The following is a 144,179-nucleotide window of genomic DNA, read 5'->3' as shown; positions in this document are numbered from 1 at the left end:
TGGAGCTAAAAACCCAGAGTTTCCCTCATCTCAGGGTTTAAAAACTCAGTTTTCACTAAACCCGCTTTCTGGAAATACTATTATGATTGTGGCTACAATCATAGTTGAACCATATTGTAGATTGTAGAGTAAACATGCAGTTTTTAATTGTATGATTATTAAAAGCAAGGCCTATTAACATAGTTTGATATATGTTCAGTGTTAAGCAACATTACATAAAGAGGTGCATGTCCTTACTTGAGTTTCTCCAGTCTGCAGTGTGGATCCTCCAGTCCAGCAGAGAGCAGCTTCAATCCTTTTTCTCCTGGATGATTGTAGCTCAGGTCCAGTTCCCTCAGGTGGAAGGGGTTGGACCTCAGAGCTGAGGCCAGAGAAGCACAGCCTTCCTCTGTGACCAGACAGCCTGACAGCCTGTAGAAAGAGGATCAATATAGTGACAGAATCCATCTGGGCCTCCAGAGTGAGTCAGCACAGAGGGGTTCATTTGGCAGGTGCTGTCATAGCTGCACCTCCCCTCATTAGACAGAGTGACCCACGTAATCCCACTCATTCAAGACGGGTTCAAGTAAACAAGGTAACTGCGGGTGCACCCACTCAACAATACAAGTTTACCTTTTTTACATTGTTATGAATACAGACAATAAATATATTTGTACAACATGGTTTTTGTATTGGGAATGTTGGGATGATAATACAAAATCGAGGATAAAAAACAAGCAAGTTTGCTCAACAATTCAATCAATTGGCCAATTCCCTGGCCTGAATATGTCCACTATTTTAAACAGTTATCATATTCCAAAGGAAGAAATCTTAATGCATCTAAACCAGCCAAGATAAATTAGAGTAGGCTATAGGGAAGGGAAATATGCGGCAGATAATATTTCAAAAGAAAAATTCCCCCATTAAATACAATACATCATGACAGTTTGCGTGATTTGAAATGGTCACTTATTATCACACTGGCATTTAATTATCACGGCAAACAATTACACTGCACTGAACTGTAAGTAAAGTAAAAAATAACAAAACCTGTAATGGTCACTCAAATCATTCACGTTTTCTATGCTAAACCGAGCAGTCACGTGAAAGTGAATGAGGTGAACGAATCCTTTCTGTTTCCTCTACTGAGCCAATGAAACAGTCCAGATGTGCTGCCATGAGAAGATGAACGAATCACTCACTGAGACTACTAGTTACTCCTGAGTCATTCTAAAGATTCGTTCAATATGAAGGAATCGTTCACAAACGACACATCACTACTGGCCTCTTGGTTGACGTGAACTTACCACTTTACAATTAATAGACGTACACAACAATAAAATAAAATGGCCATTCCTCTGTATACTGAGGTAGTGACCAAATCATCTAATAAATCTCCCTGTGTGAGTTCATGTTTAAACTGTAGTTAAGCTGTAGTTCTCCTTTAGCTTTCCAGCAGAATAGACAGCATCTATCTTCCACTTTCATAACTGTAGGAGCCATTTGTGTTTCTTATTGGCGTGTCATATTATTTTGGTTAGATAGAACTGTCAGTATATTTTGGACACTGGGTGGCAGTCATTGAAGGCACAGGGTTCTATATTTAGGGACACAGGTGACAGGAAGGGGCACAGGTAGAGGGAAGGCACACAGTTCTCACCAGACCAGAGAACAGACCACCAAGGACATTGGGAAACCTGGTATGTCAATCTACATTTTACAACTATGCATAATAATGTGGCGACCCTGTACTTCAGGAAGTGGGAAAGAATGTCAGGACATTATTGGTAGAGTACGGGGGTCACCTTTAAGTTCCGGGGTGACAACAGGTGATATAAGGGGAAGTTTGGGTGGGTTCGGGGCTCTTAAGTTGTGGCTGTTGTAGTGAACCTGTGTCCTACTACTATTAGCAACCGTTGTACTCTACTGTACTGGCAGCATCAAGCACGCTTTACGCCGTTCTGTACATTATCCCGCTTATTACACGGCTACTTGCCAAAAACAAATAACTTAACACAGTATGTCTTTTTACAGTTTATTTGTTACCATTCGTAGGCTTGTGTTGATCAGCAGAGAAATAGTTCGCCAAAGACGTTGAACTTCATAGAACATTCTTTAGGCTTCAAATCAGCTGACGTCGCTAAGCAACGGAGTACGTTGGGGTTGAAAAGTTACCGGACTACTTGCGGAGTGCTACGAAAGACGTGAATCCGAGGCAAAAAGGCCACTTCCCTTGACAGCGGTCAAATATGCATAGCAACGGTCAAATATGAAAAAAATGTTCACTGTTGAACGTTGGGAAGCCCCGTTCAAGTGAATGGAGCATTCTACAGCGTTAAGAACAGCCGTGTGATAAGGTTATCTAATGACCTAACATAATTAGATAAATACTGTTAAGCATTCTTCTTCGAAATTTCAACGTAAGAAATGAAACATATATGATGTAATTTCATTGTAATCATCCAAAATAATGTTATGTGTATGGGTATTTTTCCAAGTGCCAATCGATACGTGCGATGCATTGAGTGGGCTGCGCGCCGTTTACTGAGTGTACCGGTCTGACAGTATTTAACTCCTGGGCCACTTTTCTTTCCCCAGTCCGCCCCTGCCTCAGTCAACTAAAATGTAGCTAATTTTACATATAAAACGGTGAAATATCAGCCTACCTGGCAAACTTCACTGACTTGGACTCCAACTGAAGAATACCCCACCTCAGTCGCTCTTTATTAGCTAGCTACAATACAGTAGCCTCAAAATGTCCTGGTTTATACACCGCAAATAGCCTGTGGTTATCCTGAGGTAAACTTCTTCTAAATTATTGTAAAAAACCTGTTAACATCTTTTGTTCTGGACTGGCAAGTCATTTTTTGTTGACTTAAACTTTCAAATGTTAGACTTTTTTTTATCTTTGAATTTTCTGAGCAGATATAGCCTACATCGCAGGCTCCGACCCTGTTCTTTCTAGAAACACGGCTAACTGATCAGAGACAGAGATCACATGACAAGAAACACGTCATGCTATTGGACAATATTTTCATATTAAAATAACAGCAAGTTCTTCTGAAAAATGTAAGGGGAATTAAATGGAAGTAAAATTAACCAAATGTATGCCAAAAAAACATAGCTACCCAATAAATGTATGTATTTAAAAATAACAGAATGCTTATCAGTATTTATTTAATTCTGTTAGGCCATTAGATAATCATATTCTGCTCCAAAAGAGCAACATAACTACCTGTTGGCTCTGCCTTCCATCCTGAGAGAAGAGGAACTGCTACATTCAGATGCGGTTCATGGATAACGGTGAATCATTTAACCCCATCATGCCTATGTCTTTCTGCATTTCAACATTTTATATTCTTGCTAAATATATTTAGATTTAGTCATATAGATTTAGTCATTTAGCAGACGCTCTTATCCAGAGCGACTTACAGTAAGTGCAGGGACATTCCCCCTGAGGCAAGTAGGATGAAGTGACTTGCCCAAGGACACAACGTCATTTTGCACGAACCGAACCGGCAACCTTCTGATTAATAGCCCGACTCCCTAACCGCTCAGCCATCTGACCTACACTGCTCAAAACAATTAAAAGGAACACTTTGAAAAGACATCAGATCTCAATGTGAAAAATGTTTTATGTTGGATATCTATACTGATGTAAGACAATGTAATGTCTTAGGAACGAAAGGATACCACATGTTTTGATGGAAATACATTTTTACCCTAAAGAGGGCTTCATTTTACAGACGCCCCCAAAATCAAAATGAAAAAAAGATGTTGCAGGCTGGTCCATTTTGACAAAATGTCTGCAACTCAAAATGCTTCTCAACATCTTGTGTGGCCCCCACATGCTTGTATGCATGCTTGACGCCGTCGCGGCATGCTCCTAATGAGACGACGGATGGTGTCTTGTGGAATGTCCTCCCAGATCTGTCGAAGGGCATCAGTGAGCTCCTGCAGGACGTTGTGCCCTGAGGCCACCCTCATGAAGTCTGTTTCTGATTGTTTGGGCAGAGACATTCACACCAGTGGCTTGCTGGAGGTCATTCTGTAGGGCTCGGGCAGTGCTCAACCCAGTTGATTTGGGGGCCCCTCCGAATTTGTATAATTACTATTAACATAATATATTTCATTTTTTAATTAAGCTGTAGTTTCATGTGCTCTTGGGGGCCCTCTGGTGGCCATGGGGGCCCTAAGCAGCCGCTTAGTTTGCTTATGCCTTGGGCCGGCTCTGGCTCGACCTGTTCCTCCTTGCACAAAGCAGCAGATATCGATCCTGCTGATGGGTTGAGGACCTTCTATGGCCCTGTCCAGCTCTCTCAGAGTAACTGCCTGTCTCCTGGACTTCAAATGCTCCATCCCCAACCCCCTCTGAATCAGAAGGGATTTTATTCGCCATGAATGTTTGCACAGACAAGGAATTTACTTTGGTAGGAAGGTGCATACATTGAACATATAGGAATCTTGAAACTTAAATATGTGGACTAACAATACAAAAGGAGCAAAGTCGAGCTAATACTAAGGGGATTTAGAATAAAAAAATAAAAATTAAATATAAGTTGCCATAATTTACAATCTAACCTAACCTTTGCCAACCACCAGAATGCCGGGCATTCCCATTAATGGCAGAGAACAGGTTGATTGGCATGTCGGATCCCGCGAACACTGCTGGTAAACAACCAACTAACAGCCTAACATTTAACACACGTCTTTCTGTGTGGGTCGCTACACTATGTTTGTACTTAAACTGCTAAGATTACTTGATGAGATGCCTTATCAATCTATCAATCTATTAACGTTACAAAAGATGGACACTGCAGTCAGATAGCTACCCTGTTTGCTATTGTATAATGCCTGTTTGAAGTGTATTTCAGAGTAGGCCATGATCTAGTAACTTAAAGGCTGGTAGTTGATTGAAGATAATAATGGGGATATGTTTAAGATTGAGATTTGACTCAAATGTGGGTAATTGCATGTGTAGGCCTATATGTTATTTTTGCGTAGGGTTCACTTCAAACATTAAAAGAAGGGATGAGATAGCAGACTTCTTCAAAAAGCTGAGCAAACAGGATCAGGTGGAAATAGACCCCAGTCCTTGCACCACCCCAAGACCTCAGAGCAGCTCCCTCCCCGAGGCTACAGGCACCAGGTCAGAGCATACTAGGCAGTCAGTCACTGAGTTTAGCTTGTGTTTGTAGGCCACACATGTAAGCCTACACAAAGGTTTTTTTCTGATTAAACCTCACTTTAAAATGTTAGTTCTTGTTTTGATGGCTGTGGCATTTTTTGGGTGAGTATACACTAATAGTTATGTTTTAATGTAAAAGATTCATAAAAGGATCTAACCTCTAACCTGGTTAGACCCAGATTATATATTCATGAAAACAGAGTGACCACAGTCTCTCCAGTTTGTGAGTACAGTACAGTGGGTGTCAGAAAGAAATGAATTGCTTTGGATAAACAGGCCACAATGAAGAACTCAGGCTTAAGTGAATTTTAATTTATATTTCTCATCAGCAATCATATGAATAATTGACACTGCTTAGATGCCAGGCTAAGGTTACACACACATTTTCAGTCTTGGTCTGTGGACCCCCTGAAGTAGCCCTGGCCACCCCTTGGCCACCCCATATATAAAAGTCTGGTTCCGCCACTGCAATCAGGGAGGCTGGCACTGTCTAGGTGTTTAGGGTTACATCAAGAGCACTGAGTTGGAACTGATTATCTGGGTTCAACATCCATTTGCACATTTTATTTTCATTTCTTCTGGATGCATGATTATGCTTTGCTTATGATCTGCACCTCTCTTCCTCACCAACCACCTCTGGAGAAGTGGAACTCTCACTGAATAGCTCCTCCCAGGCTTTCTTAAATGTTTTAACTGAGGTTTCCTGAGAGTTTCACCTTGTCTTCTGTTAAATACCTTTTGGGCTTATGTATGTGAAATGAATGTGTTTTCATAGTGGTTAAACTGTAAGCTCCTTTGTTTATTGTTGGAATGTTCTGAGACTAGTTAGGTCAAGAGAGGGGATGAAGGATTTAGAGGCATGTCTGTTTGACCAGTGAAGACTGACCACTGTGGGACAGTAAACCCTGGAGGATGGGTGTATGATATTATATGGCCTGCTATCTAAGATTGTTGATACAATGGAGATTAGTTTGACCAGGGGGGTCATCTGGAGACATGAAGTCTGGGTGATTTTTGGGTCATTTTGATGTTTTATGACACCCTGACTTGTTGCAGGAGAACCTCATCACCTGGGGGAAGGAGCTCTGGGACATCAGGTTCTGAGGCTGTTGTTTCAGCTGTCACTGAATTGGGTTAGAAACATTTGACAGACGTGTCCTGATTGTTGTATAGAAATTACCAGATATTAGGTACTATATAAAACTGTATATATACTATATAGGAATGTGTTCCGGTGCACCTGCAGTATGGCTGCACTATTACCTAGCATTTTGTTTGTCTCGTTAGTGTTTGTAAGTTGTTTTGTCAATCTTGTATTTTGCATTCAGTACGACCAGCAAACACTTCTGGATACTAGGTCGTCACTTAGCTTAAGGATTATTTTACAAACTTGAATTCCACTTTCCGGAGTTCCAGCTCGGACTGCAGCGGGCTCTTTGTTGTTCCGCCGCTCAGTTCTTGTTCGAACTCGGAAACGGAGCTTCTAACCTGCTTTTCCAACCATCCTACTCGCTAACGTTCAGGTTAACTTTCTTTGGGCCATGGATGTAGCGGTACTAGCATCTCACTGCTCTCCTGTCCTTGAGCTATTAACTGTAAAATCAGACCCTTCTATCTACCTCGGGATTTACTCTGGTTTACTTCAGTCGTCATGAGTGCAGTCTATATACCCCCCCCCCCCCCCAGGCAGATAAGGCCACTGCTTTGGATGAACTGTATGGGATTATCAATGGTCTGGAGAATGTGCACCATGAGGCAGCCTTCATTGTTGTTGGTGATTTCAACAGAGCCAACATGAAGAAGGTCCTGCCCAAATACTATCAGCACATTGACTTCTTCACACCTGGAGACAAGACCCTCGACTATTGTTATACAGCATTCAAGGCCAGTTACAAACCCCTCCCCCGCCCTGCTTTTGGGAAGGCTGATCACACCTCCATTCTTCTCCTCCCAGCATATAGATGTAACAGGGTCATATTTTGAAGTTGTTCAGTTGTAATGGGAAATGTCACCTTTAAATGGCAGAAAATTAAGATGACATCAAGAGGTAGTTCCTTGATTGGTGTTGTATTGAATTCTGGGTAATTGGACAGGAGGGAGCGTGGTGCATCAGAGAAGGTGGCTGACTTGAGGGAGAGTTGGTGCTTCTTACATAATATTACTTGTAAGTGGGACATCTGTCTTGAAATATTGAAATAGCAATGTAATAGCAAGCGCGTAGGTTTGGTTTTAACATTGGTGGGGACACTGTTTTACCAAATCCTTAACAAATCATTTTACAAGTTTGCAGGTACTAGCTAGCATAGCTTCGACCGCAACTACACAGCATAGTCTACATTCAAGACAAATGAATGTCCGTAAGGTAGCAAGCAGACAATTCCGTAGTTGTGTTCCAGAGCTAGCAAAGGCACGTTAACTTTAAAAACACTATAGAGCTACATTTTCAACGATGCTATAGCCTACAGGAGTGTATTCGTCGATTTATTAACCACTCAATGTTAACGTCTACCTTACAGGAGTAGCCTGCCAAAAAGCCAATTATTAAATCTCTTCTCAGAGTCACGTTTCTACGCTCACTTGACCACTGTTAGATGACAGGCTGGTGGGCTACACATTGTGATCAGCGCTCTCTTGACAATCAAGAGTAACGCGGACCTTGAGTTAACCAATTGTGGAGCATAACATTTTAAAAGAATGAAAAAATATGTTTAGACTCGCAATTATTGGTGTGGACAACTACATTTTTCTTAACATTGGTGGGGACATGTCCCTACCGTCCCACCCTAAATTTACGCCTATGTGTAATAGTATTTTTTTTTTTACTGTGAATGGATGAGTTTGTTTTGGAAAGAATGTTTAATGTAGAATGAATGTAGATTCTGGCCACGTGAATTGGCACAGTCGCTCTGTCATTTGTGGGTGTCGCTAATTTAGGTGTACATTTGTCAAATGAAATCCCGTTTTGGTTTATGGAGTGAATTATATGAGGTGACGTAATTAACGTAAAAGTTCATGTGTTTGGCTAGGAAATTAAGTTGTAGACAGACTGTATTAAAGTGAATTGTGTCATGTTTCACCTAGCAGATTTAGCCATACTGGTATCAGCACACGTGTTGAGGATCGAGATGTGTGCGTGTTAAGAGCATGTAAGTGGGTATTATTTCTTTGAACATACTGGTAAATATTTTGGTTTTATGTATTTGATGTTAGTGGTGTACTAATGATGTTTTTGTGTTGTCTACTGTCAGTATCACTACTACCGTTTTGTACTGCTAAAACTTACTATTCCTTTTATTTTCTTACACGGCTATTTGGGCTACAGTTTTGGATAGGCTTAGCTTGTGTACCTGTTATCATATACATCTATCAGATAAAGAACCCTGCTCTTTATTTAGTTGGACTTGTGTGTTTTTATTCCCCGCCAACAAATGTTGGTACCAGGAGTGGGGTCACATTTGTCTGGTAGTTAATTAAATAATAGGGGTAGAGTTAAGTATAGTTAAGAGTAAGTATAGAGTTAAAGTTTATTTGACGTAGGTTTAAACATAATAAGGTTACCAACATAACATCATCAGCACACAAACATAAGACAATAACACAAAGACAATTCCATACAGCTCCATCTAGCATTCTAGAATGGACCCGGGAGAATCCAGCCCACCAGCACTACTCAGCCGATGGTCCCGAACCCCCCAGAACATTCTTCAACAGACCATTTTATAGATACGACAGTTCTCAAAAGTCATTGGTCCATCCTACAGACATGAAGCTATACCAAATCTCTCTTCTGTCATTGGTTAAATCCTTAGAACAATACAGTTGAATCCACATTTTCTTCAGACCAACTGTCTCTTCCCCCCAGGTGACAAGAACTCTTTCAGGTCACCCAGACTTCCCGTCTCCTAGACTTCATGTCTCCTAGTTAGGTGTTATAAAACTACAGATGGCATCTCTACCAAATGAAGTCGAATCAACATACATTGTATCAAGCTTCTTAACCAACTGTAAACTTCTCCTAAAACACATTCATTGTACATAGGCCCAAAATGTCTTTCACAGAAGTGAATGGTGTTATCAGCACGAACAATTCAGCTATTACAAAATAATTCATTAACTTCTTTATTCAGTCAGTGGAGGAGCTTGCAGAGAATTTTGAAGCAGCAACCCTATCACAGACCACAAAGTCAGAGCCATCAAAGCTTTTCCAAATGAAGTCAGTCAGGAAAAAGTACATAAAATCATTAATAAACTAAATAAGTCTAAGGCAAATGATGTGTTTGGGTTGGACACTGCCTTTATCAGAACTCACTGTTCTTCCTGGTTAAACCTGTAACCCAACTGGTCAACCTTTCCATCAGAGTGGACAAATTAATAGTAGAGCATCTCGAAAGCAGCAAACTTATCAACTCCAAAGAGTTTGGATCTAGACCAGGGTACTCTTCAGAAATGACTAAATGCTACCTTACCGAGAACATCAAGAGTAAGTTGGACGAGGGTAATGTTGTCGGAGCTGTGTTTATGGACCTAAAAAAGGCCTTTGACACAGTGAACCACAATATACTCTTGAATAAATTCACCACCTTCAACTTCTCTGAACATGCTATTGGCTGGTTAGAGAGCAACGTGTTAAAATAAACACTCAACGCCACTACAATCCACAATGGGTATCCCACAGGGCTCCATCTTGGGGCCTCTGCTCTTTAGTTTATATATAAAGGATTTACCAACATGCTGTCAGTCAGCCAATTGTCAAATGTACGCTGACGACACATTAATTCATGCATCAGCCAGGACACCAAGTGCAGCAGCAGAGACCCTGACCAAGGAAATGGAGGGTATATCCCAGTGGCTCAAAGATAACCATCTGACGCTCAACGTCAAAAAGACTGTATCGATGTGCTTCTCTATGTAACTGGTCAGCACTAGGACCCTGGAACTTCTAGCTAACTCACAGCTGGCACTCATTCCTTAATGAGCGCCAGCGATAGTTTAAGTAGTGGTAGGTATTGGAGGCAATTATTGCTGTGTGGCTAACCTAGTGCTTTAGGCATCGGCACCAAAGATTCAGGTAGGCTGGCAACGCATGACATTGGTTTCACTGGTATTAGCCATATGTTGACTGTAACTGACTAACTATTGTTGTACCAATCAGTGAAACTTTTCCTTAGTGGGATATTGACTGTGGACATCCGAGTGCGGGTTCCAAACGTATCAGTGGGTTTGGTGCCGACCTCACTGTTTTTCCCACATTTTTGTTTATCTTTTGTTTTCAAGTTGTTTGATTTGAGGAGTGGTTTGTTGTGTTTACCTTGTGTGCTGTGGTTTGCCGTGAACTATTTTTATAACGTACCATTACATACCATTTGATTTTACTACTGTGTATAAAATAAACCTTTGTATACTTTTGATGCCACAGTCTCTGTACAGTTCATTTGATTGGACAGAACAGAAGTCTGAGATATAGTATTTCCAATTAAGGGTCTCTCACCCCATCTGTGAGAGTGGCGTAGTCTAACCTCCCCGCCACATCTATAAGAGGGAAAGCCAAGTGTACTATAAAAATCGACCAAGGGGCAATAGAGGAAGTTGAGAAATGTGTAGGTATTATTTTGGATTTATAAACACATTAACAAATTCTGTAAGACTGTCCGGACAAACCTAAACTGTTTCAGAATGATAAGGCATCACATACCTGTCAAGGCAGCTTTACAGATTCTTCATGCCATGATACTCTTATTTATCCTACTGTGTTACTGTATGTGGCCAAGCCTCCCAGACAACAGTCAAACCATCACATCATTACACAAACAGGCACTGAAATAATTGATCAGAAACCAACAATGTGGTACTGTTTGATTGTACAGAAATACAAGCTTTTTAATTTTGATTGCTTTATGAGGTTCTCTTTTCTTAAACTGACTTTAACTAATCTAGCTCCAGCCGTACTGCACCCAACTACATCAAGTCTCTCCTGCAGCCTTACACCCCCACCCGTCACCTACGGTCTTCTTCAGACAACCGCCTGGTGGTCCCACCGCTAAAAACCACCCGGTCCCAACACACGCTTTTCTCCTGTCTGGCCCCCCAATGGTGGAACCAGCTCACCACCTCCATCAGGGACACTTGACTGTCTCCCCACCTTCAAGAAAAGGCTCAAGACGCACTTGTTCCGACAACGGCACTTAGGAATGCTTGGCTGGACCTGATGTTAGTTTCCTCCAGGATCACAATGACTCTTATTGAGTGACTTGATGCTCTTGTAGGTTAGTTATAACGAAGTTAAGTCTTGTACTTGCTCTGAAATATTTTACTGTTGATTGTTCTTCTAGAGGTACAGTCCTGCACTTTTTGTCGTTCATGTTGTTTTAATTTGTAACTTGTATAACTGCATGCTCTTATGGGTCTTCCCTTTTGGCACTTGTTTAGTTCTTTCACAATGTATGCTTCATGTTTTGGCTGCTTGCAATGTTTGGGACTACCTCGTTGTTATGATCAGTGACCTATGCTCTTTTGTAAAGCTCTCTCTTGGAAGTCGCTTTGGATAAAAGCGTCTGCTAAATGCGTAAATGTACTCTGTCCTTTTGTGACAAAAACTAATACAAGGAGAGTGGCCACTAGGGGAGCAGTGGGCATCTGCAGCGCAGAGGAGCGCGAAACCACTTTCAGACAGTCATGTTTTTCAGTGATAGGGACGCATTTTTTGAATAATTTACCAACTGAAATAAAAACACAAACAGAACTGAAAACATTTAATAGAAAGGTGAAACACTTGAAAGAAAACCAAACATGTAGCCACTGAGTCAGGTCCTTAAATACAGGAGCACACACTCTGCTGTCCCTGTTGTAATGTATTGTGTTGTTGCGTCCCTGTTATATATACTAATATATTGCATCTGCTGCATGATTGTGTAACTCACACTATGTAGTAAATTATATTTCCATTAACTTCTTAGAAAGGCCTGACCAGGGACTGGGGTTGCAAATGAGCCTATTGGCTAAAAACCTTTTACGCAGCACATCTACAACATATTGTTATTGATGTATGTAAAAATGTGCGGTGCATTGTCCCTGACAAATAAACGAATACATTAAATACAAATCAGAAGCCCTGGGTTGATGCCGGGGTCCGGGCCAACCTGAGAGCCCGGTCTGTCGCCTTTAACTCTGGGGACCCTGATCAGTACAGGAAGGCTAGATACGACCTTCTGAAGGCCATCAAAGCAGCAAAAAGGACTTACAGGACTAAGGTGGAGTCCAGCTACCATGGCTCTGACCCCAGGTGCATGTGGAGTGGACTTAAAGCCATTACAGACTACAAAGGGAGAGGCTCCAGTGAGACCCAGTCCTCTGTCCTACTGCCACACGAGCTGAGAACCTTCTACGCTTGCTTTGAGAGGGACAGTGACCCCCTGCAGTGGAGTTACCCGAGGGCCAGGTCAGTGGTGTGCCTACAGTAACTGTAGCTGAGGCATTGCTCCAAAAAGCTCAACCCTCGCAAGGCACCTGGCCCAGATGGCATATCAGGTGCTGCGCGGACCAGCTGGCAGGGGTCTTCAGTGACATCTTCCACCTCTCCCTCAGTCTGTCTGTACTCCCCACCTGCTTCAAAAGGACCACCATTATCCCTGTGCCCAAGAACACCAAAGTCACCTGCATGAACGACTATCACCCGATAGCACGGACCTCTGTCATCAGGAAGTGCTTCGAGCGGCTAGTCAAATTATTCATCTGCTCCTCGCTGCCTCCCACAATGTACATTGAGCGAAATGTACATGGATACATTTCTCAGTACTATATGTATACTACTATACAATGTAGCAGAGAGTCGACAGACAAAGCATGGTACCATCCACACCTTTCTCCTACCCCCGACAAGGGAAGGGTCTTTCCCCCTTTGTCCTTATCTCCCAGAGCAGGAGCCTCAAAGTCCTGACCCAGCATGGGGTCAGGAACACAGGCCACATGGTCTCACACTATCAGACAAGGATTATAAGGAAGAACTTTCTTTTTTGGATTTACAAACATTCTCAAGGACTACATGGCTCATGGACACTAATTCAATGACAGTAGTCGATGTGTTGTAATGTGTTTTTCTCATTTACCTAGAACGTTGTTTAATTGATGTTTGATTATAACTCCCCTTCTGGTATAGTTAAATCAGTCAATCTTGGTATCAAAATAATTGTATCATACTAACAAAACCAGTTATGAATGTTGTTTTGTTATATTCTGAAGTTTTAAGCATTCCATGGACATTTGAGATAAGGGAACTCAAAGCTATCAGCCACTTCACACCTCTGGGCAGGTCCCAGGACGACGCCCAGGTGGAAGTAACTGACCAATGAGAGAGGTCACCTTCACAGGGATGACCCCCTGTACTTTGGGGTATATAACCCCCAAACGTACAATCACCCCCGCTTGTTCGTAGGATTAACTTGAGGTGCACACTCTAACCTATTCCTCATAACTGAGCGCCCGGAACTTTGACGAGAGATTCCGTTTTCTATTCGTTGGACATAACGAACCATTGACTCCATTCTTCAAACCGACAAAAGTAACTGCAATTTGCAATATTTCTTACTTGTGACATACTGGCATGTTGTGATTTAATTGTTGATGTTTGATTGTATTTTACAAATGATTTAAATTAATCATCGTTAGGTCAGCTTCCATTGATCGTCCATTGTTACTATAGAAGCCTCTTCCTCTCTACCTCTTCCTCAACTTCTCCCCCTCCCCTCCACACGCGCTCTACGCAACCATTGTGTAGTGCGCTCTCATTAGAATTTAGGCCTACTGTACTGCTTTAGCCCAACTAACCCATAACTTATCTGGTATGTGTTCACTACAATTACATTCTCTTAAATAAATCATTGTGTATAATACTCGCTCATCTCTCACGTTATCTGATCTGCTCTACTTTCATAGAATTCCCTACTTAAGATTAGACTGATTATTACGAGTGCTATTATTCAATATTATTAAATAAGGTTCCTCTGCTCCTTTCACAAATCAGAGGTGGTGCCCCCAAGAACTACTATACTTTAGTATAAACTAAGTATTGCTAATCTTAAACGTGCAAACCACGCTACAACAATATTGCTCTATTGCTGATAGTTTCTGTACCTCACTTGTCTTAGGTTAGTATAGCTCTATAAGGTCAGTATAGGTCATTATGTGTATTAGAGGTCTATAGTATATTGTGTTGTATACTATTGTCAAAGGATCCTCACTGAACCTTCGTTTGAATGTACTTTGGAGAAATGATGAATAAATAGTTGAGGGTTGGTCAGAAAGCCGATCATCGCCGCACACACACATACTCGCTGTGAGCCCAGCACATCGTCACATCATTTTTTGTTTAGCTTATCATAGATGTAATCTATGTTCTAAGTACTTATACAGTATGTTTGTTATGCCAGATTGCTTTGTGTTGTCTTGTCCAAAGAATTTAAGTGCCCAGTCTGACCTTGTGTTGTTCTGTTTACCTGACAATAAAAGACTTGAACATGTGTTTTGTGTTTGTCATCACTCTGCCGAACGACTTCTAGTAATCCGGTATGACTGGTCACAGAGCGTTCTGTTTGGTAATGTACTGTACAGAATAAATAATGTGTATTAATCCGGCATCTTGAATGTTCACAGTGTCTTCAAAACTTCCTTGACACTTCCTTGAGAGATTAGGTTGGTTTAGGGCAGTTCTATGGGCGTGTGTAAAGGCCTCTGCGACATTGCTTGTAGAAAGGGCTATACAAATAACATTGGATTGGAACACAATGACACATAAGCCAGTTACCAATGTGAAATATTAACCTCCCTGAGAAGCTGATTTCACTGAGCTGGATTGTACCTGTGGAATATTCCATGTGGTCATCCTGAGGTATTTCTATGATATATTATGATTATAAGAAGGATTACAAACACTACTACCCTCTGGATGTAGACATAAATAATATGAGTCTGTCATTTTCCTCTCAAACACCAAGAAGGTTTGATCAATCAGAGGACTGTCTGTCCAGGTTGGCTGACTTTCCTTTTATCTCAAATGGAATCGTACCAAACTATAGTGTCTGAAATTGTATATGCAGTGCACCTTTTTCTTTCCTATTTAAAAAGGTGGAGAAGGACCAAACGGAGGGAGGAACAGAAGGTTGAAATCGTCCTTCTCTACTTTTTTAAGCTTGCTATGAGAGAACTTTACACAGCCATCAGTAAACAACAGACTGTTCCCCCGGAAGCTGCGTTTATTGTCGCAGGTGACTTTAATCACTCAAACTTAAAGTCAGTGCTACCAAAGTTTCACCAGCATGTTTCCTGTCACACCAGAGGAAACAAAACCTTAGACCATGTTTACACAAACATGGCTGGAGCTTACGTTGCGACACCCCTCCCCCATCTGGGGCAGTCAGATCACGTTTCTTTGTTCCTCACCCCCAAATATGCACCCCTCATCAAGCGTGTGCAGCCATCAGTGAAGACCATCAAGGTGTGGCCTGCGGGGGCAGATTCCACATTCCAGGAAAGGTTTCTACACACAGACTGGAGTGTGTTTGCTTCTCAGGCAACCAGTGGCGCTCACACGGACATTGACTCCTACACCTCCTCTGTATTGGATCATATCAATACCACCATTGACAGTGTAACAACCCAGAAACAAATCACCACATACCCAAATCAGAAGCCATGGATGAACAGGGAAGTGCGACTCCTGCTGAAGTCACGCAACAGTGCCTTCAGATCAGGAGATGCACAAGCCTACAGCACATCCAGAGCAAACCTGAAGAGGCGCATCAAAAAGGCCAAGCACTGCTACAAGCTAACGATAGAGGGACACTTTTCCAACTCTGACACTTTAGCCCGAGGTGCCCTAACGACTACCGCCCTGTAGCACTCACACCCATCGTTATGAAGTGCTTTGAGCGGCTGGTCCTGGACCACCTAAAAGACTCTCTACCATCCACATTGGACTCTCACCAGTTTGCCTACCGTAGCAATAGCAGCACAGAGGATGCCGTTTCCATGGCACTGCACTCACCTGGATAATAAGAACGCTTATGAACGCATGCTGTTTGTTGACTTCAGCTCAGCATTCAACACTGTCATCCCAACCAAGTTAATAGCCAAACTTGGAGACCTGGGCATCAACACCTCAATGTGTAACAGGATTTTGGACTTCCTAACTGACAGAGCCCAGAATGTTCGATCAGGACTCACCTGCTCCACATCCATCACACTTAACACTGGTGTACCACAGGGCTGTGTGCTAAGCCCATTTCTCTACTCCATCTTCACCTCCGACTGCAAGCCTGTGTATGGATCTAATTCCATCGTCAAGTTTGCGGACAACACTACGGTGATTGGACTGATCAGCAACAACGATGAGACTGCCTATAGGGAGGAGATCCAGCGCCTGGCCACATGTTGCAAAAGAACCTGCTCCTCAACACCACTTAAACAAAGGAGCTCATCGTGGACTTCAGGAAAAAGTCTGGATGCACGCACGACACCATCCACATCAATGGAATGGCTGTTGAGCGTGTCTCCAGTTACAACACATCTCGGCGGACATGTCGTGGACGACCAACACCTCCAGCCTGGTCAAGAAGGCTCACCAGCGCCTCTTCTTCCTGAGGACACTGAGGAAGAATCAGCTCTCCTCGGCGATCATGGTGAACTTCTATCGCTGCGTAATAGAAAGCATCCTGACCAACTGTGTCGCAGTGTGGTATGGGAGCTGCTCTGTTGCAGAGCGCAAGGCACTGCAGCGGGTGGTGAAAACTGCCCAGGGCATTACAGGGACTCCACTAGCTGCCATCGAGCACATCCAGAGGAAACGCTGTCTGCATGGAGCTCGCAGCATCCTCCAGGACTCCTCTCACCCAGCCCACACACTGTTTTCTCCACTGCCCTCCGGCAGGCGTTTCAGGTGCCTCCGGACCAGGACCAGCAGACTAAAGAACAGTTTTTCCCCCAGAGCTGAACTGGAACCCCTGTTGATCCGTTATATACAGCTAACTCTCCTCTTCTACCTCACATCTGCCTTCGCTTTGTTATTTGCACTACTGGAATGTCAATTTGCTCTCCTGTCTGTTTATTACAGTAACAACTGTTTACTTATGAATCTTGCACTACATTACCTTAACTGGATTATGCTCATTTGCACTGCCGACTGTTATTTACAGTACCAACTGTTTACATTTGCATTTTGCACCGTACTTCTAACTGTAATATGCAATCACTTTCCCCTGCACTTTGACACTTTATTAGGATAGCTTCTGTCCATAGTTTACTGCACTACACTATATATCCTGCACTCCACTGTATATCCTGCACTACACTGTATATCCTGCACTACACTGTATATCCTGTACTTACTGTTATTGCACTTCTGGTTCGTTGCCTTGTACCTGTACTTGTGTAATGACAAAGTTGAATCTAATCTAATGACACCACAGAACCAAAAAGAGTTTACAATAACGTCCAAAAGAAAACACACCATGTGTAATTATGAGACGCTCACTGAGGGACTAGGCCTACATAAAACCTTTACAGGCATTTAGAAAGAAAACATAAAAAAACGTTTGCAAGCTGCCCCTGTACCAAAACTCTTCAGAACTCTTCTCTTCCCCCATTACACAAAGAGATTTGGCAAGTATTAGCTATGTAACACGCTGTATGTTTCAGAGCGTTAGTTTCAGTTGCTTGGCAGATTTTGTTTGTGATAACTAGCCAAGCCACCCAAAGCTAACTTAACTTGCGCCTCTAAGAAAATAACAAATATTAAAATAATATTTTAAAAGCTGCATTGCCTGGCCAAGCACACCGCACTACTTTAAGAGTGCTAATTACAGTTACAGATCAAATCTAACTTTGTACCTAGTCAAACCCTACTGCTTGTGTGTTGAGTGTTCTGGTCTTGACTCTGTATCACCCTGCCTTGGTCTTGGACTTGACTCGGTATCGCCCAGTCTTGGTCTTAGTCTTGACCCGGTCTCAACCCCTCAAAGTCTTGGTCTTGTCTCGGTCTCGATACACCTTGGTCTGGGTTTAGGTGGTCTTGACTACAACACTGTCCCCTGGTCCTGACCTCCTGCCTGGCCTGACTCTGAACCTGCCTGCTGCCCTGTACCTGACTGACTCTGCCTTGTGGATTACAACCCTTGACTGCCCTGACTATTCATTGGCCGGACCCCTTGTACCATTAATAGACCACAAACTTACGACCAGTGTGTGATTCAGTGCGTGGTGTGAGATTGTAACTATACTTGTGTCATGTTGAACAGGAATACAGACCTCAGTGTCTCCAGCTTGCAGAGTGGATTCCCCAGTCCAGCAGAGAGCAGCTTCATGCCTGAATCCCCCAGGTTGTTGTTACTCAAGTCCAGCTCTGTCAGATCTGAGGAGGGGAGAGCTGAGGCCAGCGCTTCACAGCACCGTTCTGAGAGGTTACAGTCATTCAGCCTACATGACATAAGGAGAACATGAGACATCATCAGACATCATCAGAGTCATGTTTTGTATTACAGGAACATATGATAATCAAACACTATCACAATATGTGTCCTGTTGTAATATTATCTTTAAAAAAAAATAAAGCCTTATACATACAGAGCAGTTTTGGAGTCTTTGACCACTGGCAGCAGTCTCAGAAGACCTTCCTCTGATCTGGAGTATTTCTTCAGGTCAAACACGTCCATCTTCTCTTCTGAAGTCAGCAACACAAAGACCAGAGCTGACCACTGTGTAGATGAGAGCTTCTTCTCACTGGAGAGACTTCCTGAGCTCAGGTAGTGTTGGATCTCCTCCACCAGAGAATGGTCATTCAGTTCATTCAGACAGTGGAACAGATTCATGCATCTCTCTGCAGAGGGATCCTCTCTGATCTTCTCCTTGATGTACTTGACTGTTTTCTCATGGCTCTGTGTGTTGCTTCTTGTCTGAGTCAGTAGGCCTCGTAAGTCAGTCTGATTGGACTCCATTGAGAGGCCCAGGAGGAAGCGGAGGAAAAGGTCCAGCTGTCCATTCTTACTCTGCAAGGCCTTGTCCACAGCACTCTTGTAGAATCGGACTTCTGGTTTCTCTCTGAAAAGAGTCAACAGTTTGTTGGAACTGGAAGCTGATGGAGTCTCAGACATCAGATTCTCATTGTTGTTGATGAATGAGAGAAACACAAACACAGCAGCCAGAAACTCCTGAAAGCTCAGATGGACAAAGCAGAACACCTTCTCCTGGAAGACTTTACCATCCTGTCTGAAGATCTGTGTGAACACTCCTGAGTGCACTGAGGCATCACAGACATCAATGCCACACTCTGTCAGGTCTTTCTCATAGAAAATCAGGTTGCCTTTCTCCAGCTGGTGGAAGGCCAGTTTTCCCAGTGACAGAATACTCTGAATGCTCTCTTCATCCCAGTGTGGATCGGTCTCAGTTTTCCCAGCATACTTCACCTTCTTCTGTTTGGTCTGTAACACCAGGAAGGTTGTGTACATCTCAGTCAGGGTCTTGGGCATCTTCTCTTTCTTCTCTGTTCTCAGCATGTGTTCAAGGACTGTAACAGTAATCCAAGAGAAGACTGGTATGTGGCACATGATGTAGAGGATCCTTGATGTCTTGATGTGTGAGATGATTCTCCTGGCCAGGATCTCATCGCTGCATCTCTTCATGATGTACTCATCCTTCTGTGGGTCATTGAACCCTCGTACCTCTGTCACCAGGTCAACATACTCAGAAGGGATCTGATTGGCTGCTGCAGGTCGAGTGGTGATCCAGATGAGAGCAGAGGGAAGCAGGTTTCCTCTGATCAGGTTGGTCAGCAGCACATCCACTGAGGTGGACTCTGTGACATCACGCCAGCTCTTGTTCTTTTTGAAGGCTAAGGGCAGTCGACACTCATCCAGACCGTCAAAGACAAACAGAACTTTGTACTTGTCGTAGATGGAGATTCCTGATTCTCTGGTTTCTGAGAAGAAGTGATGGACAAGTTCCATCAGACTGATCTCCTCTCCGGCCAACAAATTCAGCTCTCGAAATGGCAGAGGAAAGATGAACTGGATTTCCTGATTGGCTAGTCCCTCAGCCCAGTCCGTGATGAACTTCTGCACTGAGACAGTTTTTCCGATGCCAGCAACTCCTTTTGTCAGAACAATTCTGATGGGTGTGTCTTGTCCAGCTGAGGGTTTAAAGATGTTGTTGCATGTGATGGCTGTTTCTGGTCTTGCTGATTTCCTGGATGCTGTCTCAATCTGTCTCACCTCATGTTCTTTATTGATCTCTCCACGCTCACCCTCTGTGATGTAGAGATCTGTGTAGATCTTATTGAGAAGAGTTGGGTTTCCTTGTTTAGCTATGCCCTCAAACACAGTTTCAAACTTCTTCTTTAGTTCAGATTTGAGTTTCTGTCGACAAATCTCAGCATGCTCATCTAAACAAAAAACAACACATGTTAAGTGTGTGTTTTTGTTAAACGTAGTTTTGATTATTTGCAGAGTATGAACTGACAAAGTGTCCTCTACATTCAATTCAAAACATTTTTCTTTTCAAATCTATGATAATTTATCAAGTGCACAATAATGAAACAGCTTAGAACACATACATTGTACAAGGTCATAGGAAGATCTACACATCATTGGGCTACTCTGAATCTTATAACTTTCTTTATCTATTACCTTCATCATGTATTATTAATCGGTGAACTAAGACTAAATATGGAGTCTGTTACTTTTCTCCAGAGTGTCAGCCAGCTCCTTCTGGTTCATGTTCCTCAGGACGTGCAGTGTGATCTTCAGAGCTCCCTCTCTGGCACTGCTCTCCTGCTTCTGATATTCAGGGTCCACCACTTCCTGGTCCTCCCTCTGACTCTCTAAGCCTTCTGGGAAATCTGAACTCAGAATCCTCTTCATCCTCTTCAGCTCTTCCTTCACAAACTTGATAACAGTCTCCTCAAGCACCTGAAACAGAGAGGGAAGATATCAGATGAACCAGGAACTCTATACACAGTAGAACAATATGATTACAATGATTCTGTCTTGTTTGTACTTTAGATGAACACAAAACTCACTGTGAATATGGAGGACAAGTCCTCATGGTGACTCTGGTGTGACTCAGACTTCTCCTGTTGATCTCTGAGGACAAGAGATGACATAACTTAACCACATGAACCACATGTACAAGGGCTGATCATCTACTAAAGAGTGTATCATACATAAGCATGAGTGGTAAAATGAGCTGTATCCAGTCATGCATACACACAGACTCCTCCACCCAGGAGTTGAAGACCTTCTGGTCTCAACCAGTCTAAGTGGGCTGAGCCCCGCCCGGTCTGTGCTCATACCAGGCCTGGTACCTGCAGGGCACTGACTCTCATGCTGCCTGTGTGTGTGTGTGTGTGTGTGTGTGTGTGTGTGTGTGTGTGTAGGGAGGTTATTGTTGTCAAACCTTCTCTAGAGCTGCTCTCTTATTTGTATGTAAAGCTATTAAAACAAAATTACATTACAATAAAAGTATAAGGTAGTCTCTACTGAATTAGAGAGAGCAGCTTTGAATAACATGTCTGGACCGACATGGAATGACCTAATGGTAGTATGGTATGGCTTGCATAACTGCATTAGTTTCAGGGTAGTTTGTTGTGGTTGTGTTGTGGTTGTGTATATGTTAATGTCAGGTAAAGTTCAACATTAAAGCAGCACAGTGGACTGGTAGGTTGTGGTCCTGTCTCTCACTGATCAAACACAACAAGGAGGTCAAAGGTGTTGATGTGTCTGATGGTGGTCTAGTGGTTAAACCATAGATCCATAAAGAGAAGACCAACTCCACATGTTGATGAAATAATATTAAATAACAGCTCCCTCTCACTGTGTAGCTCTACCTCATGGTCTGAACATCAGCCAGGCTTTGAGTTCTGACTTTGTTTAGCAGAAATGTCACATGATGATCCTGAATCTAATGATGACGTTATACTTATTTATTGTGTGTTGTCAATGACTGTGTGTGGCCTACCTACCTGTATACACTATACACAGACGGTTCTTCACATCATGTCACCTTCATCACATAACACTGAACACCAGCAGAGGTCAGTACATACCCTTCCTCATTAGAAGGTCCTCCTCCATCACTGAACATGATAGGTTGATCCATAGACCTGTCACTCTTCATGGACACACAGCTGGGTACAGGTGAGGCTGGTCTCTGCTGTCTCATCCTGTCAACAAACACAACAAAGTGTCTTACAAACATAAATCACTAAAGTAGACACCAGATATATCATACTGTCCAACATGTGTTGCTGTAGTCATTCATCAGTAGGGTCAGAACCAGGCTTGAATGTTGCTGGTCAACAGGAATGAGAGTCAGACAGGCAGGTTTCCAGACCTGTTGTTACTCTGTATCTCTCACTGTGAACCTTTACCACATGGTCTGTATGTCAGCCAGGCTGGCAGTCAGCAGCTCTAACCCTGTGTTTTAGTAGGGATGTGATGAGGGATACTTTAGTATCTACAGTCAGCAGCTCTAACCCTGTGTTTTAGTAGGGATGTGATGAGGGATACTTTAGTATCTACAGTCAGCAGCTCTAACCCTGTGTTTTAGTAGAGATGTGATGAGGGGTACTTTAGTATCTACAGTCAGCAGATCTAACCCTGTGTTTTAGTAGGGATGTGATGAGGGATACTTTAGTATCTACAGTCAGCAGCTCTAACCCTGTGTTTTAGTAGGGATGTGATGAGGGATACTTTAGTATCTACAGTCAGCAGCTCTAACTCTGTTTTAGGTTAACCAGCAGAGGTCAGTACACACACAGTACCAGCACACAACCTATATAACAGCTTAACATTGAACACCAGCAGAGGTCAGTACATACCCTTCCTCATTAGAAGGTCCTCCTCCATCACTGAACATGATAGGTAGATCCATAGACTTGTCACTCTTCATGGACACACAGCTGGGTACAGGTGAGGCTGGTCTCTGCTGGATTGGGCTTCAACACAACAGAGACAGACCTTCAGTCTCTCATTTATTCTGACTAATGATGATGTCATAATATCACTGCTGAGCTCTGAGATGGAGAACAGTCATGAACAGGTCTGGATTCTCATCTTACCTCTTAGCTTTGGTGTCCATGTCATGTTCCCCAGAGAGACTAGTTTTAGCGACAGCTCTCTGAAACACAGTAACGATTCATAAATTAATAATAATTGATAATAGGGAGACGGGCAACTTGTCACAGGATCAAGTTGGAATACTGCTGTCAGACTGTGGTTTGGTGTCAAAAGTTCAGAAAAGTATGTATCTTTGTCATCAGAGGCTATCTACACTGGATGATGCAGTCTAGAGTCATGACATCCAAACACTCAAACACTATTGTCAATATTTTAGGATTACCTAACAATGCATTTGAAAATCAAATACCAGTGCATATTAAGTGACATGGATTAAACCTCAGTCAGAGTCACATGATGACACTGTGTCAGGTGTTAACCACTGTCCTTGTACACATGCTGCCTGTGTTGTTTCAGGGAGGATCTGTACAGCAGGTTTCAGGACAGTGTGTCATCCTTTAAAACAGTTCAATGTCCACTGCTGTAACACACCACATTTATAAACTAATGATGCTTCTAAATCTCTGTGAATGAGTGTTTCTGGTATTTCACCGTCCCCCCATGTTGTTCTACATTCAGTACGACCCTGTTCACCACACTGAAACCCACCTGTGGTGTCTTGTGTTGTCGTCTTGTCTCAGGGACTCTGGTGGTCTCTGGTCTGGGGGGGTGAGCATGGTACAGTGGGAACCTGCTGGGAAGTTCCCTGACACACCTGGGGTGGACGTAGAAGGGCTCGGTCCTCTCATCCTTGCAGACACGCCACAATCTAGCGCTGGTCTTCTCCAGGAGGAGGTAATGTTCACTAGGTTTGATGGAGTTGATGCTGCCATTGCTGTCTATGTACTGATACGGAAACTCCACTAGAACCACACCTTTGCTGCGCCTCTCAAAGCTCATTGCTTCAACTACAACCCTGGAGCCACGCCTACTCCAAGGGAAGGGGGTTGACCTACAGGTGCAGGCTGGGAAGGGTGAGGGGCATGGTTCAGACTCAAGAGCAGTCTTCCTAGGGAGGGAAAAGAAAACATTGCTTAACTGTACATATTAAAACCCACTAACACACAGGCATGTAGACACTATCGCAAGTACCGTGAAAGAAAGGCAAAATAAGGGCAAAATGTTGCTGCAGCTTTTGCCTAAAGCAAACCCCCACCCCTAGTAGCTTCCAGCTTGAAGGAAAGGCCCTGATGAATGCATTTTAATATCTAAAACTTCTTCTCCAATAGTTTTTTTATGTTCTCAAACCTGGCTCAATATAAATACTTTTTTTCACAGAGGAATTTTTGCGGTAACACAGAATTTTAGTTTAGGACTAGGCTTAATACATGTCTGGGAAATTGTATCGTAGAGTTACACCACTAGGAAACTGATAGGGACCAAGAATGTACCTAAAGAAGGAGAACTTTATGTCCACTATAGTCCAGAGTGATCAGTCAAGCATCCTAGGCCTCCTAAGACATGATCCTGAACCAAATAGACAGGTCATTCTCTCTCTCTGTCCCTTTCAGCCAGAACAGTGATGATCCTGACTGAACCATACAGACAGGTCATTGCACAGCTCTCTGTCTCTGTCTCTCTCTCTCTCTCTTTCTCTCTCTCTCTCTCTCTCTCTTGTTTGTTCCTACCCTCTCAGCTCTCTGGCAGCAAACGTAGTAACTAAATGACATCTTCTGTGTTGCCAACCTCTGTGTTCTGTGTAAACTATGTAATGAATGAGGAAACACCTGTAGTTTAGCCCAGGCAGCACCAGCAGTTATGGATCCCATAACAAAGTACTGGGTACCTGGTTACTTTGGGATTTGAAATAGTAACTTTGCTATGGGTATATTTCTAGGTAAGATATACTGGTAACACTTTACAATAAGGGTGCATGAATTATCATTCATTAATGCATTAACTAATGCATGAATCATCATCAGTTAATACATAACTCAGAAAGTACTTAATGATGCACTGATCATGAACACATCATTTGGTAATAGGTAGTCACATATGATTTATTATTAATTAAATCTGGAATCATGTATCAATTCCTATTGACATTAACACATTAACTGATAGGAGAGTTAACTACTTTAGTTAATCGTGCGAACTATGACTGTTAGTTAACTGTGTGAACCAAAACCCTGAGTTAACAGGGTAATTCATGTGTTAATTTCTACAATGGCGGTATCCATGGATTGAGACGGTAATTAATCATTTGTTAATAGTAATGTGCCTCCTCAAGTAAAGTCACAACATGATTTACATTCACTAATCATTAACTAATTATTCACTCGACAAATACTTACTGTTTTTTCAGAGAGACAACTTTTAAATAAACTCTATTATGAGTTGGAATCCTGCATTACAGTCTTAATAACTTTTTGACGAATGGATGACTACCATGCCGTTTGCAAAACGTTTTATTTCACTCGAACAACACATACAAGGCCACCTTTCTAAGAAGAAGTCCACTCGATATATCGACCAGATCTTCCGTAGAAAATGTCTGGCTGCAACAGATCCTGGATTCTGGACCGATTCATGACGGTGAACTTCTATCTTCGAATGTTAACTTTCCACTATCCCCTAAGCTCAGCATTATACATCAACTTGAAAAAGGTGAAAGCTAACAGAGAATAATTAAGCATTTGAATGGTAAAGGCAAACTACGTGGAGCTGACTGACCTCACTCATACAAACTTAGCAATGTTTTTTTTACCCATTATTTAGACCTAGGCTAGCTAGTCAGCCAGCTGACAGGCTCTTCTACGCTGCCAGTACTATAAACTAAACCTTACCTGTTAGGCCCTCTGAAACAAAACCTGTTTCTAGGCTAAACTGAACCCTATGCTGACAGTGCTAGCTAGTTACATCTACTGTCTGGAGGTACTCAAAATGAAATATAGAAATATATATTTTCATTGCCACATTAATCATGATGACATTTTGTATTTAACAATAATTCTTCAAGATGTCATGTTCCTGTCACTCAGCACCCTCCCCCTCTCTATCCCCACTGTAGAGTCTAGTTTAATTCTAATCTATCTGGTTTGACCCATTTCTACATTCCAGTCTTGTGCTGCTACAGGACTCTGTAGAAACCATGTCATGGATGAGGAAATGCAGTTTCACTTACGCTCCCAGTAGGAATGATGGGTGTTGGGTGGAGTTGGGAGTCTCCTGAAGAATGATGGGTAAATACGACGTGAATCTGAACACATTATTAAAAAAAACTCTGCAAGTCTGATGTCCAATCACCCCTAATCATTCCAGAAACATGACTTGTCACCCTGTAACATGATCAGCACTGTACTGTGTTCTGTACTCCTCTCTCTGCCCTGTCTCTGATCACCTGCCCTGCCAGAACCCTCCTCTCTCTGCCCTGTCTCTGATCACCTGCCCTGCCAGAACCCTCCTCTCTCTGCCCTGTCTCTGATCACCTGCCCTCCCAGAACCCTCCTCTCTCTGTCCTGTCTCTGATCACCTGCCCTGCCAGAACCCTCCTCTCTCTGTCCTGTCTCTGATCACCTGCCCTGCCAGAACCCTCCTCTCTCTGTCCTGTCTCTGATCACCTGCCCTGCCAGAACCCTCCTCTCTCTGCCCTGTCTCTGATCACCTGCCCTGCCAGAACCCTCCTCTCTCTGTCCTGTCTCTGATCAGGGTCTTTCTCATGCTCAGGATACTCTTGCACAGTGCAAATGAAACATTCACCAATGTACAGAGGAGCACATGGAACAGGTTTACACTAGATGGTGTATTGAATGAAGGTTTATGTCATCATAGGTTGTCATAGGCTAGCCATCTCTTTGACCCACAATCAAAAGCTGTTACCACTAGCTCCTCAGTCTATAGAGGACCAAAGCACTCTAAATATGATATACAAATATAATATTCTTTAAACCCTTAATGACACATACAGTGTTGTTATCATATATCCTAGTCTGTCTCCTTCCCTGGACACTGATAACTGATTTAAGCAATAAGCCCCAAGAGGCCGTGGTTTACGCTGATTTTAGAACAGGTAAGGGGAGTTGTTAGGCACGACGCGAAGCGGAGTGCCAAAAACCCCCGTACCTGTTCTAAAATAAGCGTAAACCACGGACTCGCGGGGCTTATTGCTTTTCTAAAACTGTTACTACAAATATTTGATATGGTTTCATCAATAAAAACAATTAAAAACAAAATAGTTTAATAATAAACCGTCATTCTTCCGCTACTACAAAGTATAGTTCCTACATAAATCGTTGCCACGCAACAGCCAGATGGACATCTTTGCCGTCTTTTTGGGGTGTGCTTTCCTTCGGCTAGCACAAACCATTGTTATCTCACATATATATTTATTATTTTTATTTTTATTTATTTTTGCCCCCCTAAGGCTCAGTCAATATTTGGACTACATAGACAACGTCGATGTCAAAAGGTTCGTCTTGCTAGCGATTGAGTTGCTTGTATTTGGATTTACGTTCCGTTGCACAGTTTAGGAGGTTACAACGTTTTTGTGGGGACAAAGTGCCTTTTGTCGACAAAGGGTAACCTGTGCTAGCTACGTCACCACGTCAACACACGTCAGCAACGACGCATGGATACAACATAATAGAGACTTTCTAGCTCGCAAATTGGAGCTTGGATTAGGAGTGAAAAATACCACCCCCAAAAAATCACAACCATTTGGCTTTATAGAGAAAGCGATTTTGAGTGTAACTGCAATCTCGCATTTTTTATTTAGGTCGTGACAGTCTTTGAAATTTGAGCGAGTGCAGGTTGCCCGTGAGACCGCCTCGGCTTTTAGGCGGCAGCCATGCTACTAGGAAGCGTCATAGTAGTATTTTTTGTAGCTAATTTTATAGTTCAATTTTACACGAAAAAAACTGAAAGAGGGAAATGTTATGGCGATATGACTATTGTGAAAACAGCCAGGTGGTGAGATTTTAATATAGATGTAGCTGTAAAAACGTTAATTTGTTTGCTACGTGAGAGCCTGTCAGCCTCCATTGACAATTGCGGCAGCAACAGTGTTGACACTCAGTCAACTGTCGATCTGCGCCTGGTGAGTATTTTCTTAATTTCGTAGCTACCAGGGTCAATTATACATCTAAATGGACAGCAGTGTTTTAAAAATATTAGATTAGCCACACTGGCAGTGTAGTACTAGCTACAGTACTGTCTTCAATGCCACAGCTATACTGCCGTGCAAAGGCCAAAGGGAAAAGACCGTAACTTGAATTTAGTCTAAACAGATTTTTTTTCATTTTCGGAACAGTTAAGGTCTGCTTTATCATGTGACCAAATATCTTAAATGAACTCGTCTGTTTTTCAGAGAAAATAAGGTTGTCTTCACCGTAACTTCCAAAAGCCTGCTTTGGCTTTAGAAATCCAATGCAGAATGCCGTAACATCAGTTACGGTTCTTTGCCTTTGTTTTGCGGCACTCAAAAACGTTCAAATGGAGTTACGGTTTCAATTGAACTAATACGTAACCTAGCAACAATAAACACATCTAGCATTAGCCCAGCCTACTCGCTGGCATTCAACACCAAACATCCCAAACATGAGTCGTTTGTAAGTATTATGGTGCGTGTCCACTGCAGCGACGCGAATCGCTTGCCATCGCTTGCCTTCCCACAGTTCACCACGCTCGGGGGCGTTTCAAACAGATTCATGTAGAATGTAGTTCTCTAAAGTCACTGTTGTAGTTGTCATGGCCAAGTGTGCAGACTTGGGTTTACATAGTTGCAACATCGATCAAAATACAACTTGTATACAAAATACAAAACTGTTTAATAGACATACAGGTTGACATGTGTAAAAAAACGTTTGACTATATTCCTCAGTCTCTGCTAATCTGCCGATACGATAGGGAGTTCCAGCCCGGCTAGCTAGCTAGTTAGCACAGAACGAAGTTACGTAATGTGACTAAACTGAATTTGAAAGTACAAGCACCCACAACTTCGGCAAACCTTGCGCCATGCATCGTTTTTTTGTATTAACATCTCTGTACGAATACAGATATGTATGGAACAGGACTGGGTAAGCAGCCACACAAACGATTAGTTTCTCCTCCAGCTTGAAACCTAGAAAGCTAGAAATGTTTACCATGGTTGCTACGTTACGAGAAACAAGAAAACACTCCGATTGGCCATCGCTAGCGAAAATCGCTCCTCATTAGCATAAAGTTGAGAAAATCTCAACTCTAATCGCTTGAATCGCGTCGCGTCGCTACCCACAATGCACCACGCAAGCGATTCGCCTGGCTCCATAGAAAATGAATGGAAAACATGTTGTCGCTGGCATCGCGTCGCTGCAGTGGACACGCACTTAAGTATCTTACCCTGGCAGTTAAATCAAAAACACTCTTGTCTTGTGAGTCTTGTGACAGGTATCCACGTGTATGTTACATTGGCTTATAAAATACAGAGTTTGTATCGTGATAAGCAACTAAGTGAGCGAAGAAACGGAAGTTACTGTATTTTGCCTTGGCATGACCACTTACGATAGACTATAGTATACTACTGTAACTTCAAAATAGGGGTCAAAAGTGCAGTTTAAGATCAACAATTTAAAAAAATTCTAATTTAGATAATGTGTAATCACTAAAACATCAAACTGCTAGATTTCCAGTGTCCTACCTAAAATACATGTGGCAGGACAACTACTTTGAAAGTGCAAAAACTTTGAAGTCGTTTTTCTCAGTTCTACACTTCGGCGAGTTACGGTCTTTTGCTCAATGCTCAAAGTCTATAAAGTTCAACGTCTTTGGCGAACTATTTCTCTGCTGATCAACATTACGAATGGTAACAAATACATTGTAAAAAGACACACTGTGTTAAGTTACTGCCTGTATTAGGCTACTGCCCGATGAACGATACTGTGCAGTGGACGCACTCATTCTGGTGTCTGTGAATGGCACGTTCACTCTTTTTAATTTTGTTTAATAAGGTGCCAGATTTCTAGAGACTTCCAGGCTAAAAACACACCGTTAACAGTCTTGTGTCCAGGGTTACCCAACCTGTCAATTGCTGCGTGTGCTCTCTTTCTTTCTTCTAATGTCTACCCAGCTAACACAGTTACGTTGCCCTTACGTTGCCGCAACGTCACTCGTTGACCAAACATACGTTGCCGCAACGTCTTTGGCGACGTTGCGGGACCGTGCATCTGTGGGGCGCCAGTAGGTTGCCGCAACGTCATCTTGTGACGTTGCCAGTCCGTAACCGCAACGTTGTGGCAACGTTATTTTCCAACGTTGCCAGTCCGTAACAGCAACCTCCTAGCAACGTAACTTTCCGACGTTGCCAGTCCGTAACCGCGACGTCGTCGCAACGTTATTTTCCGACGTTGCCAGTCGGTAACCGCGACCTCCTTGCAACGTTGTTTTGTGACGTTGCCAGTCTGTAACCGCGACCTCCTAGCAACGTTATTTTCCGACGTTGCCAGTCCGTAACCGCAACCTCCTACCAACGTAATTTTCCGACGTTGCCAGTCCGTAACTGCGACGTTAATTAGTAACCTATATTTCTCAGTTCTTTTGCGTATATTGGGGCGGTTCATATGCAGACCTCTTTTGCCCCAAATGCTACTTGTTCTTGTATAATAGGCTACATAGCCAACTTCAGGAGGACTATGTTTGTGTGGTGTGTTGCCTAACTCAAGCTAATCATAAACAAGGCAGCATTTCCATGTAACATTCAGTCATTTTATTTCAAACAAAGTGCCAGTGAATACAGTGAATGAAACAGTGAATGAACATCTTCTGCCAGTCCCCGCTACAGGTCCTGTCTGTTGGCCCTGACAATGAAGCACAAAATAAGTTAGAGTCCTATCAACATAATTGCACGTACGAAAGGGGCTATACAAGTCATTAAAAAAAATCACATCTAGAATAATATACATCATCAAAAAAATATTATGGGATTCTAGTTTTTGGTCACATAGTCATGTGAAAGGTTGGATTGGGAAGCTGCCATCATCATTCATTCACCTGGCTTGTTTTGAATGGGCTGCCGGGGCGTGTTTGAGTGTCTACGCTGTGAGGAGCTCCACAGCCTTCTCTCCTAGTCCTGTCTTCCACTTCATCACAGAATCTGCAATTAGAAGTCATGAACTTATTGTTAGCACCAATTTGAACGTTGAACACTACGTGTAAGCCATAGTTCACAACATCTCAAAACACCTACCACTCTTTCGGAACTCCAGCACCTTAAGGCGCTCCTCAAGGTCTTGGGGTACAGCCTGTGTTTGGGCCACCTGTAGGTCCATCACTGGCACCTCTTCAGCATGTTTGCCCTGTCGTCGCCTGAATAGGAGAGCCTCTCGCTGGTTCTCCTCCAATGTCTCCATCTTCTGGAACATAACCTGTAATGTGTGTCAGTAAAGACAAGTAAAACAAGTTTACAAGAGTTAACATGATTGGCATACACTGTGGTTCTTCTAGATTAGCTGTAACATTGATGTAAATAACACATGTTACCTTGAATGGCTGTATACAAAGCATTTGTAAGACAACATTTGTTGTTTTGACAAATATGTATCCCCCTGCCACAATCAGAACAACTTAAGTATGCCTTACAATGAGTTGGCAATGCTATTGAGAAGCTTTGAGTGTCTTATATTTGCACTTGCCTGGCTGCCAGCTGTTTTCCTGGACCCCATATGGGTTCTCCTCTACCAGACCAGAGTTGACACCTAGGAGTCTGGTGATGCAAAAGTTTTAAGTCATGCTTTTGCTTCAAAACATAGCCTTTAAGGTTGCCATGGTTCATACAATTATTGTCACTGTTAAAAACGGTCATTCATTACTTTACCATAATTTCCCAGGGACACAGTGCTAGGCCGTGTGACGGTGGTAGGATACTCTGTACAGAAATGAAAGTGGAATGTAGTTTAAGTACATAGTATTAGCATTTTGATATAAATATAAAAGGATCAGCATCGCACATGTGTGATCGTTCGAAAGCAGGGCCCCACACAGCGTAGCGTCGCACATGTGTGATTCTGAACATTACAACCTACTATTTTCCAACAATGTGACAAATGCTATACTATAGCCTATAGTATGGCTTCAAAATTTACAATTAGTAGGCTAACAAGTAACACTAGCAGGTTGGAGCATTGCTACGAGTATTATGCTAGGTTGCTATACGGAAGCTAATAACAGCTACCTAGCTGCCGTTTTGGAAAAAACTCACTCGTGGAAGCGTCGGAAAAACTCACGCATCTTAAGGTCAAAACGAATAAACTTATCCAAAAACAGATGGCATGTACAAATTGGAAGAATTAGTGACATGATACTTTTATAGACGCCATTGCTGTGCCGACTGATCAAAACGTGATCAGCCACGCGCTAGCTCCAGTCTTCCAGGGCTAAATAAACTATTTTCGGACAAGGTTTTTTCTAGTTCTGAACGTTTATTTTACTGATTCTTTTGTGGGTGATTTGTGAGACGCTAAACTTTGAATGTATTTTCAGTATTTAACTTTCTGGAGGGTTTAGCATAACTCTACAGTACATTATACTAGCTGTACTACTAGCTAGTAGCTAGCGAAATCCTAACGTAAACAATGTTAATCTGAAACAGATAACCAGGCTTAATAGCCTAAATTTCAAACCTATACGTAATAGCATCCTCCATCCGATTTCAGAAAATATGTTTATATATTTAAATCTATTTCTGTAAAGAAACTCACCTTTGAAGTAGCTAATTTCCAGTTGAAATCCATGCGTTCAGTTGCAAACTCTTCTCTGAAATCCCAGTTTCAGAGATACGTTGAAATGGGCATGCGCAAAGTTGTTGCTCTGGGGAAGACTGAGCAAACCTAGGTTTGCTAAGGAAGAATTTTAATATTCTGTGATGACTCATGTCTTTGGAAATACAACTTGAGAATCGCTTGCCTTTTGGTCACATTTAACAATTTTGTATTACAAAATTATTGCAGCTCAGATTTGCATTGTGTGTCATACAGCTTTGGTGTGCTGGACAAAGAATGTTTGCTTAATCATGTTACACATCACACATTGATTGCTTTTTTACATGTATAGAATGAAATACTTATATTTTAATATAGGCCTATGGCTAAGAATATAAGAATTATATTCAAAATTCAGTCTTATTTATTAAAGCTATGTTCCTGCATATGAAAAAAAATTGATGACCATGCTGGGGCTGAGCTGCACATGAATTACATACATTGTCTACATTTATACGTGCTGGGTGCTACATTTAATATTGTGTGATTGAAATTCATGTAGACTATGGCTAAATTACAAAAGTGTCTGAGAGCAATCCAGTGTGATCTCTCCATGATAAACCACTGCACTCGAGATCCGTTGTCCTGCGACCAAAGAGCAATTCCCATGGTACCAAAATGAATGTATCCAACCGACCAAGGTACAATGTCGCGGCAACGTTGCCCACGGACCTAGAAATGACGTTACCAGCCGACCAAGGTAGGACGTTGCCGCAACGTTGTCCATGGGACCAAAAAATAACGTAACCAGCCGACCAAGGTACAACGACGCGGCAACGTTGCCCACGGACCTAAAAATGACGTTACCAGCCGACCAAGGTACGACGTCGCGACAACGTTGCCCACGGACCTCAAAATGACGTTACCAGCCGACCTAGGTACGACGTCGCGGCAACGTTGCCCACGGACCTAAAAATAACGTAACCAGCCGACCAAGGTACGAAGTCGCGGCAACGTTGCCCACGGACCTAAAAATGACGTTACCAGCCGACCAAGGGACGACGTCGCGGCAACGTTGCCCACAGGTCTAAAAATAACGTAACCAGCCGACCAAGGTACGACGTCGTAGCAACGTTGTCCATGGGACCAACTGGCAACATTACCTTTATAACGTTGCCACAACGTTGCCACGACGTTGCCAGAAGGTAACGTCGCGGGTTACCAACTGAGCACCTACTGGCAACGTTGCCGCAACGTCATGTGTTAGCTGGGTATGCATGGCAAGTGTGTAACGCCGAATTGCGTAGAGGCAGAGAGCGGTATTGCAGACGGCAGCCTCATATTGAAAAAAAGAACTGAACTAACCTAGTTCATTATTTGGAGCTTTGAACTTGAACATTTGAACATTTTGAATTATGAACTATGAACTGAACTAGTTCATGAAGAAAGTGAACTTTCCCAACACTGCTTATTACAATACACATTGTGAATTGATTGGTGAATGTTTGATTTTATTTTTGTACATGCTAGCTTAACGTTTAGCCTATCTAGCTTTTCCAACAACATCCTGCACATTGTTTTCAATATCTAACCTGGCTGCTGCCTTATGCCTATACGTGCATTTAATGATGTTTAATAGCCATGTCTAAATGCTTTCAATAGGCTATACCAGACAGTAAACGTTAGCCTACCCTGGTGGCTGAGTTTCACTCATTGCTGTTGGGCTGGGGGTCAGACGTAGCGTCCTCTTGAACACCTTGCTACAAATCCAAATGAAGATAATTTTGCCAGCTTTGCCACCCTTTAATCCTGCTCTTTGCGTTTGTGCCGCTTCCTGCAGCCACTTTTGTGTTTTTGAAAGAAGGGCATGGTGGGGTAGCCTACTTACCGCAATTACTCAACACGCAATGCAACACAACATGGCAAACAATCACAACGTGTGGGTGGGCTATAGAATCGTTGACAACATATTACCCAGACAATATTACTTCATAAAAACGAGATTCGTTTTATTCTGCAAAAGGCAAATGAGGCCAAATGAATTATTTGCTGTTGTTAAGACTGATTATTGTTAAAATGTTTATTGGGCAGATAAGAATAACCATAATTGAGAAATGTTTGCGAATTGATCGGACTGGATCATATGTTAACCTTTCTGTGATTTACGCGGAGCGAGGGGCCCAGTCAGTTCTTCAGGTAGAGTTCTCACTTGAGATCGAGGATGGGCCCCCTTTCGCCACGGGCCCTAGTGCAGCTGCACTCCCTGCACTCCCTATAGTTACGCCACTGGCCGTGTAATAAGCGGGATAATGTATAGAACTCCGGTCATTATCGGGGAAATAAGCCCCTTCATGGCGAAACAAAACTGGAGAAAACTCTGCTTCGCGTCGTGCCTAACAACTCCCCTTACCTGTTCTAAAATCAGCGCACGGCCTCTTGGGGCTTATTGCTTAATTATCCCCTACAAAATAAACGTTCTAATTTCCTGCGCTTTCAAACAGTCAGTGGAGAGTGGATAGCAACGGCAGCTAGCTTGCCTCTAGGAAACTGCTTTTGAATTAGCCATGTCCCCCTAAATTAATATCGAACTTATTTACGTTTTGGGAGGCTTATTTTCAGTTAGCAGACGGTACTATTTGAATCGCAATTCCATCTGAAATACTGCCAGTGACAACGTTGTTACAGTAGCTTGTTTCAAAGGGTGTTCTTAATGAATTATGCAACATGAGTAGGATAAATGCTTGAAAATATCACTAGAAGGGAAAACGGACCCACCTGCATCTGAAGCAAGCAAGCACACCCTACAATTTCCCCAGATATTGTACCCTCTCTAGTTCTATTTGAAATATTCGATGCGCAGTAATATGGAATGTTAAAGAATGTTGAGGACAACCTGTGAGGTTCTGCTGGATTTTACAACGGCATGGAATGCGATATAGCCAATCACAATCAAGGATGGGAACAACCAGTTTTAGAAAACACAGTACATCCTCTTCCGGTTGATCAGCACAGGTGGGAGGTCCTTAACCACTGACTGACATTGTTGCCAACACACAATAGCCTATGATAACATTTACAGACACAATAGACATGTTTAACAAACATGGAATCATGTTATATTGTAGCCTAGGATCTATTCTGATAAACAAACACATGTCCAGTATTTGAAAGGGTAAGCCATCAGACCAGGAATACAGATGCTAATTTACTTAATCATAACCTGTCCTGGACTGACAGTAAATCCTTCACTCTCCAACATGTGAATAAACACCTTCTACTGACCTTTATAAAAGTCTGGTTTCACCATCAGCCTCCTCTCTGTGTTCCATCTGGTTCTGTGTGTGTCTGACAGTAATGCTGACAGTCTGATCACCTGGAGTGCTGCCTTGTACTCATCTGATCCCAACAGTAAACACTGATCTTACTGCTGTTGGTATTGTTACTGTTCATGGAACATACATGTTGGAATGTTTTACACCCACATACACTTCCTGTTTGGACCAGTTGATCCTGTTTGGAGTCTCATTACTGGAACTTTCTTCTGTAAGGGTGCATGCATGCCCAAACAGGATGGGAGAAAGGAAGAACTTCACTTATTGTGAACTTGATGCTGCCAGCAGTAATAATGGGTGTTGCCAAGATGTGTTGGTCCCATGACCTATTAGAATTATGGGTGAATATACAGTAATTATTACTGCCAACAAACATGGAAAAAGATTGTTTTAGTTTAAGCTCTACTTAGGGTGGTGTACATTTTTCAAGTGTCATTACTAGAACTTCCTTCTGAAAGGGTACATGCATGATCTAACAGGAGGGGAGAAAGGAAGGAGGGGAAGAGGAGGGGGAGGAAGGGGAAGTGAGGGGGGAGGGGGGAGGGGGGAGGGGGGAGGGGGGAGGGGGGGAGGTGATGAGGAAAGATAGGGAAGTGGAGATAGGAGAAGGGGAGGGGAGATATAAGGAGGTGACAGTGGGGTGACATGGGGTGACAAAGGGGGGGCAAGAAGTCTTAGCAGGGTGGCATGGGTAAATGGTACGTGGGAATCCCCATATGGGAATGGAAATGTTCACAAAGAAAACACCCAAATACTTTTCAACAGCGGTAGTTATTGTTTGATCATGCCCTTATGGTGTGTAAGGGCATGATTAAACAATAACTACCGCTGTTTCACAGTGTTTTGAATTCACAACAGGAATAAGCCCAGTCAGGGCCAGAGTGGGACCTATGTTCAGCAGGGAGTGTCATGGCCAAAACCAGCCCATCCCCACAAGGGGCCGAGCCAAACATTGAACATTCGGGGCCTAACCCGAACCTAGGACCTAGTCAAGGTTTTGATGCGAGGTGAAATCGGAACTTCAAATTAATACGAGCGCGTGTAGCGCGCAAACAAGATTTTAAAAATTAATTTCAATGTAAGATAGTTTTTGGAGCTTTATGTAATATACACATAACATTGGACTCATATAGTTATATTTTGGATATAAGATGGGGAGGAGATATAATGAGGTGAGGAGGAAAGATAGGGGAGGGGAGATATGAGAAGTGAGGAGGGGAGATATAAGGAGGTGAGGAGGGGAGGAAGGGAGATATAAGGAGGTGAGGGGATATGAGGTGAGGAGGGAGCGAGATATAAGGAGGTGTGGAGGGGAGGAAGGGAGATGTAAGGAGGTGAGGAGGGGAGGAGATATGAGGTGAGGAGGGGAGGGGAGGGGAGGAAGGGAGATATAAGGAGGTGAGGAGGGGAGAAGAAGAGACTGGACCTCAGACTATAGACACTCTCAACTATATGTATATAACTATATGTGTATGTATGTGTGAATGTATGTGTGTGTGTTTGTGTGTATGTGTGTGTGATTGGAAGGAACAAGCAATGATGAGTATGAACATCATGAATCAAACATGTTTTAGGGACATGTCCCATCCTGCAAGATAATAAACGTATCTGGGTGTGTGCTTTGCTATAACCAAATGCCAACACAAACAAACCAGAGGGAACCAAAGAGGGAGAGGGAGAGGGAGAGGGAGGGAGGGAGGGAGGGAGGGAGGGAGGGAGAGAGTGAGAGTGAGAGTGAGAGTGAGACAGAGACAGAGAGAGAGAGAGAGAGAGAGAGAGAGAGAGAGAGAGAGAGAGAGAGAGAGAGAGAGAGAGAGAGAGAGAGAGAGAGAGAGAGAGAGAGAGAGAGAGAGAGAGAGAGAGAGAGAGAGAGAGAGAGAGAGAGAGAGAGAGAGAGAGAGAGAGAGAGAGAGAGAGAGAGAGAGAGAGAGAGAGAGAGAGAGGGGGGGGGGGAGGAGAGACAGGTTTCTTTTCAGTGTAGGAGGGTGAACACAGACACACACAAACAGGAGCAGGGGCGGTTTTAGGCACGGGCGGAGTGCGGGGTGATAAACTCGCCCGGGGCGCACTAGGACCGGCTCTGAACAGGAGGCCCATGTCCAAGTGCTGCCCTCTAGTGGTGCTACAGGACACTTGTCTCATTAAAAACCAATTGTAAAATACTTTTTTTTTTAATAAAATAAAGGGGTGCCAAGATTTCATTTTGTTAACGTTAAATATTTACCCCGCTACAATTTCCCCTACTTTTATGAGATGTCTTCAAGCTCTGTGTGTAGAGAGAGAGGGGGGGGGGGGTAAGAAGGAGAGGGAGGGAAGGAGTGTTTTCCATTATTGTGTGAGGAAGGACTAATCAGTGGTTCACAATTGTTACTGTTCATGGAACATTCTGTACATACTGTATTATTCAAGTCCAAACATAAACCCTCACTCTTGGTTGATCCTGTTTGGAGTCACATTACTGGAACTCTCTCATGTAAGGGTGCATGCATGCCCAAACAGGATGGGAGAAAGGCAGAGGTTTGAAGGAGAGAGGGGAAGGAGGAGGAGAGAGGAGGTAAAGGAGACAGGGGGTGAAGAGGAGAGAGGGGGATGAGGAGGAGAGAGGAGGTAAAGGAGACAGGGGGTGAGGAGGAGAGAGGCGGAGGAGTAGAGGAGGAGAGAGGAGGAGAGAGGGGGAGGAGTAGAGGAGGAGAGAGGGGGAGGATTGGATCCTGGTTAAGGAGTGTTGTGAGTCGCACATGAGATCCATTTTTTTCTTTTCTTAACCTGAATCTTGACGGGAAGCAGAGAGAGATACAGAAAAAGATAGAGAATGTACACTGTGTATATGTGTGAATGTGTTTGTATCAGTGTAGCTACTGTATATGTAAATATACTGTATGTAAGTGTGAGTGGAGGTGAATGTAGTACACCACTGTGTGGTGTGTGTATGTGTTGACTTGTATATGTGTAAATCAAATCAAAATGTATTTGTATATCCCTTTCATGTTATTTAGCAGATGCTCTTATCCAGAGCGACTTACAGTTAGTACAGGGACATTCCCCAAGGCAAGTAGGGTAAAGTGCCTTGCCCAAGGACACAGCGTCATTTCTCACAGCCGGGAATCAAACTGGCAACCTTCTGATTAGCCCGATTCCCTAACCGCTCGGCCATCTGAACCCCCAACTTTTTACAAGCAATGTCACAAAGGGCTTCACATACGGCCTTAGAACTGCCCCTCAACCAACCCAAACCCTCAAGGAAGACAAGGAAAAACTCAGAGAAAAATTCACTGGAGGAGAAAAAATTGAAGAAACCTTGGGAGGAACAATTCAGTGAGGGATCCCCTCCTCCGGTTGGTGAAAGAGAGGTGCAGAACACAGGCTTTACATAGTCATACAGCAGGGAAGTGTCAATGGGTGTTGAAACAATAAAATGTCCCTGTCATGGAGACTGGTTTCCGGTTGGTAACTAGATCCAGCTTTGGCAGACTGTCACAGATCGACGTCCACTGTCAACCAGGTCCAGCGTTGTCCGACCCACGAGCAGGCAGGTGCTGACAGCTCAAACCCCCCACACCACAGGGGAGGTGTGGAGGGGGGAGGGAGAAAGAGAGGAAGAGGGAGGGAGAGAATGAAGAGGACAAGAGAGAGAGGGAGGTAGAGAGAGACGTAGAGAGAGGGGAAAGGAAAAGGGGAACGAGAGATAAAGAAAGTTGGTGACATTCATTGGGAGCTTCTGCAGAAAGTAGAAAGACTTGGACTTGCTTTGTTTATACATTATTAAATGTTCTTCTCTTGACTCTATGTAACTGATGGAATGTATTACTGATATATTAACCTGATCTGAATCTCTTCTTCTACAGGCCTCCACTCCTCAGCTGTAGGCTACACAGCATTCCTGCTCATGTCTGTCTGTCTGTCTGTCAGCCTCTGTTCTGGAGAAACCAAGTTCATGGATGAGGAAATGCAGTTGTTTTGAACTTGACGCTGCCAGCAGTAATAATGGGTGTTGCCAAGATTTGTAGGTCCCATGACCTTTTAAAACTATGGGTAAATATGCAGTAATTATTAAACAAACATAGAAAAATATAGTTTTATTTTAAGCTGTACTTAGGCTGGTGTATATTCATCATTCACAACGCAAACCCCTCACTGCTTGGAGTGTTATTACTAAAACTTCCTTCTGTAAGGGTACATGCATGATCTAACAGTAGGGGAGAAAGGAAGGAGGGGAAGGGAGGAGAAGGAGAGAAGGAGACATATAAGGAAGGGAGGAGGAAAGATTGGGGAGGGGAGAAGGAGACATATAAGGAAGGGAGGAGGAAAGATTGGGGAGGGGAGAAGGAGAGATGGGACCACCACCCTTTTCTAACCATTTCTCTTTCTCATCCTTTTCTGTTACGGGGTGGTGGTGGTGGATGGTGGGATGGTCCAGAAGGGTTTAACGTTGGGACTGTGACGGAAAACGGACAGGACAGGCAGGGTAAGCTGTGCAGGGTTTGTCAGGGTGGCAAGGTTGGTGATCCAAGGGTAGACGACGCTATCCGGCGATGAATGAGGTGAAAACCAGGGTTGATAAACTGCAGGGCTGATGAGCTGATGGGAGACAGGTGTGGAGACTGAGGCAGAGTGTGTGGGTAACTGGGAACCAGAGACCATGGCCACACCCACCACTGGGAGACACAAAAACAACATAAAAACTGCTGCTAGGGGGCAGAGGGCATGTCTCTCTTCTCTCTCTCTCTCTCTCTCTCTCTCTCTCTCTCTCTCTCTGTCTCTCTCTCTCTCTCCCTCTCTGTCTCTCTCCCTCTCTCTCTCTGTCTGTCTCTCTCTCTGTCTCTCTCTGTCTCTCTCTGTCTCTCTCTCTGTCTCTCTCTCCCTCTCTGTCTCTCTCCCTCTCTCTCTCTGTCTGTCTCTCTCTCTCTCTCTCTCTCTCTGTCTCTCTCTGTCTCTCTCTGTCTCTCTCTCTGTCTCTCTCTCTGTCTCTCTCTCTCTGTCTCTCTCTCTGTCTCTCTCTCTTTTTGGAAACTAATGTGTCTCTGTTTTGAAACTGATAGCTGGCTGGGTGGTCAGCTGCTGCCACCACCAGAGCCTCGACTCCATGGGGGGTTTCTCTTCAGCTGCAGGGCTGATGCCCACTGATCAATGATCACTGTGGGGTCTAAGTGACAAACACCTGTTGTTAAATCCAGCATCTTTAGTAAATAAAAAACACTTTACTCATCCCAGGTCTCTCCTGATTGAAATGGAGAAAGAGAGAAGTGGAGGGAGAGAGAGAAGGGCAGAAAGAAAGATAGGGAGAGAAAGACGAAGGAGACAGAGGCAGAGAGAAAGAGAGACAGGGACAGAGAGTGGAGAGCGAAGGATGGGAGAGAGAAATAAGGGTTGAGTAAAGGGGGGAGGAAGACAAGTAGAAGGGAGGAATAGAGAAAGAAGAGGACAAGAGAGAGAAGGAGATAGAGAGGGATGTAGAAAGAGGGAGGGGGGAGGAAAAAAGGGAAAGAGAGATAGTCAGTGAAATTCATTGGGAGCTTCTGCAGAAAGTAGAACGACTTGGACTTGCTGAATTTATAAATTATTAAAGTTACAATGTCATTCTCTTTACTTAATGTAACTGATGTATGAATGTATTATTTATATACAAAACTCATATGAATCTCTTCATTGTGATTACCAGCCACTTACTCCTCAACTGTACAAACCTTTCCTGCCCATGTCTGAAGTATTTCTGTCTGTCAGCCTCTGTTCTGTAGAAACCATGTCATGAATGAGGAAATGAAGTTATTGTGAACTTGACGCTGCCAGCAGTAATAATGGGTGTTGCCAAGATGTGTTGGTCCCATGACCTATTAGAATTATGGGTGAATATACAGTAATTATTACTGCCAACAAACATGGAAAAAGATTGTTTTAGTTTAAGCTCTACTTAGGGTGGTGTACATTTTTCAAGTGTCATTACTAGAACTTCCTTCTGAAAGGGTACATGCATGATCTAACAGGAGGGGAGGAAGGAAGGAGGGGAGGAGGAGGGGGAGGAAGGGGAAGTGAGGAGGGGAGGGGGGGAGGGGGGAGGAAGGGGAAGTGAGGAGGGGAGGGGGGAGGTTTTTTTGGGGGGAGGTGATGAGGAAAGATAGGGGAGGGGAGATAGGAGAAGGGGAGGGGAGATATAAGGAGGGAGTGTCATGGCCAAAACCAGCCCATCCCCACAAGGGGCCGAGCCAAACATTGAACATTCGGGGCCTAACCCGAACCTAGGACCTAGTCAAGGTTTTGATGCGAGGTGAAATCGGAACTTCAAATTAATACGAGCGCGTGTAGCGCGCAAACAAGATTTTAAAAATTAATTTCAATGTAAGATAGTTTTTGGAGCTTTATGTAATATACACATAACATTGGACTCATATAGTTATATTTTGGATATAAGATGGGGAGGAGATATAATGAGGTGAGGAGGAAAGATAGGGGAGGGGAGATATGAGAAGTGAGGAAGGGAGATATAAGGAGGTGAGGAGGGGAGGAAGGGAGATATAAGGAGGTGCAGTATTTGAATCAGGTGTGTTGGAGCAGGGAAACATCTAAAACATGCAGGACAGGGGTGCCCTGAGGACCGGATTGGGAACCACTGGCTTACACGCATAATGCATTGATTTACAACATTTTTCAAATCACATGAATTATTTTCTCACTCGGACACAACCACCATCAAAAATCACTGCTCAAGGCAAGTATAAAAGGCCTTTAATACGTATTATTACAATAATTACATTTGTAAATTGGACCAAACAGAAACATATTGTGCTGACCAACAGTCTGTTCCCAGTCTGACAAACTCCTCCTCGCTCAGACACACATTTTAAATGAGTTTTTAAGGAGGGGGGGGCAGGTCAAGGGAGAGAGGGACCCACACACAGACAGTTTATATTCAAGTGGGTAATACAGTCATATTACTGGTCCTAAATGTAGTGTTTACAGTGTATGCATGCATGTGTGTGTGTGTGTCCATGTGTGTGTGTGTGTGTGTGTCTAGGTTCACTGGGTCACCAACAAACACACAGCTTGTCTTCTAACATCCTGTACAAAACATCTTTATTTCTCCTTATTTAGTCAGTAAGACACTATTTAGTTCATCACATTCAATGAAACGGAGACAATTAAACCAAAACAAACATTCTACACACACCAATATTCACAAACATTCACAATTCCAACTGTATACAGTTCAATCTTCACTGACATCTATGTGAGCACAGTGTGTGAGAGTGAGTGTGGGCTATTCTACCTGACACAGGGACACTGAGGAGTCAGACCAAATCCTGAACCCAGGATAGAGGGGCTCAGTGAATGTGCTGTGGAATGTGTGCAGGTGGGTCAGTGTGTCAGAGGAGACTGTGTAGAAGGACAGAGTGCCGGCCGGCCAGTCCAGATACACTCCTACTCTGAGGGAGCTGGAGGGGGGGACAGGTATGGCAGTGCTCTTCTTATTGTGGCAGGCATAGTAACTGTTATCACGACAGTCCAGTCTCCAGGACTTGTTATTGTATCCAAGCCGACAGTCATCACCCCTTCCTCTCCTGCTGATTCCTTTATATGTCACTGCTATAGAAACCCTCTTTCCACTCCACTCTGCTTCCCAGTAACAGCGTCCAGACAGACCCTCTCTACAAAGCACCTGAGTACGATAGTCAAATCTCTCTGGGTGATCAGGGTACGGCTGCTTCTCTCTCCAACATGTCACCTTTCTGTTCTCCTCAGACAGAGAGAGGTATCTCTGTGCTGTGTTTGGGTCCAGTGTGAGATCACAGGCATCTGATGGGGGAGACCAAGACACAATATATTACTGATCATCATCATTCACATGAATAGAATGTCTCCCTCTTCCTGCCCTCCCTCTTTTGCTGATATCTGACTACCAGTCTCTCTCTCTCTCTCTTTCTCTTTCTCTCTCTCTCTCTCTCTCTCTCTCTCTCTCTCTCTCTCTCTCTCTCTCTCTCTCTCACAGGAGAGCAGAGGAGAGGGAGGAGGGGAGGAGATGAAGAGAGGGGATGAAACGAGGTGAGACATGGGAGATTAGAGGGGTGGAAGTGAGAGGGGAGGGGAGTGGAGAGTGGAGGGAGGAGGAGAGGAGTACAAGATGAGAGGATAGGGAAGGTAGCGAGGGGTGAGGTGAAGAGAGGAGAGAGGGGAGATTAGATGAGAGGAGTCAGGTGGCTGAGCGGTTAGAGAATCGGGCTAGTAATCAGAAGGTTGCTGGTTCAGTTCCCGGCCGTGCCAAATGACGTTGTGTCCTTGGGCAAGACACTTCACCCTACTTGCCTCGGGGGGAATGTCCCTGTACTTACTGTAAGTCGCTCTGGATAAGAGCGTCTGCTAAATAACTAAATGTAAATGTAAATGTAATGAGATGGGAAGGGGGGGAGAAGAGAGGAATATGGGAGGGGAGATGGTAGAGGTGTAGGAGAGAGGGGAGGGGGAGAGGAGGGGAGAAGGAAGGGCAGGGGAGGATAAAGAGGATAGAGAAGGGGGGTGAATGGAGGGGACATAACACAGACATACACAAACTATTGATGTGGGTAATTGTGTTAATTTACTACTTCTAAACTTTGTGTTTATAGTAAGTGTGTGTCCATTTTTGACAGTGTCCAAGTCATCATTCCCTTGTATGACCTTGTGTACTAGAACCAAGTCAATACTCACATTTCCAGGCCTTCACAAGGCCAGGTTTGATCCAGCACTCTACACCATGATCCACACTGTAGGGTTAGCAGAGGAATTATGAAAATACACTTCACTTTAAAACATGTTGTTTCTCTTATCATCTGAGGTGTATTCCAGAAAGCAGGTTTTACAAACTCTGAGCCTAACCCTGAACTCTGACTTGATGAACCCTGAGATGGGAAGCTCAGAGTTATCGCTTCCAGAACAGCTGATCTGAGTTCCATTCTAATTCACTGGAATTAGAAATTCTCATGCGTGCAGGCGAGTATAAAGACATTTTTTTAAAGGAAAAAAACAACTGCAACAGAAAAATACGCAATTGGTAATTGAGTACATTACAAAGCAGTATATTAATTTGACATTTAACCACACGTCTTACTACAGGTGAAGAAGTGGAACAATCCTATGGACACAAAACACACTTAATAGGAGCTGAAATATAAAAACTATTTCAAACAGATAGGACATACTTTGCTTATGCCAACAGACACATGATTGTTTTAATCATATTTGACAGGATTAAACCAAGTAAACATCATTCAGAGGCTCTCAACTTGTAGTAGCTTTCATCCCCAACAGAATAAATGAGAGAGACCAGTGGCTGAAGGCCTCCCTGGAGGAAGCTCATCTTTGCCTATCACCCCTGAGGACACAAGTGCCCACACAACATGTTAGAGTGTGTGTTCATTTTGGGAGGTTCATTTCTTCCAACAGTTATTGATGGTGGTATCTGACCTGTAGAGCCTTCTGCCACAACAGAACCCCTGGAAGGAGCAACCAACCCTGACGTAAACAGAGTAAGAAATAACAGTTAACATCAGTAAGTTTAAACACAAAGCTCACTGATGGTTAATATAGCTAGAACTGTGTGTAGGTTGTCCTTTGAGGATACATTCCAAATATGCTTTCATCAGATTTGATCCAAAAACATTACTACTTTACCGATAATGCCGCAAAGTGCTGTCCCATTCTAATTTATAGCATTTTGAGCCCTTGCAGCCTCTTGCACTCAATCACTTAGTAGGTGACGTCAAGTAAGGCCGAGTCCCAATTCTCTGTCTTACCCCTTACCCTTGTCCCTTACCCCTACCCTTTAGTTTTGCGCGTTCACGTGAGAGTAAGGGGTGTCCCAATACTCGTTTTGATCAATGGCTAGGACTAAGGGGTAGGGGTACATACCCCTTAAAACCAAGTGTTTTCGGGAGCTTACTTGAAACCAAGGGGTATGTGAATAATGCTCGACCGGCAACAATGGTGGCCAGATCATCCAGAGAGTTAATAAATAATTTATTTAAAATTACAACAGTCTTGTTTTGTGCTCTACACAGTCCTGTATGTATATATTTGCAACCATATTCTTAATGGAAATGTTTGTAAAAGTCGCTAGTTTGCTACGCTAACTTTACATTGCTGTTTTGCACAACAGTCCCGCATTTCTCTGACTAACCTTGAATGGAATCCATGCATGTCTACAGTTTTAACTAAACTCCGTTAGCAGTGAATTTTGTTTGATATCAGTGCATAACACTACTTGCTTTGGAGACATCGATATACCTAACCATAACCAACCATTTCATAGGGGTATGTTTTCACCCCTAGCCCTTACCCCTCAGTTTCGAGAGACAAGGGCTAGGGGTAAACTAAAGAGTAGGGATAAGGGGTAGGTGTAAGACAGAGTATTGGGATTCGGTCTAAGTCTGTGAGGGTTCAGGGTTTAGGGGGGACATTGGGATGGATTGGGCCTTAGTATCATAATTCTCTGTACAAATGTGTCCAAAACTGACACTTCAAGTAAATATAATAATATTTGTAATTGAAGACATTCAGCAAATATAACAATATGAGTCCAACGTAATGTTTATATTACATTTAGCTCCAAAAACTATTTTGCACTCAAATGAATGAAAAAATCTCCTTAGCTACACTCACTTCAAACCAACACTAGGACCTAGGTTTGAGCTAAGCCCCTAATTTTTACAACGTCTGGTTTTAGTGACCTCTCTTTCTGGAACTTAAACCCAGAGTTTCCCTCATCTCAGGGTTTAAAAACTCAGTTTTAACTAAACCCGCTTTCTGGAAATACAATTATGATTGTGGCTACAATCATAGTTGAACCATATTGTTAATTGTATAGTCAACATGTAGTTTTTAATTGTATCATCATGAAATGCAAGGCCTATTAACGTAATTAGATGTATATTCAGTGTTAAGCAACATTACATAAAGAGGTATATAAAAAACAAACATATCCTTACTTGAGTTTCTCCAGTCTGCAGTGTGGATCCTCCAGTCCAGCAGAGAGCAGCTTCAATCCTTTTTCTCCTGGATGATTGTAGCTCAAGTCCAGTTCCCTCAGGTGGAAGGGGTTGGACCTCAGCGCTAAGGCCAGAGAAGCACAGCCTTCCTCTGTGACCAGACAGCCTGACAGCCTGTAGAAAGAGTATCAATGTTGTGACAGAATCCATCTGGGTCTTGTAATAGAATAAATCAATATAGTACTCGTGCTCGTGGGGTTGTTGAGGAATATACCACGGGTGTTGTTGCCTACGCCACTCGGCCTCCGGCCTCGTGGCTATGGCCGAACACCACCCGTGGTATATTCCTCAACAACCCCACGAGCACGAGTACTATATTGCTTTTATAAAACAATTTTATAGTCAACCAATTAAGATTTAAATACAGCTATTGATAAAAAAAAATGTTTATTTTGCCATTGTTCCTCCGCAGCGAAAAAATAGTTCCGGTGTCAACGTCAGCTGAGCTATTAGCCCGAAAGCTAACGTTATGCTAGCAAGATTCAAAGGCAATAACATTGTGTACGGTTGACAAACAGTAAATATAATTTTACATTATGTTTGACAGGAAGATTTGCTAGCTAACCAGCCATGTCACTATCCCAAAATCAATATCAAGATTTTCACAAACAAAGTATCAGCCATACTAGTACTAGGCTACAGTACGGCCGCAGCCTGTGGAGCAAGTTGAATAGCAAATTGATGTGAGATGACCGCATCAAAGTGGACATTTTCTCCAAACTATAATTATAATTTGACAGTATGTTTAACGACAAGACTAGCCAGCTATCGAGCCATGTCATTGTCCCCAAATAAAATCCAGATTTTTAAGAAGAAAATAATGGGCCATCATGGAGTTGCTGCTACTGCTGTCGTGTCGGCCGCAGCCCGTCTGAAGTAACCTAGATTGACTAGCGAGGTCAATAGAGAACGGGATGTGAGATGAGCGGTTACGTGACACTGACACAGTACAATCTGAAAAGAAACATTTTTCAAATACGTTATAAAAAATATTGAAGTCATTGTTGTAAGTACAAGTTAGCTTGTTAAAGTCTTTCAAATTGTAAATGGAGGCTTTGACTCGTCCCCGTTGTTATGGTTACTGATTTGTATCAATGCGAATGTTTCATCACGGAGTGATTTTTTATTGGAGTGAAAAGTCAGAGTGGGTTGTTGTCAGATAATTCAACTCATGGAACGTCTCTCGTCCAATCAGAAACTGCTATTTAAGTCGAAAAAACCCAATTGTTTTATAATATTACGTATATGTACAATTAATGTGTTTTAAATGTGGTTCATTGATAAGAAACATGCTGGAACATCAATTGATGTTGTTTGCAGGAAGGGGAGATCATTAAGATGAATTTGTAGAAGGTTGAGAGATTGTAAAGTGTTAGCAATTGTTGGGGGATTGTTTATAGTACGTCAGATGGTGAGCTGTATTAACTATTTCTGCGGGTCATGACCCCACAAAGGTCAGTTGACCATTTGGGATGGTCAACTTCTGGAGTTTTATGACTTCCTGACTTGGAGAGAATTGCAGCATGAGAGTTCTTATCACCTGGAAGGAAGGAGCTTTGGGACAGCAGGTTCTGAGGCTGTGTTGTTCAACTATGATTATATTGTCTTAGGAGTGAGATAATGATAGGAAGAGACTGAAAACAGATACATGTCTGTTTTCCAGTTCAGAAGTTCATTATGTAGGAGAATGTGACTGATCTTTATATTGATTGATTGTTGTTTAGAGACCAGAAGGCTAGACAATTCCAGGGTACTCCTTTAAATATCAAAGCTGAAGATGGCCAGAACACGCTGTTTGGGCGTGTGCTAATATCAATCATCTGATTCATGGACAGGTGGTTTTGTGTTATTGTCTTATGTTTGTGTGACGATTATGGTTATAGATTGGTATTAGGTTTACGTTATTATATTGTTTTATATATATTATATATGTTATACTTATGTTATAAATAAACATGAACTTTATTCTTCACCTAACTCAGTCTAACGATTGATTCTCTTAAAAAGAGCCTCCATAATCAGTCCAGAGGGGTTCATTTGGCAGGTGCTGTCATACCGGCACCTCCCCTTCATTAGACAGAGTGACCTTTTCCCCCAGTTCAGGAAGGTTTTGTTTGTGTTTAGTTTGGTGGTAGTAGTTATATGGAACCTCAGGACCTGAGGCCTGTTCCATAAAGCCAGCAAAAAAAAACTATGATTAAAGTTCCAGATGATAATCCCTCCAGTTCTCTCTTTGATCAAGTCATGAGTGCAACTCTGTTTTGTAAATCAACCATACAAATACATTGTCATCTACCGCTTGTCCGGGGGTCGGGTCGCGGGGGCAGCGACCTAAGCTGGTAGGCCCAGGCTTCCCTCTCCCCGACCACCAGCTCTTCCTGGGAGACCCCGAGGCGTTCCCAGGCCAGCCGAGAGACATAGTCCCTCCAGTGTGTCCTGGGTCTTCCCCGGGGCCTCTTCCCAGTGGGACGTGCCCAGAACACCTCACCAGGGAGGCGTCCAGGAGGCATCCTGATCAGATGCACGAGCCACCTCAACTGGCTCCTCTCAACGTGGAGAAGCAGCGGTTCTACTCTGAGCTCCTCCCGGATGACCGAGCTTCTCACCCTATCTCTAACAAGTTTGACTTACTACCGGCAATGCAGACCAAACTCTGGCACCAGTCGTACAGGGACCGGACAGCCCCGATCAGGGAATCCGGTACCCCATACTCTCGGAGCACCCCCCACATGAGCCCCCGAGGGACACGGTCGAACGCCTTTTCCAAATCCACAAAACATGTGTTGACTGGTTGGACAAACTCCCATATACCCTCCAGGACTCTGTGGAGGGTATAGAGCTGGTCCACTGTTCTACGGCCAGGACGAAAACCACATTGCTCCTCCTGAATCCGAGGTTCGACAATCCGACGGACCCTCCTCTCCAGGACCCCTGAATAGACTTTCCCAGGGAGGCTGAGGAGTGTGATCCCCCTAAAGTTGGAGCACACACTCCGGTCCCCCTTTTTAAAGAGGGGAACCACCACCCCGGTCTGCCAGTCCAGAGGCACTGTCCCCGATGTCCACACGATGTTGCAGAGTTGTGCCAACCAAGACAGCCCTACAACATCCAGAGCCTTAAGGAACTCCGGGCGGACCTCATCCACCCCAGGGGCCCTGCCACCGCGGAGCTTTTCAACCACCTCGGCGACCTCAGCCCCAGAGATAGAAGGACCCGATGTCCCCAGACTCTGCCTCCACGTCGGAAAGCGTGTTGGTGGAATTAAGGAGGTCTTCGAAGTATTCCTTCCACCGATCCAGGACGTCCCCCGTCGAGGTCAGCAGTGCACCATCCTCACCGTATACAGCGTTGACAGTGCACTGCTTCCCCCTCCTGAGTCGCGGGATGGTGGTCCAGAACCTTTTTGAAGCCGTTCGGAAGTCATTCTCCATGGCCTCGCCGAACTCCTCCCATGCCTGGGTTTTTGCCTCCGCGACCGCCAAAGCCGCGTTCCGCTTGGCCTGCCGGTACACATCAGCTGCCTCTGGAGTCCTACCAGCCAATAAAGTCCGATAGGCCTCCTTCTTCAGCTTCACGGCATCCCTCACCTCCGGAGTCAACCACCGGGTTCGAGGGTTACCGCCGCGACATGCACCAACCGCCTTGCGGCCGCAGCTCCGGTCAGCCGCTTCAACAATGGAGCCCCGGAACATGGCCCATTCGGACTCAATGTCCCCGGCCCCCCCCGAGACATGATCGAAGCTCTCCCGGAGGTGGGAGTTGAAGCTCCTTCTGACAGGGGGTTCTGACAGTCGTTCCCAGCAGACCCTCACCTTACGTTTGGGCCTGCCACTGCACATACAAATACATTGCGGATTATAACTTTATTACTTTATGAGCGGTCAGATGGCTGAGCGGTTAGGGAATCGGGCTATTAATCAGAAGGTTGTCGGTTAGATTCCTGGCCATGCAAAATGACGTTGTGTCCTTGGGCAGGGCACTTTACCCTATTTTCCTCAGGGAGAATGTCCCTGTACTTCCTGTAACTTGCTCTGGATAAGAGCGTCTGCTAAATGACTAAATGTAGACCAAATTGTCTCATTTTGAACATAAATACAGACCTCAGTGTCTCCAGTTTGCAGAGTGGATTCCCCAGTCCAGCAGAGAGCAGCTTCATGCCGGTATCCTTCAGATCATTGTTACTTAGCTCCAGTTGTCTCAGGATGGAGGTTAACTTCAGAGCTGAGCTCAGAGAAGCACAGCCTTCTTCTGTGATGTGACAGCCTGACAGCCTGTAGAAGGTAATCATGATATGGATTACAAACACTACTATCTTCTGTTTCACCCATCTCATGTTTGTCTCCACTCCCTCCAGGTGTCTCCCATCTTCCTTCCTATCCTCATTTATCCCTGTATTTTCTGTTTGGGGCCAGTTCTTCTTGTTTGTCAAGCCTACAGTACCAGCGTGTTTTTCTCTACCTTCTTTAGTCTTTTCTACCTCTTCTTAGTTACCCTGGTACTGACCTCCTGCCTGTCATGACTAGGGCATCAATTAATAATCAATAAATCATCAATAATAATCAATTAATCTGTCGATTATTTTTTCGATTAATCAATTAATCGGATAAAAACACTAAGTAGCATTAATTTCCAATCCTTTATTCAAAACCAGAACAGACAGTGCAAATTCACAGTGCAAAAAATCTTCAGAATGTGCACAAACAGCCACACAATTTTGAAAAAGTTATTAATATTAGCATGGATTTAATGCTATTTTCCAAGATGAGCAATTTATTTGAGTTTTGTTTAAAACTATTGAAAATTGAAATGTTGTGGAAGTAGGCCAGACTTTATTAGAATAATCTGTTGTATATTTCAGAAATGTTTTACACCATTTTGAAAAAGTTAAGATTTGTGAGGATTAAGCTATTTTCAAAGATTAGTGATTTTTCTATCATTTTATCTGAAACTTCATTGAAAAAGTAAAGGCTGTGGAAGTATACCAGACATTGTTAAGATACTCTGGTGTCTGTTTGAGAATTTATATTCCTTAAAATATTATAAAAGTCTCAATTTTTTCAAAATGGTATGGGTTGTTTTCACCCGGTCCCTAACGCGATGCTGCAAAGTAGCGTCTTTCGAATGTGAGACGAATGTCGAATATGAAACTAACTTCACCTCGGTCAATGAACACACTGTTTCGATGTATTTAGTGTGAAATGCTCCCACACCTTGGATGACTTGGGTCGTACTGATTTCTCTGCCTCTGCCATGTGTTTCTGAACAACGTTCCTCAACAACGTCTCTCCGATGGCCTTTCTTCTACCTCAGCTCTGCGCTCAACTATACTTTTTTTTTCAATACTCAAACATCTCTGCAACATATTGAGTGGCGTAATAATCGTGCGACACAACAAATCGATAATGAAATTCGTTGCCAACGCTTTTAATAATTGATTTTAATCGATTCGTTGTTGCAGCCCTAGTCATGACTGAGTCTGCCTGCTGCCCTGTACCTGAATGACTCTGCTTTATTGATTACAACACTTAACTGCCCTGACTATTCTTTGGACGGACCCCTGGTACCTTTAATAGACCACAAACTTCTGACCAGTGTGTGGTGTGTGTATTTCAGTGCGTGGTGTGAGATTATAACTATAGTTGTGTCATGTTGAACACATATACAGACCTCAGTGTCTCCAGTTTGCAGAGTGGATTCCCCAGTCCAGCAGAGAGCAGTTTCATGCCGGCATCCTTCAGATCATTGTTACTTAACTCCAGTTGTCTCAGGAAGGAGGCTGACTTCAGAGCTGAGCTCAGAGAAGCACAGCCTTCCTCTGTGATGTGACAGCCTGACAGCCTGTAGAAGGTAATCATGATATGGATTACAAACACTACTATCTTCTAGAGGTAGAAATAAAGAATATCAGTCTGATCATTTCCTATGGGTGTTGTGGTGAGTTACTGTTGCAAGCTGAAAACAACAGGTGGACAAGGTGTTCTCATATAGAGCTTCTCTCCTCTAGAACAGACTTCATGTTTCAGTCAGGGAGGCTGGCACTGTCTAGGTGTTTAGGGTTACATCAAGAGCACTGAGTTGGAACTCTATTGTTGGACTATCTGTATTCAAAATCCATTTGCACATTTTTTTTTAATCTCTTCTTGATGCACTATTATGCTTTGCTTATAGTCTGCACCTCTCTTCGTCACTGACCATCTCTGGAGAAGTGGAACTCTCACTGAATAGCTCCTCCCAAGCTTTCTTAAATGTTTTAACTGAGTTTTCCTGAGGGTTCTTCCTTGTCTTCCTTGAGGGTTTAGGTTGGTTTAGGTGCAGTTCTATGGGCGTGTGTGAACCCTCTGCAACATTGCTTGTAGAAAGGGCTGTACAAATAACATTTGATTTGAACACAATGACACGGTAGTCAGTAACCAATGTGAAACATTAACCTGCCCGAGAAGCTGATGTCACAGGGCTGAATTGTACCTGTGGAATATTCCAGAAAACGATCCTGTCTATCGTATACTGAGACATTATGTGGTCACCCTGAGGTACTTCTAAATCATATCATGTGAAATGTAGGCTATTAGTAAATCTTTTGTTCTAGACTTTCTAGTCTACTGTATGTCTAAGCCAATCAGATCACACATAGCTACAATTCCCTAGGTACAAGTATCAATACTAGGTTTCATATATCCTATGATCAGTGCTATGTATAGATAAGATCTATGGCACTGTTGTACTGACACAATCAAACTATGAATACATGTTTAATAATGTTCATGAATTGTTATCTGAAGTGTGTTACTGTGACATGAAACTGAAACAATTAATTTACAAATAAGATACAGTAACACAAAACATGCTAAAGTATGTTTTGGAATGTACATACACAGTACTCCTCATGATACTGGTTCAGACAGTAGTGACCACATACACAGTACTCCTCATGATACTGGTTCAGACAGTAGTGACCACATACACAGTACTCCTCATGATACTGGTTCAGACAGTAGTGACCACATACACAGTACTCCTCATGATACTGGTTCAGACAGTAGTGACCACATACACAGTACTCCTCATGATACTGGTTCAGACAGTAGTGACCACATACACATTACTCCTCATGGAGTACCGTAATTTTCGGACGATAAGGCGCACCGTTATATAAGCCGCAGCAGCTAAATTGAATGATGTGTACATATTAGAGCTGTCAAACGATTAAAATATTTAATCGCAATTAATCACATTAATGTCATAGTTAACTCGCGATTAATCGCATTTAATCGCACATTTTTATCTATTCTAAATGTCCCTTGATTTCTTTTTCATCCATTCTTTTTTCAAATTTTGATGAGTCCACCTACAGGACCAACTAATGAACTGGTTGTTGGAGAAATTAAGAATGTGATGTCTTATACTGAACAATACAGATGCTTAGCATTCAGAGCCCTCAAACTAGACTTTAGGCTTTCTTATCACCCTGGGAAGAGTGAGCATATGTTAAAGACTAGAAGATGTGGGAGGTTTGTTTGTTTTAAGGAGATACTGTGTGACAAGGACTAGGTGGAGACGCAAGGTCTGGTGACCATCTGCTTGACACCTATGTGAAGGAGCTTTTACAACATCAGGAGATCCTGTTGTGTTTTTTTTATCCAGGGCTGATGTCGTAAACACGCACACACATACACACACGCACAATACCTCTGGGATAAATCACAATGACAGCTGATATGTAGAGGAGGAGACTCCCACCAATATGTTTTAAAAGATCTTACATGAAGACTTGAGATTCGGACAAACTTTGTATTGCTATCAGATTTTGTCTCCTTGCTGGCAAGCATTAAACCATTGTACTTTCTTTGAATCCGACGACTCTGTGCATTACTTGAGAAATTATCCTAACACTGGTGCAGCCTGAACTACTTGGAGCTCAACCCTCTGTAGACAGTGGAGTTGGTTGTGGATTTCAGAAAGAGCCTGGTCCCACTCAGCCCCATAACCCTGTGTGACTCCTCCACCCTAACCCCACTGTGGAGCCTTCAGCTTCCTGGGCTCTATCATCTCCCAGGACCTCAAGTGAGAGTTGAACATCAGCTTCCTCACCAAGAAAGATCAAAAGAGGATGTACTTCCTGTGGCAGCTGAAGAAGTTCAACCTGCCAAAGACAAAGGTGGTGCACTTCTACACAGCCATCATTGAGTCTATCTTCACCTCCCCCATCACCATCTGGTACCCTGCTGTCACTGCCACGGTTAAGGGCAGACTGCAGCATATGTTCTGTATTGGCAACTGGCAATTCTGCATTTGGTAGTTAGGATTTTTGAGATAAATAATCCTCAGGTTGCAATGTTGAGTCCATAGTCCTAAGCACAGATTCTTCTTCCTTGACGCTACCTAACATGGCCTGGTGCATCTTCGGCTCATATCTTACTGCAAGGTTTTTGTAATACTGTACATTTTTGCATTACTGTAATTAAGTCTGTATTTACTGTAAATTATTTTGTATTTACTGTACATTATTTTTGTATCTATATACTGTATTTCTACTGCATTGTTACGCCCCAACCAACAACCTCGTATGTGTTAACTTACCACAGATGTGACCTCTGCCCTGTATCCAGGAAAACACCATATTACTGATTAGGCTGAAATAAGTCTTTGATGTGCAGTGAGCCAATGACTGAAAGGCCCTGGGACAGCCGTGTGTCTATCTTGTGATTGTGGGACGGACCAATGACTCTTGAGAACGATGTCCTATAAAATGGTGTGTTGTCTGAAGTTCTTTGGGGTTCAGTGTGCATCAGCTGGGAAGTGCTGATGTTACTGGATACTCCAGTTCTGTCTAGGAGACTAGAGGGAGCTGTCTAGCAAACTGTCATTGTGTACTGTGTTACTGTGTTGAACTCTTAATAATTAATGAAACGCTTGATATTTCATTTGTCAAAGGAACAATGGGCCTCATTCTCTAACATTTTCTTAAGTTTCTTCTGAATTGTTTCTTACGGGCTTCGGAAAAACAACGTAAGAAAAAGACATCCGCCAAATTCACAAACGCTTGAAAATGTGTTTCTAAGCAGCAGAAGTTTTCTGGGCTGTGCTCCCCGTGAAGAGTTATCTTAAGTTGAAAGCGTGTCCTCGTGCTCCTGAATTTGCATACATACACGCCCCGACAGCTCCTTGTAAGGGCACGCAACAGCAGTGACCTGTGCAGTCAGAATCGACACAATTAGGAAAGCAACAGGAACACAAGTTATGTCCAAGCGAAAAGCAACCGGTGCACAGGTGCATCGGTGCAACATCATACCAGTAAGATGAGCAGTGGAATTGTTCTCCACTGGATCCAACAGTGTGCACACTAGAGGTGGAACGGTACACTGAAGTCACGGTTCGGTTCGTACCGCGGTTCAGACATCACGGTTCGGTACAAGTTCGGTACAATGGAGGGAAAAGCTAAACAAAAATGCAGAAGCAGGACTCCAAACTAACTACTCTACATGCAAGTCTTAGCTAAATGTCTTAAATGTATGATGCGCTTGTCGATCAGTCCTCCTACACTGCGACATAGGCTACTTGCTGAGCAACAGCGCAAACACAGGCAGGGATACAGTAGCAGCAACGCTAGTGCTAAATAAGTATTAAGACATGTTCGTTGTCTAGGTATAGCGAAAAATAGCCTAACTTTACTAGACTTTTTGCTGCGGTACTAATGCTGAGGGCTCGCTGATATTGCTGTCTTACTGGAACGTGCATTATCATTTATTTCGCAGACGCTCTTATCCAGAGCGTCGTATCTATGAGTCGTTGCTAACGTGTGCTGATGTTGTGCACACCCAATAAATTCCAAATGTGTAGGTCGCACATGCGCGAGTACGAGTAAAAAATTATCGCACTGTCTCAAAAAACTGTCTGGAGCACTGAGAACTTAGCCAATTTTTTTTTTATTGTGTATGTGTATTTTTTGGTTTATGCTGTATCACCTACAGTCTCTCCCCTGAGGTAGCTGCACAAGCTAAAGTGTGTAAAGTAGTAAACAGTAAGTACCCCACATCATCTCCAGACTCCATAATAAGAGTTATAAAACTGAAAATACAGCATCTCTTATTTATTAAGTACATAGAATACCTCCTCACAAAGTCCTTGTCCTATCCACTACTCTCTCGCCTGTACTAGAGTAGCGTTAAGTGACTGGGAAACCGACGTTTTCCCAAACCTGAGATTTGAAAGAGGCCGGCGGGTCCACAGTGTGTCAACCCCACTCGCCATATTCGTCTTTAGTGCTGCTGCTGCTGCTAGCTATCTCTGACTCACTCAGGCACAGCTCGGCTACACAGGTGGCGGCGACTATCAGTTTCAGATTTACGGCGGGGCTACAGATTAGGTGTTCCTAAAGAACACGAGTATCTAACAGTAGTTCCACATTACATTAATTAAATTGCACGCGCGTTTTATTTATTTTTATACCGTGTATTCTCCGTGTAATTTCATGCACCGAACCGTGACGCCCGTACCCTACGGTTCGCTATGAATAGAGGGTTTTCACCGACGTCACGTTCTGGGCGGTAACCCGGATGCGCGGCCATATTGGAGGCACTCGGTGTAAACAACTGAACGGAGTACAACCAAAGAACGTATATTCTATACTCTTTGGTACAACTGTAGACATGTCTAAACGACCGAAATGGTCATCAAAACGCGTCTAAGATCCAAAGGCATATAGGGAAGGACTTGGACCACAAGAAAAGGGTCGATATTTTGAGAAATTAGGATTTATTGGCGGTGCAGATCCCTACCAGTTAACCTAGCTCCCTCTACTTGGATTCGTGAGACCTGGTGATTCTACCTTCAGTTGGATATCCCGATATTGTTAAATACCTTTCTCGCCGAACCCATACACATGCAGTAGTTTGATATGAATTATATTATGTCAATGTCAGCTTTACAGTAAAATAAGCACAGTAAAAACAATGAAAGCAGTAATTGTTTTTACCATTTACTATAAAAAATATTATCATTACAATAGAACATTTGTTATGAGCCGCTGAAATAAACATTTCACAATACCTGACAAGAAATGTGCCAAACAAATACGGATGTTGTCCAGATTCTTCCCTCGTAGATCTTGGTTGAGCTTTGCCAACCACAAGCGCCTCCTTTACTCAGATAATCTCTGGCATTTCTCTCCCTGGTTTTTTATAACTTTTGGAAGTCGATACTATACCAAATGTTTTTCTCGATCTGCCCTATTGGTACAAACTAAAACACGGCAATAATTTAAAATTTTCCTTGACGACGTTCGGGATACACTTCAGTGCCTGTGCTTTGTTGTGATACGGAGTGCCTCCACGATGGCGACTTCCGGTCCGATGACGCGTCGTGAAAACCCTCTATACATGTACCGTTCCACCCCTAGTGCACACTAAGCAAAGTTAATTATTATAATTATTTAAATCCGAGGATGTCTGTTATGGCAAGCCGTTAGATCAAGAATTTGAATTTTGAATATCAATAATTCATTGTTCTCGTTCCTTGGCTCGCCGGTGAGCCAGAAACGCTGCGCCCCCTCCCTCAGTGAGAACGCACTCAATTAAAAAATGTTTTTTCGACTAGTACACATGTTATACATCGTTGGAAAGCTACGATTCTTGTGCTTCCATTGAAATAAACCAATTCAAGCTCAACTTGCAACAGAAAGTACAATCAACGTCTTTGTCCGGTGACCTTTCATTCAACAATGCCAGAGAAAAAAGTTGTACTTACCTACGATTACTTAGGAATGTTCCAGAAAATTGACGAAGTGTCACAAATAATCCCTCAAAGCAACTCATGTGAGTAGACTAGAAAGCCGAGGATAGTCTTAAAATGGCCGCTACACTCTGACCTCTTGATAGACACCTTGGTTGAACCAATAGGAGCTTCCATGCCCCGGTGACAGCCCTCTAAAACCAACCAGGTCTGTGCGTCCCGCCCCCCCCCCCCCCCCCAGCCCCCCCCCGCCCCCTCTACAAGATTTTTTTCTAACTGGCTTTGAATGGCTCTGAAATTAGCTAGTTATCCTTGTAGCTTAGCGCTAGCTGTAAATGGCGATACCCCACATGCCAGGTTTTGTGGAGCCTTCAAAATAAAAGTCGATTGCGCAATATGTCAGTGTTCTTTGTGCGCCAATCCTGGGAATCAGATAAAGCACTCCAATGTGTTCATGCTTCAGTTTTTGTGTTTCAGTAATACTAATGAGGGATTTAGCTGTTATACGTATATGATAGTTCTAAGTACCACCTTTCATTAGAGATAACAATTTTACCTTTTTATCCTAAGAATTTGACCTTGGTTACAAGGGTTTTCTGGAGTCTCCAAAAGGCCCTTTTAGAAAACGCATGGATGTACTCTTATAAAAACATGTGTCAAATATGAATATATTGTGGTATTATGTTTGACTTTTGATCTGAATTGGGTAAGGCTTCAACCTGTGGTCCAATGCTGTCTTCCAGCTAATACCTACCACCTCTAGGCCTCTTCAGGCCTCTGTTTTCAACACAAAATCTAGGCGGAAATAGAAACTTTCACTTTCCTTGTGTTCAAGCTTCTATTACTCAACACCAGTAGGACTGACAGGGGTCCTGACAACAGGGAACATAACTTCAGAGTGTCAGCTTTCAAAAGAGTCCATTTACATGCATGTACTCCAAATTGTTCAAGAACAGCAGTCAATTTAGTTTGGGTATGCTGTTTAGGCGTTTTTGGGCACATTTAATAGGAATAAGAAGGGGTTAAATGATAAAACGGCTTGCCATAGTCTGTAGAGTTGATGTGAACGCAATCACCAACGATTTCTCATAACTTCATTAACACTTCAAACACACATTTGAGACAACTCTGGCCGATTTACGACTGCTATTTCAAGTTCGGAAAGTCTTCTGAAGTTCAAAACAAATCCCAGAGGAGAAAACTTTCATGAATGCCGAATGTTTTCCTAAATCCAATTCAGAAGAAATTCCTTCTTAAACTCTTATTAACTGTGTTCGAGAATGAGGCCCAATATCTTTCCCACAAAATGTATAATGGTTGTATCTCATTCCTGACATGCAGTTTCAATATAACTAATAAGCAACCACATTATCTAAATCAAACATGCAACTGTGGCTCGAGATACCACAAAGAGTGCGGCTTGTTCATATTGGGAAACCACAAAGATTGTGGCTCGGGATACCGCCAAGACAGCGGCCTGTGTGTTTTGGATTCCAGCAAAGACTGCGGCCTATGTTCAGAAGGGTTTTATTACTTTTATTACGTGTATTATTGTTTTCATTGATTTTATGTAAAGCACCTTGAGCTGCAATTCTTGAATGAAATGTTCTATATAAATAAAGTTGTATTATTATTATTATTATTGAATGTGTAACTATTACTTATCCCTTGAAGATGATTACAGACCTCAGTGTCTCCAGTTTGCAGAGTGGATCCTCCAGTACAGCAGAGAGCAGCTTTATACCTGAATCCCTCAGGTCACTGTTGCTTAGATCCAGATCTTTCAGAAGGGAGGGGTTTGACTTCATAGCTGAACCCAGAGAAGCACAGCCTTCTTCTGTGAGGTGACAGCCTGACAACCTTTGGAAGGATCATGACAAGAAAGATTACAAACACTTTCTGCACAAACAACACGACCCTCCCTACCTCTCCGACTTTCTTCTCAACCACAAATACACTAAACCCCGGGACCAAGCTGACAGGCCTTTTTCAGTTGCCACACCTTCCCAAACCAAATTCTAACAGCCCTGCCATTATTCATAGAGGACTTCAAAACCCACCAAAATTCCTAATTGTAAGGTCAATATAGTACATAAAAGGATGTTCAAGAAATTCATTCCGGAAAGTTTTTTGGCAGATGTTGGAGATATTGACTGGACTGAAGTGTATGCTGCTAAGGAGCCTGAGGCCTCCTTAAATATTTTTATGGAAAGCTTCCTGAAGATTGTTGATAGGCATGCCCCTATGAGAAAGTGTATTGTAAAAGTGAGACCAGCTCCATGGCTGAATGAGACTATAAAGAGCCTCATGAAGGAAAGAGATTAATCAAATCAAATGTATTTGTATAGCCCTTTTTACACGCAAGCATGTCACAGAGGGCTTCACATAAGCCCATAGAACTGTCCCTCAACCAACCTAAACCCTCAAGGAAGACAGGGAAATTCTCCCAGAAAAACTCCCAACGGGAGAAAACATAGAAGAAGATGAAGCCAAATCTACATAGTAAAGTCTGGATTAGTGGAGGACAGATTCAAGTACTGTCAACTGAGAAATCAGATTACAAAACTGAATAGATCAATGAAAAAACTATATTACATGCAAAGAATAAATGCTGTAAAGCAAGGTGGTAAAGACCTCTGGAAAACCCTTTATGAAATAATGGGGAGACAAACAACTGGAGGGGCTTCCTTTGTGGAATCAGAGGGCATGTTTCTGACCAAACCATCTGATATAGCGAATTATTTTAATGATTTCTTCATAAATAAGATCCATGCACTAAGGCAGAATATGGACAATACTGATTCTAATTGTCTAAAGCTCATAAAAAATAATGTGATGTTAGACAAGACGTGCACTTTCCAGTTTAATAGTGTGGAGAGGCGCAAAGTAAGGAAGTTGTTGAAGTCCCTGCCCAAACACAGTTCAGCGGGTACTGACATGCTGGACAGTAAAGTACTTGGCCTGGCAGCTGACTATGTTTGCGGTCCATTATGTCAAATATTTAATGCATGCTTAATGAAAGGTGTTTTTCCCACTATCTGGAAAGAAGGTAAAATGATTCCATTACCTAAAGATGGCAGACTAGCACTCACTGGGGAGAACAGTAGACCTATCACTATTCTCCCAGTTCTTAGTAAGCTGATGGAGAGGATAGTCCACTCACAAATACAGGAATATTTTGACTGTAATGGCTTGAGCACAGATTTCCAACATGCTTATAGACATAATCATTCCACTTGTTCAGCCCTCACAGCAATGAGAGATGACTGGCTCAAGGAAATTGACAATTTAAAGATGACGGATGCAGTATTACTTGATTTTAGTGCGGCATTTGACATCATAGATCATAATCTACTTATTGGTAAACTAGAATGCTATGGATTTAGCAACGGGTTTATTACACTGGCAGCTGGTCTCACTCTAAGGTCTTGGACTGCGGGGTCCCACAAGGGAGCTGCCTTGGACCACTTTATATCAGAATCAGAATCAGAATTGGTGTTTATTCGCCATGAAAGTTTACACAGACAAATAATTTATTTTGACAGGAGAGCCTACCTAGGCAGCCATTATCGGCGCCAGTTATATGTCATCTTCACAAATGATTTACCATCAGTATTGTGTAAAGCAACTGTACAAATGTATGCTGATGATTCTACATTGTAGTATGCTGCAAAAACTGTCAGTGAACTGGACATTGTTTTATCAGCTGAGTTAAGTATGGTTTTTGATTGGATCAAGCAAAATAAGTTGGTAGTGAACATCTCGAAATGTTGTCTACACCAAAGATGAGTTTGAACTTGTCTGGGGAACCTGTAGAACAAGTAGATAAAGTAAAATTACTAGGCATAATAATAGATAGTCAGCTGTCGTGGGCAGAACATATTGATACCATAGTAAAGAAGATGGGTTGTGGTGTCTCTATGGTGAGGAAATGTCTTTCTTATGTCCCTACACACATTGTGGGACAGGTGGCTAAATCTTTAATTGTATGTCACCTGGATTATTGTGCACCTGTATGGTCATCTACATCTAAAGGTCAACTAAAGAAATTACAAACTGCCCAAAACAGAGCTACTAGGTTAGTATTACATTGTCCCATAACAACAAACACTGTTAGTATGCACCATCGACTCTCATGGTTAACGGTAGAGAACAGGCTGGTTTTCAATACAACTACATTTTTCAGAAACACTTCTCAACCAGTTTTCTTATAAAATCAAATTTTTAGGTGTGATCAGGTTCATTCTCATTTGACTAGGTCAGCTGATGATGGCCAAATGATGTTACCATTGTAGGGGAACTGTAGGGGGGTAAATTTTGTCCAAACAACCTAAACTAATTCCCCTACGGTTTAAAGGAAGATGGGAAACTGAACAGTGTATTAGCATGAACCAAATAATGCCAATACCAATAGAATTACAGTTATTTGACTCTATGGGTTAAATCAGAGCAAGAATGGTCAAAGTACGGTTAAATGAAATACGCATTTAATAACTTTGCAAATGAATGAAATCAATTACAAGGCAAACATGTTACAATATGAAAGCTTTCAATCTTACCTACTCTACCATGATCATTGTAAATCAGAGAGAAAGCAAGAGGTGAGCAAGGAGTAGGACAGTAGGACAAGGGAGAACTGAGGAGAAGGTCTCAGGAGATGAAGAATCCACAGAACAATGCATTACAATTCCCTTTATACACAAGAACAACCAATCAGACCACATCTTGAATGGGGTGTGAGTGAGAGCCATCACGTTGAGACCGTCCAGAAACTCCAGACTTTAGCATATGAGAGGTGGGGGCGGGTTTGACACCCAGCCTTACACCATGCCCAAAATCAAATGCTTTGAAGAGAACAGTTATTTATCGTGCCATCAATTATTGGAATAATTGCCCACTGGATACATGTAAAATTAATGGCAAAGTGTCTTTCAGGTACCATCTGAGAATGCACCATTTACTGTAGTGAGGAGGGAATGTACATATTTACTGTATTACAGTTTTTTACAATAACTTGGACACAAATTTCCGAACCTTGATGTCCTTTTTCAAAACTCTAGATACAAAACTCGAAACAGTCATTACTTGTAACACACACTGCCACATGTTCAAAGCATAGCATTGTATGTTCATATCTTTAAGACACCTTGCGCATGCAGAATCATTAGTTCAAAAAATGAATTTATCATGAAATACCATAGGAACATTCACTTAGATCATCCACACACAATATACCCATAGTTTCACCATGTAGTTGTTTGTACAATCATTAGATATTGTACTACAAAATGTGTGATCCATGTTTCATAAGACACTACATCACCATGGACAATGGACTAAGAGAAAATACTACAGACAGTGGAATCATTGAGCAAAATCAGAAATGTATTGATGAAATACATTTAATTACAGCAATTACAGTTTTTTTGTATCAAAGCAAAAATAATTAGCTACAAAAGAAAACTATGCTACAGTACTTGAACATGTACTGCAGTGTTCCTCACCTGGCTCAAAAAACAAACAAACAAAGCAAAATAAAGGATTGTTTGCTCTCCTATATTTCCATCACCCCTATCTTGTGGATTTGGCCACAAGTTTTCATTCACATCGCAATAGATGTTTTCATTTGACAAACATCTCTGAATGAATCTCCAGGCATAGCGAATCCAGGCATGACACTGGTCTGCCGTGATAGTAGTTGTATCCCTCATCCATGGCCTGGAGAAGAGGAACTTACATGTATCATAGATTTTGTAGTACAATATTTCATGAGGGTCACCTCCATGTGAAGAACAATTCCTCAATAGGGTTGAGGAAGGGAGAGTAGGGTGTCAAGTACAAGGCTATACATTGACAAAGCAATTATAGTACAAGGCACGCATGCCTACACGTGCTGCTGGTTTTCAAATCTGAAAACATTATGGTTTAGTCCAATTTGTTCATGTTTCATAGTAATTGGTGTCAATGGATCTCGTTATACTGAAACTTTCATGTTCTAAACTTGGAATATTTTTTGTCAGTTCCTGTAAAACTATGCGTTAAGAGTAATGCAACGGTTACTTATCATTTTGAGCAGTAGTATCAATTGACCGTTAGATCATTGTAATGTAAGGAAATGACAGACATTTCAGATGTTATGTGTGAATTTTAGGGCTGCAACAACGAATCGATTAAATCGATTAAAATCGATTATTAAAAGCGTTGGCGACGAATTTCATTATCGATGCGTTGTGTCGCGCGATTATTACACCACTCATTAAGTCGCGGAGATGTTTGAGTATTAAAAAAAAAGTTTAGTTGAGCGCGGAGCAAAACGGAGGTAGAGGAAAGACCCTCGGAGAGAGGTTGTTGAGTAACGTTGTTCTGAAACACATGGCGGAGATATCAGTACGACCTAAGTCATCCAATGTGTGGAAGCATTTCACACTAAATACGTCGAAAAGGTGTGTTAATTGACCGAGGTGAAGTTAGTTTCATATTCGACATTCGTCTCACATTCGGAAGACGCTACTTTGCAGCGTCGCGCTAGGGACCGGGTGAAAACTACCCATACCATTTTGAAAGATTTAGACCTTATAATATTTTTATGAATGTAAAACCTCAGACAGCAACCAGAGTATCTTAACAATGTCTAGTATACTTCCACAGCCTTTACTTTTTCAATTAAGTTTCAAATAAAATGATAGAAAATCACTAATCTTGGAAAATAGCTTAATCCTTGCTTAACTGTTTTCAAAATTGTGTCAAAAATCTTACATATACACCAGATTATTCTAATAAAGTATGGCCTACTTCCACAACCTTTCAATTTTCAAAAATGTTTTAAACAAAACTCAAATAAATTGCTCATCTCTGAAAATAGCATTAAATCCACGCTAATATTAATAACTTTTTCAAAATTGTGTGCCTGTAGTGCACATTCTGAAGATGTTTTGCACTGTGAATTTGCACTGTCAGTTCTGTTTTTGAATAAAGGGTTGGAAATTAATGCTTTTTTGTTTTTTATTCCGATTCATCGATTAATCGAAAAAAGAATCGACAGATTGATCGATTACTAAAATAATTGTTAGTTGCAGCCCTAGTGAATTTGCATTTTGAAATGGTGATGCTTTGATGTTTAGTTGTGTCATTTTGAACAGATGATTATAGTTCAATGAACAAATGGTCTAAGGTGAATGTGTATTGTATCCAAGCAATTGAAAATTAGCGTTTTGAAAAATTTGCATTTTGATCATCAGTTGTGAGTTTTGTGTCTAGAGTTTTGTAAAAAGGACATCAAGGTTCTGAAATTTGTGTCAAAGTGATTGTAAAAAACTGTAATGGAGTAATGAATGTGTGCTGTAATGATTTGTTCTGAGTGATTTCTGGTGATGTTTATAATGATGTCTACAATGTTTCTGCTTTTACATGATCATTGTTAAGTACGTTTTATTTGTTCTCTTTTTGTTGGACCCCAGGAAGATTAGCTTGTCCCACTTTGGTGACAGCTAATGGGGAACCTTTTAACAATAAACAATAAACTCTTTAACTCAGTCCAGATCTTTCCAATCTAGAGACGCGCGCATTCACATAAAAGGGGAGTGTTTGAACCGTATGTCCAATCTCAAACATGGACAAAACAAGAGCCGCATATTTCACGTAGGAGCAGACAATAATCTTACAAACTTTGTCTGCTCCTCTTGCGTGAAATATTGTAATGCAAACATCAGGAATACAGACATATAATACAGGCACAAAGCAACACAGTGCTGCCAAATCACAGTGACCCCTTCATCCTCTGCAAGGAACCTTGGGGTGACCATGGATGACGAGCTCTCCCTCACAGCCCACATTGCTGCAGTCTCCCGGTCGTGTAGATTCACCTTCTACAACATCCGGAAGATCAGGAGATACCTGTCTGAGCATTCTACCCAGCTGCTAGTCCAAGCACTTGTCCTCTCAAAGTTGGACTTCTGCAACTCGCTGCTCGCCGGTCTCCCAGCATGCACAACCCGCCCTCTCCAAAGGATTCAGAACGCAGCACCCCGCCTGGTCTTCAATCTACCCAGACGCTCCCATGTTACCCCGCTCCTCTTCTCCCTCCACTAGCTTCCCATCACGGCCCGTATAAGATTCAAGACCCTGGTACTGACCTTCCGAGCGGTGAACGGGACTGCACCCGACTACATCAAGTCTCTCCTCCAGCCTCACACCCCCACCCGCCACCAACGGTCTTCTTCTGACAACCGTCTGGTGGTCCCTCCGCTCAAGAGCGCCCTGTCCTAACACAATTTCTTCTCCTGTCTGGCCCCTCAATGGTGGAATCAACTCCCCACCTCCATCAGAGACACTGACTGTCTCCCCACATTCAAGAAAAGGCTTAAGACTCACTTATTCCAGGAGTACAACGGCACTTAGGAATGTTTGGCTGGACCTGATGTTTCCTCCAGGATCACAATGAGTCTTATTGAGAGACTTGTTGCTCTTGTTGGTTAGTTGTAACTGACTTAAAACTATTGTACTTGCTGTGCAATATATTTTTGTTGCTTGATTTTTTCCACAGGTACACCCTTGCACTTTTCGAGGTTCATGTTGTTTATTTGTATCTTATTTAACTACATGCTCTTATGGTTCTTTCCTTTGGGACTTATTTAGTTTTCACAATGTATGCTTCATGTTTTGATTACCCGCAATGTTTGGGGCTATCTCGTTGTTATGATCAGTGACCTATGCACTTTTGTAAAGCTCTCTTCTGGAAGTCGCTTTGGATAAAAACGTCTGCTAAATGAATAAATGTAAATCAAGAAGGGGAACCTGGCAGAAAATGACTTATTGATATCACTGCCCCAGGCAGAAGATGTGACCATAATTACACTTGTGCATTCCATAACGTAAGTGTTTGTTGCTGTATTATTGGGTGTGCTTTGCCTTCGGCAAGGGCACAACCATTGTTATCTCATATAAATACTAGAAAAGGCATTTCCTGCTGAAAATGCGTTGGAATGCTGAAATCTGAAATTATTTTTTTTAAATGGCTGAAAATACAGAAATGAGAAAATACCTGCAAGCTTAAATTAATTTTTGTGTGTGAGTCACACTAAAGAGGCAGTGTGGTAGCTGAACTGCATCATCTCACAAAGCTAAGTGCTTAAATACAATGCGGGAGAATAAGTTTGAACGTTGTGAAGCAATCAAAGAAAAAGTTGAATTTCAAGAGGCAGTGTGGAAGCTGAACTGCATCATCTAACAAAGCTAAGTGCTTAAATATCCTACAATGCGGGAGAAGCTGAAAGTTGAACTGTTAAACAGAAGAAGAAGTAGGCTAGCTAGTTGTAACAAGAATATTATAGTTTTAACAGCTGAAATTAGTTGGGATAGTAATATCAGTAGCAGATGTAGCCTATCATTGAGTGTGTTTACTCGTCTTTCCTAGTAGGATTCAATGTGTTGATTGAATAAAACATACTGCAGTAGGGCCGATACAGGAAGACACAGCGACACTTTGTTGCAGAAGGATGATGGTGCAAGTTTTGTCTGTGGAGCACAACGATTCATAAAAAGAATCATGTAGGCCTAGACGTGTTTGAGTAATCGCATAACTAATTACACATGTAAACGGAGTAACCGTATTATTGGCATAAACCGACAATTGCTATCGGGTTTCTCATGGTCAAGTGAACGCACTCAGTGGTGTAGTAGAACAAAACAGTACCATTAGCATAGTAGTTAGTAAAAGAGATATTAGCAGCATCTGCAGAATTAGTAGTTGTAGTAGTGGCATAAGATATAGCAGTATCGGTAGTGGTAGTAGTTGTGTTGTGGTGCTCTTAGTCTTTTAATGAGACAAGTTGATTGAATAGCTTGTCTTGTGTCTCCACTAATCAGCTAATACCAATCACCTGTGTTAGTGGCGCGTGTTTGTGTGGTTGCCACGGTGATGGTGCAGCTATGATTGCTAACGTTCTGAGGGCAGAGAATAACAAAAAATTAGTTAGAATCCACACCTCAAACAAGTTAACCTAGAGGCAAAACTATACGTCCAATCCAAAAAATATATAAAAATATTTTCCGAGACCCAAGACTCTGCCGAAACCAGAGATGTCCTTTATATGTCTGTGCGGTCAGAAATACGACTCTACCGGCAGTTTCTAAATCTTGTTATTTTTGGTTTCTCTGACGAATTTGTCACCAGATTTGCATTGGACTCTATGGGGCGAGAGTTGGACTTTGTCTCGCTTTCGTGGGGCTCTGAACAAATGTGTAAGTCTTTTGGATTCCACAGACAACTGTCTACGACCAGCACAAAATTAGCTATCTATTGATCCAAAAACGAAGCATGAAGAGCGAAAATTGTGGCAATGCTGGCAAACTATAAATACTTTTTGAAACTGATTTCGAAGCTCCCCTCCACTTTAAGCGTTTCAGTCTGCACTCTAGGCTTTCACGTACACACCCATGTAAATCTCAGAAAAGGTTTGAAAAAGTAATGAAACATAATCAGTGATATTAAAAAACGTTGAATAGATATTAAAAAAAAATTGTTAGTAGGGTTTTGTCAACATTTTAAAGTTTGAATGGTGGCTGTAGCTGAAGGATTGAGGAAGAAGAAGGATTTGAAAATTGAAGAAGTTTAAGAGGATGGAGAGGATTTGAAAAAAAAACTCAATAGGAAAACCATGTAAAAAAATTATGAATATTGATTTATATTAATTCAAGCATAAGAGGTACAAAGCTGAAACTGCTGAATTTGTTGATAGCTGAACGGTTTTAATAGCTGAAGATTTGAAGGCGCTGAAAGGTGTCGCGGAAGAAATAGAAGAATATGAAGAAGTTGAATAAAGATTCAAAGAAACAATTATTATTTTTATGGTTTATTTTTGCGCCCCTAAAGGCCATTGCACACTGAGTCCGAATTTTTCGTATGCGTTTTTTTCGTATTCGTCAGCCTAAAATTCGTCACGCACAGACACCTTGCACACTGAGTCCGATGCATATTTATTAAACGTTTGCAAAAAAACTGAAAAAATACTAAATGGATTCGTCAAGCAGTGAGGATGGTTTTGTTGCCCTCTCTCTTACTAAAAAGAGAACAATTAGGAGAAATAGGAAATATTGGGTCCATCCAATCCTGAAGTTGCGCAGAGAGGAAGGAGAGTTTCATCTCCTTATCAAGGAGCTCAAAAATTATCCGGAGAAATTAAAAATGTACCTCCGAATGTCAGTGGATCAGTTTGATGATTTGCTAGAACATAGGACACACACACACACACACAATATTGAAACAAACATTCAATACAACACAATCATTTTGTGTGCTATAATAATAGGCTATATGTATCATTTTAGGTATCTGAGCACTCATTGGGACTCATTCACCACCATCGGCAGCAGTTTTCGGTTGGGCATCAGCACTGTAGGGAAGAATGTGAGGGAGACTTGTGACCAAATCTGGCTGCAGCTTATGGACTGTCGCTACCAGGTGTATCAACTTGTCAGACGCCATTCTGGATTTTGTCGTTTGCTTGTACGGTGGCTCTGAATTGCCAAATAACCTATCAAAATGCTGGCTACGGATGCAAAAAACACAGAAAATCGAACCCGATCCGAACTTTTTTTTTACGGACGAAAGTTTCGGAGGCAGTGTGCAAGCGCGATTGACATAACGTGAGGTCGTATTTATTTTTTAACGTGCGAACATTTCGGATACGAATTTTGGACTCAGTGTGCAAGAGCCTTAAAGGTGACATGACATGAAAACTTCTTTTTATGAGGTTATTTAACATTAATATGAGTTCCCCTAGCCTGCCTTTAGTCCCCCAGTGGCTAGAATTTTTGATAGGTCTAAACAAAGCTCTGGGTGTTCTTCTCCGCCTTTGACAAAATTAAGGCTCAAATGCTCTGTTTGAAAATCTCCTCCAAGTGACGTAGATACGAGAAAGGTTACCTCCCCTCTCTCTGCTTTGCCCGCCCAGATCATCTGGCCCGCCCATGAGAAACTGAGCTACAGTACCACCGTGCAAGGGCAAGTGCAATATCGGTTTTTCCTGGAGAGACATCATGGCGAGCAAACACACGAAGCACAACAGTTGCTCAGTGCTTGGATGTACAAATGCAAGCACAAATCTTTATTTAATTCCTTCATCCGAGCCTCTGCACAACCAATATCTCAATTTTATTTTAGCTGGAAATGCGCCGACACAACTTCCAAAAGTTTTGCATGTCTGCGCCAAACATTTCAGCCACTACTGTTTCCTCAACTTCAGCCAACACAAAACTAGCCCTCCACCTCTGGATCATTACTAAATCTCCTTGGTCAAGCTACAAACCTTGGACAAGTAAGTTAACTAAAGCTATATCATTTTGTTGCTTTACTGTATATGGTTACCTAGCTTGCTAACCTTAGAATGTGGCTGTAACATTAGCTCTGCAGCTAACAGCTGAGTTACTGTTGCTAACGTAAAAATAAATGGCATCAAGTGTGTGTGTGTGAATACAAACGCTGTAACGCCAGTGTTGTACACTTCTTTGTTATTTGGATAACCGTTATGCTGTTGGTGTTATGGCGTGCGCAATATCCGCCTTTCCCCTCATTGAAATTATTATGAGTGTGCACCTCTGCAAACCAGGGTGATCAGATGAGAATGGGCAAATTCGAAGCATTTTACAGCAACGGGGCTACGAGCCAGCTGAGTTACTGTCGCTAATGTAAAGGTAGATGGCATCAAGTGTGTGTGTGAATACAAACGCTGTAACGCCAGTGTTGTACACTTCTTTGTTATTTGGATAACCGTTCTGCTGTTGGTGTTATGGCTCGCGATATCCGCCTTTCTCCACATTGAAATGACTGAGTGTGCACCTCTGCAAACCAGGGTGATCAGATGAGAATGGCTAAATTCGAGCCATCTTACAGCAACGGGGGCTACGAGCCATTGCGCTACATCCGTTGTAAACATTAGCGCATGTTGCCGCCCCTCTCCTCCTCATTAGCATTTAAAGCTACAGACACAGAAACAGCGCGTTTTGAGGAAAGCTGATTGTGGGACTACTTGTAGTGGCTATAATTCTGCACCATGGCTGAATTTCGGGAAAGACACTTCAGATACAGTATTAGGGGACCACTAAGGCCTATATAAAAGCATCCAAAAACAGCATGTCATGTCACCTTTAAGGCTCATTCAATATTTGGACTACATAGACAACGTCGATGTCAAAACTAAAAGGTTCGTCTTGGTCACGATTGCGTTGGTTCTATTGGGATTTATGTTCTGTTGCACGGTTTAGGTTTTAATTAAGTTTTTCTGGCAAAAGTTAAGCTAACGGTGGCTAACTTGCTAGCCACAGTCACTGACGCTACTAACGTCACTAACGTCATGAAAACTCGCGTGACTACTCTAGCAGAACATTAGTTTAGCAGTTTGTTAACTTCTGGGAGATAGCTAGGCTAACTGCTTTACTGCAAGGCAGCTGCAGAAACGCCACAAGTGAAGAGGCCTGGGTGATAACTATTTGCTCATTTTACTTTGTGATATGACACACAATTGTGATGTGTAATGTACAATATAAGCTGATATTATTAAGGGAGTACATCTACTTTCGGAAACAGTAGCTAGTCTACTATTTCATTGAAGAATTAGCATCATGACATTAGCCTCTGTTGCCCGGGCAACACATACTACAGCGGTCTATGATGCATCTGTTTTCAATCGTTAAAATAAACATTACTCACAAATACATTTTCGTTGTAGGATTTATTATGACATTAGATTACAAGTAAACGATGTGTGGGTGAAATTATCATGACCTTTGGTTTCAAACCAGTGTAACTCACTGCAACGCTGTAGCCTAGTCTAGTAGCTAACAAAAACATCTCTACAGTACAGGCACAGCTGTTTACAGGAAGTCAATCGGCGGCACATAACCAACACTACCCTTCATGAGCGGCGCTAGGGAGGGGAATTGGGATACTTTTGAAGTGTTGCCGCGGGTTGAATATTTTGCCGCGGGTAGACGTATTTTGCATGCAAATTACATTAATATCTTATCATAAAAATCCATATTTTAAATGAGAATTTATTTAAACCCAAATCCTACCAAACTGACTCCAGATCAGCATGTACACACATGGACATGGGACACGCCCACATACACACATGCACTGTGTGTGTGCACACATGCCTAATGCTCTCAGTCTCCTGAGAAAACCTCCTGAAAACTGGCATACTAAACAATTGGTGTTACTTTGTAGATATTACAATAGATTTGGCAATGACAGCAATGCTGTTGGACTTTAAAAGCAGTGTATATGGTTTGGCAGGGGCATATTTTGAGTTCTGACATTGGGCTGGTTTGGGGCTGGTTTTGTCACACAGACCTGGCAACCCTGCTCACAGCCCAACGGAGAGTTCTCAGACTCATATTCTGACTAGAAAATTATTAGTATGACAACGTTAGGCTAGAATTGCGCAGCTCCCCCTATTTTTCAGTTAGCAGATGGTACTATTTGAATCGCGATCCCATCTGAGATAGCTATATGCCCGTTAAAGTCGTTAGAATAAGCTTCAAAGGTTTTTTTTTTATTAATGAATAAATGAGTAGGCTAAATGCCTGAAAATATCACAAGAAGGAAAAAACTTAAAATTATGTTTAAGTCATAGATATTAGGTCCAGTTTTACACTGGTATGCCAAATGTTTTCGTTTTGATTCAACTATGAGGCTGCTCCCTCTTGCAGGGGAAATGAGAAGACAACTATTTCATTCTACTCTTCACTCTTAGTATTTTGAGTTGTAAATGAGCAGAAAAAAATTATGCTTTTAAATCTATGTAATCTTTATCAATAATAAGTAGGCTATGCATTTTTTATATAAAATATAGCCTACAGAAATATCAGTTGTAAAAATGTCATTAAAAAACTGACCTCTGTGCAACCCACAACCGGCAAGCACGACATTGTACCCTCTCTAGTGTTAAATTAGTATTCTTTAATAAATTACCACAGCATATAGTTCTCGCGCATGTTTTCCCCTTTGTTCTGTCTCAACCCCTGAGCCGGGTTCGTGACCAAGATGTTCCTCCAGCTGTTTATTTTAAGTAATACTTACTTTTTCCAGCCTTTTATAGCCTCCGTCCCGTCCAGATCATGCATAGCTACAATTCACATGATGAGATCCAAACTATCAATTAATATATTATCATGTTGAAAGTGTGTTATTGTGACATGAAACTGAAACGATTAATTCACCAATGAGATACAGTAACACACTACATGCTTTGGTATGTTTGGGAATGGTAGGCACAGTAGTGACCACAGACATACTACTCCTCATGATACTGGTTCAGACAGTAGTGACCACATACACAGTACTCCTCATGGAATACTGGTTCAGACAGTAGTGACCACATACACAGTACTCCACATGATACTGGTTCAGACAGTAGTGACCACAGACATACTACTCCTCATGCAGTACTGGTTCAGACAGTAGTGACCACATACACAGTACTCCTCATGGAATACTGGTTCAGACAGTAGTGACCACATACACAGTACTCCTCATGATACTGGTTCAGACAGTAGTGACCACATACACAGTACTCCTCACGCAGTACTGGTTTAGACAGTAGTGACCACATACACATTACTCCTCATGGAGTACCGTAATTTTCGGACGATAAGGCGCACCGTTATATAAGCCGCAGCAGCTAAATTGAATGATGTGTACATATTAGAGCTGTCAAACGATTAAAATATTTAATCGCAATTAATCACATTAATGTCATAGTTAACTCGCGATTAATCGCATTTAATCGCACATTTTTATCTATTCTAAATGTCCCTTGATTTCTTTTTCATCCATTCTTTTTTCAAATTTTGATGAGTCCACCTACAGGACCAACTAATGAACAATACAGATGCTTAGCATTCAGAGCCCTCAAACTAGACTTTAGGCTTTCTTATCACCCTGGGAAGAGTGAGCATATGTTAAAGACTAGAAGATGTGGGAGGTTTGTTTGTTTTAAGGAGATACTGTGTGACAAGGACTAGGTGGAGACGCAAGGTCTGGTGACCATCTGCTTGACACCTATGTGAAGGAGCTTTTACAACATCAGGAGATCCTGTTGTGTTTTTTTATCCAGGGCTGATGTTGTAAACACGCACACACATACACACACGCACGATACCTCTGGGATAAATCACAATGACAACTGGTTCAGACAGTAGTGACCACATACACAGTACTCCTCATGATACTGGTTCAGACAGTAGTGACCACATACACAGTACTCCTCATGATACTGGTTCAGACAGTAGTGACCACATACACAGTACTCCTCATGATACTGGTTCAGACAGTAGTGACCACATACACAGTACTCCTCATGATACTGGTTCAGACAGTAGTGACCACATACACAGTACTCCTCATGATACTGGTTCAGACAGTAGTGACCACATACACAGTACTCCTCATGGAATTATTGAACTCTATTATGGGACTCATCTCTGGTGAGGATGAGTTCACCTCCAGGTGGGAAGTTGACCATCTGATGAACTGGTGCAGCCAGAACTATATGGAGCTCAACCCTCTGTAGACAGTGGAGTTGGTTGTGGATTTCAGAAAGAGCCCGGTCCCACTCAGCCCAATACAGTTCCAATGTAACCAATAAGCAACCACACTATCTAAATAAATAAAAAATATGATTCAATGTGTAACTATTAATTGTCCCTTGAACATGATTACAGACCTCAGTGTCTCCAGTTTGCAGAGTGGATCTTCCAGTACAGCAGAGAGCAGCTTCATGCCTGAATCCCTCAGGTCACTGTTGCTTAGATCCAGTTCTCTCAGAAGGGAGGGATTGGTCTTCAGAGCTGAAGCCAGAGAAGCACAGCCTTCCTCTGTGAGGTGAAGGGCTGACAGCCTGTAGAAGGTTATGTAATATAATTTTAGGATGTGTTTACAATTAATGTTTTAAAGGTGGTTCATTGATATGAAACATGATGGAACTAGAGAGGGTACAATTTCTGGAGAAATTGTAGGGTGTGCTTGCTTGCTTTAGTTGCAGGTGGGTCCGTTTTCCCTTCTAGTGATATTTTTATATTTCAATCAAGCATTTAGCCTACTCATATTTAGTACTCATATTGCATAATTCATTAAGAACAGCCTTTGAAACAAGGAACCCCCTTTGAAACAAGCTACTGTAACAACGTTGTCACTGGCAGTATTTCAGATGGAATTGTGATTCAAATAGTACCGTCTGCTAACTGAAAATAAGCCCCCCAAAACGTAAATAAGTTTGAAAAATAAGTTTCAAAAATAACTTAACACAGTGTGTCTTTTTACAGTGTATTTGTTACCATTCGTATTGTTGATCAGCAGAGAAATAGTTCACCAAATACTTTGAACTTCATAGACTTGGAACGTTCTTTAGGCTTCAAATCAGCTGACGTCGCTAAGCAACAGAGTACGCTGGGGTTGAAAAGTTACCGGACTACTTGCGGAGTGCCATGAAAGACGTGAATCCGAGGCAAAAAGGCCACTTCCCTTGACAGCTGTCAAATATGCATAGCAACGGTCAAATATGAGAAAATTGTTCACCGCAGAACGTTGGGAAGCCCCATTCAAGTGAATGGAGCATTCTACAGTATTAAGAACAGCCGTGTAATAAGACATAATAAAGTTTAGCCATAGCTGTGGCATTGAAGACAGTACTGTAGCCTACTACACTGCCAGTGTAGCGAGCCGAGTCTGTGACTCTGTGGCTAACGTCAAAACAAGACGCAGTCTCACTCAAATTCCAAGTTTTACACAAATAACAAACTATGCTGACCCGCTGGCTGTCTTTGCAATCGCCATATCTTTAAAACACTGCTGTCCATTTAGATGTAGAATTGACCCTGGTACGAAATTAAGTAAATACTCACCACACGCAGATCGACAGTTGACTGAGTGTCAACACTGTTGACAACATTGCTTCTGCAATCGTCAATGGAGGCTGACAGGCTCTCACGTAGCAAACAAATCAACGTTTTTACAGCAACCTATATTAAAATCTCACCACCTGGCTGTTTTCACAATAGTCATATCGTCATAACATTTCCCTCTTTCTGTTTTTTCGTTTAAAATTGAACTATAAAATTAGCTAAAAAAAATACTACTATATGAGGCTTTGTAGCATGGCTGCCGCCTAAAAGACTAGGCGGTCTCACGGGCGACCTGCACTCGCTCAAATTTCAAAGACTGTCACGACCTAAATCAAAAATCCGAGATTGCAGTTCCACTCAAAATCGCTTTCTCTACAAAGCCAAATGGTTTTGATTTTTTGTGGGTGGTATTTTTCACTCCTAATCCAAGCTCCAATTTGCGAGCTAGAAAGTCTTTATCAAGTTGTATCCATGCATCGTTGCTAACGTGTGTTGACGTGGTGACGTAGCTAGCACAGGTTACCCTTCGTCGAAAAAAGGCACGTTGTCCCCACAAAAACGTTGTAACCTCCTAAACTGTGCAACGGAACGTAAATCCGTATAGAAGCAATGCAATCGCTACCAAGACTAAACTTTTGACACCACCGTTGTCTACGTAGTCCAAATATTGACTGAGCCTTAGGGGCGCGAAAATAAACAATAACTAGAAAAGGCTGTTCCTGCGAAACAGCAGTGAGAATGCTGAAAACCTGAATGGGAATAGCTGACCATGCTAAAAAAGCTGAAAATTGTGAAAATGTTCAGAAAGTTATAAGCTGAAGCTTCAAAGCGACCGAAAGGTATTTTAAATAGGGGCTGGAGCCGGACGAAGGCATAAAACTACAGAAAAGAGAAGAAAAATGCTAAACAAAGTGAAAAAAATCAGAAAGAAGAGAAACAATGCATAAAAATGTGAACATTTAGCAAAAAAATATTTGCTGGAGTTTCAAAAGGCCTGAAATGTATGTTAGAAAGGACCTGCAGCAAGATGAAGGCAGAAAAGTACAGAAAAGAGGGGAAAAATGCTGGCAGTACTGGCAGTTGGAAGATACTGCTGTGAAATGTATTTTTGAAAGGACGTGGAGCAAGATGAAGGCAGAAAACGGAAGAAAAGAAGAAGAAAAATGCAAAACAAAAAGGGGAACATTTCAGAAAGATGAGCTGCAGGAAAATGTGAAAATTGAGCAGAAAACCAGTTGCTCAAGTCTGGGTTGAACTAATTTGAAGGTAAGAGGACAACACTGGAATGACTGGAACTTGCTGGAAAAACGTAGCAACCGCTGGTCATTGGCAACAGACTGGCAACATTTCTAACCTAGAATCTCAAAACGGAGGAGAAACTTATATGCGTGCCTGCACACCCAGTCCTGTTTAGACACTTAATTTAAGATTACATCAAAATAATAATTCATAGTGCAGGGTTGCTGATGTTGTCGTTGTCCCTGGTGAGTTTTTTTTATAGTAAATAAAAAGATCATGCAACATCTAACCTGCAGATCATTTCTTGCAAGTGTGTCAAAGTGGAATGTATTAACACCGTAGGCTTGAATAATAACCGAAGGCGTGAAGCTAGAGAGGATGCAATGGAAGATTTCCTACATAAGCTAGATGTACAACTTCAAATTGAAAACGGAGAAGATATTTAGAGTTTGCACAGAAACCTTAATTCTTTAAAAAGTATAAAAGTGAGAAATACCAGAAGTCATAGCCATCATTCCTGAAGGAGCTGAACGTTTTGATACCAAAATTGTAGGAATTGGTGAAAGTATGCAGGACTAGTTAAAGGCCAAAAAGCGGTGAAAGAACTGAGATGTTGAAAAGCAGCATTCTCACAAATAGTTAAATTTCAAGAGGCAGTGTGGAAGCTGAACTGCATCAACAAAGCTATAAGAGCTTAAATTACCTACAATGCGGGAGCAGCTGAAAGTTGAACTGTTAAACAGAAGAAGAAGTTGGCTATCGTTGTAACAAGAATATTATAGTTTTAACAGTTGAAATTATAGTTGGGATAGTAATATCAGAAGCAGATGTAGCCTATCATTGAGTACGTTTACTCGGCTTTCTTAGTAGGATTCAATGTTTTGATTTAAAGGAAACATACAGCAGTAGGGCTGATACAGGAAGACACGGCGACACTTTGTTGCAGAAGAATGATGGTGCAAGTTTTGTCTGTGGAGCACAACGATTCATAAAAAGAATCATGTAGGCCTAGACGTGTTTGAGTAATCGCATTACTAATTACACATGTAAACGGAGTAATCGTATTATTGGCATAAACTGACAATTGCTATCGGGTTTCTCATGGTCAAGTGAACGCACTCAGTAACGTAGTAGAACAAAACAGTACCATTATCATAATAGTTAGCAAAATAGATATTAGCAGCATCTTCAGAATTAGTAGTTGTAGTGTGGCATAAGATATAGCAGTATCAGTAGTGGTAGTGATGGGCTGCTCGGTACTACAGTGTCGATACTGTCCCGACACATTCAACACTCACTGCATCGGAACAACGTTTCGAGACAGGTTTTAAAACACTTCCGGTCACGTGGCAAAATGTTTCGAAACGTTTTGTGACGTGATCTTGAACGAAACCTGTGTCGCACTTGCCAAAAGACTCTGATGTGTCGGGGTATAAAATGAGGCGGCAAAGCCAAAGGTTTTGAATGTGTGAGACCTTGGTTGAGAGATTTGTGAGAGTTTGAGAGAGATAGAGTTTGAGACAGTTTGAGAAATATAGAGAGAGTTTGAGACAGTTTGAGAGAGTTTGAGAGAGTTTGAGAGAGATTGAGAGAGTTTGAGACAGTTTGAAAGAGATTGAGAGAGTTTGAAAGAGTTTGAAACAGTTTGAGAGAGATTGAGACAGTTAGAGAACGTTAGAGAAAGTGAGTTACTTGTGTGCCATTAGCGAAATCCTGTTTGTTCATTTGTCTGTTTGTGTGCTGTTGTGTGTTTTTTAATGTATTTTTTTATATATGTATAGATATTATCCGTATTAGCTTCAGTGTAGTTATTCATAGTTTAGTGCTGCCTTAGTTAGTTAATTGTGTGTTTCCATAGTTTGTTTATATTCAGTATTAGTTGATAGATAGTTTGATAGATAGTTCAGATAAATAGTGTAGATAGTTTGTAGTATAGAGCCAACAAGAGACAAAGGTCCCATGTGTGGGAGCACTTTGATCTGGTCTCCCCTAACAAGGTGCAGTGTTTGCAATGCCCTATGAATTCATGACACACATCCACCCAAAATCCATACTCGACTAACAATATATATTTTTGGCCTTCATTTTGGTTTGGAAACAATGCAAAAGATGTATGAATATACATATGAAAATGTATATTTTTTGTTTACCGTCTCAAACTGTTCAAAAACCATGCTTTGGGCCATTTATATTTTTGAATGAGAAAGATCTCTCTGGTATTCGATACCACACTGTCTGCATTGCAGAACGGCAATAATTCCGCTTAACCACACAGCTCATCACACAACCTATGTGGAATTTGCTATAAAACTGTTGGTTATGCCAAACTCGTAAATGCCAGCAGATATTGCTGTTGGGTAAAGGTTTGAGCGTTTCAAAGGCCCCGACTCAAACGTTTCAATTGTCTCGGTGTTTCGAAAAGCCTCGATTTGCCCATCACTAAGTAGTGGTAGTAGTTGTGTTGTGGTGCTCTTAGTCTTTTAATGAGAAGAGTTGACTGAATCGCTTGTTGTGTCTCCACTAATCAGCTAATACCAATCACCTGTGTAAGAGACTGGCGCTTGTTTGTGTGGTTGCCACGGTGATGGTGCAGCTATGATTGCTAACGTTCTGAGGGCAGAGACTACCAGAAATTTAGCAAGAATCCACACCTCAAACAAGTTAACGTTGACGCAAAACTATACGTCCAATTCAAAAAATAAAGATATTTTCCAAGACTCCCTGAAACCAGAGATGTCCTTTATATGTCTGTGCGTTCAGAAATACGACTATAACGGCAGTTTATAAATGTTGTTATTTTTTGTTTTCTGTGACGAATTTGTCACCACATTTGCATTGGACTCTATGGGGCGAGAGTTGGACTTTGTCTCGCTTTCGTGGGGCTCTGAACAAATGAGTAAGTCTTTTAGATTCCACAGACAACTGTCTACAACCAGCACAAAATTAGCTATCTATTGATCCAAAAACGATGCATGAAGAGCGAATATTGTGGCAATGCTGGCAAACTAGAAATATGTTTTCAACGACATCCATGTAAATCTCAGAAACGGTTTGAAAAAGTCATGAAACATAATCAGTGATATAAAAAAAAGTTGGATATATATCAAAAAGCTGAATTATATAAAAATAGTTTAGGGTTTTGTCAACGTTTTAAAGTTTAAATGGTGGCTCTAGCTGAAAGAAAGAAGGATTTGGAAGTTGAAGAAGTTTTAAGAAGTTTGAAAGGATTTGAAAGAAAACTCCATTGGAAACCCATGTTAAAAATATTATGAATATTGATTTATATTAATTCAACCATAAGAGGTACAAAGCTTAACATACACAATAATATATATGTGAGATTACAATGGTTGTGCTCGCCGAAGGCGTGTGCACACCCAATAACAACTGATGCTGTTTGCAGTGAGGGTAGAGAATTAGGCTGAGTTTGTAGAATGTTGAGAGGTTGAAAAAAGCGGAACTGTTGGGATCTGTATTAACTATTTCTGAGGGTGATGACCCAGGAAGGTCAGTTGACCATTTCGGATGGTCAACTTCAGGAGTGTTATGACTTCCTGACTTGGAGAGACTTACAGGATGAGAGTTCTTAATCACTGGGGGAAAAGAACTTTGGGACAGCAGGTTCTGAGGCTGTCTTGTTCAACTATGATTGTATTGTTTTAGGACTGAGCTAATGATAGGAAGACGCTGAAAACAGATGTATGTCTGTTCTTTAGTCCAGGATATCATTGTGTAGGAGGAGTGTGTTCAATGTTTATATTGATTGATTGTTGTTTAGAATGACCAGGGGTCTCATTTATAAAACTGTGCCTAGGATTCATACTAAAAGTGTACGTACCTCCAAAAGCCTAAAATGGCGTATGCCCCAAAATATTCAGACTTATAAAACCGTGCGTACGCACACCTATACGCGATGTTCCCTTTATAAATCACAGATTACCCACAAGTGTGCGTACGTGAATCAGCATTTTACCCCGCCCTGAACACGCCCATTTTTTTACCATAAATGGTCAATGCAAAGCACCTCATAAATGCTAATCCAGTATATTAATGGCCCTGGCATGCGATTGTTCTTACGTTACGGTGAATCATGGCGTCAGGTGTGAAAAGAACGAAAAGACTTCTCAGACAGTGACATTAAAATACTTGTCGGCAAGGTTGAGGCCCGAAAACAGCAGCGGGATCACCAATTATTAAAAAAACAGTGCGAGGTAAAAATTTGAAAACAAAAGCGTAGCCGAATAAGTAAAGACATGTTTATTCATGCTGGTTTTGTTATGAACAGTGTTAAAGTTTGGACTGATAACGAGGACGTTGTGTAGCGATTGCGCGGGAGCTTAACGGCTGTATTTCCAGTTTTTTACATATGATGATATATACACAGTTTTAAAGAAATGTATTTAGTTATACACTGTGTTCTGCAGTTATCTAAAAGGTAGGATATGTGATGTTATCCTATTCTATGGTGTCGGGCCATCTCCTCCTCCTACTCCCTAGTGGACAATGTGATTGTGAGACAGCGCTGAATGACAATGAGTAAATGAGTGTTGAACTTCACAGGGATCTTCTCATACAAAAACATCAGCTATGCCCATCGAGTGTCTGGTTCCTTGGGAAGATGATGAAAAGTGTCAGCATTTCAAGTACAGCCTGGAACACTGATGGTCCATTTTCAATATACTTAAAGCACTTTCAAACGTTCTCCTTTGTTGTTTGCGTGGAAGTACACAGAGCAGCGCGCAGCTAAACTAGTGTCTGAGATCCTGGGCCAGAACACCAGAGGGCTGGTCTGTATAAATGTTGGGGCGTGACAAATACAGCGTTTTCAAAACCGATCGTTTTACAGCTGCAGTTTCAAGTTGTGAGATTTTAGATAGGAAAAAGGAAAAAGGTGTCAATCAGTGTGTGAATTACAACCCCCTTAATTAAGACTTGGACCCCCCCCCCCCCCCATCCCCCCCCCCCCCCCAAAGAGGTAAAATCAACAGGTCGGGGGGTTGATACATTTATATATTGTGCTTACCTGTAGTCATATTACTTTACACCCTGAAAAAGAAGTTGACCCCCCTGATTGTCATTGTATAATTCGCACTCTGGTGTCAACGGACTGAGGTTCACTGTATGTCCATTTTACATTTACATTACATTTAGTCATTTAGCAGACGCTCTTATCCAGAGCGACTTACAGTAAGTACAGGGACATTCCCCCCGAGGCAAGTAGGGTGAAGTGCCTTGCCCAAGGACACAACATCATTTTGGCACGGCAGAGAATCGATCCCGCAACCTTCTGATTACTAGCCCTACTCCCTCACCGTTCAGCCATCTGACTATTTTACACACCAAACTGTCATTTTTCAACTATGACAAGGTCAAATCGGTTTTGCAATCAAATCCCCCTTTAAGACAGTTGAATCAAATACAAAATGGCTGAAAGGGGTGTGTTTATGTAAATGTACACATTGCCTCAATATGTTTGTGTCACTAAATCAAATGTAATTTTGAATGATGGTTTTTCAAACCAAATAGGCTTTAAGGTGACACCCCCCTGAAGTACCCTGCAAAGCTTCACCTTGATATGTGAAAATATGACTTAATTACAGCTGTTTGAGCTTGGACCAAATCTGACAATGCTTGCCATAGGAGAAACGTATTATTTTATTATCCAGTTACTGAACGTAGTAAAGTCCAGATCTGGGAATGGCTCAATTGGATGAGATGCTGTGCTGGTTAACAAAGGGTTGTAGGTTCAATACCAGTCAAAGGCATTTCTTTTTTCATAACAACGCTCCGATCATCTGTTTAGCGAGACTGTGTAAACCACTGCAAAACAAGCCAGGTTTACCACAGTAGCTAGCTAATTGGAGTCTACGCATGGTAGTGTCAGATTCACAACCAAGTTAGCTTTAATGAAGTATATTGATTGTTCAGTAACCTAAGCCAGGACAAATCACCACTGATGCTAGGCATGATTTGAAGTTCCCTTCCATGACAAGTTTTGGCACCCCAAGCAACCTTTTTAAAGCACTATGAGTAAGCTATTCTTTACAGCAGCAACCCAGTTATCCCGTTGTCCCGTTTTTATGTCCCATATATAAATAGGACTAAATTACAGCAGTTTGAAATTCAACCAAATCTGACAATGCTTACCATTGGAGAAATGTCTTATTTTCTGATACAAAAACTGAACAATCAAATGTCTGAGTCTATGAATGGCTTAGTAGGATGAGACACAGTGCTAGTGTGTGAAGGGTGCAGGGTTCTGATCCAGTCAGAATTATTTTTTTTTAAATTCTGACAGAAATTACAGTTTCAAGTCTTCTGGTTAATCCCAGTGTAACTATCTATGATGTCAATTTTACAACATTTTGCCATTTTGAAGGAGGAATCCACTATTGCTGCTTGCAGCTATATTTGTTGCTTGCTTTTTCTACAGGTACACTCTTGCACTTTTTGAGGTTCATGTTGTTTAATTTGTAACTTGTTTAACTACATGCTCTTATGGTTTTTCCCATTGGCACTTATTTGCTTTTCACAATGTCTGCTTCATGTTTTGGCTACCCGCAATGTTTTGGGTCTATCTCGTTATGATCAGTGACCTATGCACTTTTGTAAAGCTCTCTCTTGGAAGTTTAGATAAAAGCGTCTGCTAAATGAATACATGTAAATGTAAATATGGTAAGAGCCTGGTAACACCATGGAAACAAACACAGCTTCCTTTTACAGTACAGTTTCAGTTTACTTACTGAGTAAATAGCTGTAGTGAGGTCAGCAAGTCCACACAGAGCCAACATCTTGCCACACCTGAAGAGTGATTCAATCACATCAGACAAACCTAATCAGCCCTTGTGACACCATCAGTATGCTGATTACCCACCAAACGCCAATTTACCATGATAGTTGAGGAAAACTGTTCCTGCGGAGGTTGTTACCAGCCAGGTAAGTAAATGAGTATGGCCATCATCAATAAATGTATCTGAAAATGTATTTTATTGGAAAGTATTATCTTATATTATAATTAGACGTGAACTGTTACCAACATAAACCTTAGGTAACTACAGGGTAATAGTAGAGTTTTTTCTTAGTAATTCTGCTGGAGCTTGGCCGTCTTTATCCACTTAGTAGCAGTGGTATTTACCCAATATATTTGTCCTGTAGTTTCCAACCTACTACCAGCGGTATTTAAATAGTAATATTTAGTACTAGTAATAGTTAGTTTCCAGGTAAATACTAGTTTTGTTTTCTGTCTTTACCTAATTATTACCAGTGAAAATTAACCAGTAATAACCACCACGTTTGTATTTAGTTAAATACTTATCTCTAATTATCTCTATATTTACCACCTTGGTACCAATCGGTAATTACCCAATAGCACACAAAACATACCCTTTATTTTCTAGATAAATACTTAGTACTTAAAGGACTGTAAAAGGAAAGGTTACCATGTCACAGGCAATTTATATTAGCCTATTTCTGATTGGGGACAGGCTTTCTCTCTTGCAATGATCGTTATCTGGTTTCCTCTCAGAATCAAATGAAGTGCTAGCACCCAATTTCAAACGTTACATTTGTAGTTTTTGGCACAAACAACCTTCCATAGTATATTAACGGAAGTGTTGGTTGGCAAGCCTTACGTGTCTCGATTTACAGAGTTAGGTTCCAAAACGCGATAAACGCCACTTTTGAAATAATTGAGTTCCCGCCTAAATAAATATTGTATTTCGCCGGTATTGAAAAGTCCATATTCGATTTTACGCAAAACGCGATATCTGCCGTGTTATTCTACACTGTTTTCTCCCTTTCCAAACCGCGACAAACGCCAGTCTCCCTTCTCTGCAGAATCTGATACATCCACTCAACCAATCACAGCGCACTATTCCACGCGCACCATTCCATGTAAATAGTATTGGCGGCGCCCTGAATGCAGCCGGCATCCTAGTGCTCGTCATCTTGTTGATAAACAAGTTGACAATAAACAAACAATACAACATGAATACATTTGACGGTATGGATGAACCTGTGATGGTTTCTGCGGTGGGGAAAAAAAGGAAACCATCGAAATCGAATCATGAACGTGAAAAAAACAAGAAAATAAGGCACTCGGGAGGAGGAAAAATGCCGACAGTTAAGTGTTCTCACAAGAAGGCCACTAACTTCTGTCACACTCTGAATCAGCATCAGGGGTTCAGGTAAGAAGTTGAATTGTCCATTTTTGTAAATTCTGCATTAAATTGCAGTTTTATAAGGGATGTTTAGACAATGTTACCCATGAATGTTATCATTCACACTTACACTTGTAGATAGTAAAAAGGTGCTCTACATTGGGATGCCCAAATGTATGCATCATATAAGATTTCATTGCTCAGAATTCCAGTACAGATTATGTAGGCCTAGTACAGCTCTATAAAACCTGAATCCAATTACCTACGTATAAAAAAAGTGTCCCTACCAAAGCTGAGACCAAACCTACGCCCTTGTTACAGGCACCCCAAAAAAGGGGCAATTTTACATTTAAACACAAATGGCTTGATTCAATTAGTCAAACGGACATAAGCGATGGTCCAGGTAGGCTGGTGAAGCTTTCTGATATATTAAGCTACGAAGAAGCTATCGGAGTTCTCTGCAAACTTTGCTCAGAGAACTGAGGTTTGCGCTCAGACAAATTTCTATTAGCTCAGTGCGGAAAAAAATTGGATCCCATCCCATGTATTATTTTGGCACACATTGTAGATTTTGTAGAGGTTCTTGGGCGGATAAGTGCTAAGTCTTAAATGGTTTAAGACTCATCGAGCACCGTGTTTTTGTGCAAGACGGCAAGTGTAGAAAGCCACAACAAGAATCTTCCTTTAGGGTTTAGCGTATTTTGATCGTAACCTATTGTCTGGGTTTACAGTGACGATTTAAGTAGGCTAATTTGTAAGATGTAGTTTCATTAGGGGCTGTGGTATCGTGGGAAATGTGGCTATTGGAGCAAGATAGGCCAAACAGGCCTATGCGATTAGTCTACACATTCGGGTATTTTCTGGTGTGCCCACGATAACCAGCTGTTTTTGATGAACCCAGGCCATACAAAATGTTGCTTAAATGCCAATCAATTTAGCTCCATTCATCCATGAGCCTGAATAGCTTCAACGGACCAACAATCATGTGTTTTTGATCTAGTGCGATCGAATCCCTCTTCATGCCAGCTTGCAACTGTTTTATTTTCTTAGCCTACAGCAGCAAATATGAGATGCGACTGGAAATTCGCCAATAATGTTGAATGTTGTGTGAATTTGTGACGAATCTGGTAGAGGCCAACGGCAGCTAATGCTGTTAGGTGAACGCACAGCTCGCATGCTTACGGAAACCAGGTAGTCTGGAAACCAGGGTGATAACACCGTGGGTGTCCAGCACCTGTGCTAAGGGGATAGCCGTAGAGCTACCTGTATGAGGGGTGACAGTGGCATCGCACTGCCGAAAATCATACAATGTAGACAAGCTTTGCCCACAATGTCTGTGTCGTCTCTGCCTTTTTATCATTGGTGACCTAGTAGCCTACTTGGTCTTTGATAGCAGCGACGTAGCGCTGAAGTTACATTTGTAAACATGGCTTTAGCTCGTGTGAATTGTAACTCGTCTGCAAAGCTAACAATCACTGCCACCTCGTCTTCATAGGTGGTATGTTGGCTATCACCGGTCTCGAAGTCGGCAACTGTAGGCCAAGTGGCTGGCTAGCTGGCGAAATAATAAAAGGACAACATCAGTGTGACTATTTCAGCTAGAGCTAGCTACTGTAGAGCTAGTGTTGTTGTGCTGTAAATTAAATTGCCAATAATAACAAAGCGCTAAGAAACTTGACTTCAATTTGAAGCAGTACTGTAAATCCAAAGGTATGGGTAGCTAATGTCTTGAATGGTCTGGCTTCACTTCAGGTCTCGTCTTACTAATAAAGCAATATAGTACGAGTGGGGTTGTTGAGGAATATACCACGGGTGGTGTTCGGCCGTAGCCACGAGGCCGGAGGCCGAGTGGCATAGGCAACAACACCTGTGGTATATATATTGCTTTTATAAAACAATTTTATAGTCAACCAATTAAGATTTAAATACAGCTATTGATTTAAAAAAAGTTTATTTTGCCATTGTTCCTCCGCAACGAAAAAATAGTTCCGGTGTCAACGTCAGCTGAGCTATTAGCCCGAAAGCTAACGTTATGCTAGCAAGATTCAAAGGCAATAACATTGTGTACGGTTGACAAACAGTAAATATAATTTTACAGTATGTTTGACAAGAAGATTTGCTAGCTAACCAGCCATGTCACTATCCCAAAATCAATATCAATATTTTCACGAACAAAGTATCGGCCATACTAGTAGTACTAGGCTACAGTGCGGCCGCAGCCTGTGGAGCGAGTTGAATAGCAAATGGATGTGAGATGACCGCATCAAAGTTGACATTTTCTCCAAACTGTAATTATAATTTGACAGTATGTTTAACGACAAGACTAGCCAGCTATTGAGCCATGTCATTGTCCCCAAATAAAATCCAGATTTTTAAGAAGAAAATAATTGGCCATGTGTAGAGTTGCTGCTACTGCTTTTGTTTCGGCCGCAGCCCGTCTGAAGAAGATTGACTAGCGAGGTCAATAGAGAACAGGATGTGAGATGAGCGGTTACGTGACACTGACACAGTACATTCTGAAAAGAAACATTTTTCAAATACGTTATAATAAATATTGAAGTCACTCATTGTTGTAAAAACAAGTTAGCTTGTTAAAGTCTTTCAAATTGTAAATGGAGGCTTTGACTCGTCCCCGTTGTTATGGTTACTTATTTGTATCAACGCGAATGTTTCATCGCGGAGTGATTTATTATTACAGTGAAAAGTCAGAGTGGGTTGTTGTCAGATAATTCAACTCATGGAACGTCTCTCGTCCAATCAGAAACAGCTATTTAAGTAAAAAAAAAAAAAATTGTTTTATAAATGGTAATAATGGTAAGGCTAGATAGTTATAGCTAGGTGCCTTATCGACCTAGCTATCCACATAATAGCAGAACGATGTAGCGGTGGCAGTGATTGTCTTCTTTGTTAGGCGTAGCAACGGTTGCTAGCTGTCTTAGCTAACATTACTTGGCACTAATCACCCCCCACTACCTGTACATCTTGCACACGAACAGTGCTCGATAAGTCTCAAACTATTTAAGACTTCAATATCTATGTTCTGTAGAGCACTTATCCGCCCAAGTGCCTCTACAAAATCTATAATGTGTGCCAAAATAATATATCCTGACAAGCCATGCTGATCAATTTGATCTATAAGGCCAGCATGCTCTCTGACACGACTAATGTCTTCCATCATCTACCGAATCTAGGTGTTCCCTTACAAAAAAGAAGTATATTAAAGTATACTATAAGTATACTAAAATATGGATATTACACTTTTAGTTCACTTTTGGTATACTTTAAGAAGTATGCTTAGAAAATAGTTCACTTTTGATATACTTTTAAGAAGTATACTTAAAAAAATTGTTCACTTTTGATATACTTTTAAGTATGCTATGAAAATAGTTAACTTTTGATATACTTTTAAGAAGTATGCTTACAAACAGAAAATTGTATACATTTCTTCTGGAGTAGGATGTACGTTTTCTATTATTATACAGCAAAAACAGTCTAAATCATTTTTAAGTACATTACAGGTTACATTTTTTAGATCCATCTCATTCTAATGATGAATGTCTATGAAAATCTATTATGAATTGCACATTAAATCTTTTTTGGTATTGAAGCTGTAACCTTAATTACTGCCAAAACATTCTGACGCCCTATAATCTTATACAAATAATTATCAATTGGAGTATTAATGGAAAAAAGCGAAAAAGCTACTTGAGAAAGAAGCAGACAGAAGGGTTGCATTATGCATTTGAAGGTTATACTGTCAAACTGACTGAAGAACGAAATAACAACATGAAATAATGAAGATAGTGTGGCTCATTGGCTAGTCAATTCCCATGATGCAAGGCGTTAAATAGTGTTAAAATTTGCTGATAAGTTTGCCGTTTGTTCGAAATACAAATGTAACTTCATGAATTTTGTTTTTAAATGTGTCTGCTTAGAATGTAGAGTTTTGTTGCATGGTAATTGTCATTGTTGTGCTGGTTTATCATTGTAACCATAAGTTAAATGACTGTTACATTTCATAAGAACAGCTGGATTTTGCCAACGTTAATGTTCACGCTGTGAATAGCTTCTTTCAGCTAAAAATCTGCAGTGAAATGTTGCAAGGACCCCGTTCTCACCAAGTGACTTAAGATCTGAGGCGTTTGAGGGGCCCCTAAACATTTTTATACATTAGTAAGTAATAGTAAAATTAAATTTAAATATGTACTTATGAAGTACTTACATTAAATGAAAGTGCACTTGAAAGTATTGCAAAGTATACTTTAAGGCTCTTTAGGAAGTATACTTGATGAACTGAAAGTGCACTACACAGGATACTTTGCAGGATTAAAAAATAAATCTTGAAATACACTATAAGTGTACTTTAAAGTGTACTAAATGACCTAAAAAGTGGGCCAATTCAGTTTACTTAGTACAAAAAAGTATATAAATAAGTACACTGCTAGTATACTTTAAGAAACATGATAATAGTATACTTTTTATACTAAGGCCGAATCCCAATACGCCCCCTTACCCCTTCCCCTTAGTTTTGCGCGTTGCCCGTGAGAGCTAGTGGTGTCCCAATACTCTTTTTGAGCTAGGGGTAGGGCTAAGACTAAGGGGTATACACCCCTTAAAACCAAGTAAGATCGGGAGCTTACTTGAAACCTAGGGCTATGTGAATACTGCGCGACCGGCAACAATGGCGGCCAGATCATCCAGAGAGTCAGATAAATGTAATATTTTCGGCTTAATTAATTGATTAAAAAATTAAGACAGTCTTGTTTTGTGTTATACTCAGTCCTGAACATATATATTTGCAACCATTTTCCTAATTGAAACGTTTCTAAAAATCGCTAGTTTGGTACGCTAATGTTACAATGCTGAATTGCACAACAGTCCTGCATTTCTCTGACTAGCATGTCTACAGTTTCAAGTAAACTCCATTAGCAGCGAATTTCGTTTAATATCAGTGCATAACACAACTTGCTTTGGAGATATCGATACGTGCTAGATGACGTACCTGTAACCAAGTGGCGTCCCATTTCTTAGGGATATGTAGCCCTTACCCCTCAGTTTCGAGGGCCAAGGGCTAGGGGTAAACTAAGGGGAAGGGGTAAGAAGAAGGGGTAAGGGGGAGTATTGGGATTCGGCCTAAGTATACTTGTAATTATACTATGTAATTATTTAATGCTATATTTATATATTTATTGGCATGTTTTTTTTATTTCAGAATTTATTACATAGCCATATTTATTTATGTATGTATTTATCTATTTATTTACCTATTTATTTATTTAATTTTGTATAACTCGGCATTCCATAAACTTGATTGACGACACACAATAAAGGCAAATTGCTTCATACAGTAACAAGTGGTTGTGATCACTTTTGAGCAGTTTAGCTCTACCTTGAATAGTTAGAGATGAAGCGCAAACGTTAGCTGCCCTGCTGCATGCATCGAACACATGACGTTCCAGTAACTTCATTCCATGCTGTGTGTTCAAATGCTTCCTCGTATTTGTTGTATTTCCTCCCTTCGACGAAATAGACTTTTTACACGTGTTACAAGTGGCGTTGTCATTTTGTTGTGTGAAATACAACCAAACTTTAGAACGCTTCTTCCTAGTTGCCATGTTTGCTGCAGTCTGTCTGAATAAACTATAAAAGTTTGCGCATGCGCAACGGCACAGAGAATCGTTAACAGAATCGTTAAGGAATTTGCTAACGAATTCAAGGAATACCCATCCCTAATTTAGTGCGTTGTGTATTGTTGCAGTTAATGTGCAGCAAATTGATCTTTGAACAGGAACATACGGTACTGCATTTTTAAGTTTGTATTTTCTTAATACTTTCTCTTCGTAATAAGCATTTATTATAACACTGCATTTAACCTTTTGATTGTGTTTGTTTATCATATACCTGCTAGGCATGTAATAACTTTGACATTGATATAGTCTACATTTCATTGATTTATGCCTGTATTTCTGTTTCAGAACCACACACATTCACCTAAAGCTTTATTCCAATAAAACACCTAAAAGGAATATTTTGTCTGCATTCTGATCGATGCATCCTGGTGGCCACAACCTTTTGAAGACTTTTAAAATTATACAGTCTTTCCCAGTCACCAAAACACCAATGATAAACATTTATAAACAAAACATGCCTTGGAAGGCTTTGACTATTCAAACCGCACCAGCACAACAGCACCGTCAGAATGTTCCACCACAATGATCACTCTGTGAAGCATACCTTAGTGTTCACTATAAAAGTCTTCTGTATATATTGTAGCGACCCAGCAGAACTATGGGGGGGATTGATGGGGAGTTATGGGGGGAAGGAGTTGCCCTAGTTCAGCCTGATAGGCCAGTTTGGGTTATGGGGCGGGGACAGCGGGAGGAGTGGGAAGTTGAGCCAAATAGGCGCCAGTTCGGAAAATAAGGCAGGGAAGAAGACACGCTCCTACAATCGACAGTTAGCGAATAAGCCACGCCACTACCAGCCGCAGTTAGCTATAAACCCTTTTGTTGTTTTGGGCACTCCTCCAACCCCGGGATTAACCTGTACACTAGGCACAATAAAGCCTGGTTCTCCGGTTAAACGTCAGCTACTCTGTGTCCTCGTCATTCCGCTAGCTAGCCCCCGCGGTGTCGGGCCGTAAATGCTACAATATATATATATATATATATATATATATATATATATATATATATATATATATATATATATATATATATATATAATTTATTAATACTCAATGAAAAACATTTGTTAAAGAAAATGCTTTGGAATGCTTTGATATATAGTGCTGCATGTTTCATAAATGTCTCCTCATGGAAGACTAGTGATTGTATCTCTTTCCTGCATAAAGTTTACACCTTTTAATTTAACAATTAAACAACCATATTTTCTAAATAACGAGTGCAAATATGTTGTGGTGTGTGATTGAAACTATTAGATGATGATTACAGACCTCAGACTCTCCAGTTTGCAGAGTGGATTTTCCTGTAGAGAAGAGAGCACCTTCATGTCTAAAATCTGTAGGTCACATTTACTCAGGTGCAGTTCTCTCAGGAAGGGATTTGACTTCAGTGCTGAGACCAGAGAAGCACAGCCTTCTTCTTCGATGTGACAGCCTGACAGCCTGAAGAAGGATACCATGATAAGTCCTACAAACACTACTACCTTTTAGAGGTAGAAATAAAGGTCAGAAAATCACTTTAACTCTCACCATACAATGACATTGTTCTATCGTATCTTTACTATTGTTTTGTGTAAAACATGAATACAAACCTCAGTGTCTCCAGTTTGCAGAGTGGATTCCCCAGTCCAGCAGAGAGCAGCTTAATGCCGGCATCCTTCAGATTGTTGTTACTTATATCCAGTTGTCTCAGGAAGGGGCTTGAATTCAGATCTGAGCTCAGAGAAGCACAGCCTTCCTCTGTGATGAGACAACCTTACAGCCTGTAGAAGGTTATAATGATTTATACCATGGTCTGGGTGAATAATCTATTCTGATTGGCTGCAGGGGTGTCCATTATAGGGTGATAACGGACACCTACTGCGTCATTGCAGCAAAACTGTCTTCACCGTTCTAAATTATTCCGCTGGCAACATAGTATATGAGCCTGTACAAAGTGTCTGAAATAAGTAACCATAACAACAGTGATGGAGTCAAAGCCTCCATTTACAATTTTGAAAGACTTTAACAAGCTAACTTGTAATTTACAACAATGAGTGACTTCAATATTTATTTTAACCTATTTAAAACATGTTACTTTTCTGAATGTAGTGTGTCAGTGTCACGTAACCGCTCATCTCACATCCCATTCGCTATTCACCTTGCTAGTCAATCTACTTCAGACAGGCTGCGGCCAACACGACAGTAGCAGCAACTCTACACATGGCCGAAATGTTTTTTCTTTAAAATCTTGATTTTATTTGGGGACAATGACATGGCTCGATAGTTGGCTACTCTTGTTGTTAAACATACTGTCAAATTATAATCACTGTTTGGAGAAAATGTCAACTTTGATGCGGTCATCTCTCACATTCATTTGCTATTCAACTCGCTCCACAGGCTGCGGCCATACTGTAGCCTAGTACTAGTATATGGCCGATATTGTTCGTGAAAATCTTGATATTGATTTTGGGACAGTGACATGGCTGGTTAGCTAGCAAATCTTATTGTCAAACATACTGTAAAATTATATTTACTGTTTGTCAACCGTACACAATGTTACTGCCTCTGAATCTTGCTAGCATTAAGTTAGCTTTCAGGCTAATAGCTCAGCCAAGGGAAAGCCGGTGTTGGTTCTATGAGCTGAGCGGACTATAAAATATCAGAGTTGGCTAACGTTAAAAAACGTTAGATTTCTTTTGCAAAACGCCTGAAAACATGAATTAATGTTTGTAAAAGATAATCGTTGGCAAGTGACCATGGTATAAGCGGGATAATGCCCTTCGAGGTGTCCAATATCACCTGATAATGGACTCCGCGGAAGCAACTCCGCTGGGCGTCGGACGGTTCACGCCTCCGCATCGTCCATTATCAGGTGATATTGGACACCTCGTCGGGCATTATCCCTTACATGGATTACAAACACTACTATCTTCTAGATGTAGAAATAAAGAATATCAGTCTGATCATCTCCTATGGGTGTTGAGGTGAGTTACTGAAACCAGCTGAAAAGAACAGGGGGACAAGGTGTTCTCATATAGAGCTTCTCTCCTCTGGAACAGACTTCATGTTTCAATCAGGCTCTCTTAGTTTCCCTGGTCCTGACCTCCTGCCTGGCCTGACTCTGAACCTGCCTACTGCCCTGTACCTGAATGACTTGATTACAACCCTTGACTGCCATGACTATTCTTTGGCCAGACCCCTTGTACCTTTAATAGACCACAAACATACGACCGTTGTGTGATTCAGTGCGTGGTGTGAGATTACAACTATGGTTGTGTCATATTGAACAGAAATACAAACCTCAGTGTCTCCAGTTTGCAGAGTGGATTCCCCAGTCCAGCAGAGAGCAGCTTCATGCCTGAATCCCCCAGGTGGTTGTTACTCAAGTCCAGCTCTGTCAGATCTGAGGAGGGGAGAGCTGAGGCCAGCGCTTCACAGCACCGTTCTGAGAGGTTACAGTCATTCAACCTACATGATATAAGCAAAACGTAAGAAATCATAGTCATCGTTTGTGTGACAGAATCAATTATACGATTTTCAAATATTACATCACAATATGTGCTAAGTCGTATTGTTATTTAAATTATTATGCCTTATACATACAGAGCAGTTTTGGAGTCTTTGACCACTGGCAGCAGCCTCAGAAGACCTTCCTCTGATCTGGAGTATATCTTCAGGTCAAACACATCCATCTTCTCTTCTGAAGTCAGCAAAACAAAAACCAGAGCTGACCACTGTGTAGATGAGAGCTTTTTCTCACTGGAGAGACTTCCTGAGCTCAGGTAATGTTGGATCTCCTCCACCAGAGAATGGTCATTCAGTTCATTCAGACAGTGGAACAGATTCATGCATCTCTCTGGAGAGGGATTCTCTCTGATCTTATCCTTGAGATACTTGACTGTTTCCACATGGCTCTCTGTCTTGTTACTTTTCTGACTCAGTAGGCCTCGTAAGTGAGTCTGGTTGGACTCCATTGAGAGGCCCAGGAGGAAGCGGAGGAAAAGGTCCAGTTGTCCATTCTTACTCTGCAAGGCCTTGTCCACAGCACTCTTGTAGAATAAGACTTCTGGTTTATCTCTGAAAAGAGCCAACAGTTTGTTGTAGCTGGAAACAGATGGAGTCTCAGACATCAAATTCTCATCATTGTTGATGAATGAGAGATACACAAACGCAGCAGCCAGAAACTCCTGAAAGCTCAGATGGACAAAGCAGAACACCTTCTCCTGGAAGACTTTACCATCCTGTCTGAAGATCTGTGTGAACACTCCTGAGTGCACTGAGGCATCACAGACATCAATGCCACACTCTGTCAGGTCTTTCTCATAGAAAATCAGGTTGCCTTTCTTCAGCTGGTGGAAGGCCAGTTTTCCCAGTGACAGAATACTCTGAATGCTCTCTTCATCCCAGTGTGGATCTGTCTCAGTTTTCCCAGCATACTTCACCTTCTTCTGTTTGGTCTGTAACACCAGGAAGGTTGTGTACATCTCAGTCAGGGTCTTGGGAATATTCTCTTTCTTCTCTGTTCTCAGCATGTCTTCAAGAACTGTACAACAAATCCAAGAGAAGACTGGAATGTGGCACATGATGTAGAGGATCCTTGATGTCTTGATTTGTGAGATAATTCTCCTGGCCAGGATCTCATCACTGCATCTCTTCATGATGTACTCATCCTTCTGTGGGTCATTGAACCCTCGTACCTCTGTCACCAGGTCAACACACTCTGAAGGGATCTGATTGGCTGCTGCAGGTCGAGTGGTGATCCAGATGAGAGAAGAGGGAAGCATGTTTCCTTTGATCAGGTTGGTCAGCACTACATCCACTGAAGTGGACCTTTTGACATCACACCAGCTCTTGTTCTTTTTGAAGGCTAAAGGCAGTCGACACTCATCCAGACCGTCAAAGATAAACAGAACGTTGTACTTGTCGTAGTTGGAGATTCCTGATTCTCTGGTTTCCGAGAAGAAGTGATGGACAAGTTCCATCAGACTGAACTCTTCTCCATCCAACAAATTCAGCTCTCGAAACGGGAGAGGAAAGATGAACTGGATATCCTGATTAGCTAGTCCCTCAGCCCAGTCTGTGATGAATTTCTGCACAGAGACTGTTTTTCCAATACCAGCAACTCCTTTTGTCAGAACAATTCTGATAGGTGTGTCTCGTCCAGCTGAGGGTTTAAAGATGTTGTTGCATGTGATGACTGTTTCTGTTCTTGCTGATTTCCTGGATGCTGTCTCAATCTGTCTCACCTCATGTTCTTTATTGACCTCTCCACTCTCACCCTCTGTGATGTAGAGATCTGTGTAGATCTTATTGAGAAAAGTTGGGTTTCCTTGTTTGGCTATACCCTCGAACACAGTTTGAAACTTCTTCTTTAGTTCAGATTTGAGTTTCTGTCGACAAATCTCAGCATGCTCATCTAAAGAAAAAACAACACGTGTTAAGTGTGTGTTTTTGTTAAACGTAGTTTTGAGTATTCACAGATTATGAACTGACAAAGTGTCCTCTACATTCAATTCAAAACTTATTTCACATCTATAATAATTAATGAGGTACACACTACAGTAATGCAACAGTTTAGTATACTCACACATAATATTCAAAGGAATATATACACAACATTGGGCTACTCTGAATCTCATAACGTTATTTGTATATCTAACCTTGTTCATATACCATCAATCAACTAAGCCTAATTATGGAGTCTCTTACTTTTCTCCAGAGTGTCAGCCAGCTCCTTCTGGTTCATGTTCCTCAGGACGTGCAGTGTGATCTTCAGAGCTCCCTCTCTGGCACTGTTCTCCTGCTTCTGATATTCAGGGTCCACCACTTCCTGGTCCTCCCTCTGACTCTCTAAGCCTTCTGGGAAATCTGAATTCAGAATCCTCTTCATCCTTTTCAGTTCTTTCTTCACAAACCTGATGACAGTGTCTTCAAGCACCTGAAACAGGGAGGGAAGATATCACATGAACAAGGAACTTGTTTGTACTTTAGATTAACCAGGGTTCTTGCAAGTTTCAGTAAGTCAAATTAAAGACCTTTTTAAGACATTTTAAGACCATAGAGTTTGAAATTTAAGACCTACACAACGCATTCCCCAAAACATATTTAAATCAAAAGACATTCTGAAAAAAACATGTAATTTCTATGAATTTCTATGAATACATTTCTATTTATTTCTATTTCATTTAAATTAAAAAAGCATACATTTAATTTACAGATAAAGCAATCACATTAGTAACCGAATTGAATATTTTTGGGGCAAAGTTTGCAGCGAGCCTGGAGCTGGGTACTGCTTGTAACCAACAGCGGAAATCGCTGTGATCTAGCCATAGGTGCGTTCGTCTTCATGCAGCACCGGCGTTGTCTGCAGCCGGCTGCAGCGCTGCATGAAGTCTGTCCATGTCGAACGCAACTCATGTCTCGTTGAAAGTACACTTTCCCATTTTCCACACGCCGAATTTTAACAAACTCTGAGGAAGCAGAGATGTATTTTGCATGCAGGTATTGCAGTTATCACAGGATTTGTAGTTTTATCACCGCGTATGTACCAACACCAATAGGCTGTCCTCCAGAAAGAAATACAACACACCAAACCAACGTTCTGAGGGCAGCGTTCTGCTGGTTTTGTTTGTAGCAAAGACTCGCTTTGTAGGCTACAACTCAATACTTTTTTGCTACCTTTTAATAACTTTCTGCAGCCTGCGTTTCTGGAAATTAACGAGGGTAAAACCTTTTTAAGACCAGACTAAATGAAATATAAGAGCTTGGATGAAAATATGGACATTTTTAAGACGTTTTGAGACCTTAAATTTAAAGTTCTGAATTTAAGACTTTTTAAGACCCCTCGGGAACCCTGATTAACACAAAACTCACAGTGAATATGGAGGACAAGTCCTCATGGTGACTCTGGTCTGACTCAGACTTCTCCTGTTGATCTCTGAGGACAAGAGATGACATTACTTAACCACATGAACCACATGTACAAGGGCTGATCATCTGCTAAAGAGTTTATCATACATAAGCATGAGTGGTAAACTGAACTGTATCCAGTCATGCATACATACAGACACACTGTATCAGTGATATCATCTTTTATACCACTACATATACCCTTCCTTATTAGAAGCATAACAGTGAACACCAGCAGAGGTCAGTACATACCCTTCCTCATTAGAAGGTCCTCCTCCATCACTGAACCTGATAGGTAGATCCATAGACCTGTCACTCTTCATGGACACACAGCTGGGTACAGGTGAGGCTGGTCTCTGCTGTCTCATCCTGTCAACAAACACAACAAAGTGTTTTACAAACATAAATCACTAAAGTAGAGATTAATCACAACAATGTGTTGCTAAAATAAGTAATAAGAATTGTCAGATCCAGGCTTGAATGTTGCTGTTCAACATGAATGGGTCAGACAGGCAGGTTTCCAGACCTGTTGTTACTCTGTATCTCTCACTGTGAACCTTTACCACATGGTCTGTATGTCAGCCAGGCTGGCAGTCAGCAGCTCTAACCCTGTGTTTTAGTAGGGATGTGATGAGGGATACTTTAGTATCTACAGTCAGCAGCTCTAACCCTGTGTTTTAGTAGGGATGTGATGAGGGATACTTTAGTATCTACAGTCAGCAGCTCTAACCCTGTGTTTTAGTAGGGATGTGATGAGGGATACTTTAGTATCTACAGTCAGCAGCTCTAACCCTGTGTTTTAGTAGGGATGTGATGAGGGGTACTTTAGTATCTACAGTCAGCAGCTCTAACCCTGTGTTTTAGTAGAGATGTGATGAGGGATACTTTAGTATCTACAGTCAGCAGCTCTAACCCTGTGTTTTAGTAGGGATGTGATGAGGGATACTTACAAATACATTTAATCACAATAATCACATTCTAGAGAGGGTACAATTTCTGGGGAAATTGTAGGGTGTGCTCGCTTGCGTCGGTTGCAGGTGGGTCCGTCCCCTTACGTTTTTCCGTTCTAGTGATATTTTCAAGCATATTTAAGAACCCCCTTTGAAACAAGCGAACCCCCTTTGAAACAAGGGGGTGTCAACGTTGTCACCGGCAGTATTTCAGATGGAATCGCGATTCAAACAGTACCATCTGCTAACTGAAAATATGCCCCCAAAAACGTAAATAAGTTTGACATTAATTTAGGGTGAAATGGCTAATTCAAAATAAGTTTGCTACGAGCAAGCAAGCTGCTGTTGCTAGACAAACGTCACTGAGGGGATTGTTTGAAAGCGCCAGAAATTAGAATGTTTCTTTTGACAAAGTTAAGGCTGTGGCATTGAAGACAGCGACAAACCACACAAGCTTGAGATTAAATACATTATTTAATGTGACATTACTTACTGTACATGCAAGTCTTGATTTGCTTAAATGTACCTGTGCTGCTAGTACACCACGGCATGATACTCGCTGTGCAACAGCACATCTATGCACGGTGTATCCATGCGTTGTTGCTAACGTGTGCTGACGTGGTGACGTAGCTAGCACTGAGTACCCTTCGCTGACTAAAGGCACTTTTTGCCACAAAAACGTTGTAACCTCCTAAACCGTGCAACGGAACGTAAATAAAAATACAAGCAACTCAATCGAGACCAAGACGAAACTTTTGACTCCTAGGTTGTCTATGTAGTCCAAATATTGACTGAGGCTTAGGGGGGCAAAAATAACTAGAAAAGTACATTTCCTGAAGAAAATTATTATAATATATATGTGAGAGAACGATGGTTGTGCTCGTCGAAGGCGTGAGCACACCCAATAAACTATAAGACAAATATATTATGATATAGGAATATTGAGTACCAGTACAGACGGCTTCTTCACACCATGTCACGTTCATCACATAACATTGAACACCAGCAGAGGTCAGTACATACCCTTCCTCATTAAAAGGTCCTCCTCCATCACTGAACATGGGAGGTAGTTTCATAGACTTGTCACTCTTCATGGACACACAGCTGGGTACAGGTGAGGCTGGTCTCTGCTGGATTGGGCTTCAACACAACAGAGACAGACCTTCAGTCTCTCATTTATTCTGACTAATGATGATGTCATAATATCACTGCTGAGCTCTGAGATGGAGAACAGTCATGAACAGGTCTGGATTCTCATCTTACCTCTTAGCTTTGGTGTCCATGTCATGTTCCCCAGAGAGACTCATTTTAGAGGCAGTGCCCCCTTCCTCTGTCCCCCCAGAGAGACTCATTTTAGAGGCAGTGCCCCCTCCTCTCTCAAAGTCAAAACTTCTCTCCTCAGGGTCAGATTAGAAGGATTTTGAAGCAAGACCTGTAAACAAATGTAACCCGGCTAGGGTTATTAGTATCATCATTTTATTTGTGGATGGGTTTTAGTATTTTAAGAAGGGTCTATTTCAAATATAAACATTTTGGTTTTGTTTCTTGTTTGATTGAGAAATAATGGTCTGTGTTCCTTTAAGAGTTAAGCCTGGTAGTTAAGTTTGTGAGCAATGTACATACAGAATATATGGGTCGTGCTATCAAGTTTGTGGAGTCAAGGTCTGATTGGATGCTATTTAGATTAATCCCGCCTCTTATAGAGATTGGGATTGGGATTTGAGAGGAAAGCGGGCGGAAGGCCACGAAACGGGGGGAGAAAAAGAAGAACGGCGTGAAGAAGCACGAACGTACAAACGTTTTGTTCCTATTTATTGAGTAAAGTAATCCTATGCTAGACCCGGAGTCGTATGCATCCCTTGAGTAAAGTTATCGTTACTTTCTGTAAGATATAGTGCGAGGCACTGAGTATAAACCTTGTCTGTAACCTATAGTGACAGACTGAGTTTGGACCTGGCTAGCTAGGCGGTTTCGCTACAGAGCGTGGTGGATTGGACTGTCGGCGTGCGAAGGAGAAGAGGATTGTCTGCTAGGTCAGCGTACTGCTGGAGCTGGTTACAGACGGAGGAACCACTGGCTACGTGAGCACTGGTGGACCAGTTCAACTTCGTTCTAGAGTCGGAGCGGAGTTCCCTGTAAAGTTTATGTTTTTTGGGGCTCTTCGGAGTGAAGTGGCCATTTGTGAGTTTCACGGCCCCACACTCTCAAACCACGATACAGGCCTGCAACAAAGAGTGGTATGTGTGTGAGTGTGCCCACAGTCAGGGGTGGCCTTAAGCATCTGGGGGCCCGTTTCAATAACTAATATGGGGCCCTACCCACATAAAACATAAACATAATAGAGCAGAAAAGGCAAGGATTCCTGTTGGTTTGCATCAATATTATTTTATTGCGTGCACTTTCAGCTAACAGGCAGCGCAACATATAAATAATCCAACCTTATTTGATTAAATGAAATTATATACAATTATACAGCGTTTTAAGTTTGAATAAGCCTCGCCCTTTCACGTACTTAGCAGTATTAGCGCAGTATATTTTCAACTGTCTGGGCTCAGCTGACCCCAGCTCAAACATCCCCTCAACTTGAAGTATTTAACAAAAGGAAAAAAAAAGTGTCTGACTGACACTGAACCGAACTATATACAACGATGCTTGAGGCTCCGTGTTATTTCAGCACCGTGGACATGCAGCTCACCGGGCGGCGGCCGTAGATTTCACCTGAGCCCTTTTAAGAAATCCACCCTTCTGTGTTTGATTGCTGAGAATGCCCTGATAAGTTCATCTTTGTCCAGCGATCGTTCACCTCATGCTCAATTGATATCTGAGCGAGAGCTGACAGCCGCTCCTGGAGCATTGTTGACCTCAGGTGTGTTTTTATTAGCTTCAAGCGAGAGAAACTCCTCTCTCCGCTCGCTACAGTCACAGGCACTGTCATCATGAGTCGGAGAGAAATGCTGAGGTCTGGATACAGTTCAACTAAGTTGTTTCTGTAAATGTAGCTTAGAATCTGCAGGGCAGTGTTTGGCACTGCAGTGACATCAGCCGACACTTCGTGCACAAGGTCCTCAGCGTCCACATCCCCGAGGGTTTTTTCTACATTTGCGCAGCTTTCTTTGAGGGTGTGACTTTCCACGGCCCTTTTCATTTCCTCTCTTTTATACATAAAACCAAACAGACCATGAAATGTCTCCATCAACTTGAAGCGCTCAGTAGTGCCTGTAATGGCAGAGTCCACTAGTGGGAGGACTTTCCTCGGGTGTCACTGTCAAGGAAGGATCCGGATTTTGGGGCTCGTATGGAAACTGGCGTTTGGGTTTTCGGCCTCGTGTGGGGGGGAAGACCATTGGCATCTCCATCTCTTCCGCGATGTCTCTAGCATCTGTCTGGGCGGATGAAAGGCCGTTCTCTCTGTATTCCTTTAGGAATTTAAGAACATATCCCACCTCGTGCTGTAGCACATTAATCCCAACTTGTGGGCTCTGGAGCAGCTTGCTGACATGATTAACCTCATGTAGAATGTTGTACCAGATGATGACAGTCAGCAGGAAACAGCAGACGCGGTCTCACTGTCACCTGATAATAACAATAATGTTGTTTAGGTTTTTAAAATGTTAAACACACCGTAATAAGCAGCCTAACACACTAAAATCATACACTGTCTATCACAAAGCAAAATAACACACTCGACTCGTATACATACCTTTTTTTGTTGCATGATCGACTAGTGAGAGAAGAGCATCGCTGACAGCAGGAAGCTGATACCGCAGCACTTTCACACTTTCCACGCGGCATTCCCATCGCGTTGCAGCACCCCAAAGAAGCTCACAGACTCCACTGTTGACTTCGCAGCATCTACAATGACGAGGTTTAGACTGTGGCTGGTGCATGGAATAAACAGTGCTTTTTTGTTGATGTCAAGCAACCTTTTCTGCACACCGCTATTTTTCCCCCACATGTTGCTACCGTTATCATACGCCTGTCCCCTGCATTTTTCGGCCTAACTTCTCCAAATGCTTCAAGAAGACACCTGTTAGCCCTGCGCCTGATGTGTCAACCACTGGTAGGAAACCGACAAAATGCTCTTCAACAGTAGCCCCGGCACCGATTTGGCACTTGACAAAGCGCTGTGTCACAGAGAGATGCTCTATGTGTGCAGCGTCCGGGGTGCAGTCCATTATCACAGAGTAGTAATGGGATTGTAATACTCTTTGTATTATTTCTTCCACTGTCTTGTCTCCAATAAGAGTGATCAGCTCATTTTGTATTGTTTTCCCCAGATAATGGTCAGCAATCTCTTTTGTCTCCGCTCGTCTGACATGCTCGCTCATCACTGGGTCAAACTCTGCAAGCAGCTCCACCACACCTAGAAAATTTCCATTATTTGCTTCATGTAGATTCTTCATGATCTTGGAGTGTGAGAGAGAATCGTTCCCACATTCTGAAACCTCTGTGAGTGAGACTACTCTTCCGCTTGCCAAATAAGGTACAGCAGAAACAGAAGACGGAATCGGATGATTTAGAGTACACTAACCATGGCCTGCGTATCTTTTCTCCATTTTTCATCTTCATGAAATATCTGTCCGTCGTAAAGCGGCGGTGTGATTGGCTTTGTGGGTAGTTAAATTCCTCTATTTGAACGGGACCGCTCCTAACAACATCAATAAGTTGGTCATCGGCAAGCCCAAACGGAATACGCGGGCGCAGAATTCCGACGAAAACCCGCAGATTTTCAAGTAGAACGCATTGGTCTGAGGCAACATGTAAATACACTATTCAACTCATATTACGTCTCTAATATTAAAACGTTAGCCAAAAATGCTAAGAATTGAAAAGGAAACACGACCGAAATTACAGCAAGAGACAGGGCCAGAGAGTTTTCAGGCGATCTTTATAAGGATGGATCAATACTTTTTTGCAAATTCTGTCAACATTCAATCGACCATATTTGCCGTCAAACTGTTGTGGAACATCTTTGGTCGCTCCGACATAAGAACAGAGAGGCTAGCGGAATTCCGCAGATTTCCGCAGATTTTCAGTCTGAATAACCGCAGAAAATGTGAAAAAAATCTGCGTATTCCGTTTGGGCGTGGTCATCGGCAATATGCTCTGGCCAGCACCCCGGGTCTGTCTCTGTAAATGGGGCTTTCTCCCTGGCATCTCCCTCATCTGTCTCAGTGGTAGGAACTTCATTGTCATGTTCTTGTAACAATATTTGGTCATCATTATTGCCAGCAGTTTGAGTTGAAGACATATCTGTACTTTGGCTAGCATCCTGTGATTTTGGAGTGTGACTGTTTGAGGTTGTGGACAGGTGTCTTTTATACTTTTATACTTTTATACTAACAAGTTCAAACAGGTGCCATTAATACAGGTAACGAGTGGAGGACAAAGGAGCCTTCTAAAGAAGAAATTACAGGTCTGTGAGAGCCAGAATTCTTGCTTGTTTGTAGGTGACCAAATACTTATTTTACCGAGGAATTTACCAATGAATTCATTAAAAATCCTACAATGTGATTTTCTGGATTTTTTTTTCTAATTTTGTCTCTCATAGTTGAGGTATACCTATGATGAAAATTACAGGCCTCTCTCATCTTTTTAAGTGGGAGAACTTGCACAATTGGTGGCTGACTGAATACTTTTTTGCCCCACTGTATATTCAAAATTCAGTCTTTTTTTAAATTAAAGCTATGTTTCTGCATATGAGAAAATTGATGACCAATGACATGCTGGGGCTGAGCAGCACATGAATTAGGCTACATGCATTGTCTACATTTATACGTGCTGGGTGCAACATTTAATATTGTGTGATTGGAATTCATGTAGACTATGGCTACACGAGTGTCAAAACTGAGAGCAGTCCAGTGTGATCTCTCCGTCTCTGGATAAACCACTATATTGCACTCGAGATCGGTTGTCCTGCGACCAAAGAGCGACTTAACGGCAACTTAATGGTACCAAAATTAATGTATCCAGCCGACCAAGGTACGACGTCGCGGCAACGTTGTCCACAGGACCAAAAATAACGTAACTAATCGACCAAGGTACAACGTCGCGGCAACGTTGTCCATGGGACCAAACAATAACGTAACCAGCCGATCAAGGTACGACGTTGTGGCAACGTTGTCCACAGGTCTAAAACTAAGGTAACCAGCTGACCAAGGTGCAACGTCGCGGCAACGTTGTCCATGGGACCAAAAAATAACGTAATCAGCCGACCAAGGTACAATGTTGCGGCAACGTTGCCCACGGGTCTAAAAATAACGTAACCAGCCGACCAAGGTACGACGTTGCCACAACATACGTGTGAAACATACATAAGGCCGTGTATGCCCACAGTGCACTGTTGTGATAAGTAATTAAGATATTGTAGCACCTTAGCATCTTTGCTATCTATCAAGTTTCATTATTGGAATTGAAGTTTTTTTTTCTCTTTTTCTTATGCTGGTGTACAACTACTGACTATCGGTAGCTACCTGGGGGGTATTCCAGAAAGCAGGTTATGTGACATGCACATAAGTAAGTAAGTTAACTCCCCAGCTCACGCCCAGCATTGTAGCAACATTGCCAGTAGGTTGCTGCAACATTGTGAATCAGCAGGTGGGTTAACTTACCCGGTTATATGTTACATAACCTGCGTTCTGGAATACCCCCCTGAAATAACTAACTCGGTTTTCATTCACGGAAGGTTTATTTCATTTTATAACAACTATTTAACCATCCAGTTTAGGGGTAAGGCAACGCTTATGTATTTATTTTACATGGAGAACCACCCCAGGGTGAAATTGCATTCATTTATTTGAGGTGAATAAAGAGAAGTGTTATTTGAACAAAGTACAAGGTGTGTACATGGAAATAAGATAAAACATACACTACGTATATGACTAGATACACTGGTAAATAGGACTTATAGTTAATGGACACAGGAAGGGAGTTATATGTCATTTGCCGAGAGGCACACATAGGAACTCGGGTGCCCAGCAATTGGATGTACCAGGGTAGAGGGCGCTACACAAACAACAGTTCGAATCCAACCTGATTAGACTGTTACCTCAAGAGAGGAAGGAAAACGTACTCTACAACCTCATTAACCCTTGTGTTGTCTTAGGGGTCAAAAATGACCCGTCACCATGTTTACCAGCAGAGAAAACCCCCTAAATGTTTTTTTTTTACCTGAAAATTGATGACTTTTCCTAGAATGACCCCAACATTAGAAAAAGTGAAACATTGTCTTTGTTCACATTTCCATGAAAGCTGTACACCACTAAGGTACAAAGATTGTCTTAGGGGTCATTTTTGACCCAGCAGTTATAAAACCATTATACACACCACAAAAAAATAAATAATGGACACACATACACACACACACACACACACATACACTCACACACATACAATAAGATAATTACATTGTGTGCTACTGATTGAACTCAGACAAAGCTAAAACTTATGTGTGCAGGTGCAGCACCTCCCCTCCCTACATGACTCAAGCTCACAGACACAATAAAAACAATTTCAGACAAACTAAACTAAATTTCAGGCCACGTTTACACATAGCCGGGTATTTACAGAAACGAATATTTCTGCCCCTCCGTTTTCAAAAATAACGTTGTACACACAAGTACGTTTTCAAAAATGTTTCTGTTTACATGAACCCGCATATACGCCCCCGAGCGCCATCATAACTATGCCAAACCTGTAGGCGGCAGTGTAATGTGAAGGATAAAGCCATGCAAACCAATCAGAATTTTCAAAATCATCAACAACTACGAATAACACGATCGACTTCCTTTACCTTTCAGGTGCGAGGTTCATTTGTTTGAATGATTCACAAATGCATGCACAAATGTATTTCGTGATTCAGAAATGTAACGCAATTCACAAATAAATGACCCCATTACAAAAGTTGTGTTCGACTTAATGCAGCACCGGCGGTGCCGACAGCCGGCTGCATTGAAGCTGAGAAAGCCATTGGCTGCTTCAAGTCAGCCGGGCTGCAGGCGGCTGCAGGCGACGCCGGCGCTGCATGAAGTCGAATGCACCTATTACTATAAACAGGACGCTCACATGACGTGATGCTTTTTTAGTCCCATACTGTGACGTTTGAGAACCTAAAACTCTGTTTAAGCTAGTGCACACGCAAACACTAAAACGGAGTTTTCAGAAATCTCCACTTTGGCCGGAGTTTTTAGAAATGATCGTTTTCCGTGATAAAACCTCAGTTTTCGTGTAAATGAAAGGCCAAACCGCATGAAAATATATGCGTTTTTCTTCTGTGTAAACGGGGCCTCAGACTACATAAAAATGTCTTCAAAGCATTGTTTACTAATGGGGAATGCAGTCAGAGGCTACACAGGTCCTGCAAATGACAGTACCCCCAGTATTCTTTGCTGAAGCCATGACTGCATATTTCAGCGCCCAACAGGGTTAGGGTCTCAGCTCTCAGATCTACAGGTTGTAGATCTGATATTTTCAGGTGTCCAGAAGAAACAAGAGTACAATGATTTAGAAGAGGAGGTATCTCTAGAAGAAGAACATGGGGAATAATACAACCCGGAGCATGAAGCAATAATACACCTCTACTTTTGTAAAGAAAACAGTTATGACAGGTCTGCTGTAGTAAAAACGAATAGTTGTCCACTGATTAAATGTAGTCTTTCTGCAATGTGAAGAGGTAAAACCTGCATATTCACAAATGTTGTGATAAAGTACAGGTTGTTTCTTCATGCAAAAAAGATTAGGAGTTTAAAATTCAATAAAGCTGCTTTATTTTAGGGGTTTGGTGAAGGTGGGTCATTTTTTACCCTTAGGACAAGGGGAGTGTACAGAATGTTAAGACAACACGAGGGTTAAGAACACACCACTATGATGTAAACAACTCAGTTAAAATGTATTCAGTACCTCAGTCATTTACCTCATACTGACATAAGCAGCAGAAGACAACAGAGAAGACAACAAGCTCCTCTCCATCATACTGCATACATACTGTTTGTATTGTGTTGTCTGTACATATTGTCTGTGGTTGTTGGTATGAGAACTGTGAGAGATACCTGAATTTCCCCACGGGATGAATGAAGTATCTATCTATCTATCTATCAACAGCGTGGCTGGTTGATTAAGTGAAACAATAAAAGTTATTTTGATCTTTTTAGATCATAGTTGGATTTGTTTTAACTTGGTATTGAATGTTGGCCATTAGACTTGAGCAAAAGGCTGTTTCACTTCTTCTTAGAAACATCTGGTTAGTTACTAAGATGAAGTAACTCTGGAACATCACATTCTCTGTTATTTTATGGACACAATGATACTGTGAAGGGATATTGTAAAATCACTTACTTTAAAGTCTGCTTTTCAGTTTGAGAATCTGCTTTACCGATTCTTGTAGTCACAAAATGGATCCTGTGTAAAATATTTTCACTTTCACTTTTACCTGTGCCTCACCCCACGCCTCTAATGACAGGCCCCACCCACCTCCATATATGGACCAATAGGAAACCAAAGTATGAGCCTACCTGCGTTTATGGACCAATAGGAAACAGGAGGAGGAACTCAACAACAAATGGCTAAGAAGCTACAGTTACATCAATCGATTTTTTATGTATGACGCAATTCAGTATGATTATCAATATCATGGGTTTATGGTTTGTCAGTGACATGCTAAATGATCCTCTCTCTTCCCAGAGAGACTCATTTTAGAGGCAGTGCCCCCTTCCTCTCTCTCCCCATGGCTATTATTATGTTAGTCCTGAATGAATGATCAGTGTGTTAATCTTCAGATATACATTAGTAACCTGAAGGCAAGCATACAGTATTACACAGTCTTATACTGACATCTAGTGTACAAAAGTGGAAAATGTTAGGCTAGTTAGTCCTGATGACATGACCATGCAGACCATCTCCACTGTAATATCAAGTTGTTGAACACATTCAGTTGAGGCAGCACTGCCAAGTCCCTCCACCAGGGGGAGCTGAGTTATACACCCCTAGTTTCACACCATAGACCTGTTATTAAGTAGTGTGATGAGACATTATCATGAACAGGAAGAAAATCATGAAGCAGATTATTACTCTGACCAGAAGTGCTGATCTCCCCTGTCCCCTATAGACCTGCTGTACCTGGACTGACCCTCACCTGTCCCTGACCACCATGCTCCTATAGACCTGCTGTACCTGGACTGACCCTCACCTGTCCCTGACCACCATGCTCCTATAGACCTGCTGTACCTGGACTGACCCTCACCTGTCCCTGACCACCATGCTCCTATAGACCTGCTGTACCTGGACTGACCCTCACCTGTCCCTGACCACCATGCTCCTATAGACCTGCTGTACCTGGACTGTCCCTCACCTGTCCCTGACCACCATGCTCCTATAGACCAGCTGTACCTGGACTGACCCTCACCTGTCCCTGACCACCATGCTCCTATAGACCTGCTGTACCTGGACTGACCCTCACCTGTCCCTGACCACCATGCTCCTATAGACCTGCTGTACCTGGACTGACCCTCACCTGTCCCTGACCACCATGCTCCTATAGACCTGCTGTACCTGGACTGACCCTCACCTGTCCCTGACCACCATGCTCCTATAGACCTGCTGTACCTGGACTGACCCTCACCTGTCCCTGACCACCATGCTCCTATAGACCTGCTGTACCTGGTCTGACCCTCACCTGTTCCTAACCATGATTCTGGATCAGCTCTTGGTACATCTGACCCTGTGTTCTGATTAAAAGTTCTGCACCAGTGTTCCACTCTTGGTCTCTCTGTCCTGTTATAACCAAGAGTCTTTATGACCAGGAATTGGACACCCTTGTCTCTTGGGCTGAATCCATTTAACTTTATTAACCTTCTGTTGTAAACACTCCCCAGATAAGTGCTGTGTGCTGATTCAGCAGCACTGGAATGAGAGCAGTGTTGTCATGGCTGTGTGCTGGAGGTCACATGTATATGGGTCCAATAACAGCAGTCTCAGACAGGGTTAGGGTTAGAAAGGGAGGGCCGTAGTGTCTTCCAGATCTCCTCCACTCCCTCACCACGGAGGATGGCTACCGAAGTCTCCACTCCTCTGGTGGAATGAGCCTGAATGCCAGGTGACACAGGACATCCCACACCCTCATCCATGATACTGAGAGCACGGTGGAGCCAGTGAGAGAGGCTTTGTGGAGACAAAGTATCCCGACTCTTGATCCACCACAGCAGATCAGTAACTGAGGGGAAGATCTGATAGATGCTCAGCATGTCAAGTAGTGTAGGGGGTTCATATTGGACAAACAACCAATATGAATTCCCCTGTTTGAAGGAAGATGGGAAACTGAACAGGGTTTTAACATTGACCAAATAATGCCAATACCAATATAATTACAGTTATTTGACTCAAGAGTTGGACAACAAGAGAGCAAAACTACTTCATAGTGGGCCACCTACAAAAGGCTGAATGGGGATTTGAACTCATGAGCATAAGGTTATAAGGCAGCCTCTCTATCCTCTCTGCTACACACCAATTGTTGAAAATGAGTAGAAAGGCAACACTATTACCTATGGTCAGCTTTGGGACAAAGGTTTAGAAGCGGTTGACATTTCAAAGTGGAATTGCGTGAAATTGCACATGGTATTTCATAATGATGTCATCCTGTTTAACTAAACAGATATTCAAATTTAAGACAGGCTAAAAGACTGCAATTGGACTCAAACATACAACCTTATGCTTTGCAGGTCACTGTCCCAGTCCATTGAGCTATTCTCAGTGTTGAATAATGACTTGTTCAGTTACTGTATAAAAAAGTAAGTCGTTTCTTCTGTGGTAAGAATTGTTAGATTCAGCGAAAGTTTAAACTACTCAAATTCAAACATATTTTTACATACCAAGGTGAAATTGTTGATGGTACTTCAGAGTGATGTCTTCTTGAACCCAATAAGGTTTGAAAACCATCAGTCAAAATGATATTTGATTTATTGACACAAAAATATTGAGGCAATGTGGAAAATTACATAAATACACCCCTTTCAGACATTTTGTATTACATTTCTCATTCCATTTCACCTTATATAAAAACACACCTGCCCGCACACCATACCCCAATTCATGCTGTTTACCTCCCTCCCAGCGCAAGTCACGCCAAAGCAGAAATGCTGTAGCGGACGCATGAGGTTTCGATTTCGACCAAAAATTGACTCCCTCAATCAAAACACGTTGATCACAACACTATTTCCAGAATTTCTCAAAGATAACCTGAAGACTGCTCTCCAGAACCACAGTTAATTTACAATCAAGACTAGCCTCATTGGCAATAAGTCAGTGGCACAGCCCATGTTCAACTGCTTGCAAGTATTAAGGTTGAATGGCCGACTCTCACTTCCCATTAAACCACACAACATGCATTCTCAGGGTGACCAATAAGATTATTTTAACTAACAAACAACAATATTACGAACATCTAACTGACCGAACGAATTGGACAAATTGCAGGAAATGCCATAATAAAAAATTTAAAAACATTCGGCAGTGAACTGTAGCGCCTCCTACTGTCGGATATGGGACCTTGGATATGGAAGTTACTCTTGTCCTGTAGTTTCAACTTGCAGTAACTTTATTAGCTTCTTAGCTGTGGACAAAAATATTTTTCAATACACCAAGGTGATTCTGCACACAGAAGTTCAGAAGTCATCTCTAAGCATGAGGTCTGACATCTGTCTTTCATACACTATGTTATAATGCAGACAGTAGAGTAAAGGCAAAACTGCTCCTGAATCTTAATCATACATACATAGTCAGTGAAGTCACACACAGCAATACATTGCAGAAGGTTAGGTGGAAAATGATGCAGAAACACAGTATGGAGGATCTGGGGATTGTGGCAGCCATTGTACAATATGCAGGTACAGTAGATTTATGTGATGTATGACAGTATGTATGACAGCATGACAGTCCAGGCCTGAGAATGACTGCCGTATTATGTTGCCTTTAACACACCTGCAGTGATGCATGAGTCTGACCTCAGCTGATGACATGGCCTGCTGCCCAACCTGAAGAAGTTTTGCTATTTTTTTGTATGATTCAGAATCTTGTGGACAGGATACAGATGGTTTCAAAGTTCTTTGGCTTTCCTTTGACCGATGAGCAAGTCCAGACCATTGCAAGCGAGAGCTAGCCTGACGTTGTCATACTCATAATTCTAGTCAGAATATGAGTCTGAAAACTCTCCGTTGGGCTGTGACTATGGGGCGTGTTTCAACCGAACTCGTAAAACAAATGCCTCTTCGCTCAATTGGATAGACCTACAACCAATCAGAGCAACGTAATATGTTGTTTGTTGAAAACAAATTCAACCCAAGTGCTCTTTCGTGACGTTGTTGATTACGTTACTGTTGATCATCTGTCCATCATCGTATAAAGCCCGCCCTGCCCGCCCTGGCAATTTCATTGGTCCGTCCCGATTCAGTTTTTTTGTAGTTGTCCCCAATACGAGACCCTCCAGACCCAACTTCCCGAACACATTTTTTTGTGGGCGGGGAGAGTTTGGCTGGCAGCCAGGCTAAGCAAGAGCACTTTTACAGCTCAACTCATGGTGGACATGGCAGCGTGTTTTTCTGCAAATGTACTTTCTCTTAACAGTGTATTTAACTGTTCTCTCTTTAACAGTCTCTCTCATTCAGTCTGTCAATTTGATTTAGAAAGCACATTAAAAAATTACAGCTGTTAGCCAAAGTGCTGTACAATAGTGAATAATTAAAACACACACATTAAGACACAACCACAGACAGTTTTCAGGTGTGCATTGGTATGCCAAGCCAAAGGAAAGCAAAACATGACTCAACACTTCACATTCTTGAATGTATTTTCTGTGGGGGTCAAATAAGTATAAAACAAACATTATTCACATCTCTTCTGAAACTGTCAAATGTTGATGCATATTCAGAATATATTTTTCATCTGTTCATACACTTTGGATTTGTGTCTTCACATGACACTTGGTACAATATGCATTTTGTATAATGATCTTGTTATTATATTTTTTATTCTCTTTGTGTTTGACCTTTGATCAGGTGAAGTTGGAGACTGGAAAAACCATTTCAGTGAGGCCCAAAGCAAGCAGATGGATGATGAGTTTCAGAAGCACTTAGCTGGTACTAAACTGGGGGACAAATTAAAATATGATGTTTCCTGCAAGTAAATTATCCTGGGAACTCCATAACCCACTTAACGTAGTAACATATACATTTTATTTATAGTAGTGTAAATTGTTATTCATGTCATTGTTAGATTTTGTGATTATATAGAATGCATGTTGTTCAACACTTTTACTTCCTATTTGTCCTTACATTTAATCATTGTAAGGCTGGGTGTCCCCCTGCCCCCACTAATCATATGCTAAAAAAGAGTTGCTGGACAGGGTCTCTACTTGACGGCTCTCACATTCCATTGTGTAACTTCCTGTAGCATTGCAAGTCATATGTTGATAAGCAACAAGTGGTCAGATTGGTCGGTCTTGTGTATAAAAGGAATTGTAATGCATTGTCCTTTGGATTCTTCATCTCCTGAGACATTCTCCTCAGCTCTGGCTTGTCCTTGTGCTCATTCTCCTTGCTCACCTCTTGCTTTTTCTATCTCTAGTTTTACAATAATTATGGTAGAGTATGTAAGAGCTAACCTTCATCTTGTAACCATTTGCCTTGTAATTGGTAAGTGACGTTAATGAATTAACCTTACTTTGATCATTCTTGCTATGAATTAACCCATCGGTCTTTGTCAGTCACGTGGGTTTGTTGTGGGTTTGTTGTGTGTGACGTCACCGCAACATCATTTTCCAGAGGTGTACACCATAGGTGTGCCATGGGTGTGCCATAGATAGGTGTAAACAGGTAGCAAGACAAGGCTTTGCAAAGTGACTGTGTCGAGAGGGAATCTATACAGGGATGGGCAAACGATGTCTTGTGAGATGCCTTGTGAAGCTTTGGACCATCTTAATCAATGTATTAAATCCTTATTTTTAAACTGTAGTTTAGTCTGTTCCTCTGGGTCACAAACACTGATCCTCCCTTCCAAAAAACAAACCTTTTTCAAGTCCTAGATTTTTTATACAAGGTGGCGTCGTCAGACTCACGCTACGATTCACTATATCTTGCTTAATGGGCGGAGCTAGTTCAGGCATGGAACTCGGGCAGCGCACGCCATATCACCCATCGCCGTGTTCTCAGCCCATAGGCTCAGCTTGATGGGCGGCACTATAAAGTCGCACACATGCACGCACACCCGTCCTCGATTACCCTTGTGTTCTGCGCTGCTGCCACCCACCGCCATCCCCTTCTCCCCCATGTGGTTTATCTGTTCTCCCCGTGGGGGATTTAACTTGTTGCTCCCTGCCTCATGTCATGCATGCTGCAGTGAAGGCAGGGAGCGCTTCCCCATGTACATCCATTCCACCAACTTTAAACCATTTGTCATGTGTATGAATAAATGGTGAAATCAATCACGTGAGTGTCTTGACTGAACTAATTAAATGCCGCACTTGAATAAACGCTGCACCAAAAATGAACATTGGGTAATAAATGCTGCAGCGTTTTATCGAAGAAATACGGTAACTGTACCATCTAGAGCAGGAGTGTCCAAACTTTTTTCAAAGAGGGCCAGATTTGATAATGTGAAGATGCTCGGGGGCCAATCGTCCCTTCGGAAAACATTTGACCATAAAAGTTACATGCAAATAATACACTATTTAAAAAAAAAATTATGGCAATGTAACCAAATATAAGCCACTCAGTCAGGCGTGAACAACTGTAAAAACACAATTCTGCTTTTCATTCATATTCAGAGTCAGATAACATTGAACAAAATACATGAAATACCTTTAACTTTCATGAATTTTATTTTAAACAGGAGTAATAAGTAATGCTGTCTGTTAAAACATGTAAAAGATTCAGAAGATTATTCAGACAGTAATAGATCGTGTCACATTTATAGGTACATAACATCAAAAGTTATAGCCAAATCTTATTCAAGAGTTTTATAAAATAAGTGCCATAAGTCCAAGTGCATATATTAGCTGTGCTTTTGGATTTTCACTGTTAATAGTGAAAGATGTTACTCTTAAAAACACACAATTTCAGATTGACCAAGAAACAGATAACTTACTGACACTAATGAAAAGGGTGATACCGAGATCTGGATTTCAGTAAACAGGCCAGGTCGGGTTTGACGGCACTGGTTGAGATGCGTAAAATGTCACGTAAGTGGGAGTCACTTTGTTTTGACCTCAATCGGCTTTTGTTTAAATTCATGACAGAGAATGTCTGCTCACAAAAAATATGTGGAGCCGAATAAGCTCAGCATTTTCTTTGCATGCGTTCGCATTTCTGGAAACCTGCCTTTATCCAGCTGCCGGTAAAAGTCAACAAGAGAAAGCTGCTGGTGTCTGCCGCGCCACTCGTCGTCACACTGCAGCTCAATGAGCTCCAGCTGCAGCTGTGGAGGAGCATCATCAGCAACCAAAAAAGCCAAATCTGCCAGCCATACAGGATCTGACAGTTCTTGCATTGGTTGCCCCTTTTCATCCCAAAAAATTCTGATTTCCCCTCTGAGAGAGAACAATCGCTGCAATGCAGACCCCCGACTGAGCCACCTGACATCGTTGTGCTATATTACGTCTCCGTAATCAGCCTGGATGTCAAGCAAGAACTGCTGAAACTGGCGGTGGTATAGAGCTTTAGATTGAATGGAATTTATTGCCTTTACCACCGGTTTCATAACGTGATCAAATTTGAGAATCTTTGCGCAGAGAGCCTGCTGGTGAATTATACAGTGGAGTTTCATAGCGTTACCTCCTTCTTCGCTGACTTTATTGCAGATCAGTGTGGACAATCCACTTTGTTCACCAGTCTTTGCAGGCGCACCATCGGTAATAATCCCACAAACTTTACTCCATGGTAGTTTCATATCCTCAACAGCGGCACTAACAGCAGTGAATAAATCCGTTTCTCTTGTTTGGCCTTTAAGGCTTTGGAGGTCAAGCAGCTCTTCTGTTACCTTCATGTCGTCATCAACTCCACTTAAAAAAATCAGTAGCTGTGCAATGTCAGATGCATCTGTGCTTTCATCGCAGGCTAATGAAAAATAATCAGAAGTCACTCCCCTGTCCCCCAATTGTCTATGAATATCTGACGATATGTCCTCAATTCTCCGTGCCACAGTATTACGAGCCAGGCAAACGTTCATAAATTCTTGCTTCTTCTAGGGGCAAATGTTCTCCACCATTTTCATGACACAGTCTTTGATAAACGTACCCCCTGTAAAAGGTTTGTCATGTTTAGCTATTAACATGGCCACTTCGTAGCTTGCTTTGGTATTGTTTTCATTTGAATCATTGGCCCGCGTGAAGAATCGCTGTTGTGAAGCCAGAGCAGCTTTGAGTTGTTTAACTTTTTCAGCACGGTCACTCGCCGTTAGGTTGTCAAATGCGTTGACATTTTTGTCTGGTATTGTCTCTTTACATTGAATTCCTTAAACAAGGCAACCGTTTCTTGACAAATTAGGCAAACACAATTGCCTCGACTGTCAGTGAAGAAATATTGTAATTCCCATTTCTCCTGAAAGCGGCGGCCCTCACTGTCAACTTTCCTCTTTTTACTTGCCATGGTAGAAATGATCGGAGAACGGTTCGCAGCAACGTGTGTTTGAAAGTCGGTTGGACAACTTTGTGTGCAACAGTAAAGCTGTACTAACGATCACACTGTTGCCTTGTTCTCGTGAGACGAACATTTGATCGACGCTAAAGTAAAAGTCCAATACCCTATCCTAGCGGTTGAGGGAGGAATTAAATTTGAAAGTTTTATTATTTATTTAACAGTGCTGGCGGGCCATAGATAACACATTACAAGACCGAAGCTGCGGGCCACATGAAATCTGACCGCGGGCCAATCCGGTCTTTGGACACCCCTGATCTAGAGGCTTTACTAAGAACTATAGTTCTTTATGATTATAGGTGTTTGATTAAAATATATTTTGGTTGATGTTAATAGATTAAAAATAACAACAGGCAAGAAGCCAAACAAAATGCAATGAATGTTTGATTAATAATTAATGTATATTACAGAGTAATCTGTAATACTGTTCTTCACAGTAGATGCAGCAGCTTTCATGGAGGTGATGTTCTCTGTATGAGATTCCACCCTAGGTCTTCTCACCCACCCAACAACTGTGAAGATCCACTTAAAGGTTTTCCTTTTTTCCTCTGCCTCTCCTGAAAGCTCTCCTGACAGCTGTGCCGAAAGCCCTCATGAGGCCACAGAAACATCCTCCTCCCTTCTTCACTTTCTGCCTGGGAGCAGATCTGTAGAACTGTGAGTGTTGAACCTGTGCCTGACTCCACTTTGTAAATACTTCCTTTAATATTGTCCTAATCATGTTAACCAATGCACTACCAAGCCACCACAAAGTCATAAACAAAAATCACATTCTGATAGACGTGTTCACCGTTTACATCAACACCAGCTGACGCCAAATGGTTTGAATTCTTTGACAGATGTGGACCCCAGCCTGGATATTGTGTAGGATTTGGTTGGATTCAGAGTATTGACATGCCTTGGTATTCCGCACTCGCATCAGTGCTGTGATTGTGTCGCGGCTTGTCTTGACACCTCTGAAACCGCGAGTCTCGTAACCGTTTACTGACACTACTTGCCTTTCTCTGACACGTTCTCAATCTCTGTATACTCTCTCCATCTTTCTTTGTCTCTCTTGGGCTGCACAGCGTCACTGTAAAGTTGCCTGACGAGGGCTTTTCTAAAAACCTAACCTCATGTCTTGATGCTTTTTTACCGTCTTCGATGTAATGTGTCACTAAGTGAATGTTGTTGCTCGACGAGTCTTTCATGGATGAAACATTGCTTCTGTTGGATACAGCTGTTGATTAAAGTTTCTTGTATTGATGAAATAGAAGTGATTGTGTACATGTGAGAACCTTCTATAATCTGGTGTCGGGAAAGAGACAATAAGGTAAGTTATTTTTTGTCTGTGTGTACCGTTAAACAAAAAGGAGATACGCTGGCATGTAATAAGAAATACCAAACAAGGTGAAATCATTTGAAACCTCAGATAGATTGGCTACTATTCTTCCATGTTTTATGCATTTTGTAGTCCTGAATATGGTAGTTTCATGATGCATTGGTGTTTTGGGCGGGTGATGATGAGTGTCTTCTACTTTCTCCCCATGTGACAGTGGAGGATTTGGAGCGTAATGATGGAACTGCAGAGAGGCCCTACTTCATGTCCGAGAACCTGCTCACCATCCTGAACAAGTCCAACGAGGAGACCAAGACAATGGACTAACCTGGAGGACTGTGTGTGTGTGTGTGTGTGTGTGTGTGCGTATGACTGTTATTGATTGCCACACTGTGTGTGGGTATGTGTGTGTGTGTGATGGTTTTGTTGATTGACTGTCAGATGACGTACGTGTGCATGTGAGTGAAGAGAACAAAGGGAGAAGAGTTCCAGCAGCCAATATTAACCATGGCTGTGATGTGTTTGGAATGTGCCTTAAGTATGCTATAAAGTTTGACACAATAAAAGCAATGAGAGATTACTTTTTTAACAAGAATTGTTGTCTTTCTGACACCCGTTCATATTGGCTACTAGGGGTGCAATACCGAACTGGAAAAAAACGAACCGTTCAACCCACTACCCACGGTTCGGTTTTACATGTAACCAAGTTTTTGGGGATCTACGGAAATTTGTGGCTCTTTTTTCTTTTTTTACACAACCGAACACCCACAGAGCAGTGTTGCCAACTTAGCGACTTTCTCACTATATCTGGCGATCTATCCAAACCCTCCTGGTGACTTTTATGTTGTTGGAGACTTGCTGGTGTTTTAGAGACTGACATGAAGCACGGATCGCAGTACTGTCCTCAACAAGCAGCGGGTGCTGCCGTGAGCTCCTCCTCCGTCCCAAAGCACTCACAAGCATTCAGTCTCACTATAGCCTCACAAGCATTCAGTCTCACTATAGCCTCACAGGCATTCAGTCTCACTATAGCCTCACAGGCATTCAGTCTCACTATAGCCTCACAAACATTCAGTCTCACTACAGCCTCACAAGCATTCAGTCTCACTATAGCCTCACAGGCATTCAGTCTCACTATAGCCTCACAAGCATTCAGTCTCACTACAGCCTCACAAGCATTCAGTCTCACTACAGCCTCACAAGCATTCAGTCTCACTACAGCCTCACAAGCATTCAGTCTCACTACAGCCTCACAAGCATTCAGTCTCACTACAGCCTCACAGGCATTCAGTCTCACTATAGCCTCACAAGCATTCAGTCTCACTATAGCCTCACAAGCAGTCAGTCTCACTATAGCCTCACAAGCATTCAGTCTCACTATAGCCTCGCGCAGCTCCACTACTTTCCTTAATGAGGAGTTGGCAACACTGCTGGAGGCAAATCATACAAAGGCAGGCACGTGTAAAGTATGCAAAACCAGGGCTATTCCGGAACCTTTTTTATTGGATATGGCACCTTTGTCACTATGGAAAATGATTTGCCTAAATGTAAAAAATGAATTACTGTTTGTGTAGCGTTCAATGTTGTTATATGTCTTGTTAGTCTTTATCCCCCATTGAAGTTTTACAAAAATCTTGTGTTCAAATTTTCGATGCGTTTTGAGGTGAATTTTTAGGTTACGACAGCAGGGGAGGCACTTCAAATGACACTTGTGCTTATGCTGGTTGAGTAGGCTAGCTGTTAGCATTGTTTCCCTCGGGGGAAAAATGTCAGACAACAGACAACAAAATGTGCTTAACTTTTTCAAATAAGTCCCACAAGTAGCCTGTGCTGTTTACATGGTCATGGTCACATGATGACGTATTTTGGTTAAATTAATCCATGGATAATTGCTGCTTGTAAAAACGATTGTAGCAGTGTTTTTTTTTTTAGTTTCACACCCATGCAGTGAATGTTCTGAAGTTAAAATATACATTGCACTGATGTACAAGCTGTTTGTGTTGTCAGAGAAGCTATGTAGGCAGTGTATTCTTTTGTGTTCAGTTTTTTGGTTTCCTCCAACCCCCGTTTTGAGTTACTGGGTCCACCCCCCTTCTGCGCCTCAGGACCTCCCGCTTCACCGGATATACAGAAAATAAACCGAAAATACAGAGAGAACACAGAAATGGTCATGTTCTTTTCTTCCCCCTACTTTGCTAAACAAAACCGAACCCAAACCGAAACCGTGACCCAAAAAAACGAACCGAACCGTGGGCTTGTTGAATTGTTGCACCCCTGCTGGCTACTGAAGTAACAGTCTAATTGATAAGTGGCAAATGTTTGCTAAAAAAGTTGGTGAAAATGACAGGACAAAAATGTATTTCATTGTTGGGTTTCCATTTAACCATGTTTGTACTTTTGACATTTGATTTTAGAGAACTTTAACTGTTTATTCTTTTTTCTCTATTAAATGTCTGAGTTGCTATCTTGAGAATGACAGTTTTATCTGGCGGGTTACTATGGTTTGACAATAGTCTGTTGCTTTAGGCCTATTGTACCAATGCCTCCAGTATTAAGTTAGAATAAAAAGCTGTTTTGCTAAGATGCTAAAATGTTCTATAAAGTTATTTTATCTTATTTTCCTGATTAGGTTGTCTTTATTCATGTTGTTAAGTATTCACCATGTACTGCCCTGTATTGTACTTACAATTTATCAAAGCAAGTTGTAAAGTTTAAACCAGAAACTAAAGTAAAGACTTGGGACTGAAAATATTTGGTCAGCTTGACCTAAAATGCATTATTTTGTAATGCTCAAGTTGTGTTTGTAATGTTATATTACAACATGTAATATGTTGTTGCTTTTCACAGTGAAGGTTCTTGTAAATAAAATGTTTTTAAGCTACAAGACTTAAATGAAGTGTGATATGATTATTATAAAGACGTGAATAGAATTTCAACAGTAATATATTCTATCTACATAATTAGATGCAGCATGTCTTGTATTATACTGGATAAAACATTTAAATTGTTCTCATTTTGTAAGTAAGGAGACTCTTTAGTTGTAAATGACATTCAGTTGACCATAGAGACAGTTAACAGTTGACAATTAAACAAGATAAACATTTAACAACAATATTTACTAACATTATGAGAAAGCAATTATAATACCAGCTACACCTGCTTGTGATTGGCTTTCGTCTGTGAGAATGTGAGTGTTGGTGTGTGTGTGCAGTCATGATCCAAATGAAACACACAATCAAGCCCCAGGTGTGTTCGAACAGGAGTGTGACTTCCCTGAAGACTCAGGTGTTCTTCCTGGACACAGGAGGCTATTCTACCTGGCACAGGGACACTGAGAAATCAAGGTTAACCCCAAACCCTGGACAGAGGGGCTCAGTGAATGTGATGTGAAAGGTGTGCAGATAACCTGTAATCAGACTCATCCCCGCCAGAGATGAGCCCAATGAGGGTGGTGTCAGCAGAGAGCAGCGTCATGCCAATGTCCTTCTGCATGTCATTGTTACTCAGTTGTTACACGTTTTTTCAGGGAGGAGGAGTTTAACTTGATGTTTGAGGCCAGAGAAGCACAGCCTTGCTCTGTGAACAGACAGCCTGACAGCCTGTAGAAGGTTATCATTACAAGAAGGATTACAAACACTATTGTGACGCGCTCCTAGTTGTAGTGCTGCTTTGTTGCTCTAAGTTTTACAAGACAGTGATTGGAGGTTTAAGGAGGTTGTCTGGCTGATTACATTCGACTGCAAAGCTCCTTATACCTGGAAAATATAGCTGGTTTATCCACTTTGTATTGATGACATGGTTATAATACCACACACAATATTCTTTCAAATGAATAACATATGTTATACATGTATGGTCTACACCCCCTGTTGAGAAACCTGTTTTTTCCACACCCCACTACTTCAGATGATAGTTTGTGCACAAAATACTTAATATGAATTACCAACACTAAACGAAACATGGTTTTGTTATTCTCTGAAGTCCTTCAAGTAGGCAACAATAACGCTGCTAGTTTAAGAGCATTATTCATAAAGCCTCTAGGTGGCGCCATTGCAACATGAAACAGGTGGCAAGAAAACTTGGTTTATCGATCAAATAGAAATGTCACCTTTCTGTCTAAAACGCATCGTTTCAGGAGAGACGGCGCTTGGTATCCATGGTGTATAGACATATCATCATGACGTCATGGGGCAGACAGTGATTGTGACGCGCTTTACCAAATTATAAGAACTCGATACACGATAAAATCAGTCATTGATGCTCTGTAGACAAGTAGCGAAAAGCGTTTGATTCTACTTTTTCCTCGTTGGTAAAGAGTAGTGGTAATGTACATTTATTTTAGTATTACCCATTTTCTTCCTCGTTTGTCATCTTTAAAGAAACATGGATGAAATCCCAAAGCATTAACAACTTTGGCGACCTAAACAGAAGGTACGTCTGGTAAACCTAAAGTAAATAAAACAATTTAGACTGTTGAAAAACATCGACAAAAATAATTAGTTCTGTCATTTAAAAAAACAAATCAGTAGGTGAATAATCCGTGTACCCTTCGTTCTTTCATTTTTCCGTTTCAAAACCAAATCGGAAAAACCCCAAAACAAACTTGTTTTTTGGTTTTTCTGTTTCAAAACCAAAACTGAAAAACGGGAAAATGAAGTTTTTGATTGTTTCGTTATTGTAATATTTTGATTGTGGAATTCTGGTGGAAATGTGGAGGTGCAGGCGTATCTAAAGCACAGTTCAAGATGGCTGCAAGGCTTCTTAGTTTTTCGGGGCATTCCTGCATGTACAGGCACAGGTAAAACTCCATTCCATGGTCGACCCTTACCTGGTCCCACATCCCATTGTTGACTACTGCACATCTGAAACGGATGTATATGTTAATATAACATGTCCAGTTGGTGCAACAGTCATACACAAATCCATTAAATGCATTAGACTCAATGATATACAATGCATAGACCAGACATACTGAAGATACATTTAATTTGCAAAACACAATTTCAAATTCACTAATTCAGTGCTTGATAGGGAGCGCTAAAAAGAATGTTTTAAATGGAGCGTTGATACTAAGCATGTCTGGCTTGGTAGCTGGCCAATGCCTAAAAGGGTGCCTAATTGCGGAGAGGGGTACTGTGTGATGTCCGCAGACACCCCCTGTGGATAAAGGGTAATGTGAGTTTAGATATAGTGACATGGAGGAGAAAGGGGAATAGGTGAGATTCTCTGCAGCACTGAAGCATGTGATGACAGGTAAGCAGGGCTAAAATGTTCTACAAAGCAGAAATGGGGTGAGCTGTCAATCATCCCTATGTGCTCCTTTGTTAAGAGAAACAATATTACTTTTGCCTTGCATAGTATAGTACTCACCTCTACACCTCATCATAAATAATCAAATTATTTTTAATGGGCATGGTTGCATTTGCCACAATTCTGGCCACGTGGGTGGCCCCAAACATGCACATTTTTTCATTTTGGTCCATGTGTTTCATATGGCCCATGTATTTGGCATGGTAGGGGATGGGATTTAGATTACGACACCCTTTTTAAATAGAAGAGGAATATGCTTAACGCTGATTCGTCGGTCCTTCAGTGCATGCATAGGCCTATGTAATGACACAATTTAATTTGCTAAAGTTAGGCTGCTTACATGTCGTTTTCAGCAGCATAGTCGTTAATAGGACTGTGATTTTGGCGGAAAAAGTTCCACGCATTCCATTAATGGGGAAAACCAAACTTGAAGTGAATTTATATGCCTTGATTTTCTGTTTTCTCTTTCCCCTTTTGGTTTTGAAACAGAAAAACCGCTGCAGAACTAGTGACTTCTGTCGTTCTTTTTCCGTTCTTTTTCTGTTTTTCCATTCTGGTTTTACAACATATCTTTTCGTTTTTTCGGATTTGGTTTTTAAACGGAAAAATGAAAGAACGAAGGGTACATGGATTGTGAATGCAGTGTTCAGTATCGTTAATCATATCGAGTGGACATCACATGATAGTTCCAGCTAATCCTCAGATGAGGAAGGCCTATTAGACAAGGTCAAACGCAAAGTAAATATCCTTGCACATTTCCTCTTTAACCAACCAATCTGTCGAGCACGGGTCTCAATCGATTAAATGTCAATCATTATTACTTTTATTATATTACTGTTACAACTCTATTCAGTTGCTTGTTATTGGGAAGCAGTATTTTTAAGCAGTATTTGAGTACGACCATGGTATTGTACGTATAGTGTTACACCACGAAAAGTTGAGCTCTTTATTACCTCCAACAGGTACATACAGCAACATTCAGAGCACAGTAATACTTTCAACTGCCAAACTGAAAAAAACCATTTTTCGAACCACTCGACCTGTGCCGTGCTCTCTTTTTCTGTATCTCGTCCGCACCAGCGCCACCTTTTGGCGGAGATGTACTGACAATTAAATCCAATGTAACTAAATCAACTAAACATATATTAGAACAATTCTACTACTGTTTTAGACAGTTCAGCCAACACTTGTTCAAGTGCTACAATCCTCCCCTGCTAAACAAATGTTGTCCTTAACACTAGCTAAGTATTTTATACCAATTTGAACCAAAATATGTAAATACCATATGAGCAGAATAGAATGTTTCACAGTGCAAGTTCACTTTATACAATACTATTGAACCAAAAGGTGATACAATCACTTTGTACCCAATACTCAGACAAGCACATAGCTTATGACCTTGTTGAGTTGTTACCAATAGCATAAGTATTACATTTTACACTAACTATTGCAGTTAACACTTCAGGTGAACACTGCTCGGTGCATTCAGACATGTACAAGTCCATACTGGCAGGTGTTCTGGACAAGAAGTCTGCGTCCACATTGCTTTTTCCAGGTCGGTATTTGAGCGTTATGTTAAAGTCAGCCAACTCGGAAACCCATCTGTGTCCTGTCACATTTAGTTTGGCTGTACTTAAAACATAGGTTACAGGATTGTTATCACTATAGACTGTCACTGAGGGGGCATAAAACAAGTAGTCTCTAAAGCGCTCTGTAACGGCCCACTTGAGCACGAAAAACTCAAGTTTCCCTGAATGCAGCCTGTAGTTTTTCTCTGCATAATGGGCTCTTAAGATTTGTCTTAGGTTGGTCAAGCTGAGATCTATTTTTCCTTCTAAATAGCTCCTTAGCTTCAGTCCAGGACTACAGCCTCTACTACTTCAGTTTCAGGGTAGCCCTTTCTTAAGCCACTTTCAATCTGATGCTCAAGGCTACTGAAGCTCAGGGTGTCTTTGGATGTAGACTCACCCACATGACCATTTATGAGGAAATCTTTCCTAAATCCGCCTGAAGATGCCATGCAACAGCTGTTGCTCGCGGAGGCTCGTCCTTTGCGCTGAGTCCCACTGTCCAACGTTGTCCTCGGCGCCTTTTGGTGCTCCAGCGATGACAACCACGGTGAAGGTGCCTGATCCACTGACGGTCCGTGGTCCTCCCTCTGGGCTGCAGACCGCTCCATGCGCGTCTCCTCTGCCGCTTCCACGCCCGTCGGTAACGACAAGGACGCTGCTCCCGCCGCCACAGACGATGGCCTTTGTAACGTTGCCACGACGTTGCCAGAAGGTAACGTCGCGGGTTACCAACTGAGCACCTACTGGCAACGTTGCCGCAACGTAATGTGTTAGCTGGGTTGCTTCTAACAACGAATCTAGTGTATCGTTCAACTCTAAAAGCACAGACATGCCTTCATCTTCGCTTTGTAAAAACTCGTTGCGCTCGCAGAAATCAACAATGAGCTTAACCAGAGCTCGGCGGCCCCTGCTCGAAATAGCTTTCTCTTCTTCGGTAATGCCACACAGTTCACATACTCTTAGCAGTTCGTTCACTAGAAGTCCGCATAATTTCTGTTGTAAATTCAACAGAAAATCTTCGCGATGCTCTGACATGTTTGCAGCTATGCCTGTTTATTAGATTTAACTGAAAATTACGCAAAAACGGTCCGTGTCGTACTCATAGGTCGTACTAGCTTGACCGTAGCTTTTCACTTAGCATTAGCCTCTCGCTCTCGCACACTTCACCATCTCACCGGTCTTTTTCAGTCTTTCTCCGTGAGGCAATCAAGATCTCGTTAGGACCTCCTAAATGTTACACCACTCCAAGACACTTGGGTGTAGAAAAGTTGAGCTCTTTATTACCTCCAACAGGTACATACAGCAACATTCAGAGCACAGTAATACTTTCAACTGCCAAACTGAAAAAAACCATTTTTCGAACCACTCCACCTGTGCCGTGCTCTCTTTTTTTCTGTATCTCGTCCGCACCAGCGCCACCTTTTGGCGGAGATGTACAGACAATTAAATCCAATGTAACTAAATCAACTAAACATATATTAGAACAATTCTACTACTGTTTTAGACAGTTCAGCCAACACTTGTTCAAGTGCTACAATAGCACTTCTTGAGCATATCTCTTATGTGTGGTGTGGGGGCTGAAGTCTGTCTGTATAGACAGTAGGCCTAATGCTGATAATAACTTAACCAATACTTAAAATGAGTAGGAATGGTTGTTTATTTCTGTCTATTGGGCCCGGGACATACTCCCACAGGTTCATTTATTCATACAGCCTCTAGGTGGCGCCAATGCGGCACGAAACATATAGATGGCAAGAAAACTGGGTTTATTGATTAAAAAAAAGTAACTTTTAGGATGACATGGCCCTCTCCACGGTGTATAGACATATTATGACGTAATCGGGCAGACAGGGATTGTGACGTGGTTTACAAATTTATAAGAACTTTACAAAATTAAATGAGTCATTGATGCAGCAGGCAAGGAGCGAACCGAACCGCGTCTACTTTTTTCTCGTTGAAAAGTGTAGTGGAAATGTACATTTAATGTGGAAAATGTATATTTATTTGAGTATTTCCTAGATTTTCATCTTTAAAGAAACATGGATGACATCCCGAAACATAAAAAACTTCAGCGGCTGAAACAGAAGGTAAGTCTGGTAAACCTAAACAATTTAGACTGTCGATAAACATCGACGAAAATACTAGATTTTTCCAAATTGTTTCAGTAGGCTACTTTTGCGTTTGACAGTTGTGTTTCACAAATAGCCTACCCTAAAACTGTAGACCTTTTAAAGTCATATTTCATATGTAAAAGTAACATTTCTTTTTCGAAAAACAATAAAATAATCTCTGTTCAAGACAATCGCCGTATTTCGCCGCTAGCCCCCTTCTCACTCCTCCTTACAAAGTTTGTGTGCGCGTGTGTTTTCATACGTCTGTGTATTTACTTGGCGTGTGTGTGTGTCTGTGTGTGTGTATGTGCGTGCTTGTCAAGCCTACTCGTCTCCCTACCTACAGCCCCGGGTCCTGTTGGCCAGCGCTGGGAGCTGAACTGAAGCTTCCTGCCCTGCTATTCTCAGAAGATCAGAAGCCCCTCCAGGTAGGAACACATACCTGGAGAGACTCAACACATTTGACACTTTGTTCATGTTGTTTACATTGATCAAAAGCAACATACAAACATACAGTAGATAATAAAGGTTCAGAAGTGCATACGTCCAACAGTGTTTAAGTGGGTAGAGCAAAGCGAGTCTGTATTTGACCTGCTAATATCAACATAATCTCAGATACAATATGCTAATCTCGAAGTGCAATAATAATAACAATATAATCATGTCAGAATTGGCAGGACTAGGCAGGCTGGTGAGTAGAAGGCCCTAATCCACCTCCCGGGTACTATAGACTCCAGCCAGGCTCCTCCCCTCCATGTTCCTCAGACTCTCCAATATCTCTGATACTGGCTCTGTTACTGTGCCTTGCTAAGTCTGTTTCTTGCCTTAAGGTGACTGGTGGTGCGAAGATGCTTCCCATCCCCCAGACCAGCTACTGTGAGTCTTTGTTCATTCATGTATCAACATTTAAATGATCACTTTCTGTCAAGAGAAGGGATCCACCAATCAAATTGTGACTCTGTTCTTCCTCTAGGTGTTCTTCCACCAATCAAAAGTTCCTCTCGCCCAGTGGAACCAATCAGAGCATCGGCCTCTGAAACACTCGGGCCCCTGGGCTGCAGAGCCACACCAGATGGAAGGGAGAGTACATACTCCTCTCCACCTCCCTCTCCACCTCCGTCTCCACCTCCGTCTCCACCTCCGTCTCTACCTCTGTCCCCATGCCGACCTGAGGCACAGTCTCCAGGTTCTTCTCCACCTCCAACCTCGAATGACCCCGAGACCCGGGACACCACGCCCAGTATTCTGTCATTGGAGGAGACCAGGGACAAGCTTTCTGTTTTGGAGGCCATGATGTCACACCCGTGAGTGTTCCTTCAAACGTCCCCTTTAGACTAGTGTCCTGTTCAGCATAATGTTACGATGTGTCGTCAGTTGTACTGTAAAGTGATGTCAAACGTCAGTTATTGTTCTTGTTACAGTCATTGACAGGGGCGCCGTACAGGGGGAAAAGTTAGGACGATTTTAAGGGCCCCTGACTGACAGGGGCCCCAAAAAATAGAAAAACTAATAGAAATGATCAAAACATATTAATATATATTTTCTTTTTCATGGGGCCCAAAATTCCTGGCGTTGCCCCTGGTCATTGGAAAATCATCAACAGGGTCCTGTTGAGAAAGGTAAATAAAATGTTAACGTGAATTGCTTTTACTCAGTCTGATCACCACATGTATCTGTATTGCCACATGACATGTTCTCAGAAGATCAGAAGCCCCTCCAGGTAGGAACGCATACCTGGAGAGACTCAACACATTTGACACTTTGTTCATGTTGTTCACATTGATCAAAAGCAACATACAAGCATACAGTAGATAATAAAGGTTCAGAAGTGCAACAGTCTAACAGTGTTTCAGTGGGTGGAGCCAAGGGAGTCTTGTATTTTACCAGCTACTATCAACATAATCCCAAATATAATATGCTAATGTAGAAGTGCAATAATAACAAGATAATCATGTCAGAACTTGGTGCTAAAGCCTCCTCGATGTCCGGAGCCCAGCCGCAAGAGCAAGGCTGCCAGGAAGGCTGCAGAAGCTGAGAAGGATACAGGGGCCAACAAGGGGCCCCTGGCAGAGTCCTGGAGGGTTGTGGAGGACGCTGGAGCAGCTTATCATTCAACCCTGGCTGACGAGTTGGTAGGACTAGGCATGGTGGTGAGTAGAAGGCCCTAATCCACCTCCCTGGTACTACAGACTCCAGCCAGGCTCCTCCCCTCCTCTCCATCTTCCTCAGCCTCTCCTATATCTTTGATACTGGCTCTGTTACTGTGACTTGCTATTTTTCTGTGACTAAAGTATTTTTCTTGCGTGCAGGTGACTGGACCTCCGTCTCCACCTCCGTCTCTACCTCTGCCCCCATGCCGACCTGAGACACAGTCTCCAGGTTCTTCTCCACCTCCAACCTTGAATGACCCCGTGACCCGGGACACCACGCCCAGTCTTCTGTCATTGGAGGAGACCAGGGACAAGCTTTCTGTGTTGGAGGTCATGATGTCACACCCGTGAGTGTTCCTTCAAACGTCCCCTTTAGACTAGTGTCCTGTTCAGCATAATGTTACGATGTGTCGTCAGTTGTACTTTACTGTAAAGTGATGTCAAACGTCAGTTCTTGTTCTCGTTACAGTCATTGGAAAATCATCAACAGGGTTCTGTTGAGAAAGGTAAATAAAATGTTTACGTGAATTCCTTTTACTCAGTCTGACAATCACCACATGTATCTGTATTGCCACATGACATTTCCCTCCCTCCCTCCCTCCCTCCCTCCCTCCCTCCCTCCCTCCCTCCCTCCCTCCCTCCCTCCCTCCCTCCCTCCCTCCCTCCCTCCCTCCCTCCCTCCCTCCCTCCCTCCCTCCCTCCCTCCCTCCCTCCCTCCCTCCCTCCCTCCCTCCCTCCCTCCCTCCCTCCCTCCCTCCCTCCCTCCCTCCCTCCCTCCCTCCCTCCCTCCCTCCCTCCCTCCCTCCCTCCCTCCCTCCCTCCAAGACCAAGAGCGTAGCTGAGCTGCAGGAGCGCTCGGACGAGGTCATGGAGTGGGTTCTCAAGGTGACCAAAGGGGTGGTCCTGCCTGCCATGGCCCTTTACCAGGTTCTCCACATCCGCAAAAACCAAGATGGCCGCCCGCTGTCCGCCGCCATCTCCTACAGCAGTTGGGACTCCCAGAGCGACAGGTCTTCTTTTGCAGAGCTGCTGTCCCCAGCCAGGCCTGTCACTGGCTCTCTGACTGGGATGGTATGTTTCAACCCTGCTGATTCTCCCCAGGACCAGGCCTCTTTTATGGGCTCCACCCAGCCCTACGTCCCCCAGGGCGTTCTGAGAATGATCTCAGAGAGGTTCCACCCTCTGCTGATAGGAGGGCAGGGATCCAGGCCCCAGGGCAGGCTGCTGGGTGGCAGGCCTCCGATGTTGGACTCTGATAGGCCCACGGAGGAGGACGTCCTCGCCATGGCATCCCTCACTGTGGCAGAGATCCTGTTGAAGGTGCAGGCAGTGATGGATAAACAAGAGCACGATGCAGAGGACAAGGTGTCAGCCTGTGTGGAGGAGCTCTACAAGTCTGTCATGGGAGAGGTGCTGGAGAAGTTTGCACTCCACCACCCCGGCTGCTTGCTGTCGGACTGCCATGTGACCAGCATCTCCCAGGACCTGATAAACAACGCCTGGCAGGACGCCAAGGAGAAGATTCAGGTCCTCGCCAACAGTCACACCGATGCCATCAATGAGCTGGTGTCCCCGTGGCCCCCGTCGTCTGCCGACACAAGGGAGAGGATGGAGATGGCCTCCTTCCTCACTGGCAGTTTGGCGGAGGCAGAAGAGATGGAGAAGGCGATGGCTCCGCCCAGCCGCGTGACATCACCGACCCTCTGCTCCCTGAAGGAGAGCCTCTCTGGAATCCTGGCCCGCCACGCCCTGTTCCAGAGCCCGGGCGTGGTCCCCACGGAGGAGAAGCTGGAGCTGGTGAGGATGGTGGGGGGTTTCCTCCAGGAGATGGAGCCCACAGAAGGAGGCTCTTCCCTGGACCAGCCCCAAGAGGCCTACGAGGCCTCCCTGGTCCAGAGCGTGGCCACGGCCTGCAACGTGATCCACAACGTCCTGAAGAACTTCCACGCAGCCCAGCAGCTGATTGGGCAAGTGGAGGTGGCTGACTTCCTGCAGTCTGGAAGTAAGACCCTCACCATGGTGGTGGAGTGTGTTAGCCAGAGCCTGCTGGGAGACGTTGCCGTGGAGCTGGATGCCCTGAGGAGGAGGAGGAGCCTGGAAGCCAGCAGCAACAGTGGGAGGAGCAGCAGGAATCAGGAATGCCTCCCTCTTGACACCCGGCAGGAGCGATCAGTGGAGTGCAGCTCTACTAGCAAGGAGGAGCAGGAGGAGGAGGATCCTGAGAAGAAGGAGGAGACCGCCCCTCCCTCCTCCAGGAGCACTAGCGCCTGGAGCGAGGCTAGCAGTGCTGCCAGCTGCCAAGACCTCAGCCTCACCGCTGAAAACATGCTGGACATCATCATGCGGATGGCCCACTTGGCCTCCAGATCCTCCCCTGACGACGACGACAAACGCGATGGAGGCTCCTCCGTCAAATCGTTCGACCAGGAGGAGTACGACCTGGGCCGCCTGCTGGCATCCCACAGCATGTGCACCAGGATGTTCCAGGGGAGGATCCACCACTTCTCCGAGCAGTTGATTAACTGCATTTATCAGCTTCTCCTGGACACCCGGATGGGACGACTCCCCTCGACACCCCATTGTCGCTTCGAGCCCAACTTCCAGAACCTGGAGGACAAGGAACGTGTGGACCAGGAGCTGTTCACCCCTCTGCTGTACAATTTTTTCCAGACGGCCTTCAAGAGCCTGATGGGGAACCTTCTGGGTGAAGAAGACCTCACGGACGACCACCGGGCATCCTGCAGCGATGCGTCCTCGGACGGCAGTGACAGAAGTAGTGACAGCAGCAGTGACAGCAGCAGTGACAGCAGCAGTGACAGCAGTGACTGTCCCTCCCTGGACTGGTCCCGAGGGATGACGCCGGGCCCCAGGCATGGGGTTGAGGGTAGTAGGAGATCACAGAGCAGGTTGAAGCCCTCCTACAGCCAGGATCAGAGGCGCGCGCTGGAGGCCATTTGTGAGGTGTTGACTACCCAGGCGGGAAGTGACCTCTACAAGACACGCAACGACCCACAAGAAAACATGGTTGTTGTCCGCAAAGGTAGAGATTTTTTTTAACCTTTAGATATAAAAAATGGTAACTATGCTTTTGTAAGACATGCGATAGTAAGAAAAATTTGTAAGTATTGAGATCTGCTGAATGACAGTGTAGTTCAAGTAAATAACTGTAATAATAGTATTGTAGTTAACAGGCAAAATATGATATGAGAAAAGTAAGGTTAATCGCTATAATAGTAATAGTGTAGTTAAAAGTTAGTTTTCTTGTGCCAGGCCTTGATGTTGAAGCCATGGCCAGGGTCTGTAACCTAGCCAGCTCCTCCTCTGAAGACCAGGAAGTGACAACCGGAAGTCTCGATCCAGAGTCAGGTCTCACCAGCCAGCAAGTAGGACAGCCTGAGATAGATGAAAACAAAAACGCTGACTACCCTGATGATTTCCACGAAGAGGAAGAAGGGTCAGATTGCCAGACAATTGCCAAGGGTGCATTGATGGAGGAAGAAGAGAAGGATGAAGATATTGGAGCTGCAGGCGTCCCTGAGGAGGTCCAGGATCATCCCTCCCTACCCGTGAGCCCCTCTGAGACCCCCTCCCTCCAGCCCGGGGAGGTTCTGATCCAGGAGAAGGTCCTGACGCCCCCCCGGCCCAGCGCCCTGCACCACCAGACCCTGCATGACCTGCTGCACAGGCTGGTGGGACGCCTGGCCCTCCAGGGGCCCCTTCGTTCCTGCTTCACCCCCACCAACTCGGAGATAGAGTCTGTCCTCTTCCAAGACGTGAGCTGGTTTCTCTGGAACCAGGCCGGGATCGGCCTCGTCCTGGAGCACGAACCCCAGAACCCACTCTTCGGTGGCGCCGACGCCCTAGACGCCATGTTTGATGCGACCTACGCTGAGCTGATGCTCTGTTCCGATAGCAACAGGGCCCAGGTCCACTCCGCCCTCCAGGGAGGGGCAGGCATCGTCTGCATGGCCGAGAACGTCGCCACGGTGATCTGCCGTCACGCCGAGTTTTGGCGCCCTTCTGCCGTGTCGGGTGAGACCCCTGATTTGGAAACAGGTTGTGAGGAGAAGGAGAGCGCAGAGGACTCTGCTGGCTTGGAAAAGGCCGGTGGAAGTTCCAGCCCCTTCACATGCAACAGAAGCTTGGATGAAAGACTTGAGATGGAGTCTGCTGGCTTGGAAAAGGCCAGCAGTCTCGCCTACTGCCTCTCATCCTCCTCCACTTCCCGGTCCTGCTACTCCTCCTCTTCTTCCACCTCTGTTCTCTCCTCTCCTTCGTCCTCCAAATCCTCCACCAGCTCCTCCACCTCCAGGGGCTCCATGGATCAGGCCCCCAGCCCAGAGGGACATCATTTGGGACAGACCGACACCCCCGTCCTCCAGAGATGGTTCACACTGGTAAGCTGAAAACAACACCACACACTAGCACAAGGTAGAACTGACCTGAGCTGAGTCAGCGATGAGAAAGGACGACATGTGACAATCTCAATGAATCTGTGTGTCTTTGCTCTCACTTCCCAGAAGAAAGAGAAGACTTGCTTTAAGGATGGACAGAATGTGGCTGCCAAGGGAAGAAAGACAAGCAGAATATTCAAGACAAACAAAGTTTCTCCCCTTAGCGCTGAACGTGAGATCCTGACTGCATATTTGCTCATTTAGGCTCTCCCACCATTTCACACACACAGACTTGCACACAAACACACACACACACACACACACACACACACACACACACACACACACACACACACAGGCATACAGATATGCACACACACTATTTTTAAGTGAGAGGTCACAGTGCTGAAGTTCTGTGTGATGTCATACCTTGTTGTGTGATGGTGTTTCCTGTCCAGGTCCAGGCCTTGGTGAGTCCTCCATTGCTGGAAGAAAGGAGAAGAAGAAGAAGAAGAAAAAGTCTTTCAAATCTTTCTTCCGGGGGATCACTACAGCTCTCTCCAGGGCTTTCTGCTTTGGCTGCGTGAAGGATATTCACCAGTAGAGAGCGCCACCTGCTTAGTCAACTGTCTGGCAGAGAAAGAGAACCTGTCACTACGGCAACAACTGTAGTAACTTCCCTCTTCCTCAGAAAGTGTAACCATTTTTTTTTAATATTCCAATAAAAACCACTGGAACTTCGTTTATATCTCCTTTGTAATCGTTTAAGCTGTTTGTGTACAAGGTTGTGACATCACTATGTCAGGACTGCTGCCATACAGAGAGGCTGATTAGCATGTGTTAGTCATTGTACAAAACCACTTTACATCAGTGTAAAAGTTACCTTAAACATGAGCTTTTCAAAAACTTTTAAATACACATGACCAAACTACGTATTTTAAGAAGGCTACTTGAGTTAGTTTAGAATAGTTGTTATTATTCCCCAATTTAAAAAGAGCCTTCTTTTGTAATGATTAGATTGAAACACACCACCGTTCTTCTTTGTTCCAAGTGGTCTTGCTTGCCTCTGCTCACACATGTTTACCTAATACACACACAGAGACACACACAGTCACAAACTGTGCTGGTTCCTTCGTGCCAGATATTGATTTATGGTGTGTGAGCCACTCTGTTTGATAACTTGTATTTTTGGAGCAGTTGATCCGGTTTGCAGTATATTGGATTGCACACACACACACACAGCACAGAAAATTAACCAGAACCATTTGACCTTTTTTGGAATTTTCACAAAACGTGATCTGCTAACAAAATTCACACTTGAGAATAGGACATTATTGTCATCCAAAGAACAGAGCTATGAGAAAGGGTGAGAAAAAGAGAAAGAGGCAGAGAGAGCCACAGACATTTCAGATGACCACTTGTAGAGTTCGAGTTTAATGAATTCCTGACCTGGAAAGAATTGCTGCATGAGTTCTTATCACCTGGGGGAAAGAGTTTTGGGACATCATGTTCTGAGGCTGTGTTGTTTCAACTGTGATTGTGTTTCGGAAACAATGTGTGGGTTGGTATATTTATAGTTAGTACTTTTAAAATAAAAACTACAAATGCTACACTGCTTTGCTTGCAGTGTTATTTTCTTTATTACAGTGCACAGTATGTATGCCTTCTAGCCTCTAGCCTGGATACAAGCTATAACCAAAAGAAAATAAACCCAAACAAAATACAGGTAAAAAAATACGGTAGTGGCACTTCAATAGTTCGACTTTGAACACGACCACACACAAATCCAAACATCTTCTCAGCTAGATTCCTTGGACACCACCACGCACTGTCATCTACCCTGCATCTACCCTGCACCGTCCGGGAATCGCGAACCCAACTTTCTGCTAGAAAGTTACGTCACTTCCTAACCTCCCCAGATCCACCTGGTAACAAGGAGTGAGCTAATGATAGGAAGAGACTGAAAACAGATGCATCTTTTAACTAAACAGTTTAATACAAATATGTCTGATATAGGCTACCCCTATATTACTAAACAGCTAAACAATATTCTAAAGAGCTAAACGATGTACTGATGATACAAAAATATGAAATCGGGCAGCTTGCAAATTGCTGTGGAAATGGTGGAAGGATCTTTACCCTGTGTTCTGGCCCCCGCTTTCACCGACCGTCTCTGAAGGAGGGGATCCTTCACTGAATTGCTGCTTATTAAAATGCCACAAGGATACAACTTCACTTACTCCATGTTGTAGGCTACCATTGAGCTGCTGCCTGCAGCCATCCCCATCTCCCCCTCTGCTGTCTGAACAATTTCGGAGCACTTGAGCACCATCTTTGTACTACATGACATCTGACTCATTCAGTCTCCAAAGACCAAGGAGAGAGGACCTCTGAAAATGCGCTTAGGAAAGCCTTTTGTGTTGATATCAGTGAGGAATTATTTGATAAACAACAGGTTTACAGCTGGGAGAGGTCGTCTTTTACAAAATGATAAAGCCCATGTCACGGACCGCACGGCGTCTGAGGGCCGATGCATCACAAGACGCACCTGCATTGTGTTTAACTCATTAGCATGGCCATATAAGCGGAGCTGTCTCTGACTTCGTTGTGGAGTCAACGGTGCGTGTCCACTACAGCGGCGATTCCATCCAATCCATTTTCTATGAAACCGGGCGTTGACGCTCGCGTACGCTCCCACAATGCCCTACACCAGCGTCAACGCCCGGTTTCATAGAAAATGGATTGGAAGCCTCCACTCCGCTGCAGTGGACACGCACCGTTATTCTTAGTTTTGTTTTCGATGGCCGAGTGGCGTTTGACCGTTATTCTGTAAACTTTATGCGCAAAGTACTCGCACTTTCATCCCAAGACGCCGACTCTTTGCCTGCTTTATCAAACCCCATCGGCAGTGCATAGCATTGTCCAGGACGCGTTCACGACCTTTGCGCTGTCCTCTTCGGATCCTGGATCAACCCTGAATAACGAAGTAGGCCTATATTCGCTGGGTGAACCCAGTGCGTCTGGCACTTTCTGGCGGAGACTCGAAATGGTTGTGAGCTGGAAGGCGTATGGATTGACATAAGCCTCTTGGATTGGTTATAGCGGCCTGTGATGTCACCTCGTCTACTGCCCATCTCATGTTCCTGTGTTTTGCTTCCTGCCTCATATTTTTTAGAGACAGGGAGTGCCTCCCCTCTACTCCGCTAAAGTCAAAGCTGTTTCCATGTCTGTGGTCATCAACAAATTGTCAACAAATAATTAAGCAAGTGTCTTGACTAAATTGTGTCTATCGTGTCAGAAACGGTTTTCGTTGAGAGAGAAACATGTCGGGGAAGTGTCTTCTGTACCAGGAAGAGACAGAGCGCTCACCTCACCGGCTTCCACAGCAAGTCTGTGCGCTCTCACAACGCTCTCTGCCCCGCGCCTCATTCCAGTTCAGTTCTTGACATTGTAATAAAACTCTTGAATAAAAGTATTTTCAGCTATTTTTTCATGTGTTAATGTTTAGGTTGGTGAGTAGTCAGGTGCAATGTCTGCCCAAACCATATGACCCTACACATGCACACCTTCTAATAACGCCACATGTATGGCAGATACAAGTCAGAACCTGTATGGACACTAGGTCAGGCCTGCATCGACGTGAGACCAGCATTGGATCTATTATGTTTCCTTGCCCAGCGCTAAGAGAGACAGGATCAGTCAACAGTGAACAGCCTCCTCCCTCTCTCTCTCTCTCTCTCTCTCTCTCTCTCTCTCTCCTCATCAGTTTCCTTGAGGGTTTAGGTTGGTTGAGGGACAGTTCTATGGGCTAATGTGCAGCCCTCTGTGACATGCTTGCGTGTAAAAAGGGCTATACAAATACATTTGATTTGATTTATTTTTGTTCCTTTTGCACGCCGCTATGAGCCATGTCCAAGACATGAACAGACTGCAGAGAGATCCTCAGGCAGTTATGTGTGTGTATGTGTGTACTCAGTATATGTATTTATTCATTTATGTAAAAATATGTATTCATTCATTTTTTCAATCTGTTCACACTTTTATCCACAAAGACTCATAGTACAGTAGAGATATCCATCTATTTGAGTATGTGTGAATCCCCTAACTATCAAAGCCATCATCTTGGTGTTATGAGCACCTCATTTTACCACTTCTCCTAGGTGAGGACACAGGCCTGTCTAGAGGTGAGGGCGTAAAATGTGTATTGTGTATGTGTCATGCATGTCTTGAATGTTTGTGTGCGTGTGTAAATGTGTGACCTTTCTGTACGTACACCTAACGTTGACAAGATCCTGACAGAGTGTGTAATAGTGTAATACTACAATCTTTGAAAAATCGGATAGACTTGTATCTATGCTGCATAATAAAGATGTCATACAATATTATTGAGTTATTGAGTTCAAAGTTGTAACTATGTAACAAGTTCAAATAAATTGTTATTCCATTCTGTCCAGCAGTTTAACATGCTTCAGACAACAGGCCCACATGCCCTTTGTGAAATGACTGAATAATGACTGATACTACTGCAGCTTGCTGGTTAATTTTGTTGATAGCGAACATTAGCTAGTGTTTGATACTGATTTATCAGGACTCTGGCATGGAACAGAGATCCATCTTTTTGTGTCACTAATCGAGTACATCTGGAGAACTGCGTAATGGGGATGTATTATGAAGCAAGCAGTTGAATGTAATTTTGAGTACAATAAGCTTTAATGATCACCAAAGCCACAAGAAGAACCATATAAATCATTATGCTCATTTTAAAAACTATCAGTTCTGGAACAAGATATTAGTAACAGGATCACTTGAGGATATTTGAAGTCTCTGGATACTGTTGTTTACATTTCTGCACAATAGGTGTGTTTATCCATATAAACCAAACTGGAACAGAAGCCCAGCATGATTATGACTGTTCTAATTAAGGATGTGTTGGAAGAAAAAAAATAAAGGGTGCGTAATGATTAAATAATTAAGCTGCAGGGTTTTCCAGCAGGGCTGCCTCTGTGTTAGAGCAGTGCTCAGGGCTCAGTGCAGTCGTAGATGACATCATTGTTCAGGATGAGCCACAGATGGCCCAGATCATAGGACACATGGTTCACCTGTCCGCTGTAGAGGAATGTGGGTCCAGCCGGTACCTTCAGGTTGACAGGCAGAGGTGGAATCCCTGAAATGGAGACATTTCACTTCTATTCATGAAGGAATCATTTACAGCTGAGAGTAAAATGTATCACTTTTATGAAATTATGAAAAAATACAGAAGGAGCTTGTGAAGACAAAACCTGCGGAACACGTCTCCTGCAGAATTCACTCCATAGACAGATCTGTCACTTCCCACCTCGATCATAGACAGGCTTCCTGGAACCTTCTGCCAGGTACCGTCCCGCTCACAATTAAAGGAGTTCACCCCCTGGAGGACCCAACAGTCTGAGAAGCAAAATCAGTTCATTTATTGATGATAGTCATTGTTCCACAGACAACAGAGCCCAGCCCAGCCCAGCCCAGACTTACCTTCCTCACAAAGATTTGATCACCACTGTTAACACCCCAGCAGCTATAAGGACCACAGCTGAAGTACTTCAGGCTGCCAGGAATTTGGCGCCAGTTCAAAGCACTATTACTTCCACTGTAGCCAACTGTGTTCTCCTTTGGAAGACAAAAGGGGGCATCGACATGATTGGCTCCCGCCACAAACTGGTCTCCACCAGCATCAATCTGCTTCAAGAGACCTGATCCAAAACTAAAACAGGAACTTATGGTTTCTCAAGATCCCATCTGGAAAAGGTCTGTAAAAAACCTATAAGAATGACACTATTCATGTACAACACATCTGTGGGAAAGAGCTTGCACATAAAGCACATTTCACACAGAATAAGGTCCTTCAACATCCAGGTAGGTCATAGATAAAACAAGATTTTTTTATGTTACCTAATATGAAAGGGGTCATAATTCTGTATGTTAACACACCGTTATTGTAAATACTATATCAAAATTAACATATGAAATTCACAATCTTACTCCACATGGGTTGACATCATGATAAAGACACACATTATTTCAAAAATATAAACATGTCTGTTAAATCATACCAGCACATTCCTATGAATTCATACAACCACACACTGAGGTTATAGACATATTGCACTTTAATCTGTCTAAAAATGACTACAAGCAAACCTTGTCTATTGGGGGCCCACAGTGCCATATATTATTATTGGTGTAGTTATTCTTACCAGGTACGTTCACCCAGTCGGTCCCAATTAGTTTAAAGATGAGATTCTCTCTGTTGGCTCCCCAGACTCCTGCAGGTCCTACATGCTTCAGTTTGCCTGGCAACTGTGTCCATGACGATCCATACCTTGTGAAGATGCTGTCGTCTTTGTTGACCCCCATCACTTGTCCAACACCTACATCAATCTGGACCAGGGCACCAGAGAGATGTGTACGTCTAAATGCTGCATGACAAACAAACAAACAAACACTTGGGTTGGTGGGGTTTGTCAGACAGAGCAGGGAAAGATGGAAAACATGCACAGGACTGATTAACAGTCAGACAAACTTACCCACACATGAAGTCAGCAACACACAGTGCAGGGTAAAGAGGAGTGTTGCAATACAGAGAGGCATGGCTCACTCAGTGACTAACTGACAAGTGAGTCTGTAGGAGGACAGAGGAGCAGATTTATACCAACCAACGGCCGTCACAACTATGTCAGAAGGGGAGTAAAACTATGTGGAAAGTAGAGGCCTCACCACCACACCTCAAGTACTTTATTTGAATCAGGTGTGTTGGAGCAGCGAAATATCAAAACATGCAGGGCAGGGGGTCCCGTGGACCAGGATTGAGAACCACTGTGTATAGCATACAGATGACCCTGCCCCCTTCCCCCGCAACAAAGTTTAGACATCTTTTACACATGCAGATGTCATGTGCTGTTGTAAACAATGCTACTAGTGGAAGCGGCAAGGTGTTCAGTGCTCACTGAGAGGGTGGTCGACCAATGACAATCAGAGCTCGCGCAAGAAGGTGAAACGTGAGGGAGATACCCTTTCCAAAACTTGTAAGGGTGTAAAAACTAGTTTGTGAAGGACCCAGAGAAAAACAAATATCCACCAACGCAAAATTAACGCATTTTTTAGGTCTCAAAAAGAGGACAGGTAAAAGAGGACGTCTGGTCACCCTAGGTACAGGTCAATGGTTAAAAGAAAAAGGTGATACAAATAAACTGCAACCAAAACTAAGCGCTCTCTGTCTCTCTCTAAGACCTTCGTTTCAAGCTTCGTGTCGTCCGTCCGTTTCTCGTCCGTCCGTCCGTAACCTGCTGCTGTTTTCCACCTCCCTCCTCTGTCCCAAATCCGCCCTTAAAAACCATCCTGAGCTGGGGGTGTGGTCCAAGTACTCAGGTGTTGTCCATTTCGCTGATCCCTAGGCTAATTCAACAAAACAAACTCTACACGGCAAAATATGTGCCCAAACACAATAAAAAAACACACTAATCAAAGCAATTAAATCAAGTGTAAAACATAACTAAATAACAGTACATGTTACTGTTAATGCACATTAGGAATCAGTCAATTGTCAACAGCTCCCATGAATGTCCCACTTTGACACACGTGTTATTTGAGTATTAGGTTACTTACATAAACACGCACAATGTACTTCCACACTATTCCTGTTGCTCACTAGCCTGCACTTATTTCATGCAATGCATTTCATGATGCCGGAGAAGCACTCATCTTGCCAGTGCACTGTTTATGGACATTTAGCTTTCATATGACTCAAAGCTGTAGGCTAATGCTTGGACGATATCACCTCCTAGTGGAAATAACTGAGCAAAGAAAAGCAAATGAAACCAAAAGGCTGCATGTTGTAAACGGGATCTTTCACTTTTGGTGTGGTTTGGAGGATAGATGTTCTTCAACTTCAGTGAAACAATTTCTTGGACTTTCTGAGGATCCATATTTGCTCTTTGTTTAACTTGTTTAAATACTAGCAACCATAAACCGACTCCGTTGCTACTGAGAAAAGAACCTTTCACCTGCCCTATTTATACTCGCTCAACTGTGCTGTACAGTACTGTGTGACATGACTTGAATTGATGGATTGACTCCTATGATAAGTGGTATGATATAGAAACGTGGGCACACATGATCCTACTTCTGATAAACATGGCATGGTAACCCTAACAGGTAACCAGCTGTTTTGGATGAACTCCAAACCAAGCAACCTCCAAAATGAACTGAATGTTAGAAGTAATAACTGTTTATAGTACTTCACACCAACATGTGTAGTGCTTCACATAATAAAGACAATATGAGGGCATTACATGAGTGTTGTGTGTTTGTTTGACATAATATACAAATGTATGTATCATAGAAACCTCACAAAGTTACGTGGACGCTGGTCACAAATACATTTGACACCTTCAGTACTGTTATTTGGGTAGAATATTACTACATATACAGGCTACTACGTGATGAGTAGCCTACATTCAGGTAGTGTCTACGGTAACTAGGGAGTCAGGTGACTGAGCGGTTAGGGAATCGGACTAGTAATCAGAAAGTTGCCAGATCGATTCCCGGCCGTGCCAACTGACGTTGTGTCCTTGGGCAAGGCACTTCACCCTACTTGCCTCGGGGGGAATGTCCCTGTATTTACTGTAAGTCGCTCTGGATAAGAGCGTCTGCTAAATGACTAAATGTAAATGTAACTAGTTGATTCAGAAGAACCAAAACAACATGTTGCCTGAAGACCAACGTAGTTAATAGATTTGTGACTGAATTCCCAATATTCCTATGTGCTTCAGTAGCTTGCGACGTAATGCAATGGTTTCCAACTATGGATGTGTTTTTGCTCGTGGGATCGAATCCCACTCGAATCTTTTATTTTCTTAGCTTCCATTTATTATGGTGTGAATGGCTGTAATGTAGTGATCACTACATTTGTTCAGAATATAAACTTATGAAATGAATTGATTTCAAAAGATACAGCGAAGAAACACTCTGCCATCGGCTACATGAAATAGCATTGGAAACGAATGTTTCCATGTTGTGTTACGCGTATTTTGATCGTATTGTCTGGGATAACAGCGACGTTTTTAGTATGAATTTTTAATATGTGGTGTCAGAAGGAGCTTTGATGTCGGGGTAAATAGGGCTATTGCCTCGGAACAAACCCTTAGTACGTTATTAGTAGCCTACATTCGGGTAGTGTCTATGGTAACCAGTTGTTCCAGAAGAAACCAAATCAAGATGTTACCTGAAGGCCAAAGTGGTTATTAACTAGGCCAAGGTGGTCACACCACCGAAAGAAAGTCAGCCAGCTTGCCACATGACCCTTCACAGTGGATCACATGACCCCTCACAGTGGATCACATGACCCCTCACAGTGGACCACATGACCCCTCACAGTGGATCACATGACCCCTCACAGTGGACCACATGACCCCTCACAGTGGATCACATGACCCCTCACAGTGGATCACATGACCCCTCACAGTGGATCACATGACCCCTCACAGTGGATCACATGACCCCTCACAGTGGATCACATGACCCCTCCCAGTTGATCACATGACCCCTCACAGTGGATCCCATGCGTGTGCTCTGTACAGTGTGGATGACAGCCTCAGACAGACCTCTGTGTTCTAACAGGTCCCTCTCAGTAGCCAAGCCATGAGCCACCTGCTTTGTTGAGCAGGTCTGGGATATGCAGGGCTCTCAGGGAGGTGAGACAAGACAGGTACTCATGCAGGCACCTAAATATGTCCTTTGAGCCTTTTCATACTACAAATGGACAGATACAAACAGATGGGTTTACTTACAGCAA

The 144,179-nt window shown here is 42.4% G+C and overlaps 3 protein-coding genes, 3 long non-coding RNA genes and 1 pseudogene across 14 annotated transcripts; 2 read left to right on the top strand and 5 right to left on the bottom strand.

Moving 5' to 3' along the window:
* Positions 1-18,426: 18,426 nt before the first annotated feature.
* On the bottom strand, positions 18,427-24,162 carry LOC146274028 (protein NLRC3-like). The gene is made up of 8 exons (XM_084705241.1): positions 23,872-24,162; positions 23,265-23,323; positions 23,025-23,141; positions 22,251-22,367; positions 21,225-21,288; positions 20,886-21,114; positions 18,776-20,588; positions 18,427-18,628 (listed from the first exon to the last, which is right to left on the bottom strand). Exons 1-8 carry the CDS (start codon positions 24,160-24,162, stop codon positions 18,427-18,429), a joined length of 2,892 nt encoding a protein of 963 aa, XP_084561367.1.
* A 6,755-nt stretch (positions 24,163-30,917) lies between these two features.
* LOC146274027 (uncharacterized) lies at positions 30,918-32,499 on the bottom strand. Of its 5 annotated transcripts, none has more exons than XR_014766521.1 (6): positions 32,432-32,499; positions 32,048-32,098; positions 31,866-31,928; positions 31,421-31,598; positions 31,225-31,327; positions 30,918-31,031 (listed from the first exon to the last, which is right to left on the bottom strand). It is a non-coding gene; the product is annotated as an uncharacterized LOC146274027 (long non-coding RNA). The 5 variants fall into 5 exon arrangements; XR_014766524.1 differs by having other exon boundaries at positions 30,918-31,022; XR_014766523.1 differs by having other exon boundaries at positions 31,866-31,936; positions 32,432-32,477.
* A 10,776-nt stretch (positions 32,500-43,275) lies between these two features.
* LOC146274026 (NACHT, LRR and PYD domains-containing protein 12-like) lies at positions 43,276-99,243 on the bottom strand. Of its 5 annotated transcripts, none has more exons than XM_084704434.1 (11): positions 99,127-99,243; positions 98,839-98,902; positions 97,675-97,903; positions 95,569-97,381; positions 95,266-95,433; positions 75,726-75,899; positions 60,688-60,861; positions 52,942-53,112; positions 47,215-47,388; positions 44,939-44,994; positions 43,276-44,050 (listed from the first exon to the last, which is right to left on the bottom strand). In XM_084704434.1, exons 1-11 carry the CDS (start codon positions 99,240-99,242, stop codon positions 43,515-43,517), a joined length of 3,675 nt encoding a protein of 1,224 aa, XP_084560560.1. In that variant the 5' UTR covers position 99,243; the 3' UTR covers positions 43,276-43,514. The 5 variants fall into 5 exon arrangements, with proteins under 5 accessions (XP_084560560.1, XP_084560561.1, XP_084560562.1 ...); XM_084704435.1 differs by lacking the exon at positions 75,726-75,899 and adding an exon at positions 51,375-51,545; XM_084704436.1 differs by lacking the exons at positions 60,688-60,861; positions 75,726-75,899.
* Positions 99,244-102,538: 3,295 nt separating this feature from the next.
* Positions 102,539-116,849, bottom strand: LOC146274025 (uncharacterized; annotated as a pseudogene).
* A 311-nt stretch (positions 116,850-117,160) lies between these two features.
* On the top strand, positions 117,161-119,386 carry LOC146274024 (uncharacterized). The gene is made up of 3 exons (XR_014766551.1): positions 117,161-118,156; positions 118,339-118,888; positions 119,035-119,386. It is a non-coding gene; the product is annotated as an uncharacterized LOC146274024 (long non-coding RNA).
* An 8,351-nt stretch (positions 119,387-127,737) lies between these two features.
* Positions 127,738-135,019, top strand: LOC146274023 (uncharacterized). The gene is made up of 10 exons (XM_084704038.1): positions 127,738-127,785; positions 128,783-128,893; positions 128,989-129,113; positions 129,806-129,959; positions 130,119-130,306; positions 130,429-130,465; positions 130,785-132,999; positions 133,230-134,356; positions 134,480-134,585; positions 134,812-135,019. Exons 1-10 carry the CDS (start codon positions 127,738-127,740, stop codon positions 134,955-134,957), a joined length of 4,257 nt encoding a protein of 1,418 aa, XP_084560164.1. The 3' UTR covers positions 134,958-135,019.
* Positions 135,020-139,041: 4,022 nt separating this feature from the next.
* On the bottom strand, positions 139,042-141,679 carry LOC146274022 (uncharacterized). Its single transcript, XR_014766537.1, has 6 exons — positions 141,617-141,679; positions 140,914-141,008; positions 140,584-140,805; positions 139,862-139,996; positions 139,633-139,777; positions 139,042-139,517 (listed from the first exon to the last, which is right to left on the bottom strand). It is a non-coding gene; the product is annotated as an uncharacterized LOC146274022 (long non-coding RNA).
* Between the last annotated feature and the right edge of the window lie 2,500 nt (positions 141,680-144,179).

The sequence above is a fragment of the Hypomesus nipponensis genome, chromosome 9 (genome assembly GCF_054491055.1).
Source record: "Hypomesus nipponensis isolate SF chromosome 9, ASM5449105v1, whole genome shotgun sequence".
Classification (NCBI taxonomy): domain Eukaryota; kingdom Metazoa; phylum Chordata; class Actinopteri; order Osmeriformes; family Osmeridae; genus Hypomesus; species Hypomesus nipponensis.
The sequence above is the reverse complement of the archived record's forward strand: the minus strand, read 5'-3'. Positions and strand labels throughout refer to the sequence as shown.

Excerpts from the sequence above, each read along its gene's own strand:
- LOC146274028 (XM_084705241.1), bottom strand. The coding sequence starts at position 24,162 with ATGAGCTTTGAGAGGCGCAGCAAAGGTGTGGTTCTAGTGGAGTTTCCG. Across the intron at positions 23,324-23,871 it reads GACAACACAAGACACCACAG|AGAGCTGTCGCTAAAACTAG; the intron begins GTGGGTTTCAGT and ends ACTGTGTTTCAG. Across the intron at positions 20,589-20,885 it reads GGCTGACACTCTGGAGAAAA|ATGAGCATGCTGAGATTTGT; the intron begins GTAACAGACTCC and ends TTTTTTGTTTAG.
- LOC146274026 (XM_084704434.1), bottom strand. The coding sequence starts at position 99,242 with ATGAGACAGCAGAGACCAGCCTCACCTGTACCCAGCTGTGTGTCCATG. Across the intron at positions 97,904-98,838 it reads ACTTGTCCTCCATATTCACT|GTGCTTGAAGACACTGTCAT; the intron begins GTGAGTTTTGTG and ends TCCCTGTTTCAG. Across the intron at positions 44,995-47,214 it reads TGCAGACTGGAGAAACTCAA|TGTGGATCATGGTGTAGAGT; the intron begins GTAAGGATATGT and ends CTAACCCTACAG.
- LOC146274023 (XM_084704038.1), top strand. The coding sequence starts at position 127,738 with ATGGATGACATCCCGAAACATAAAAAACTTCAGCGGCTGAAACAGAAG. Across the intron at positions 130,307-130,428 it reads GAGGTCATGATGTCACACCC|TCATTGGAAAATCATCAACA; the intron begins GTGAGTGTTCCT and ends TTCTCGTTACAG. Across the intron at positions 134,586-134,811 it reads TTCTCCCCTTAGCGCTGAAC|GTCCAGGCCTTGGTGAGTCC; the intron begins GTGAGATCCTGA and ends TTTCCTGTCCAG.